Below are 144179 nucleotides of genomic sequence, written 5' to 3'. Positions count from 1 at the left end.
AGTCAATTAAAAAAAAAGATCATACTGATGGTTACATTTTTTACAGACTCCCTATCTTCCAGAGTTACATATTAAAATTTTTGTGAATAAAATAGTGTGATGTCTGGGGTTTCCTTCAAAGTATCCAATGGAGAAAAGGCAGTGTTTGGGAGTAAACTTAAAATGAAATTAGTCATGAGCTGATCATTCTTGAATCCACGTTATATGTGCACAGCGCTTCATAGCATTAGTTTACTTTAGGATATGTTTGAAATTTTCCATAGCAAAAAGATTAAAAGAAAAGGTAATAAAGCCTCTCTCCTTTCCCCTACTTAAAAAAAAAAAATGAGTAAGGTCTGTTAGCTCTTCTGGGGAAGAAGGGAAGGGGGAAGGGAGTTGAAAAGACTGAGGGGTACTTGGTAGCCAGTGTGGAGAAGAAGGTCCTTGAAGTTTAAGTTTTGCACCAGAGAAAGCCAGCTGAGGCTTGGAGCTGGTAATGAAAGCATAAAGACCAAGAGTATAAACCAGACTTAAGAACTCAATGGCTACAAGGTCTGTTCTGGTGACCCTGACAGACTTCTCTGAGCAGCAACCTTGTAATCAATCAGTCACAAGTCCTTAACCCTGGAACAGTAAAAAGAGTGAATTTGCTCCTTTAACACTGGTCACACACTGTGCTAGCAGAGGCAGATTCATGAAAAGAGCAACCAAGCAATCCTGGCCCTTATGAAGCTCATAGTGTTACATAAGAAGGCCCAAAAACCCTACTTGGAAATCAGTATTGCTGATACATTAATGTGTAAGCATAAGATGCCCAAGTAATGGACTGGTGGAATGGCTCAAGAGGTACAGTGCCTGCCTTGCAAGTGTGATGCCCTGAGTTCAAACTCCAGGTCCAACCAAAAAAAGAAAAAAAGACAAAGACTGTAAGATAAACAAGAAACAGGGAAACTATTAGGAGTACCTGTTGGCCTATAGTTAACCAAAATATGTTTCACAGACCAAATGGTTTTGGAGTTAAAACTTCAAGACTAAGTTGGTGTTTGCCAGGAGCTAGAGGACAGTTCAGGAAGAAGATGAGTTTGTAAGACAAAGCATGAAACCACAATAATGTATTCTGGAAATGATAAGTACTTCTTTCACTGGAGCATAAAGTCAGGGGTTCTAGGACTTGTTCGCCTGTCTACATACACCATCATACTTCACCTCCTTATTTTATGCTTAGGACTTTATTTGCTTTTTAAAATTAGTTTCCTTATGGGAAAGGGAGAGGCGATTCAACTTCAAGGATATTCACAGTTATAGGCCAGGCAGCACTCCGGAGCACAGATGCAGCTCAAGAAAGACAAAGAGGAACATGAAAAGGTTTAAGGCCCAACATAAAACACATGGTGTGAGCAGCAACAAACCACTTCCTGTAATTATAGACCCTTGTGCAAAGAAGGAGGATGAGTCAGTCAGAAATCAAGGCTGCATCATAGTGTTTTGTATGGTGAAAATAAGATGATCAAAATATGATTTCACGAATCACATAGCTTATTGCCATACAAAGAGAATTTTTTCCTTAGGTTCACAATGCTTAAAGAGTAGGAGAATAACACGAACAAATTTCACAAGGAATACACTTGGTAGAGGAGGCACATTAACCACAGGGAGTGAGTTCAAAAATCATTAGACCAGTCAAGTAGGATGGAAGCAGGCCTCTGTGGAAAGTAAAGTGTAATTAAAGATTGAGGTGGACCTTACACCAGTGGTTCTCAGGAGAACCAATACAGCAGAATTTGTGACAATACTTGAGGTGCCTCCAAGCTAGAGGGTAATGGCAGAGTGGGTGCCACTAGGCTTGGGAGATTAGTTTGAAGATGTGTCACAGCATATGCTGGGAGTGGGGGTAGGGGTGGTATTCTTTGCAGCAGCTCTCAAAGCTGTGTAGCCTTGCTATCATCTAAGCTTTCAAAGTGTCCCCATCAAACTCTTAAATTTGTATTTTGGTGTCCAATAATTTACCTATAAGATCTAACAAAGTGTGATGTCACATTCTAGGAGAGAAATTTACTCCAAGTTCTCTTATATGAGGGGGTCTCATAAGATTCCATATTCTCCAAGGGGTCAAAACATACAAGTTCATTTATTTACTGGCGGTGCTGGGGATCGAACTGGGGCCTCAGGTTCACCTCTGAGCTTCACTCTGGCCCTACGGTCCAAGATCTTAGAGCAAAGCATGGCAAACTATGTACTGCTGCCTAACAAGTAGGCTTTGTACCCACTGCAGTTTTGTAGTCACTCTATATCACCCAGTATTTCCAGACCAAAGGAAAGCCTCCCTTTTTCTTGATTGATTGATTGATGTACATCTAAATGTTGGTTACACATTATACATAAAATGTGGTACTAATAGGATCGCTCGAGAGAAGCGGTAAGTAACCAATTAAGTGCCTTATAAAATTGGTAACGAAAGACATCCGGATAATAACGTGCGTGGCTTTTGATCCTTTTTCAAATACATTTTGAAGTGCTTCAGACGAGCCAGGCCTTTGCCTTGTATGTTGCACAGTCAACTCTAATCAAACACCGGCTGAGCTGTTTCACATACTCGTGGTCTCACAGCACAAGCTTCCGGCTTCCCCAGACTTGCGGGCGCTCAACGTCCTATTGCGCAAGCCGGGTTCCGGCCCTAGCGGTCCGTCCTGACGCAGGCCATGGCGTGGGACACTGAGCCCCTTCCTAAATCGTCCAGCGCCGGCATCTCACGCCTGCGCACTCTGCGCGAGGGCCGATCGGGGGCGGGGCCAACGTGGCGACCCGCCCCTTGCGTCGCCACGCTCCACGCCCCTCCAAGTGTGCGTGCGCCGTGGCCCCGCCCCCGTTCTACTACACTCGGGATCGGAGGTGGACGGGTGTCTACTTCTCGTCCTTGCGGCGCGGTCTCGTATGTTCGCTCGCTCTCTCCGTGTGCCGGCTTCTCTTTTGCAGCCCGCGGGTGCGGCTATGGCGTGGCGGCGGTGGCCCGAGGCTGGCGTCCGAGCCCGCGGCGCGCTGGCGCTGCTGGCCCTGGCCTTCTGCGCGCCCGGGACACGGGGCCAGGCGCTCGAGTGGTACTCGGCTGTGGTGGGCATCGAGTACGTGGACCCGCAGACGAATCTAACGGTGTGGAGCGTTTCGGAGAGCGGCCGCTTCGGCGATAGTTCTCCCAAGGAGGCCACACAGGGCCTGGTGGGCGTTCCGCGCGGGCCAGGTGGAGACCCCGAGGGTTGTGCTCCCGACACGCGCTTCCTCGCACCCGGCTGCCGGGGGTCCGCGCCTTGGGTCGCCTTGGTGGCGCGAGGAGGCTGCACGTTCAGGGACAAGGTGCTGGCTGCGGCGCGGAGGAACGCTTCGGCGGTAGTGGTGTACAACGAGGAACAATATGGGAATCTCACCGGGTCCATGTCCCACGCTGGTGAGCGGACTAGGGCGCGGAAGTTGGGGGAGGACGACTTCTGGACTCCGTGCAAGTCAGGAGTGGCCTCTGATGGTGTCTGGCTGTGGGAGGTGTTAGGGAAGCTGTCGGTCTGACTACTGTGGTTCCGCTGGTGGTGTTGAGAGAGGCAGGCGGGCGCGTCTACACACGCGATTAGATCTTCGCCTTTGGTGGCTGGGGTGGAGGGAGGAACCCTAGGCAGACGGAGTTCTAAAGAAATGAGAATCCATCGCAGGAAAGGTTGTGGTTCTACCGAGTGGGAAGCCCTCCTCGCCATGATTTCGGAATCATGGGTCCCTTTCTGCTCACCGTTTCCCGAAGTTGGGTAGGTAGGCAGGAATTGAAGCTTTTCTCTAGCGCACTCCAGGGTCACGCTGTCCCTTCAATGGAAAGTTTGGTTTCTTCATTTTCATGAAGCAGATCTGAATATTCCAAACTTTGAGTCAGAAAACCTGGCCTTTCATTCTGTATATTTTTTCATTTGCTAAAACATAGGTTTATAATACTGACTGGACTGGCAATCATTTCCGCTCATCTTGAGCTTAGATGAGAAATTTAGTTACTGTGTGGATTAAAGAAAAGATCTTACTGTATGCCAGGAGACCCTTCTTACACACTGCGCTCGCTGTCCCGGGGCAGCAGGTGACATCTTCAGGCAGTAATGATAGTTTAAGCTTTATTTTGGAAAATGCCTCCTTGGGATTGAGTTGGGACCCTGAGAGTGATCACATTAGCCTTAGAGATCACATGATTGACTCATTCTGAGCTTCCTGTGACTAAAATTGTTCTCTTAAGTTTCTGCTGCTGCTAAACCAGACATCCTTTTTCCTATACTGTACTTCTGTTTTGTTGGTTCTGTTTGGCTTTTTAACTGCAGTTCAGAACTTAACTGTAAAATGTGGGCAGAAAAGTGTCATTGAGTTTGGCCAATTTTGTAGAATGTTAAAAATGGTAGCCAGTGAGAAAGTGGAGACTTTAGGACAACTCTTTCAAGAAGGTTGACTGCAGATGGGGGAGGGGGGCAGAGAAATGGGCAGAAACTGTAGGAGAAAGGGGGGTGGAGAAAGAGATAGTGAGGGGTATTTGAAGTTAGGTGGGAGTAAGTGATCTGCTGGAATGTCAGAATGGAAAAGCAGTGATGGAAGAAGTTGGGTCTTTGAGAAGGCAAGAAGGCTGAGTCCAGAACAGTGTGGAGGGATGGGCTGCAGACAGTGGTGGGTGGGAATGAGTGTAAACGCCTGTGGTGGCATTGGGCTAGGCACCACCTTTAGTGCAGTTACTTCACCAATTAAAAACTGACATAATTGTCATTGTATCTAAGCCATGTTTCTACAAGACTCCTGAAAGGTCCTAGCATTCCAGATACATCCTATCCATAGTGTTTCCAAGTAAAGTAGTCTGTCAGTGAAAAGGGGTCAGTGTACCCTGATGCTCTGATGCTGGATGTACAGACTTCTTAATGTACTCTTTTTCTTCAGATGGTAAGCTCATCAGCCTGCAATTTTCTTAATCTTCCTGCTGTATTTTTTGATAATGACATTAACATCATTCCAGGTGAACAGCACTTGTTCCAACCACAGTTTAGAAACCTTGTTTGCTTATCCTATCGACAGAAAAACACCTCTTTGATATTCATTTGAAATCCTCTTCTCCAGGCTTATGTACCCATTATCAGCCTACATTCTAGTCTTGGCATGAGAATAAGTCTGTTAAGACAAAAAAAAAAAAAAAGAAATTAGCACCTTTAAAAAATAGTGAGTGACATTTTACTTGTAGACCCTGTGTTCAGCATTCTTAATATAATGACTAACTCAATCTTCCTGACAACCCCTTCAGGTAGATCCAATTCAGGTAGATCCATTGTACAGATGAGGAAACTGATACTCAAAGAATTTAAAACTTGGCCCAGATTACATGGTGATGTATGGCCAGATAATTGTGATAGTGGCTGTCCTAAGCATTGTAGGATGTTTAGCTGCATTCTTGTCTCTCCCCCCCCCCCCCCAGTAAATTCCAGTGGCATTCTTGCAGTTTTGACAGCCAGAAATGTCTACAGATGTTACCAAATGCTCAGGGATTAAGTGACAAAATTCTTCAACACTGACCTTAAAGGGAGGTTAATTTGGTGGCTGTGTGATAGATGGATTAAACAGGAAAAGCTGGAAACAGTCCAGTTAGACTATGGGGGTAGTCAAGCAGAACTATAAGGGCCAGTATTGTAGTGGTGATTGCAGAGACGGAAAGGATGACCCTCACAGAATGTGGCCCAGTTGGGTACAAGGAACCAGTTGTGTTGTGACTTTGAGAAGCCGAATGGGTATTTGAATATTTATATAGATCCTTGAGAAGGCTGCTCAGACTTAAATTTCCTGCTCTTAATCAGAATGTAGCAGGAGCCAGGAGAACCCACACATTCAGCCATCGCAAGTGTTCTGTGTAACACTAGATTTTTTTTTTACAGAATAGGTGGTATGCTTGTGAAATTGAATACTGGTAATTTTCCCAAGTCCCAGGAATTTTCTAGTTCTTTTGAAACCCATTGCTTTTCTCACTGGAATCCAGTACTAGATGCTTTTTGGATCTAAATATTTTTTGTCTTTAAAAAAATTATGACTTGGCCTGGTGTGGTGGTACATGACTGTAATCCCAGCTACACAGGAGGAAGAGATGGGAGGATCATGGTTTGAGGCCAGGGCAAGAAAGTAAGCAAGACCCTATCCAAAAATCAGACCTAGATGGTGGTACACATCTGTAATCTCAGTTACTTGAGAGGTGGAGGTAGGAGGATCATGGTCAGAAGCTAGCCCCAGGAAAAAAAGTGAGATTTTATCTGAAAAATCCCTAAAGCAAAAAGGGCTTGGAGGCATGGGTAAAATGGTAGAGCACTTGAGGCCTTGAGTTCAAACCCTAGGACTGCTAGACCAAAACAGAAACAAAACAAAAAATCATGACTTTAAGATCATATTCTATTACAACATCAGCAGTAAGCACTGTTACAAAGTTAGACCAATGTCTAATGTCTGTTTACTTTAGTAGCCATATTGAGCTGTTACTTTGGGCCAAGTATTGTACTGAGTCCAGATAGACATGCATAAGACACATGCTTTATTGGAAATGATAAGCAGAGCATCCACACAATAGGGTTTGGACTTGATAGAATGACATGCATAGGTGCTGAGGAAGCATAAAGAAAGGGCACGGGTGCTCACAGATTTAGAAGTTAGCTCAACTAAGATAGGGGGAAATTGATAAAAAATCATTAAAGAAGTACCTTTATAGATACAGTGTTGACTTTACCTCATATATTGCAGGTTAATAAACAGGATGCTCTTTTAGCTGAATTCTTGGTGTAGTCTTTTAAGAATGACGCTTTGATTTCTTGAACAGTTACTTGCTGAGTGCCAAATAACTGGCAAGACTTAGAGCTATATTTGGGAGAAGGGCTAGAGTTGGGGTGTGGCAAGGGATGTTTCAAATATGTATAAGAGATCTCTGACTTTGGAGAGGTCACATATTGAGGGGTGCATTTTGTATTGGCAGAGCATGGTCATGGTAAATAGTCTTTTATGAGAAAATAATAAGTTCTTGATTATCTTTAATACTATGCTCACAAATGATCTAAAAATTGAATTTAGTTTTGAATTTAAGGCATATTTTGATCCTAGAGAAAGACAGAAGTGGCACCTTACAGCCTCATAGAGGATGAGATTAACTAGGATAGTTGCCAGAAAGGTTCGGTTTTGAAAGCCAAGTTAAAGTTGCTAGGGAAGGCATGTAACGCTTGGTAGGAGTAACTGGGCTGTGGACTTCTTGGTGGCACTGACAGCATTGCAAAAGGTCGAAAGTCTGAGATGAAGTAATGTATTGGAGAAAGCTGCAAAAGAGTTCTCAGTAAGATTGCTAATAGTGTCATCAACTCATCTACACATCTAGAATCTTTGCTTGGTTTGTATTTGTTTGGTTTTTTGCAGTACTTGGGTTTGAACTCAGAGCCTACATCTTGAGCCACTCTGTCAGCTCTTTTTTGTGATGAGTTTTTTTGAGATAGGGTCTTGCAAACTATTTGCCCAGGCTGGCTCCGAATCACGATCCTCCTGATACCTGCCTCCTGAATAGCTAGGATTACAGGCATGAGCCACCGGTGCCTGGTTTGTTTTTATTTTTGAGACAGGGTCTTGCTGTATTGCCTAGGCTGATCTTGAATTTTAGACTCCCCTGCCTCAGCCTCCAAGTGCTAGGATTACAGGTGTGCATGACCCTGACTGGTCAAAATAATTTTGAGCAAGCCAAATTGTCCAAAACATAATTAAAAATTCTATAGTGTCTAAAAGTGAATTCCAAGATGGACATAGTGATGCATGCCTGTCATCCCAGCACTCAGAAGACTGAGTCAGGAGAATCTTGAGTTTGAGTCCAGCTGGGCTTCATAGTGAGCCCCTGACCAAAAACCAAAAAAGATGAATTGCATTTGTTTTGATGCCCTCCTAGTTCATGCTAGCCAACCATGAAAAAAAATTTCTATTCTGTTTAATGGCTTCAGATTTCCAAGACATTCTGTACTATTTCCTCTGCCATAACAATCATTACTAAGCATATCACATATAGCCCTGGAAAAGAAGCAAGGTTTTCAGATTAATTCATTCATGCAAAAACCCTGACACGGGCCATCACAGCTTGGTACTCGGGCTACAGCCTAATAAAAAAAAGAACAGGTAGTACTCGTCTAGTGAGCAGAGACCTATAAAGAAGTTGTAGTGGGTGTGTAAAAAGAGGAGTAGCTACATATCTAACACTGACTACATGAAGAGTCAGGGCTGCTGCAAAGCCTTGGCATCAGCTTGCCTTAATTCTTAAAGATTTGACCAGGAATTCTCGATGGTGGGTGTGGGGAACAGAAGTAGCAAGAGTGTGGCAGCTAAGTTATTGGAACAAATAAACCTATTACTGGAACTTTAAAATGTGATTTCTTGCTGCCTGAGTTAATTTTCTAGACCAGAAATCGAATCCATTACTTTCAATATTTCAGTAGTTCTCATCTCCTTCCAGAGAGTGTTGAAATCTACTTTAGTTTCCTTAGGAGGAGAAACGATGCACTAGACTCAAATGTCACTGCTGAATTTTGGTATTAGTGGCCAAGTCTGAACTTTTTACATTTGTTTGGTTTTTGACAAGGTGGTGGTAAAAGGAACACAGAAATTTGAAAAGCAGATGAATGCCATTTTATTTTTTAGCCCAGGAGAATTTTAAATTATATTACCAGTAATTTGGCTTACTAAAAAATACTACATTTGGTAACCATTATTCAACAGATAGGTTGGTAATCATGTACATGCAATTACATTGCACTAAATGTCAGACAAAAATAAAACAAACTTCCCCCCAAGCAGTTGTCCTGCCTAGTGGTGAGGCATATTGGTCCCTTTGTGGGGAAGGGTTGTGCAACATGACCTTTTTTAGCCAAGAAAGGTTGGTATCAAAGCTTAGGCCTGGAGAAGAAAAAAAAAAATTCCAGGGACTTTATCTCTTCTGTCCCAGGTTTTTTGAGTTCCTGTATATTCTGTGAAGAAAGTCGCAGGTTTCATGTAGAAATAAGCTGAGATTTGCTGTCATGTACCAATTAAGGGTCAGGTTTACAAAGTGACTTGAGCAAGTTAGCTGTGTAGGATTGGCCAGAGTCAGGGAGACATCAGAAGGTAAGGGGAGGTTGATTGTGATGGTTGTGCCTGGCACCCCTTGGGTTTGTGCGTGAATTGACTTCTTAACCAGAGCCTTGTTACCCAACTTCCTGCCTTTATATTATTCCCCATTTTTTTGGCTCTTTTTGTTGTTGTTGTTTTGTTTTGGTGTGTGTGTGTATGTGTGTGAGACAGGGTCTTGCTAAATTTATTGCCCAGGCTGATCTTGGGATCCTCCTACCTTGGCCTTCTAAGTAGCTGGGATTATAGACATGTATCAGAAATGTTTTGGAAAAACAAATCAGTCACAGGGTAGAAGAGTCATCATTCTTGAGCTGGAGCTTTATTGATTTAAAACAGGCCCCGGAAGCAATCTTGCCCCTCTGACTGTAGGACCATAAACTATTTAGCCCTCATTCTACACACAGCTTTTTAAAAATACTGTAGTTTATTTCAACTCAGTGAGCTAAGGTTAATTTTCTAAGTGAGTATTGTAGGTATTTTCAGCTCAGGATGTCCTTCTTACAGTCAGTGTATTGAGTTCCATTCCCTTAGCCCCTAGTCTTGAGACAAGATGTTCAATAACATTCATTCAACAAAATACCTTATGTATGTTTTAGTTACTGGCCAAACTGGACCAGTCACCATTCCAGATACGTTTTTATGATGGTTTCACAGCCCAGAGAAGTTTTCTTTCTTCTGCTAAGTAAACTTTTCCCCTCCTTGAAGATGTGGCACAATTGTGCATCCTGGGGAAAGAGTTCCCTCCTCCCCAGATAGAATTATTCCCCCACTTCTGTAGCTCTTTTTTACTCCACTTGCTTTATGAAGTAAGTGATAGTCCAAGTAGAATCATTCTCAAGAAACATCTTCAGAAATCAGTTGGTGCAGATCCCCAGGCAGAGGATAATAAAATGAGATTTGAACCAGGGTCTGTCTGTCTCTGGGGCTGTGTCCCTTGTGAAGAGGGTACAGAATACTGCCTTGGACTGAGTCTTGGAACCCTTATACCTGGCTTTTCCAGGTGGTGTATGATTCACTGAAGATTTCTGAGCCGTTAGGTGTAGAATGGTAATATGGTGTCTTTCTGCTTCCAGTGAGATATTCAGTGACTGTGAAGTACTTTAAAGTTGTTTTCCCCCAGTATCACACAAAGAAGTTGGTATCAGTGCCAGAAATTGTATCAGCTATAATCATAGTGCAGAAGCAGTTTTGTTTTATGTGTGAAAGCTTTTCATTGAGATGGGAACATCTTAGTTGTTTATACTTTAGCTGGAAAATTTCTATAAGATTTTTATTAAAAAGACTTTTAGCTGGGGGTGTGCCTCTAGTGGTTAAGCGCCTGCCCAGCAAGTTCAAGACCCTGAGTTCAAATCCTAGTACCACAAAAAAATCTTTTAGCTTATAAAATGTCTTAATTATAGGTGACCTACAACTATCAGTTGTTTCATTACTTGTCTTTCTCAGTTACTGAGTATTTTTCTAAAGGCAGGAAATGCCTGCTTCATGTTTTTCTCCCCAGTGATAGCAAGGTAGTTTACACAAGTGCCACGGAAACTGCAGTTCTTGCTGAGGGACACATTTAGGCCCAGGCTGGTCACAGGATCACCTTCAAGACAGGAGTCACCTTAGAAGGGTGCCTTTCTGACATTTCAGTAACTAAATTCCAAAGACTGAAATTCACAGTGGATGTGCTACGGATTTAATTTCTCTCTACAATGAAATTGTGTAATACTGTAGTGTCAGTGTAATGTCATGAAACAGTGCATTTTAAAGCAGGTAATATGTACATATGGTACAGAATTTCTACTGTGCGAAGGAAGACTCCTACCTCATCCTGCAGCCATCAGCTCTTCTCCACAGAGGCAGTCATTTTAGCCCCAGACTCTTGAGTAGCCTCCCAGAGGTCATCTGTGTTGTATGGGCATAGGACTTCTTGGGATTTGTAAGGCTAGCATCTGCCAACACAAAGTTAGCTGTGACTTTTTTTTTTTCCTTCCTTCCTTTCCTTACTGTCCTGAGTAGTCAGTACTTACAGAGCTGCTATTTTAACCTGGGCACACATACTGTAATTTATATAGTAGTTTACATTTTGATGGACATTTTTGGGTTTTTGGCAGGGCCTTGCTCTTGCTAGGCATGTGCTCTACCACTTGAGCCATACCTCTAGCCTGTTTTGCCTTGGTTATTTTATTTTTTTTTATTTTATTTTATTTTTTTTTTTTCATTTTTCTTTTATTATTCATATGTGCATACAAGGCTTGGTTTATTTCTCCCCCCTGCCCCCATGCCTTGGTTATTTTAGAGATAGGGTCTTGCATTTATGTTTGCATTTATGGTATGGACTGCAGTCCTCCTATTTGTACTTTCCGTGTAGCTGAGATAACAGGCTCAGGCCACCGTGCCCAGCCATTGGTTGAGATGAGGTCTCATGAACTTTTTGCTTGGACTGGCCTCAAACTGTGGTTCTACCAGTGTCCACCTCCCAAGTTGGCAGGTTTACAGGCTTGAGCTATCATGCCCAGCCTTGATGGACATTTAGATTGTGATAGCAAAAACTTAGAAAAGAACATTAGCAGGTGAAGGAGAGGCATGGAGGACAAACCTCTGGATAGACTCTTCCTGGGCAGATTTGTTAATTTGCAGCAGCTGGATTGTGTTCCTCAGTAACAGCTGTCTCAGCATAGTCCTCACATCATTTCACTGTGATAGCAGGGACTCAGCTCTGAAATCTGTGTAGAAAAAACACCTGGCTCCCAGTCTTTCAATGGCTAAAAGACAGCCAGCTGTTGGGCCTTGGGATGTATTACCAAGCATTCAGCTATAACATTGTCCTTGAGGACCTTCTGTTGGACATGGGAAGTTTTTCCTGGAAGCCAGTGATCAGCACCTCATAATGGTGAAGGAAGGAGAGGCCAGTATCCTCTGCTGCCATGACCCTGTCATCTGTCATTGACTCTGTGGAGAAGGTTTTGGTGATGAAGGCTTAGAACTACCCATATGATCAGGAATTATCTGATCACAAAACAGATCTGGGAGAGCAACAGGCAGAACTGAGAGAATCTGGCTACATGCTCCACGAAGGCCTTAAAACCAAGAACACCAAGTACCTTTAAGAAATACTCCACAAACTAAAGCTGCAGATTTGAAAGATAACAAAACAGAAGCAGGCCACATCCACTCAATCCACCCCAAGCAGTAGCATCCACATTATTCCCTACATAGAGGCCCAGAGGCTGGTTTACTTCTGGTTCCTGCACATCCTTTCCTGGCCCAAATCCTAGCACCATGGATCCTGGAAGTAGGGATAATGACAGAAACTCATGAGATCAGTGGAACCTCTTTGGACCAAGACACCCTCCCCCCCCAATCTCCCACCCCTGACCTCAGAAGTCTGATTCTGGAGGTTTTGCCATCCAGACATGGGGGGAACCCAGAAACCTCCCAAAGGAGCTGATCTATCCCCAGATCACCCACATGGCTGAAGATGCAGACCCATAACCTCAAAACTCCTCACTTTCCTGTGTTCATGCCCATTGGCTTCTAGAGCTCTTTCTATTCTAGGGACTCTGGATGGAGAGTTTCTTGTACCCACTCTCCTTTTACTTTGGCTGACATAGGAAAGGTATATTTTTAGAAACCTCTTAACACTGAAGCTAGAGCTGGAGAAATAATTGATTTTGAGAAACATTAGTGCAAAGCTAATAATTTTGTGGAAGAAACCATTTTGTATTACTTCAGAGTTATACTGAATAACCTCAGCAGTGATGTTTGGGGGATCTCATTGTCTCTTTTTTTATCATTTACCCCAAGCAAGAACTTTGATCATTGCTTACGAGGTAAATGTGCTAGTCCAACCCCTAGGCTACTTGATTGTTTTACTATTATCAGTGTGAGCATGGATTAATCATAACCTAGAGATGCTCAGTGACTAGTGTAGATACCTTTGGTCTTGAGTGCTGGTGCTGTCCTGTAGCCTTGTCAGTTAGGGGGACTAAGATCTGTTTGAGATCTGAGTACAGTTAACAGCCAGACTTGGCAGGGAGTCCTCTTTCTAGAAACTGGAGTCTCCTGGGTTCTTTGTAGACTTAATGGCTCCCTTTGTCTTATAGCCAGTTCTTCATACCTGTTGGTATCTCTTGGGCCACTGCTGTTGGGGAATGCTTCTTTTTATATCGCATAGAACAAATACTTTTTTTGTGGTGGGGGAGGGCTGCTGGGTATTGAACTGAGGGCCTCTTGCATGCTGAGCACACATTCTACCACTTAGCTATGCCCCCATCCCCTGAAACACAAGCCTTGCCTGTTTTTTATTGCACTTAGATTATGTAACCCCAGTTTGGTTTAAAACTTCCAAAAAAGAGAAAATTCATCCTACTGACTTAGTATTGCTAAATGGATGTTAAATTTGGGGGTGGGGTGGGGGATGTTTGGTAATGGGATGGAACCTAGGGCCTCACGGGCACTAGGCATGTACCCTAACAGTAAGTACACTGCCAGCTCTAAACTGTTTTAAAGTAAAGAAAATGGTAAGTAAAGTTATAGTCTTGAGCTATGTGAAGTTATTGTCATCTTAATTTGATTTTCTTGTCCAGGTCAGTGCCTGAAACTTTGAGGGACGAGGAAGAGTGAAAAACTTCAAAATTTTTCCATATGGAAGCATTTTCACCAAAAGGACCCCTTTGCTTTATGCCACACATTCCTTACTGAGGAAAGAGAGAAACTGCCTTTGTATTTCTCTCATAGTGTTCCTGTTCTGTCACTGTCTTGAACACTGTCTCAAATACCTCCTGTTACTTGTTTTGGATACCATCTTGTTTACAGAAGGAGCTGACCTCATTGTCAGGTCCTGGAGTCTAAAATTATCCAGACAATTTGTGTCTTCTGATAGGATGTCCTGTTTTGACAGTAAGAATCCTTACAACTTTCTCCAAAAATAAGATTAAAAAAAAATTGAGACTAATAATAAGAATCCTTACTACTTTCTCCAAAAAAAAATAGGTAAAAAAAATTGAGAATAAAGTATCTTTAGAGATATCTCATCATATTCATGAGTAAGTACCTCTGTGCAATTAAGTTCCTGGAGGCAGAATTGCTGGTTCAAAGAGATATGCATTTACATTTTTGATAGCCATTGTCCCACTATACAAGAGTGATAATTAATTCCCCCAGCAGTATTTAAGAACTCCGACTTGTAGGTATTATTGCTCATATAGTGTATCAAACTATTAAGTTTTTGCCAGTCTTACAGATATTTTCATTTGTACCACAAATTTTCACATATTTAAAACCCATTTGTTAGAGGATGACTGATAATGGGCACAGAGTTTCTTTTTGAGGTGATGGAAATGTTACCGAGTTAGATGCTGATAATGCTTGCATAGTGTTGTCAGTCTATTTAAAACCACTGAATTATATGCTTTAAAGGGGGCGATTTTTATAGTATATGAATTATATCTTAAGCTGCTGTTTAAAAAATCATTTGTAGCCTGGGCACAGTGGCTCACTGCTGTAATCCCAGTTACTTGGGAGGCTAAAATCAGGAGAATCTCAGTTCAACACTAGCCTGGGCAAAGAGTGAGGCCCCATCTCAACCAATAGCTGGAAGTGGTGGTGCATGTTTATCATCCCATCTGCACGGGACGCATAGATAGGATCTCAGTACAGGCTGACCCAGCCAAATCACTAAAGGAAAAAGGACCAGGACTCAAGGCACTGTTTAAACCCCAGTACCACCCCCGAAAAAACCAACCAATCAAACAAACAAACAAAAAACTTTTGTATTTTCTTTTCTGCAAACTAACTTCCTTGTTTTTAATGTTCTTTTTCTTATAGGAAACTAAGTTTTCATCTTGTTACAGTTTTTTTTTTCCCAAGTTGGTCATTTCTTATTTTGACCTTGATTTTTCTCTCTTAGTCACGGGGAAAAATTTTCATTTTTCTATGGTCGTATCTTTTTTGTCTTTCTTTTTAAAGAATCTTTGAGGTGGTTTTTCATACTTGAAAAAAGTTTTCGGTAATATTACATATTGTTTAATTCCCCTGCTTCTTCTGGACATAATATATTTATTTTGTTCACCTAAATCCTTGATTTAGCTGGAATTTATTTTGGCATAGATTTCACCTATGAAACTGAGTCATATTCTGGCTTTTTGGAGGGCAGTTCTTAGTGACTTGTTCTAATGTTTTCTCTTTTGGAACCACATTTGGTAATTTTTCCTTGAAAATCACCCATTTTATTGAAGTTTTCAAATGTATGTGTTGAAGAACTTAGTACTCTTAGCTTTCTCTTAACTTTATCTTACTCTGTGTTCTTGATTATATTGATTTCTTTTTTCTTTCCTTCAGGAACAGGAAACATAGTGGTCATCATGATTAGCTATCCAAAAGGACGAGAAATTTTCAATCTGGTGCAAAGAGGAATTCCAGTAAAAATGACCATAGGGATTGGCACGCGTCACATGCAGGAGTTCATCAGTGGCCAGTCTGTGGTGTTTGTGGCCATTGCCTTCATCACCATGATGGTCATCTCATTAGCCTGGCTAATATTTTACTATATTCAGCGTTTCCTATACACTGGCTCACAGTTTGGAAGTCAGGTAATTATAGATAGCCATTAATTTTGTTTTTAAAATGCTAATTCATAAATATATCACATATATATTACTTGAAGTTATATTTGACCATATTTCATTTTCACTTATTTAAGTATTCATAGAACTTTTCAAAAGTAACTTTGTTTTGTTTGTTTTTTGTTTCTTTGAGACAGGGTCTCACTATCTATCCCAGGCATCTTGAACTATTGATCCTCTTGCCGCAACCTCCTCAAGTGCTGGGATTACAGGAGTGCCCACCATGTCCAGATCTGAAAATAACTATTTTATTAGAATGTATTAAATTTTGTTTTGTGGGAAATTGAATACTTTTAAGGCTGGGTTACTTTTTGCATATTTAGTTCCTACAGGCACTCTCTTTTCTAAACAGGAATGATGAGAAGGCATGAGACAGAGTAAACCTGCCCTCATGAAACCCTCTTTCTCTCACCTGGCCTAAAGTTGAAGAGCAGAGACGAAGGAGCTTCCTTGTTTCCACTGTGGAGCAGTGATCAAGCTCCTTATGTGCAGAGAGGCTCTTTCTTGGTAATAGCAGATGAGGGTACTAGAAGTGCCAGAGGCTTCCTGTAGCGTCCTCTGTCCTCCTGCAAAGGTCTCCTTCCTGATGACTAGGAAGGACTCTTTCCTTTTTGGGACCTTAGTAGACTAAGTATATGGTGCCCTTTTCCTCACCTCATTACTTTCTCACCAACACGTAAACATAGGAATTGGTTTCTTGGAACTAGAGGTGGGCAGAGCACATATTTAGAATGTATGAGTTCTTGGGTTCCATCTCAGCACCACTGAAAGGTGGGAGGGAGGTGTTCTTTCTCAGATACAGAATTGAAAATAAATATTCCTGATCAAATAGCTCTTAAGCTATGTGGCTGTTCTATATATTAAGACTAAAATGAGCTGACTGTGGTGGTACACACCTGTAATCCAAGCTCTTGGGAGGCTGAGGCAGGAAGGAGGATGGAGAGTTTGAGGCCAGCTTGGACTACATAGTGAGACCCTGCCTCAAAAAGAAAGATTAAAATGTTCTTTAATTTGTTTTGGGGGGTATTTTTATTTGTTTTTTTAGTTATTGTATATGTAGTTACTTGTTTTGCTAAAGAATTTTTTCTGTGTGCTTTCCCTTGTTATGTGTGACTTTTAAAAAACAGTGATGATTTAAAGTGTTTTAATAATAACATTTTCCTCTCTAAGAGCCATAGGAAGGAAACTAAGAAAGTTATTGGCCAGCTTCCACTTCATACTGTGAAGCATGGAGAAAAGGTAATATTTTCCTGGTACTTTACTTTGTTTTGTTTTGTTTAGACTAGAGAATGTGTTTGTCTTGAGAAGTATTTCTTTCCACTGTGCTGATTCGTAGTAATGAGTTGAGTTGTTACTAACTGTCATGTGTGTGTTGTCTATTTTAAAGGATTGGTGAAATGCCATGGGAAAAGCCTTCCAGACCAGTGCTTTCTGCTGACAGCCACTAGACAAATATAGCCATTCAACTTTCAGTAAATTAGGAGACTGGGGTGAGGCGGTAGCTCAGTGGTAGAACATGAGCTTAGCATGCACAAGGGTTGGAATTAATCCCAGCACTGTCCCCCCAAATTAAATTTAATTTAAAAATGAGTTTCTTAGTTACACTAGCTACATTTCAAATGTTCAGTGGTCACATTACCAGATACTGCCATACTGCAGCGCCAACATTGCCGTCGCTGATGGTTCTCCTGGTCAGATCTGGATGACTGCAAAGACTCTGCAGAATGTACTGTCTAAGCCATAGACCTCGATACCTTAAATTCATTTTTGTTGAATTTGAGACTATTACGTTCTTTGTGAGGCTCTTAATTACAGGTTTTGTAATTAAGGTCCTGTAATACTGAGGTTCTGTGAAGGAGAAAAAGGGTGTTTTTAAAACTATTTAAAAAAGGAAACATTTTGATATGGCCAATCCAAGATTTAAAAGTTCAGAATTATACCAGAGATATAAAGAATTTGGGGAATAGGACAAAGCCTGAGTCTAGATACATAGAGTTCTTAAAGGATGTGTTCCTTAAAAGCAAAACTGTTGCTTCTGTTTATTCTTAACAGCAGTCTGTGCTGTGAAATGTTGCTAACTGTGTTGACCTGTACTTGTGAGTTGGCTCGATTGTTTTGAATGTCATTTTATCTCACTAAGTTGTTGAGACTTAATTTACTGCACCCTCCAGTCTCCATTCCTCTCAAGAAAAAAGAAAGAAACTACGCTTATGGTATATATCTTCTCCTCTGCCTTACTTACAGGATTAAAACAAAAATGACACATTAAATTACAGACCTTTGAGTTTTAAAAGTTTAGAATCTGATATTAATGGCTTGTGTGATATATTCAGTATTAAGGGTACCATTCCTTCCCTAATAACTTCTACATTATACAGTGTAATTTCAATAGTTTGTGCAAAATACTGATTTCTTTCTGTGCAAATGTGTTAAACAGAAGTAAAAAGATAAAAAGTTGCTTTTCATTAGCATCTGATTCACAAATCACTGAGGGTCCTCTGGGAAAGTTCTAGTTAATACCTGTGACAGACTGTCCACACATTCTGCATAGCTGGCTGCTTGACATGCATGTGATTCTGTGTTCTTGCAACATGACTGCTCTCCTTTAGCAGGAAGTCTTAGTCCTGACATCTGAGAAGACGCAGATTTCATATGTGGCATTTTGTGAGTCAAGGCTTTCAGAACTTTAGTCAGTGTTATCTTCTTCCTATATGGAACATTTTAAAAGTATGTTGACAGGGACCTTTTTTATTTTTGAAAGTTGTTGGAATAATTTAAAAAAAAAAAGGATCCCTACATAGTCCAAGAAGTGTGTACATGAATTTTCTGGCACTTACACATTTTAAACTTATAAAAAAAAAATGTGTCTATATCTTATCCATTTCTGGAGATTACAGTTTATTTTTAAATTTTTCTTTTCTTGTGAACTCATTCATGGTAACTTGCAAATTATTAGGGACTTCAAAAATTATTTCATCATTTTTGCGTGACAGATGGTAAATAAGAGACAGTACTTTTGTTGTGATATATAATTTAAAAGGCTCTTGTAGTTAATAAAGTCTTTGATAACATCCACATATAAGCTCCAGCTTTTGCTGCTTCCTTGGTAATTAAGTAAGTGGTGCATGTGGCTAAGTATGTTTTAAAATTATTCCATAAGGATAATGTGGCTATTTTTCATAATGTGACTTGGCTAAAGCTGCAGACAGGTTCACTCACTGACTGAGTTCCTGAGACCTGGTCTCAGAATATAACCTGTCAAGTCAGGTGGCCCCTCTGGCCCTGGCTGCTTTGTTGATGAACAGGACCTAGTGAGGAGAGAGAAGTGGAAGGGCTGGCCCCACTAAAAAAGGTCTGTGACCCATAGATTCTAAAAAGTAGAAATTTTTCACAAAACTGCCTCCTCCTTAGTAACTTTTGTTTCTTTGTACCTTTAGTTTGCTCAACAAAAATAGTGACTTATCCCGATTTGTGAATTCGTTTGTTATTAGTGAGGTGAATATTTTTAGATATGTAACAATTTGCATTTTCTCCTTTCCAAGTTGTAACTCTGTTCTTAACAAATGTGAATTTGTTTTTAATGATTTTAGATTCCTGAAAGTCTTTCTTTGAATACTTTCTCTTTATATTTTAAGTTTTATGTTTGAAAAAAATTATTTTAACATAAGATAGCAGTCACTTGCATTGCTGTAGCCCTTAAAACATGAACATTTTTTCTCCCTCTTTTTGCATAGTGGGGATTGCACTCAGGGCTTCAAGCTTGCTAGGCAAGCACTGTGGATTACTTTTTTTCTAAACCCAAACACTAGCTTAGTATTTAAACACTGTGAATGCGTGATTAAGCAGACATTTTTTCCCCCCTTTTTAGCCAGATTTCTTAGATGCTTGCTTGGTAGTGGTAAGAAGTAAATACCAAGTACAGTTATCTTTGTTTTAGTGTAGTACAGAACTTTTCACTGTTTTAGTTAGAATGCTGTGCATTTACCAAAGATGTGCTGTATATTCACAATGTAGCAAACTCTTTCCTCCTTTTTTTTTTTAAACAGGGAATTGATGTTGATGCTGAGAACTGTGCAGTGTGTATTGAAAATTTTAAAGTAAAAGATGTTATCAGAATCCTGCCATGCAAGTAAGTATGTTCTTTTTTGTCTCCTACAATATTTAAAAAATAGCTTGAGAAGTTTCAAGATTCAGACAAAAGAATTCCGTGGCTTTTCTGATATGAAGATCTTGCTGTCTTTGGTCATCTCTTCTTTCAGAAAACAGGCTCAGGCTTTCATGTCATCTTCAAGGGTCTTTAAAATTGCTTTGCTTAGGAGAACCTTAAGTGACCATTAAGAACCCATTATGCATCTTTGTAGTATATTGGCTTTTAGTCTTACAGGCAAGACTTCATTAGCATCCTAGGAGTCCATTGTACACTTAGCAATGCAGAAAGTTAGGAGTAAAGAAACTGAAGCAAGAAAGATGAGGGACCAGGGTGAGAGCCTGGAATGGCCACAGGAAGCAGATCAGGGAAAGCAATGGTTTGCTCTTATTTGTACTCTGGTTTGGGTTCTTTTCAAAGTTGCATAAAATAAATATTCTTCCTTTTACTCAGGTTACAGTAACTCAGGGTCAGTTTTGGCAACAGGAAGTTGCAACTTCCTTTTTAATTATGGGCCACTTTAATAATAACTTTTAAAAATATTTGCTTTGTTAGCAGAAGGGTTTATGTATAGAAATTAGACATTTTAAGTCTGATCAGTTTCAATTATATTTCATACCTTTTAGAAGCAAGTTGCAGATTAATATAATTAAGAGTAGTTTAGTGTATATATACAAGTTCTTTATAGTACCTTAAATTCTTGATAACTCTGTGAAGGAAATAAAGGAATTAGTATCAAAGTAACCAAATAGGTTTCCTGAGTGAAAGTAGCTGGCTTAAATCTGTCAGCATTTATAGGGTTGGCACAGTAGGGACTTAATGAATTGGGGTCACTAGAAGTTGATAATATACTGTAGAAAATCATTTAAGTAGAAAAGAATCCTTACTCTGGACTGGGTATGGGCAGCTTTCTGATTTTAACATGATACTCAGGATACCACCAAGATGAGCATTGCTGGGTATGTGCTGATGGCTGAGCTGGGGTTTGTATATGACCTTGAAATACAGAATTGTTACATATGTACATTTCCTGCTCTTTATTTTTGGAATTTTAATGTCTTTCCCATTTCTTCCCAAGCTTCGTGTAATACATTCCCCAGTAAAGCCAATAAGTTTCTTTTGTTTTTTTGTGAAATTATTCTTTTAAGTTCGTTTTAGTTTGAGGATAGAAAAGTCAAAAGACAAGCTGGGATAGACTGTTAGGTAATGAAGAATTGACATTTTAACAGCATTTTGAAGGAAAGATCTTCAAAGTACAGTAATAATAATGAAGTAGGTATGTGCTGTGCCCAGCTTGGTGCAGCCCATGATGTAGGAACAGATGGTTGGAGCTGAGCTCCCATGGTCATAGCTGTCAAGTCACGCAGCTGGTGTTCAGGCTCAACCTATCTGGTTCCAAAGCCAATACTTTGGTGATAGCCAACTAAAACAAATTAGTAAAAGAAGAAAGGGTATATGCCTTGTAAAATTCTGATAGTGATAGATACTCATTGCAGAAAAAAAGAAGGGTATATAAAGTATATGCGAGACAAAAGAAGTGATTTTTAAGCCTGACCCCAAAGATGATTGTTAGTCTTTTGCTGTATTTCCATTTGAGTTGTTGTATGGACTTATACATGATAGTACCAGTTTAGTATTAGTTTATTGCTGTTAGTTTGTTTATACCACATTTATTCTCAAAAGGCTTGTAAGTTACCTACTAAGGCATATAAAAATGTACAACTTGGCATATGGTAGAAAGAACACATGCTGTTTTTGTGGAGTGAAGAGAAAATTTCACTGGAAGTCCCAAATTCTATTAAAGTAGAAAGTAAAATTGATAATAACTTAACATAGATACTTAAGTAACTAAAGCACAATGCTGATTTGATGTTGGCTAACTTACAATGAGGAATTGAGTTGGTAGAGTGTCTTATTTCCTTTATAAGATATATAAGCATTTATTTTAAAACATTAACACATACTTAATTTTTTTAGGCATATTTTTCATAGAATATGCATTGACCCATGGCTTTTGGATCACCGAACGTGTCCAATGTGTAAACTTGATGTCATCAAAGCCCTGGGATACTGGGTTTGTTACATTTTTGTTTATATTTGATCTCTGCCCCGGTTATTCTTAGTGATTCAAGTTCATTATTAACCAGAGGCCAGAGGAATAGGAGAAATGCTCCTTCTGGTATCCTTATGGTTTCCTAAAGAAGTTTTCCCCTATTAAAGATGAGTTCTTAAAGTAATCCAGAATATCAGTGATAGGATAATATGCAGGATGTCTCCAAGAGAGTTTATAATCACTTGGAGCAATATGTATACTGGTGTACTGCACTGCTATATATGTATGTATGTATGTGTGTGTGTGTATACACACACACACATATATATATAAATGTTTATTTTATATATATATAAATGTATATTTTATATATATATATATATGTGTGCTTGTCAGTCTTATACAAATGAGAATCATAAAATGTATGAAACAGAAGGAGCCTCATACTTATTTTGGCTTATGGTACACATTCTACATGTGAGGAACCTAAAGCCAACACTTCTTGATATTAGTTCTCCCTGTTTGTGCATTTCAAAATTCTGTAGTGCTGGGGAAATTTGTCCATTAGACTGTGATGCTTTGATGGTGAGGTACCTTTCTCAGAAGACATGAGCGCAAATTGAAAGTGATCCTGCCAGAACTGGTTACGGGCTTGCTGAAAGGCCTTAAACACATTTCACATGTAATCTTCACAACCACTGTACAAAGTGCTATTACCTTCCCTATCTACTAGGTAGAAACTCAAGCATAGAGACACTGAATTGCTCATCTCACACAGCCTGTGGATGGGAGTCAGCTTTCAAACACAAGTTTGCTTAATCTAGGGGTCCAAGTTCTTTCCTACTCAAAGAAGAAGATACAGAGGGAAAAATGATTTCTTTAGGTTTTTTTTTTCTTTCAATTTTAGAGTCTCCATGCAATATATTAATGTCTCAAAAACTCTTGATTAAAGTTTTTAGATAAAAATCTTTGAAAAATAACTTAAAAATCAAATTCATTTTTCTTGTTGCTAAACATAGTTTTTGTAGAGTTTATTGTAGAATAGAAACTACAAAGGATTTTTTGAAGATGATCATTTTATGCAGCTTAAAGCCATGATAGCCACGTAAGCTTTTATAATAGTGTTGCTGAGGAATTGACCTGTGAAACAAGACTATTCCTTTCCAGGCCACAGGTCTGCCTAAAATATCTTCTCATCTCTTAGTTTAGCATGTCCTCAGAAGACATTAAGAGACTACTCCTACATAATTCCTGAAGTGCTCTGTGGAGTGTGTCTCATGTGAGTTCCAGAATGCCCTCACTGTAAGGTACAGGAAGGGGAAGTTAACATTCAAGGACCACCTTATATTATAACTTCTTTGTCTTTTCTGCAGAATTTCTAAACTTTACTTGTGGTTTTAAATCCTTGTAGCTCTCTTTAGCCAGGCATAACATGCTTCGCAAGTAGACTTGACTCATTTCCTCTTTCTTCAGAGAAGTGTTGTTTAGCAAGAGGGTGAGCCTCACTCATCATTTTAAATGACAGAACACAGGTTCTCGACAAATTATTTTCTTGGCAAAGTCTCAGAGCTCTTCCTTCGTCAGGCACGCTCTGAAGCTCTTGCCAAATTGTTTTCTTATTAGTAAGTAATTTGAAGCCTGCTTTTTATTTCTGGACATTTGTATAAAAGGAATTTCACTGACCTTAGCTTGGAGACTTTCATCTTCATGAGTTTTGTTTGGGGAACTATAGGTTCGTGCATCTTCTTTATTTTGGGCGGTGGGGTCTGGGCTTTGAACTCAGGGCCTCACACTTAGTAGGTGCTCTACCACTTGAGCTGTGCCCTGAGCTTCATATATATTTCATATATTAAAAATTGAGAATCTTCACTTTATATAAGGTTAAGTTGCTTTCTTAGGATGTTAATTTCAGAAAGGTAGAATATGTGTCCCTGGAAGGCCTGCTTTAATTTTTTTGAAGGGCAGAAAGCTGTAGTGATTTTAAAGCTAAAGAATTTACTTATCCTACTTTTAATGTTTTAATCTTTAGATAGTATGCCATTTTCTTTAGACACACTGTCCCCTCCTGTATTGTATATTTTCATGACATGCTCCCTTGTAGTGACTAGTTCTCTATTTCCTTATAAGTGGCTACTCATACTGGAGAGCAATCCTTTGCTTTGTACCTGTATTTGCTCCATCATGTCATTTGTCACTGCAGTCATTTAACAAGCACCAGTCAGAGGAATGCCGTCCAAGGTGTTAGATCTGAGCCTGGCCCTGGTGACGCAAAAATGGATGATACACAGGCCCTCTGCTCCAGGACTCTTGGGGATTTTACTTTCAGGACTGGTGGGGGCCAGGGCAAGCCTATGGACACAGTGTGACGAGAGAGGCAGATTATATGCCATCTGAAGCATAGAGAAATGAGGAGCTCATGCCGCCCAGTGGAATTGGGAAGCTGGAAGGGTGTGCATGTTTGAGGGGCCGCAAAAAGGGGGGCTAAAGGGTTAGACTGCATCTCTGCAGATTGCTGATTGATGGTGGCCCATGGGGTGACCTGTGAGGTTGGGAGGTAGGTAGGCTTTAGATTAACAGGTTGGGGTGAGACTGAACAGGAGTTGAGTGTTGTAGCACAATAGCAACAGGATTTGTGGCTTATTGTGTTGGGCAGCGAGCTGTGCCTGGCAACAAGGTGTCTAGTTACTGGTGAGGGAGGAGGGGGAAGTTCTGGAACATGGGTGGAGTAGGCCAGAGGTGCCTGAGCATCCTGAAGAGGAAGGGGGAGTGCCTGTGAGCCACATGCTCCCAGCCACTAACCCCCATCACTGTCCTACCAGCTTTATCTACCCACATGCAGCTTTGTCTCTGCTATTAATCCAAAAGAGTTCTGGTTGTTCCCCAAATGTTAAGACTTCATATAGCGATGCTGATGGAGTCTCTGGCCCTCTTTTCATTATCTGATTTTCTTTAAAGCAGCAAATGGAAAAGAGAGCAAAGTCAGACGCAAACTACAGCTGAAAAACCTTTATCTGCAAGGAGGGAGGCAGCTGGTTAAAAAAAAAATTAGCACCTGTAGCATTTTGCTGTTCAGAAGCCTTTTTATCTCTAGCCCCTTAGTGCCAAAACAGTAATTAAGGTTCCTGGCTGTATCCTAAGTGAGCAACGCACTGGTTCACATCCTGTGTTCAAGAAAACAGGAAAATGAGGAAGCTTTACTTTCTGTCAAAAAAATAGTTTAAAAGGTGACAGTGCTTGTATCAAGGAGAGAAAACTGGTTTTAGATGGAAAAAATAATGATGTAGGTGTCAGAAAGCTGCTTGTTGAGAAGTAGCTTGTTTTCTGATGGTGCTGGATAAAAGTGCCCTTTTGGCCACAGCTCCAATGTAAGAGAAATGCTTTGCCTCAAGTGGACTGCAAGCAACATGGTAGGTATGCTATGATCCTGTCACATAGGAAGATATTTTCTCTCATTCTCAAGGGGGAGCCTGAGGATGGGCAGGAGCTGCCCTCTCCAGAGCCCGCCCCTGTGAGCGTTTCTTCTGGGAATTTGAGTGTGACCTTCCAGGATGAGGACAGGAGCAGCACCAGCAGCCCGCCCTTGTCCACCAGGAGTGAATCTGTACCGCGCTGCACTGCCAGTTTAAAAGAAGATGCAGGGGAGGACACAGCATTACTAGGTAGGTTGCTGGTTTTTACAGTGTCACCAGTAGTCGAAAGAAAATTACAAAATATATATGATGCAGAAAAACATAAAGGAAAAAATGAACACCATAGTCCCACACCTAGAGATTACATTTCAACATTTTGATAAATGCCTTTCCAGATATTTTTCTCAGCTTAAGGATGGGGGAATATCACTTACGTGCTGTTAGATCACCTGGTTTTTTAACTTACTGAATGATGCTTTTTGTGTTCCAGTGAATAGATTATTTTTCTGGCCACCAAGTATTTATTACATTTTGGATTTTCTGGAATGTCTTTAAACTATTAATGTACATTTATTATCAAAACACTTTGAAATTGTTGTGTTGTGCATGGTTACCACCTGTCTAATTGTTTTTGTCATTCTGATAGTAAATAGCATTTTTATTACTGATAAGGGTACCTTCTTTATCTTTGTTGATCATTGTCATTCCCTTATAAATTGCTCATTTTCTGTGCTAAATTTTCCTTTTTTGTTAGCTTGTTTTCTATTGAGATACTAATATTGTGTGTGGGGGGAAGGAGAGATGAGAGAGACTGGGTCTCTTGATATGTGTGTAGCCCAGACTGACCTTGAACTTACAGTACTCTTGCCTCTACCTCCCAACTCATTTTTCATACTGATTCTTAGAGCTCTTTGTATATTGACAATATTCAGTCTTTGTCTTATTTTTTTGTACATTTCCCCAAGTTTCCTCCTTTCTTTTTGGTGATGGAGATGGAAACCAGGGAGGGCCTTGTGAATGCTAAGCATTCACTCTGCCACTGAACTATATCCCTAGCTCTCCCAATTTCTATATACTTTGACTTCTTGTTGTATTTTACTAGATAGAAATTAGTAATTTTTACATCTTCTGGCTTCTCATTTTCACAGTTTTGCCTTTCAAGGCATCCTAATTTAGGAAAGTCTTCATCATTTTCAGATTTTGAAACTACTGAGCTAGATTTTGATAGTATTTATGGTTTTGATTTTATCTTTTTGAGTCAGTCTAGCCTCAAGCTTACTATCTTAAGTGTTCTTTTTGCCTTAAAGTAGTAACACTCTAAGTTGAGAAATACTAAATTAGAACAATTGGTTATTCTGAATAGACGTTACTACTTGCCTAGTATAATGCAGTCTCACTTAGGGTTGGGAAAGCACTGTGAGACACTCAGGACTACCTAGAAAAGCCATGTGGCTTTAGGAATGGAGGGCCCTGGAGAGTGGCTGCCTCATGCTCCTCCCAACGCCCAGTTGACCACCTGCTTCACTCCTGTAGGGAGCTTATTTGGTTCTAGGGTCACCCTACTCAAAGCACTCAGCATTTCAATTACAGAGAAAAAGTTCAAGAGATCTGTTGTACAACATGGTGACTGTGGATGAGTACAGTGTACTGCCTATCTAAATTGATATCTATGTGAGGGGATGCTTATGTTCATAGCTTCATTCAGCCATTCCACAAAGTGTGCTTATTTCAGAACATCATGCCATACACCATAACTATATACCGTTTTTACTTGCCAAATTAAAAAGTTATTTTTTTTAAGCTAGGAAAACAACTTTAGCAGTTGAGGCTGGGGACATGCAGTGATAGAGCACACACACGAAGCTCGGGGTTCAATCCTTAGCACCAAAACAAATTTAATGGTATTGCTTAACGGTATTTTACCATTAAATTTTAAATTGAGAAAAAGAAAAAAAGTTGGTTCTGCTGACCTTTAAGGAAATAGTCTATTGTTCTAAGAAGCCTTTGCATTCTGTGCAGAAGTGATTTTGCACTCCAGACTTTTGCTTTTGAAGGTCTGGACTTAAATACCAGCTTCACCTTTTCCCTGCCATCTGTAAAATGGGAATAGTGACATATTTAGTGACCCCTTATTAGGGATGATACATACTGCCAATAAATGGTAGCTAATATTTTCATTGGTCACAACATCATGATCGTAACTTGTTGACTCTTGAGAACATTCTAGCACCACAAGCTAGACTGCATCTTCTTTTGTAGCATTGTGCTGGTCAGGTCAGTGTTGGCTCAGCTAATACTAGGAAACTGTATATTGTATGTGAGGAAGCTGTTTCTTTTGTTGTCTGTATCTTTGGAATGGGTTGTCAGTTTTTGCATGTAAGATTTATTTAAATGTTCTATAATTTGTTTGATGAATTACCTTCTCCAACTGAGTGACTGTGCAACTGAAGTTGAAGAGGTGCTTTTGGTGTTTTTTTGTAGAACCAGGCCAGAGTGACCCTCGGCGTGGAGGACCAGTCTGCTAGCGCACATCCTGACAGCATGACGGGCAGAGCTTTGTCTTGAACTAAAGGACATTTTATTTTTTTATTTTAGCACATAGTTTGTATACTTGAAGATAATGTACATTGTTTTACTTTTAAGATTTGATATTTAAAGGGCTAAGATATTTTATTCTTAAAGAGACTTTGATTAGTCTTCATGTATTTATCTACTAAAGTACTCTGTTTACGATAAGCTGTTGTTTCAGAGTGTCACAGAGGATGAGGCCTGGGGAAGATGTGTTATTGTGGAGGATGGGTGGTATTTCTAACTCCTAGATTAGCTGCTGTGATACTGTAAGAATAAGATTAGTTCTAGTTCTCAAGCTTTTAGACAAAGTGCACCAATTTTAGATTAGTTGAAGTGGAATTGGGATAAATTCAGTAATCGATGAAATGGGCTTTCCCTGGAGGAAAGACACCTTTACAACTTTAAACTTGTGAGATAAGAAATCTTGCTCAGTGTGGCAAAGCACACCTGTAACCTCAGCACTCAGGAGACTGAGGCAGGATGGTTAAAAATTTGAAGCCAGCCTGGGCTATGTAGCAAGATCCTGTCTCAAAAAACAAAAAAAGAGAGAGAGAAATCTACAACTTTCTTGTACATCTGTATCATACATAAAGACTTCAAAACCTGAGAACTCCTTTCCAGTGTGTGGAATTATGAGAAAAGCACTAGATGACTTTAGGATTTGCATTTTCCCCTTTATTACCTAATTTCTTTTGAGAACCTTGATGGGGAGGGAAATTTGTCTACTTTTTCCTACAAATAAAAAAAGCCAAGATTATTCTGTATTGCACATTAAGAGCATTAAAACTTCATTGATTAAGGAAATGGATAGGAGTACTGTGATTTTTCTTAACAATGAATATATTACATTGATTCTCATAATTTAATCTTTATATAACTAAAAGGGTGATAGTTGAATGATTTTGTTAGAATAAAATTACCAGTTTTCTTGACTAGTTTGCAAACTCAGGACCATGCCTTGCCTAATTATTTATCCTTTTGCTGGCTTGCTGTTTTTTATTTGTAGGTCAGAGGCACAGCTTTTGGAGGTCATTGTGTGAAAATTTTATGTTGTGCTCTGTTCTTGCTTACTGGAAATGAGAGTCAAGAACTGTGAAGCACTATTTTTAGAGTGTGGAATTGTAGTCATTCCTTTGTTGCTTCTTAATTAGTTACCGTGCTTATCTTTATAGGTAAAAATAAATGTTTATTGAGTAAAATATACTTTAAACATTGAAGATTTTATCGGCAGTATAGCTATGTATAGGATGTAAAGCTTCATGAACTTTATCAGGCTGTTTACTACACTTTAATTCTACTCATCTACATCTGATGAGTAGTTTTACTGAAGTAAATTGTACAACCATTTTGAATATGAAGTAGAAATGTATCTTACTGAGCACTCATTTTAATAAACAGCCTCAGAGTTACCTTAGAAATCTGTGGTCAGTGCAAATAGGAAAAGATAATCTTGATTTGTTACCAAGTAGATTGTTTGCTGTTTGTCTTTTAAGAGACATACTACAGAAAAATGCTTTATTCTTTCCAGTAGCTAATGAAGCTACTTTGTAAAAAGAATATTGGACAGACCATAGTAAATTTAATCATTATAGAAGTATGATTTCTTTTCCCTTTTTTTGAGACAGGGTCTCTCTATGCAGCCCATGCTGGCCTCAAACTCAGCCTCCCAGGTGCTAGGAATATAGGCATGCACCATCACACCTGGCTTGGAAGAGTGTTTTTTAACTTCAGAATTGTAGGCAAAGGTGTGAGAGAGACTGAGACTCAGCAGTTTACCTGCCATGGTGTTCTACCTGCCCTGCTTCTTCGCTCCCCAATGTCTTGATTGGTGTTCTGCATATCCCAGCAGGGAACCACCAGAGAAGTTTGAGACCATGGCATCATTTAGCAGGTAATAGTTCTATATTCTCTTTTTGGGCCTTAAACAAGATTGCTCCCTGTGGCTACTGAGGAATGATGACAATAAAAGGCCGAATTGCAGTGTCTCCATCAGCAGTTTGCTCTCTCTGTGGGGACACAATGACAAAACCTCCCGAAGCGAACCACTGGTCTGACCTCAGTAATACTAGATAGAAAGAAGCTTCCTGCCTTGGGGAAGCTGGTTAAATGGGAGTGGTCAAAAAAGGCATTCCTAAAGACTCAGCTGTCTCTAAGGAAAAATAATCAGTGACCTTCAGACAACACTGGGCCTTGACCAAGTTGCAGTACTCTCTGTACCTAGAGAGGTATTCACCCCATTGAGGACTGCTAGAAATAGAAAATAGGCAGTCAAGAGGTGTGATCCATGTGGATGGAATTTCCCAGTAAGATAGCATAATTTGGCAGCATCTGTTTTGAGCACATGAAAATTACTTGTTCAATGAGGGATGAGATTAAATTAGTATGTGTTTATTACTAACTTAAGGACATTTTGTTTTTGTCAAAAGCAGTTTTTTACAGGCTCAGTGTAAGCCCTGCTTTGTGATTTCCTGAGCACAGGATGTTGGCAGAGCTAGCTTTATAGTATAACATGTTGTGCACCTGTGATGCAACAACAAATTAGAAAACCCACCTACGTCTTTCCCAGCTTGTTTTAGTCTTAAAACACTTGTCAGCATTTTTCAAAAGTACTAGTACTTGAATTATTACTCCTTATCAAAGTGAAATGTCTCCTTATCCTAGCCATTCGCCCTCTTCCTACAGCAGTCTAGTAGAACAAAGTTGTAGAAAGTCAGTCCATTTTTTTGATGAGGGTAGGCAAATATTGTGGGCTGATGAGAAGCCTGGGAGAAGCAGTTTTTGTGAGCTGACTGCAGTTCTGGAATCCCAGAGTTGTCATGGTGTTTTTTTGATGCTCTTAGGTATTTTCCTGATACAAATAGTAGTGATTGCATAAAAACAAGCAGACCAGATATAAAATGAAATCAGCAAATTGTTTTAGGAAGCAGAGGGTGCTAGGACTTTAACATATATGTAAAAAGTTCTTCCTAAATTTCCCAGAGCCCCTTCTGTTAAGTGGGTATCATTCAAAATATTAAAATAGACTGTGAGATCCATCATCTCCATGAGGTGACTCACTTAAAATGTGTAAGTGTGCTACTTAAAATGAGGAGTAAAATTGAGTATGTGCTGTATAAGAAAATTGAGTGATACTGTTTCTGTTGTTTAAATGAGAAATAACAACTGCTAATGAGGATTATTTGTGGTAACATTTTAGGTTCCCAAAATATTTTTCTTTTCAAATAGCTTCTTTTTACTAGTACTTATTGCGGTATTCCTTTTTTAACAGGTGATTTAATGTTGGAAATTGGAACTAAAACATCCCAAGAAATGAAGGTGTTAAACTCATTTGATTACACTTAAAAGCTGGTTGAAGTTACTAAATTTTAGGATTATAGTTTTACTTTAGATATTTCCTTCCTTCTTTTTTCTTCTTTCTCCCCCCTCCCCCACTTATTTTTATTTATCTATTTAGAGATATAGTTTATGTTGCCCATGCTGGCCTCAAACTCCTAGGCGCATGCATCCTCCCAGTTCCAGCCTGAATAGCTGGGACTGCAGGTTGTACCACCATACCCAGCTTGCCTTCTAAACATGTTTAATCAAGAACCTTTTGGTGGTATTGTAAATCTTGACTTTAGATTTTTTTTAAATAAAATGTTATCTTAAGTAAAGCTATTTTTGTAAGCATTTGTTGCTTTTCAAATGTCAAGACTGATCTTGATCCTCCTTACTCGAAGAATCCATATTTGAGAGTTTTATTTGTAACCCTAAAGCCATTATATACAACACTTTTGCAGTTGTTTTCAGATTTGCACAAAGTGGTAAAAATTTTGAGTTGCCCAACACATGTTCTTAACTAAGGTTGAACAAGGGAAGGGGAAGTTTGCCTCTTTGTTGTACTGGGGGTTTTTGTTTTTGCGATAATAGAGTTTGAACTCAGGGTCTACACCTGAGTTCAAAGCCCAGGCTGGCTTTGAACCACAATCCTCCTGATATCTGCTTTCTGAGTAGCTAGGATTACAGGTGTGAGCCACCAAACAAGTTTCCTTTACATGGCCTGTTTGATACCCTCGTTTATGTGTTTTTTTTTTTTTTTGGACAACTTCACTGTTTAAAACGGCCCCAGGTATGAAATGCAGCTTCTGTTCTATGCATAACATAGAACGGAATGTTATGATGTGCCTTGTGAACAAAATACATGTTAGATAAGCTTCAGGTCAAATGCTACAAGAGTGGAACTTATACTCTTAAAAATTAATGGGCTTGGCTATCTTTAACTTTTGCTAAATTCTGGAGTAGAGAGTAATTCCTATTGAACAGATTATACTCTGTAAAAGGAAATTTTCATGATTTCTTCAAATAAAAAGCATACCAGATGACAGCTGATTTAAAACAAAAGGAAAAAAAAAGCTTTAATGGGAGGCACTTTAGTCCTTGCTCTCCTGTGCCTCAAACACACATCCACCCAACACAAACAGCGGCTCCTAGGGTGATACTACCTCCCAAAGCAAAAAAGTGGCTATCTTAGACTAATAACCAAAAATCATTCTCAAGAAAAAAACCCAGAAAACAATGCCTGCTGCTACAGGCTAGAAGGTTACTAAGAGTTCCCATGTTTGTAAGAGGCTCACAGGACTAATGTATTCTGTTGTCATAAAGTTACAAGTGTGTCCTTGGCTATGCTTGAGAAGAGCTCATAAAGACAGCACCACAGATTCTTAAGAATGTCTTACTTACTCTCATTGAATACTTTCAACATTGGAATCTTAGAAAAACAGGACTCCTGGTTTTTCAGAAACCTGTGACTGGTATTTTAAGCAAGAACAGGCCCTTTGCTCTTTAAAAAAATTTTCTTTTAAATACCTCAGCTACTCTTTTTTTGTGAGTGGTTGTTCCTCTGATAGTCATCAGTAAGACACCTAAAAAAACACTTTCCCAAGTTCTTACCAAAAACTCATTGATAGGAAAAAGTCATCCAGGAAAAGGAAAACTTTGTTATAAGTAAATAAAGTGTTATTTATATGCATTAGATCAAACAATCCACTAAAGAGTTTTTAAAACTAATTGCAATACGGTTGGGCAATGAACAGGGTAGTGACGTACTATTTTGACAGTTTGGTCTCCGAGGGCGTTTCTCCAGTGTCCAATGTCTTCAACAACCGGAACAAGCCTGCAGCTTCTCGGATCCTACTGAACTCAATACAGAAGGCCTGCACTTCTATAAATAAGTCCTGCACATTAATAATTTTGTTGCGGATTAAGGATTGGAGAAAGACACACACGAGACGCACCAAACGATTCTGGGGGGAAAAAAAAAATTTTAGTGTGCCTGTTTTCCTGGCAGGTATTAATAAAGTTCACCAAAACTTATTACTCACCTGCATGTATTTATCCTTAATTTGTTCACAAGTAGAGATGCAATTTGATATATAAAGGTGAATAAATTCAGGAGGTAGATCAACAGCTGTAGTTAGCCTGTTTCATAAAAGAGGTTGGGGTTAATCGTATTTGTTAGTATATAGCAAAGTAAAAAATTGCCTGTGGTCGTGGTTATCTGGTGAAATTTTCTGATATGTGACCCAATTCCCTAATTTTAAATATTCTTTGGCGAATAAACCCAGAAGCCACAGTCACTTATTTCTAATCAACAGTTTTGTTTTTTAAAGTCTATACTTAGCATTACACACTGCAGTTACTCATTAAAATGATGATTTGTTTGAACATTGTGTCCCTGAGTGTTTCTGGTTGAATCCTAAGTCATGGTCTCTCATCTTCCAAGCTCCAGTAACCTCAGCAGTTACTATCATCAATTCACATTTAGAAAAACCCTATTATATAGAAGCACTATGAAAGGTATCTGAGAGGAAGTGCAGCACAATACATAACCAACCAAATTCTAAAATGAGGGGTTTGGAAGAAGAGTAACATGGGAAGACTTGGAAAAAGCCCTAAAAATGCAAGTGACTTAAGAAGAGAGATCTTCCTGAAAATGGAGTACAGTATAAAGCTTTGCAGCTTATTTGGAAACACTGCAGGGAAGACCTGGCTGTCATACAACAATAAGCATGTCAGAGACCCAGAACCCAAGTTTAGAGTCTTGAAGGCCAAGGCCAGTATTTTCCAAAGAAAATGGACTTGAGATGATTATTATATGCTCAGCTCAGCTCAGTTCAAGAAATACTAGGTCACAGCCAGGGTTTATTATTGCAATGTCTTTGCTAAACTAGCTATATAAAGTACAAATTTCCTCAACGAGACAAATACCTGCTGCCTTTTCTAAACTTACCTGACCTTGAAATTTCTTTTCATAAGTGAACTTTTAAGAAAACTGCCAGAAGCCACTATTCGCACTTGAGATTTGTGTGTCAGTAGCAAGTTAGAAGGATACATGATGATAGGTGCTGGCGGAAAACAAAAGCAGGACCTTGTCCTTGAAATTCCAAGATATTAGGAAGATAGAATCATATTGATAGCAAGATACAGTGTTTTTGGACCAAGGACCAAATCACTAGGAAAGACACTTTGCTACAAGAATACAGTGAAGGGGAAGCACTGAACACAGCTCAGTCAATCCAGAGGACAGAATTCAGTCCCTGTAAGATGAAGGAGTCTTGACTGAATAGAGGAAGGGCTCCAAAGAGAGGTGGAAATGAAGCAGCAAGGTTTTAATATTGCAGTAAGCCAGTTTTGCCAGTGACAGAGATAAAGCTGAAGATTAATTTGGAGACCTCATGTTTTCTTCCTTCTCATACCCTTAAAATAGGACACACTCTTCCTCCATACTTTGTGCAGCAGCCAGCCAAGCTTTTTGTCACCAGTTGGTTAACATATTCATTAGTTCAATTTAAAGTAAGTGTTTTTTTTTTTTAAATCTCCAACTCAGAAACAGATGTTTAAAAAATGTGCTCTAATTAAAGTTTTGGTGCCTGGCACTCAGAATGGATTTCCCTAAGTATTAGAAGAACCATATAACTTGCCATCAAACCAGGCCAATGCATGAAAGAGAGCTCAGGGCAAAGAAGCATGAGTCAGGACTACCTCGGCAAACCTGAAGTATGACCATGTAGACAATGAAACAGGCCTCCAAGCTAACCCCTTTAAGCCCAGTTAATTTGTAACCTAAAATATATTTGTAAGGAAAGTAGTATAAAATATGGAAGCTGTGCGGAAGAATACATCAAGAATGCAGAGCTTTACTGTTTCCCTGACAATGGAGGGTAAGGAGACAGTCATGGAAGAGTTTCCATGACAGCACACCTGAAATCTCTCAGTGCCACACTTTCCTATGTCACAGTTAGTAGCTGAGGAACAATTATATCTGCACAGAGATGAAGATAATGACTATAAGGCAATTAATTCTATCTGTTTTCACTTAAGCTTTTTTTAACATGTTAAACTCCTACTGAGTTCTTACTAATGGATGTTAAATTCACATGCAGTGAACACTAAGGCTCAGACTGTCTTTCGATTATGTGAGGCTAACAATATCAGAAGAAAAAAAGTCCTACCACTTTTCCCATCCAGGTCTTATTTAATCAAGATCCACGTATCCCCACATACTTGATGGAATATGGAAACTTACCGATTTACAACTTCCATTGAATGTAAGGACATATCCATATTGACCAGGACAGAGAAATACTCAGTGATCTGGCTTGACTGCATTAATTTCAGCAACATTTCTATAGCGACTAGAGGGTTGTTTTCCACGAGGTCTGGAAGTTTGGCTGGAGTGAGGCCAATATGATAAACAAGTTTGGGGTCTTTTTCCAGCTCACTAAGGAGCTAAAGAAAATCAAATTTTCAAAGAGAGAAAGGTTTTTGAGTCACATTAGAATTCTGCACACAAAAGTACTTTACACAAAAACTGTAAAAATTACCTTCATTGAACCAATTTCCTAAATTTCTTTCCTCAAGCCCATAATCATTACATCTTGACATTTTAATTTAGATTTGGATTGTGAGGACACTAAATGAAAACATTCAAGGGCTGACAGCATGGCTCAAGTGGTAGATCACCTGCCTAGCAAGCACAGGGCTCCAGGACCACAAAAAAAAAAAAAAAAAAGAAAAAGAGACAACTAGTGAGTCTTCTTCCTAGACATAAAACTAGCCTAGGAACTGTCTGGTTACATACAATATTGTCTGGCTATAATAGTATCATCCTTAAGTCTTTTGTAGTATTTTTTTCATGTCATCTGTTATAACCAAAAATACTCTTTTAATTGCCAACTAAAAAGCAAACCAAGCTAGGCATGGTGGTTCACACATGTAGCATGAGCACTTGAGGTGGAGGTGCATGAGCTACATAGCAAGTTCAAGGTCAGCCTGGGCTATTTAGTGAGACCCTGTCCCAAAAAAAACCTAAAAAGCATAAACAGAAGAGAATTAACAGAAACATGAGAAATGAGCCATGCCCCACCCACCCAGGTAGAGAACAAAAATACCCAAGAATAGGGGAGAAAAGGAAGTACTGCCTCTGCTTGTATTTCACAGTTCAGATCACTCCCAAACTTTGCAATTTCAATAGGTAGCTTCAAAAACATTTCTTACAGGCCAAATAGCACTTTTTCTTTAAGACTTCTCTGTTCTTTTTTCTACTTGTATTTTCTATAGTGGACTGTGTGTTTCTAGATGGTCTATTAAGCAAAATGAACTGAAAAAAGCAATTAGTTACTTAACTTTGAGAATATTTTTGATGCTGAACTGGAGTGGAGATGACAATATCTTCCTAATAGTTCTAACTATTAGGTGTCCCTGCCTTTTCTCCCAAGGGGGGCCACCCAGTCTTGCCAGTGGGCAGAGGGAAATAGTTTTAATCTCAAGTCCACCATCAACCAGTTGTGCCAGGGTCTAGTTCACCTTCCTTTGGCCTCATTTTCCTTCTTTATGGAATGTTAATAACTACATACTCTCAGAAGAGTTACTTAAATACAATAATGTATATAAAGTACCCAGCTGGTACACAGCAGGAACAGGGTGCCAAAAAGTGAGACCCTTCCTATCCCACCTCTTCCAGAGACAATGATCACAAATGAGTCAAGACATTTTTTAGTCATATTACCTCTTGCCCTACCAGAATAAAATGAACATAAGGGGAAAGGGCAGAACAAAGCTTCAGATATCCAAAAAACCTTTCACACTTCCCTACTGCTGGCTCAGGTTGAAAGTTTATTGCTCTTTTATCACTTTATGAGAAAAACAAATGATGGATTAAAGATAAGAAAACGTAATACATCCATACCTGTGTTTGTTGGGGAGAAGATAAGGGGCTTTTGAAGGCTTTGGCCATGATTCGCTTGATCTCCACACCTGTGCTATTCTTAACACACATGGATTTATCCCACTGAATCGCATGGTCAGGCTCCGTGGGATTTAACCAAGCCAGTTCATCCTCACAAATGTGGAGAGGAGGTGGAGGACGGATAAATTCTGGCCGAAAATGGCCTATAATGAAAGTAGTGTTAATGACTGCTTCTGTCAGTACACTAACATCTATACCCATTTCACATATTTCAGTGTAGTATAAAAATGCCTTTTAATGAAGATTTTATGATAAAACTTTCACACTTTGAAATTGAAGACTAGAATGATATAGAAAGTCAGGGCTTCACTCAGAATATATGTAAGAACACACACAAAAAAACCAATAAAACCACATGATGTCAGAGATCAAACCTATTTGTAGAGAGAAGAGAGGAAAAAAAGGATGTGACCTGACAACTTTTCATCCAAGCAGGGCTACTCAGCAGCAAAGGGCACAGCTATGAGACTGGTTAAGTCTTTTTTTTTGGCAGTATGAAGGCTTGAACTCAGGGCCTCATGCTTGGTTGGCAGGCACTCTACCACTTGAGCCACTCTGCCAGCCCACTGGTTAAGTCTTCTGATGAGAAGAGAAATACTATTCATCCTCACCCATTCTAAGACACCACTAACATCTTGTTCAGAGATCACTATGACTTGTACTAGTTTGTGCATTTTATAACTTTGAAGTGACAAATTATGTGGAGATGAAATGACAAGGAAATAGCACTGGTGGTTCTTTTGACTTTTTCAAATAAACCTGGAATCCTTCATAAATTCTGAAATTCATAAGTACCATATTCATACTCAAAAAACAAAAGCATGACAGGAAAATAGTGACTCAATTCAACTATTTTATAAATCCAGTTGGTTTTTTTATGTGTCTGTGTGTGTTACTGGGGAATTGAACCCAGAGCCTCATGTATGCTGGACAAGTGCTCTACCACTGAGCTAAAATCCCCAGCCCAAGGCTGACCCATAAGTTTTAAATTCATTAAAATAAACGCTGGCTAGGACTTCTGCCACACCTAACAAAATGATGTTACACCTTACTTTGGTTTCCACATGGGGCAGAAGGTAGTTTATTCCTATCAAGAATCCTAGTCCCTGCCAAACTTAAGGTGATACTTTCTAGTTTATGACATCATTTCCTGACTAAGAATCATCACTTAAACATCTCCACTGTCCCTTCACTTGCATCACCAGGACTGGCACCTTAATCTCTCCTGAGACTCTTTGTGAAAACAACGACTGCAGCACTTCATGGGAAATACTACTGATGTGGGGTAGGGGAATGCCTGGTGTGTGGCCAGACTCACTGTGAGTGAAGTGCTCTGCACATAATTTCCTGGTGGCCAATGCAATTCAAAGTTGTGCCTGAGCAAATACTAAACAGAAACTGCTACATTCCACAGACCTTCCAATACACTTGTGACTAGCTCAGATCTCAAATATTAAACCCATATAAGCCAAAGCGCTACTGTAAACCAAATAATACAGTAAGTCACAGTGTAAGTTTCAAACTCATGGTAACACTATAATCTGGAGAATATGTCCTTATTCCTATGCAGGAAGCCTTCATCATTTAAACTACATGGAAGCCTGTAAAACCAAAAGGTACAGCTGTATTATTTCAAATTTAGTGTTTTCTGTTTAAGAAAAATAATTAAAAGCAAAAAAGGGCTGGAAGCATGGGCCAAGTGGTAGAACACCTGTCTAGCAAGCATAAAGTTGAGTTCAAACCCTAGTACTGCCAAAAAGTGAAAACAAAAATGAAATAACTAAGAACTGTAAAATCAGTAAAACTTTAAAGTGGAGAAGGTAATGATAGTAATAATATTATCTATAGTAATCTTTATTGGGTAATAATCTATAAAAATACTCATTTCAGTAAAACCAGAGAACTTATATATTCAGGTATGTGTATAATAAATATTTAATAAACTGCTTGGTGTATAATTTTTTAAAGAAGAAACTAAATTTAATGAGCATCTCTACTATATTCTAGGTATACTAGAATATAGTATTCTAGTAGTATTCTTCTACTAGGAAGTTTCACATTAAATTCAAGCTTAAGTAGCAATGAAAACAACATTATCTCAAAAAACTGAAAAGTTCTAGGTGATGCTTGTGGAATAAAACCAAGAGAATAAAATTAATTTATATATACTTACTTTCAATAGGTGGCTTTGGTCCACTGACTAATGATTCTGTGATACGAGAGGCAACTGAGCTGTCGAATCCAGAATTAGAAGAATCTGGGTCTGGGTCACTAAGAATACTAGGGAAGCTAGCTTTACTTTGGGTTGGCAATTCAGACTGGCGTTCTGAAAGAAGTTAAAATGGAAGACATTTTCAAATTGAGGACACCATGAAGAGGGAAAGGACAAACTAATAACTGAGAGAAGCTACTGGCAACTGCCAGATTCTGTGTGTGTGTGTGTGTGTGTGTGTGTGTATGTGTTTGTACAAAATATAATAGCCCCTACAAAAAAAAAATATTATTTTTCCAGTAGGAAAAAAATAGACTAATGACTTTGCCAAGCAGTTTACAAAGAAAGCTTGAATAATCAATGAACATCTGAAAAGATTTTAGGAACCAGAGAAAGTTCAGTTAAAAGAGAGGATCCTATAATACAACTACCAGCTTGGCAAAAATTAAGACTGACATTATTAAATTCAGAGGATGATGTAAGCTAACTCACACAGGAAGAATGAAAAATGACACAGTAACTTTGGAAAATTTGACCTAGTAAGGTTCATATGTATGTATTTTTCCACTTTAAAGAAACACTTTCACATATGCCCCAAAAGAATATACAAGAATGTTCATAGCTCCCTACCCAGAACAATAATAAAATTAGAAAAAAAAAAGAATGTTCATAGCACTATTATGTCCATCAAGAACTTGGAATACCAGTGTATGAAAGTACCACAATAGTAATGAAGGGTAACCACTGCAGTCGCATGCTGCTAACATAGATTCGTCTTCCAATTAATAACCAATAGAAGGAAAGCGCAAAATAAATATAGTATAATCCCACATATGTAAAGCTCAAGGGCATGGGCAGAGAAATTAGTCATGCTCAGGAGAAAAGGCTATAAAATACATTCAGCATGAGTATAAAACAGGTACTGTTTGCAGGGGGAGAATGAGTGGCAGTACAGAGGTGGAAAAGAGAGGGTGATAGGGGGCAATTTTGATTGAAGTACCAGGTTAGTGATGGAGAGGGAACCAGAAATTAAGAGAAACATGGAGCCTCCAGGCTCTGAAAAAAAAAATTTTTGTTTGCTTAAGAGAGTCTCACTAGGATGCCCAGGCTGATCGTGAACTCCTGGGTTCAAGGGATCCTCTCATCTCTGCCTCCCAAGTAGCTGGGACTGCAGGTACACACAACCATGCATGGAAATACTCATTGTCTTAACCTGGATAGTGATTGTTCCAGGGTGACTTTATTATGATTCCTTAAGATGCAGATCTATGTTTTATGAAGTGTCATACTTCAGACTGTCATTTAAATAACACAGCTGAATTCCTGATTAAAGAATTTCAAGTCAATGAAAAAATGGCCAAAGACACACGAAGTCTTTATGACGTTTGACATTGCTTAATAACTTATTTAAGTTTATTTAAACTTATTCCAATGTCATTTTTTCATCTCAGATTGTGGAAGTAAAAAAAGTTAAGATAACATACTGTTGACCAAGATACAGGAAAGATTTTTTAATTTGCAAATTGTATAGTAAACAATAATAGGTATTTATCAGGAAATTTTTAAGAAAATTTCTGAAATGAACACTATTGACAGGGTAAATCTCTGCTTCTATAGTCACTAAAGTTAACTTACCTGTTTTGGTTTTCTAAAATTAAGAAAACAGAAATAAGTCTTCAGTCAACAGATCCTCCCTAAAACATATCAGTCTCAGGCCTCTACACAGATGATCTGCATACAGCTCTAGAGCAGTAACATATGCTTACTTTAGGGGTGGAAGCAGGGGAAACTTGTGAAAAGAAAGGAATTGGGACAGCTTCAATCTGGGTAGAGGACAGGAAGAGCAAGCTTTGTCACTCAACCAAACTTCCCAATCCTTACTCTAAGCACTAGCTCCTTTCTGCACTTCAAAGCTCTCCTGGGCTAACTCAAGTCATCACAAGTTGAAAGGGAGGTCAGATTTGATTCTTGCTTTATCAAATTCTAAATATACATCACATCACCTCTAACAGTAAGGTGGGTGGCACTTGTCTTATCGCTTCTGTATCCAGTCTACAAAAATTATTATTAGATTAAATTTGGCACTAGTGGCTAGTAGGTACTTTTGTGTACTTCAACATGAACAGTCTTAAAAAGATTTCTCTTGGTGCCAGAAAATGACCATTGTTCTACTGTTAATACAACATAATAGTTAAAAAGTGAGGTTTAAACTGTTCCAAAGAAAAATAAGTTTACGGACTGGGGATATAGCACAGCAGCAGAGTGTTTACTTAGCTTGTGCAAAGCCTGATGTTCCATCCCCAATACCACAGTAAACAAAACAAAAACCTAAGTGCAAAGTTATAGTAATCAAAATAGTACAGGTACTGGTATTAAGACAGACGTATAGAACAGACAACAGAATAGAGACCAGAAATACACCCTCACATATATAATAGCTTTCAAAAAGGATACCACTGTATTGGCTGTTCAGGATCCCTTGAGATCTGTTGGAATTTTAAGGTGGTCATTTCTATTTCTTCAAAAAACTATGAGTTTTTGACAGGAATTCTATTCAACCTGTAGGCAGTTTGGGGTAGTACTGACATCCTAACAAATATTGTCTTCTAATAGGACATTTCCAAAACAAGAAAAAAAACCCTAAATTTTATCCAGTATTGTTCTAAAACTGGAAAAGCAAACAATTCAAGGGAAAACTTAATGCTGTGTTAGCATCAAAAATGAAAACTCCACTCCAGGCGCTGGTGGCTCATGCCTGTAATCCTAGTTATTCAGGCAGCCGACGATCAGGAGGATGGCGATTCAAAGCCAGCCAGGGCAAACAGTTCATAAGACCCTATTTTAAAAAAGGGCTGGTTCAAGCTCCAGCACCCCCCCCAAAAAAAAAAAATAAAGAAAAGAAAAAGAAAACTCCATTTAGAATAGAGTACTGAAAATTCTTTTTAAAATTAAAGATACTAATCTTTAGCACAACTAAGAGTGCAATGACCTTCATTTTAAGTACAGTATCTCAGTAACAGATAAGAATGCCCCAAACACTGATTCCTCCTTACCGGCCAAGGCTAACTGAAGTCCACTAATGTCCACAGACTGGCCCATGTTTCCAACATCCATCAATGCAATCTGGCGAGGTGTCTTTTTGAAGAGTTCCCTTGGAGGTGCCAGCATGAGCTGGGAAAGAAAAAACTTTTCTGGTGGAGTTATAGGAGGTAAAAATCCTGTAAACAAAAATGTATAGTGATTTTTTTGGTTACGTCTGAAAATTAACTTTAATCTACTAAAATTAGCATTTGCTACTTGCCACTTCAATCTACATATTTTTACAGACTAAATTATACTTGAGTTTCAGTTAATCAAATATATACATTTATGAATTCTGTAAATATTTCATTTGAAATTTTGTGCTCTGTGACACTGTCAATAAAAGTTAAGATTTTTCTAATTATAAGAACTATGTTTTCTAAAAACGCTTCATTTCCTGAAAAGGCTAAAGTTTTCCTATGCAAGCAAAACCAGACATTAAAAACTTCAGCATTCAGAAACACTTTTCTGTCTACCACAGTGCATATGCTGAAGTTGAAAAGCGAGAAGGAAGCACACACTAGCAACATATCTGCTCAGGTACACAGTGCAACTACATTTTCCAAAGGCTTAATGTTCCCCTGGGCCCCATTCGACTGTTCTCCAAGCCTCATCTATCAACCTAGCCATATCCTCAGACTGCATGATGCACTTGGTGATGCATCAGATAATCTGACTCCATCCAGCAATGTCCTCAGACTGCATTTCCCCAGTTCCAGCCTCACTCCCCTCCCTCTCCTGCATAGACTACAGGACAGACTTCCTGACTTCCCCAGTTCACAGGGGTTTTTTTGTTTTTGTTTATCTTAACCCTCTTGCTCATTGGTTGTAGTCAAGTCTGCACCATCACAGTTTTGACCTCAGCTAATCCACCATCCAGTCCACACATCCCTTACCACTCTACATTCCATGTGGACAAAGTCTCCACCTTCTCTGAATATACCCAATTCTTTAAGAATACCTGGCAGAGCCACACTCTTCCTTCTTACTCCCATCACCCCCATCCAGCAAAAATTCCACTCCCTCTGAGACTCCCTCCAGCTCCACAAGTTGTATTACAAACATTTTGCATTTGACATCTGTTTCCCCAACCAGATTGCAGGCTCCTTGAATTCAGAAAGCCATCTTTCTCATTTCTGATACATCCTCAATCCTAAATCAGAATCATCTGAAAAACTTAAAAAAAATATAGCCATTAGCTGCTCTCCCAACAGACGCCCTAGGAGTGGAGCTTTGGCACTGATTCTTCCTTAGGTGTATTTAATGATCAGCTCTACCTACTTTGATAATGATAATAATAATTATAGGTAATACTTTATCAAATACTTTTATTCTTCATAAGAACTCTCACGAGCTAGGAATTATTAGTATCTACATTTTACAGATGAGGAAACTGAGGCACAGAGAAAGTAAATAACCCATGCATAGATTCTTTCCCTGGCAACTGCCTCCCCTCACCCGCAGTCATGTGTTTACAACGCAGCGTACCTAAATGTAGGTTAGACTCACCGCATATGGCAATGACATTATAACAGTCAGGGTTTGTTTTTGTGTGAGGAATTCAAAGGGTCTCTGACCTAAATGCCACAATCTCCCCATTCCCTAACACACTCTTGGGTGGCCGGTTTCGACCACGCGTGTAGGTGCTTCACTTTTTGGGAAGTCACAAACTTCCTGAAAGTCAGGCAAGTACCCACAGAACAATGCTGCACGAGTGCTCCTGTGTACTAACATCCAGGAGACGTGCGCCTTCTAGAAGACTGTGAATTGCAGACTATTTCTATCCTCTGTCCCGTCGCATTAGAATACATTATGGAAGGCGGCTGCCAAAGTCCTTACGTACTGTTTAATGTGCATTTCCACTCAACTATTCCTTCCAGTGCATAATCTTGTCTTCTATTTACTCCTCGGAAACGTAAACACGGGAACAGATCCAGTGTGTCTTTAGTTCTAAACGCAAATACCCCAGGGCTTTACAAGAATGAGCCGTATTTGAAACACTGTGAAAGTCATGCCCTGCAGGGAGCTAACGATTAGCTGAACAGCAACGTGTAGTTCAGCCACCACCGCTCCCTATTTCGGTGTGGGGTGGAGGGTGGAGAGAGGGTCGATCAGCTCGTTTCCAAAGGGGACAAAGTGGGCGACGACGTCCAGCACGCAGGGGGCTCTGCCCACCCGCCGAGCTACGTGCGCGCCGCACACCTGACTTCGGGGGTACCTGAGAGCGGCGGGCGGTCGGGCTCCTGGCCGCCGCGGGCGGGTGGCGCGGGGTTGAGCAGGTGTGCGAAGCTGGCGGCGAAGGGGTTGGCGGCGAGCGGCTCGGTGCGGTACATCTCCCAGAGCAGATAGAGCGCCGTGAGCCGCTGCGCCGCGCTGGGCAGCAGGTCCGGCTGCTGCAGCAGCATCACCAACACCGAGCCCAGGCGGAAGTGGTCGGCCTTGCTGAAGTAGTGGTGGAAGGCTGTGGAAAGGCCCTCGAAGGTGCTGCCGCCGCCCGCCTCCTCAGAAATGATGCTCAGCAGGCTCGACAGCTCCTTCGGGGTCAGGCTCATCCTGCCCGCGGGGCCGCCCGGGCCTCCGTTCACCGGCCCGCCGCCGCCGCCGCCGCTCCCCGGGACGTTCCTGAGCGCCGACCCCGCCGCTTCCCTGGACCCTCTTTGCTCCGCAGCGATGAGAAGTCGGCCAGACGCCGGACCGGCCCCACCGCCGGGCATCAACTTCACTCGCCCGCCCTGCTTCCCTGTCCGAGTAGCCTTGGCGCCGGCTCGCTCCGTCGTCGCGGCCGTAAAGTGCGATGTTAACACGACAGCGTCGCAAATAAAACACGCGAAGGAAGCCAGGCGACCTCGGAGAAGTGGGACAGCAGCACCGACCGAAAACGAGGCTGGTGAGTGAGGCCAAGCGGAGAGTCCAGGGACGCGAGGTGGGCGGGACGTCGTGGCCGGAAGCGGGGGGTGGCCTGCGGGCCCAGGTGTGGTTGGGCCTGAGGAGGCCTGGTTTTTATCAGCTCGGATTGCACAGAGAAGCGTTTGAGAGTATGGGCAGTGCCTGGCGCCAGACGCCCTAGTAAATGTTAGCTGAATTATTGTTTGAAAAATACATCTTAAATGTTTTCTTAACATCCATGGCTGTTCGTGGTAAAATTATTATAAATGCAAATAAATTAAGACACTTCACATTTCTCATAACCAAAGCTAATTTCTAGTCTTACACTAGTTTTTGCAGAAATGGAGTGAAGTTTTGTATATGGGTTTTTTAAAAAGCAAAAGTTTGAGAAGGTGGTTCCAAGAAATATGAATAGGGCGTGGTGTAGCACGTTGGTGATCGCAGCATTTTCTAGTTCCAGACCAGCCTGAGCTCCATAGTGATAATACTGGATTGTTTCCTGGGTTCCTATTCTGGTGTAGTCGACGATTGAAGTTAAAAAATTAAAGCAAGAGCAAAGCTTATTGAAAGGATAGCAAAGCACCCTGACGGTGGGACTTAGTGAAAGAGCTAAGTCAAAGAAAGCCCGAAATCTAGATGATATAGGACATTAACTGGCTTAGGTCTATCTTGAAGCTGCATCTATAATTGGCTACCTAATTAACTTCTTCCTGAACCCAGTCATCCTATTAGACTGCACATTCCAGGAGGATCTGGTCAGCCTGTCCTAGTCCTGCAGCTGCATCTTGTTACTTTGGTGAGAGGCTTGTTATTTCTCTGAGAAGCCTGTTGTTTCCCATACCTCTTTAGATGTCTGCTTTTAAATTGCCTCTCTCATCCAAAATGGAATCATCTGTCATTGTTCCTCTTACAGTGAGATCCTGTCACACACACACAAAATGTTCATTTACAGAACTTTGCTGTGCCACTTTTTACTTAGCCTGCCCTTGAACACTTATTCTGGGCCCTAGCTGAACACTGCAAGAGCCCCTTGTCTTTAAATACTAGTTTCTGACCCCACCCCCAGGGAATCTGATTCAGATATTTAAAAACCAAAAACACCTCCCAGAAAATAATATGTAGTCTTGGCTGAGAACCTAGGGAGTCATTTCCCAAATTTTCCAGGACCCCTCCCTAGACCTACAGAGATCTACAGGAATCTCACCAACAATTGCCATCAAGCAAATCTGGGAAATTTGGTCTGTGTTAAACAGTGCCAACAGATGTATATCTGGTAAACATTTTCTCCCATTCCACAGGCTGCTCTTCACTCTTTTGCTGCACAGAAGCTTTTGGGTTTGATGCAGTCCCATTTGTCCATTCTTATTTCCAATATCTCTATTGGAGTTATATTCATAAAGTAAGGACTTCTATAGCCTATTGCCTATATCTTCTAATGTTTTCTCTATGTTTCCTCTAGTAGTTTCAAAGTTTCAGTTGTTACATTGGGTCTTTGGTCCATTTTGAATCTATTTTTGTTTAGGGAGAAACAGGCATCTAGTCTCAGTCTTCTACATGTGGATATTCAGTTCCCCTAGCACCACTTGTTAAAAAGCTTATATTTACTTCAGTGTATGTTTTTGCCACCTTTGTCAGGAATCAGATGGCAGTACCTGCTTGGACTTACTTCTGTACCTTCTGTTCTGCTCCATTGGGTCTGTGTGTCTGTTTTTGTGCCAGTACCATGCTGTTTTTGTTATGATGACTGTACTACAGTTTGAAGTGAGGTATTTTGATACCTCCAGCATTGTTCCTTTTGCTCAGGATTGCCTTGGCTGTTCTGGGTCTTTTGTACTTCCATATGAATTTTAAGAATTTTTTCCTATTTCTGTGAAAACTGTCATAGGAATTTTGATGGAGGTTGCATTGAATTTATATGTTGCTTTTGGTGGTATGGCCATTTTAGCTGTAACTATGTTTACTGATCCATAAACATGGAGTCTTTCCATTTTCTAAAGTCTTCTACAATTTCTTCAGTGCTTTGTAGTTTTCATTGTAGAAGACTTTAATGTCTTAGATTGATTTTTATGCATAGGGGGTTTATTTTTAGGCTATTATAAATGAATTGCTTTCCTGACTTCTTTTTCATGAGTTCATTGTTGATGTATAGAAAAGCTACTGGTGTTTGTTAATTTTATATCCTGCTACTTTGTAAGAAGTGTATAATAGATCCAAGAGTCCTTAGGGTCTTTTAAAGTATAGGGTCACATCATCTGCAAACAGGGACAGTGTGACTTCTTCCTTTCTTACTTGTATCACGTTTCTTTCTTTCTCTTGTCTTATTTCTCTGGCTAGGAATTCAAGTACTGTATTAAATAAAAGTGATGATAGTGGACACCCTTAAGTAATTCCTGATTTTAGAGGAAATTCTTTCAGTTTTTCCCCATTTGGTATAATTTTGAGTATAAGTCTGGCATACATGGTCTTTATTATGTTGAGATACATTCCTTCTATTTCTAGTTTCTTCAGGGCTTTTATAATGAAGAGATATTAGATTTTATCAAAGGCTTTTATGGTTATGTGATTCATGTTCTTGATTCTGTTTATGTGTTGTATTATGTTTATTGACTTGCATGTAAACCATCCTCACATTCCTGGAAGGAAATCAAATTGCTCAGTCTTTCCAATCTGCTATTGAATTTGGTTTACGAGTATTTTACTGAGAATTTTTTCTGTATTCATCGAGGAAATTGATGTATAGTTTTCCTTTTTTGTTGTGTCCTTATCTGGTTTTAATATCAGATAACACTGTCTTCATAGAATGAGTTTGGAAGTGTTGCTTCCCTTTGTATTTTATGGAATGGTTTGAGAAGCACTGGTGATAGTTCTCCTTAAATTTGGCAGTGATTACATCCGTCCTGGATTTTTTTTGCTGGAAGGTTTTTCATTACTATTTTGATCTCATTGTTTGTTATTGATCTGTTTAAAGTATTTGTGTCTTAAATATCTATCAATTTTGATAGATCATGTAGGTCTAGAAAATTTTCCATTTCTTCCAGATTTTTATTGGAGTATAAATTTTCATAATATTCCCTAATGATCCTTTGGATTTCAGTGATATCTGTTGTACTGTCACCTGTTTTGTTCCTAATTTTATTAATTTGGATCTCCTTTTCCTTTCTTTTGTTTAAGATGACTAAGGGTTTGTCAATCTTGTTCATTCTTTCAAAGAACCAACTCCTTATTTCATTGATACTTTATATTCTTTTGGTTTCCATTTCATTAATTTCAGCTCTGATATTTATCATTTCTTTTCTTCTCCTAATTTTTTGGATTGGCTTTCTCTTGTTTTTCTGAGATCTTGAGATTCATCACTATGTTGTTTATTTGAAATCTCTTATTTTGTAATACAGGCATTCATAATTATAAACATCCTTCTTAAACAAACACTTTTATTGTATCCCATAGATTCTGGTATGTTGTGCTTTCATTTTCATTTGATTCTAGGATTTTTTTCATTTCCCCCTATTTCTTTGATGACCCACTGATGATTCACAAGTATATTGTTCAGTCTCCATGTATTTATTTTCTCTTTGTTTAGTAAGTTTCTCTTGCTATTGATTTCTAGTTTTATTCCATTATGATTTGATAAAAATATAAGAAGCGATTTCAATTTTCTTGTATTTGTTAAGACTAGGTTTATGTTCTAAAATACGATCTATTTTGGAGAAAGTTCAAATGGGCTGCTGAGAAAAATATTTATCCTATAGTTACTGTGTGAAATATTCAGAGATGTCTGTTAAGTCCATTTGATCTATAGTATTATCTAATTCTGAAGTTTCTTTGCTGATTTTTCTTTGGATGACCATCTATTGGTGAGAGTGAGATATTGAAATCACCTACTATTATTGTGTTAGGGTCTCTCCTTGCTTTTTTGTGCAGTAGTATTTGTTTTATGAAGTTGGGTGTGGCAATGTTCAGTGTGTACTTATTTATAATTTTTATATCCTCTTGATGGATTGTTACCTTTATCAACATGAAGTGACCTTCTTTGTCTCTTCTGACTAATTTTGGTTTGAAGCCTTCTTCATCAGATATGAGTATAGCTACTCCTGCTTGCTTTGGGGCTCCATTAGCTTGGAATATTTTTTCCATCCTTTCACTTTAAGCCTGCTTTCTCTTTGCTAATAAAGTACATTTCTTGTACTCTTGGGGTCTTGTTTTTCAATTCAGTCTTCCAGGCTGTGTTTTTAGTTGGAGAACTGAGGACATTAAGGTTCAGAGTTATTTTTAGAAGGTAAGTAGTGATTCCTGACATTTTGTAGTGTTTGATTCTTTCCTATCCCTCATTTGCTTATCTACTCATCTAGCGAGATTTATTCATTCCCATATTCTCATGGTTGTGTTTATCTCCCTCTTCTGTGTATAGTATTCCTTTAAGTATCTTCTGCAGTGCTGGCTTAGAGGTCATGAATTCCCTTAGTTTATTGTGGAAGGTTTTTAGTTTTCTTTTAATTATGAAGGATAGTTTTGATGAGTACACTAATCCAGGTTGGCGGTTACAGTCTTTCAGGTCTTGAAGTATATCATTCCATGCCCTCTTGGCTTTTAGAGTTTTTGTTGTGAAATCTTCTGATTGGTTTGCCTTTATGTATGACTTGGTGCTTCTCTCTTGAAGCTTTCAATATTCTTTCTTTGTTTTGTATACTTAAAATGTTTTAAATAATTCTTGCTGGTGCAGAGTCTCAAGTGGTAGAGCACCTACCTAGCAAGCATGAGGCCCTGAGTTCAACCCCTAGTACTGCCAAAAAAATTATTTTCTGGGCTTGTCTGTTTGGTGTTTTAAAAGTCTTCTGTTTCTAGATAACCATCCCTTTCCCAGTAGTTGAGAAAATTTCCAGTATTATTTTGTTGAATATATTTTTCCTGCCTTTAGCTTGTACATCTCCTTCTATGTCCATGATTCATAGGTTTAGTCTCTTAATGGTGTTCCAGAGGTCTTGTATGTTCTGTTCATGCTTTCTTATTGTTAGAACATTTTGTGACTGTTCTAATTCATCTGCATTTTCTTCAGGCCCTGATATTCTATCTTTTCTTTGTGTAGTCTATTGGTGAGGCTTTCAACTGAGTTTTTATTTTACTTAGCTTTTCATTTTCACAATTTCAATTTATTTTTTCAGTATTTTTAGCCTATTGAATTCTTTTTTTCATATCCTGCATTGTCTTCCTTATTTCATCTAGCTGTTTATTTGTATTCCCTTCTAATTCATTCAGGTGTTTATTCATATACTCTTTAATTTCCTTGATCATTATTACGATCATTCTTTTGATTTCTTTGGGATTCCATCCACTTCATTATCATTAGAGTCCATTATTATAGAATTGTTGACTTGTGGAGGAGCCAACTTTCCTTATTTTTTCATATTGTATTTCTGAATTGGAATTTGTGCAGCCGAAGCCAAGTTGTTGGTTGGACGTTTTAATCACCTGCACTTTTTCAGTTGAAGTGCTCTCAATATTCAGGCAAGTGTTGAGGTGCACTTCCTCACCACTGGACATGGGTATAGTCAAGCATTCACCTACATGCTAAAGGAATCAGACCAATCCTTAGTGCCACTCAGAAAGAAGAAAACTAGCTGGAGTCTCTTGTGGTTCTTAGCATTCATGCAGGTGCTAGATACAGGCTGAGGGCCAGACTGGTCAAGAGTCCTTGTCAGTTTCAAGCCTGATTTCACTTTAGAAGTTTCTCTTCATTGTGTACTGGGAGCTATTGCTGGTGGCAAGAAGCTTTGTAGCCTGTGGACCACTCAGGTCCCCACCATACAGTCCCCCCTGTTTGTACTTTTAAGGGCAGCAAGCATCCAAGTTTAGGGATGTCCCCTAAATATGTCAGAGGGGGAAGCAAACAGAACAGTGCGTTCTGCTATAGAGAGGGAAAATTGATGGAGCCTGAGACTCTACCTGTTGGTCTCTGTGCTTTCAGACTATCGGAAAATTGAGCTATCTTCATGACCTGGACTAAGAGGTCTCTGTCCACTTAGCAGCAAACCACACACAGCTGGGAGGCAACTACCAGAGGCTGAGCAGTCTGCCAGCCATTAGCTCAGAGTTCTGTTCCCACAGTAATCTTTGGGTCTCCGTCCTTGCCCCTGAGGGCAGGGCCACTGACTACCATACTCTTCATTGCCTTTGCTCCTTGCTAGTTAAACTCATAAGGTCAACATTAGACCCTTTCCCTCTCCATGACCACCTACTGGCAGGGTATCCTCAGGCTTCCTAAGCTGTGATTCTTTCTTGTTTTCAGTTTCCTAGAGCAGCTCAATCTAAAATAATAGACCCCCTCTTAAGAAGGCACCTGGTGCCAGACACCAGTGGCTTACACCCCTAATCCTGGCTACTTAGAAGGCAGAGATCAGGAGGATTGTGGTTCAAGGTCATCCTAGGCAAATAGTTCATGTGACCTTATCTCAAAAATACCCAACACAAAAAAAAGGATTGGTGGAGTGGCCCAAGGTATAGGCCCTGATTTCAAACCTCAGTACCTCAAAAAGTAGAAAAGAAGGATCTGGACCTGGATCTGGGTGCAGTGGCTCAAGCCTGTAATCCTAGCTACTTGGGAGGTGAAGATTAGGAGTATCACAAATCATGGTTCAAGGCCAGCTGGGAAAACAGTTAGTGAGACCCCATCTCAACCAATGAAAATCTGGGTGTGGTGGCACCTGTCACTCCAGATATGAGGCAAGCATAAATAGAAGGTTCAAAGTCCAGGCTGGCCAATGCATAAAAGAGAAACCCTACTGGAAAAATAAAGCAAAAGGCCTGGCAGCGTGGCTCAAGTGGTAGAGTGCCTGCCTAGCAAGCATAAGGCCCTGGGTTCAAACTCCAGTACTGCCAGAGAAAATAAGGCACCTAACTCTCTGAGATATGGAAGTGACAATCTTGTTCTCCAATAATAGCCCACCATGCAGGGCTAGTCACTGTCACACCAAATACCCCCACAGAGTTTAAGGCTTGTGGGAAGTGTGGGTTTATCTTGTAGCTAGGTCTGCCAGTCTTTTGTCACCAGGTTTCCCTGACTTATCTTGTGGTTGTGGTTTTGGCTTTTTGGCCTTTGTGGGGAGCCAGGATTAGAGCTGTGGGCTATTTCCTATGTTCTGTGTGTTGCCTTTCTGTTTCTGCATGCTTTTCAGCTGTCTTACCACCTCTTTCCTGATTCCCAGTACTCTTCCTTTCTTTTTCTCTTTGGCATATAGCCTCTCCTTTGTTACCCTGATTCTTCTCATTTATCAAGTCACATGGAGGAAGCTTCTAATCTGCCACCTTGCCATCCTGCTTCATTATTTTCATATCAAGCAAGGGCCTGTTACCCTACATGCATAGAAGCCAATACTATGTTACGGTGTGTGGGGGTGCCGGGTTGGGGAAGAGTTGTTTTTTGGTATGACTGGGTTTTGAACTCAGGGCTTTCTACTTGCAAAGCAGGCATTCTACCACTTGAGCCACACCTCCAGTCAATTTTGTACTGGTTATTTTGGAGATGGGGGGTGGTCTCACCACTATTTTCCAAGGCTGGCCTTGAACCATGATCCTTTGGATCTCAGCCTCCCAAGTAGCTAGGATTCTAGGCATGAATCATGGGTACCCAGCTGTTTGTTTTTTGTTTTTGTTGTTGTTTGGTATTTTTTAGACAGTGTCTCAGTATATATCTGAGGCTGACCTGAAACTTGCGGTGTATCCTAGGCTGACCTTGAACTTACGATCCTCTTGCCTCTGCCTCCCAAATGCATACCACCACACCATGCCAGGTTTTTCTAAAAAGAAAAGGCTTTATTGAACAATCTACTAATAAGGGGGTCAGAAACTGGAAAAATCTACCATGTAATCAGCAGGAGAATTTTAGGAAGGGAGAGGGAAGAAACTGCTTATTGATTGGATGTCAAGAAGTGGGGTTTATGCTGGGGCTATAGCTCAAAGGTAGAAGTAGAGTGCTTGCCTACAGTTTACAACGTCCTGGGTTCAATCCCTAGCACTGGGGGAAAAAAAAGAGAGAAGTAGAGTTTAGAGTTCTTTTGAGTAGAGGTAGATGGTCATCACACTTCTTTATAGATGAATATTTGTTCTTTTTTTTTTCTTTTGAGTTGGTGTCTCCCAGTGTAGCACAGGCTGGTCTCAAAGTTATTAACCTCCTGCCTCAGCTTCCCAAGTGCTGGGATTATAGCACGGTTTCCAGGTCAAATATTTCTAAAGGGGTGAGTTACCACCTATAAGGGGAATTTTGAGCCTGTGACATCAAAAGTTTGTTGATTGGAGGAGTTGCTTCTTTAGCACATGTCCATTCTTGAAAAGCCTGTTCCAAACTATTCTTGAGTGGATTTATGTCCAGGTGTATCTAAAGTTTTGCTGATTTCAATTCTGCCTTAAAGGGTAGCCTGAAGTATTAGCAGTAACTTTGGTCTGAGGCAAGAAAGGGTTTCGTTGCCCTTTCATTAACTACAGGGATTCCGGGAAGTTCAAAACAAAGGTAAAGAAGACAACAAAACAGATGGCTTATACCAAAGTTTCAAATGGAGAGAAAATTAGAGTCCACATGATGACACAGAAACACTTGGGTTGCAAGAAGCTGGATGAGTCAAGGGAGAAGGGTTAGGGGCATAACTCTGTGATAGAGTGCTTGCCTAGCATGCACAAGGCCCTTGCTTCATTCCCCACCCACCCCCCCAAAAAAAAGAGTCAAGGAAGGTCCTCCCTTAGAGGCTCAGAGTAACACCCTGACACCTTGATTTCAGATTCCAAAACTGTGAGAGAATACATTTTGAGTTTGGGGATTTTTGTTGCTGTTTGTTTTCTTCTTCTTTTTTTTAAATTTTATTTTGTATTTGGCATTGTTTTAGGGAGGTTTTTTTGTTTTATTTTGTTTTTTAAACAGGGTCTCCCTAGGTAGCTCAGGCTGACCTTGAAGTCATGATTCTCAGTCTCCCAAGTGCTGGATTGTAGGTGGGCACCATCATGCCAGATTTCACTTTAGGTTACTTTTAAACCACCCAGTTTGTGGTACAATTATGACAGTAATCTATTGTATGAGAATATAAGAATTTATTTATCCATTTTCTAATCTGGGAGTCATAAATAGAAGAGATATGAACATTCAGGGGAATCTTTTTTTGTAGACATAAGCACTATTTTTTTTTTCTTGGCTGTATACCCAGGAGTAGAATTCCTAGGTCATAGGATAGCTGCAGGTTCTGCTTCACTAAGCACTGGCAAATACTTTGCCAACATGATTGTACCAGTTTAATACTTTCCTTAGCAGTAAATGAGAACACAGATTGGGCTGCCTAGTCACAATTAGTACTCTTCTTTGTAGCCATTTTGGCTGGTACAATGGTATTACATGGTGCTTTTCACTCCCCTCATAACTAATGAAGTTGAACATTTATTTATATGCTGTTGGGTATTTGTTGTTTTCTTTTGCACAATTCACAATGCAGTATTTTGTACATTCTTGTATTTGTCTTTTTCTTATTGATTGATATGAAGTTTTTATATTCTAAATATGAATGTCAGATGTACGTATTGTGGATATTATCTTCCACTCTATATTCTATTAATGGCTTCCTGTAATTGAATTCCAAACTTCTTGTGGCCACATCTGCTGTGTCAACACATACTGAGCTTTTTGAGATGTTTGTACCATGGTGTAAAACCTAGGCACTTCAAAGGGAGTGGGGCCACCTTGGCTCTGAGTGTGATCTGAGTAATACTCAACTTTCTATCTTACCAGCAGAGAAGGATGAGGTCAAAATAGTTGTATGTGTTGGTGGGCTCATGTTCCCTGACTGTAACCTTGTTCACTGCAATGCACCGATGAAGCTGATCTTCATTGAAGCATGTTGTTGTGACTGCTGGCAGCTGAACGGTAGACCATTTTCTGTTGCTATAACTGATATCATGGACTGGTTGCTATGATTTAGGTATGAAATGTCCCCCCAAAAGGCTCATGTATTTAAAGATTGGTCCCCAGCTAGTGGCACTATTTGGGGCGGGGGATCTAGGAACTTTAGGAAATGGGACTTAGCTGGGGGAACTAAGCTACTGGGGGCAGGTCCTAGGAGGAATATTATCCCTAGACCCCTTCTCCCCAACTCTCTGCTTCCTTGCCACCATGATGTGAACTCCTCTGCTCTGCCACTCCCTCTCTACCATGATGGACTGACACCCATTAAACCATGAGCAAAAATAAAACTTTCTTCCCTTAAATTGTTTCTGTATGGTATAGCTACACAAAAGTAACTATAAAGATGAGAGGTTTATTTCATTCATGGGTCTGGACCACGGTGGGAACCATGGCATCAGCATCTGCCCAGCATCTGGATGAGAGGGCATCACATGGCAAGACAGAACAAGTATGTGAGCTTAGATCTCTGCCTTTTCTTATAAAGCTACTAATGACAATGTGGGATAATGTGGGAACCCCACCCTCATGAACTCCCAAAGGCCCCACCTCCTAACACCATGACTTTGGAGATTAAGTTTCCAAAACATGATCTTACAGTGGACACATCTAACCATAGCAAATGGTTTGCTATGTCTTGTCTGCTCCATTATTTGAGGTCCTTGAGTTGAACTTTCCAGGCTCTCTCAGCTTTGGCTGTTGATTATGGTTGCATAAGATTGGTTGTTTTCCCAGATGGTTCTGGCCACTGGGCATGTTGAAGCTTATTCAGGTTTCCTGCACTAGAGCTGCAGATATGTCCTGTGAAGAGGATTCTTTATGACATGGGACACCAGTATATCAAACAGAAGCTCTTTGGCCAGACATTTTCAACTGCCAATATGAGAAGGAATGTCTGTATTTCAGAGACCTTTGTACTATTTGGACAAGGTGCTTTCAGGATTCCATTTTTACTCTTGAGATTAGCTGGTTATTATCACTCACAATACAATAAAGATTCCCAATCAGTTGACTTAGTTTAAACTGTCAGTTAATCCTAAAGATGGAGCTCCCAGTTGGGTTTTGCCATTAGTGGGTTTAATATGTCAGGAGTGTACACTAAACATTCATGCCAGTCTCTTGGCCACACAGATCTGACTGAGCTTTTTAAGTTCTCTTACTTTTGCTTCCTTTCTAGTAGCAATAAGCCTCTATAATAACGAATTGTGTCCCCCTACCCCAAAATTCATGTTAGAATCATAACCCCCCTCAGAACTTAAGAATGTAACTATATTTAGAGATGGGAACTTTAAGGAGGTAATTAGCTTTATATGAGGTCCTTAAGATTGGTAAACTCTAATCATACTTGACTGGTGTCATAAGAGATTAGGACACACAGACACCAGAAGCATGCACACATAGGGAGATAGCATGTGAAGACTCAGAGAGAGCTGGGTTCCAGACTACTCAGGAGGGAGAGATCAGGAGGATTACAGTTTGAAGCCAGCCTGGGCAAATAGTTTGCAAAACCCTATCTTGACAAAAAAAACCAAAAACCCTTCACAAAGAAGGCCTGGTGGAATTGCTCAAGGTATAGGCCCTGAGTTCAAACTCCAGCACTGAAAAAAGAAAAAGAAGACTCAGGGAGAAAATGGCCACATGGAAGACAGAAAGAGAGGTCTCCAAAGAATCTGGTCCTGCTAGCACCTTGATCTTGGTTTTCAAACCTCCAAAATTGCAAAAAAACAAAAGTCCATTGTTTATAAGTCACCAATTCGTGGTATTTCGTTATAGCAACTCTTGCAAACTAATACAGTGTTTTGAGGTAGCCTACAAAAACCCAGAGAAGGCTCAAATCAAAGCACACACAGGTTTCCTGGTCACCACTGTTCATGAACATACGTAGCAGTTTGCCTCCAATAATGTTGGGCACAAAGAGGACAGCATGATGTCAAATAACTTTAGACCTTACATACTGGGATCACGCACATCTTGGACCTAATAGGGACCGTTAATATCTCCTATGAATGTTGAGTTGGCTTTTATAAAATGCAAGCTATATATTTATTATTTAGCTTATGAGTTAGGAGAATTTCATCTCTCTCTATATTGCTGTTTATATGGACTCAGCCTAACATGTCTGCAGTCATCTTGAGTTGTAACCACAATGATTGCCCCTGAGTAACTTTGTCAATTTTCCCCAAATGGGTTCCCAGCAAAGTACAAATAGACAAAACCAGTGGGGTGGAAGTTGGAACTTTACATTGGGATGCTGGTATCCTGAGTGCACCTGAGTTTTGTTAATATTACTTTGAAATAGATCAAGTATGTTCCAGCTTGAATGGAGTCATTTTTATCTTGATCACATGATAAGCTCATCTTCTGACCCAAATTTCAGGGATCTACTTGGTCCTGCTGCCCAGGACCAAGCTTCTGTTAGTAAGTTCCCAATGAATTACACTGTACATCATGGATCTATCTGCTCCTCCTTTAGTCTCATGGCACCTTGGGACCAGTTCTCATACACTGGAACTGGTTGTGCAAACACTCTGAAGGATTTTCTTTTTGAGTCCAGACTGGCCTCCAACTTGTGGATCATCCTGCCTCAGCTTCCTGAGTGCCGGGACTACAGGTGTGTACCACTGTGCACAGCAGTTAGTAGCCTTTGTCTAAGCATTTTTTGCATTAGTTATTTTTCAGGTAGGGTCTGTTTTTGTTCAGACTGGCCTGGGACCACGATCCTCCTACCTATGCCTCATGTGCAACTAGGACTCCTTTAAGCATCTTTTATTAAGGCTAGTCTGATGATAATGAATTACTTTTTTGTTTATCTTGAACTGCCTCTATTTCATATACATCTTTGGAGAATAGCTTTGCTGGGTATAGTAATCCTGGTTGACAGTTACTTTCTTTTAGGACTTCAAATACATAATTCCATTCCTCGTGGCCTATAAGGTTTCTGTTGAGAAATCTGCTGTTAAGTCTAATGAGGCTTTGCTGAAATATGACTTGGTACTTTTCTCCTACAGATTTTTAAACTCTTAGTCTTGTACTTTTGACAGTTTGTCTATAATATATCATGGTGAAGACCTTTTCTGGTCATGTCTATTTGGGGTTCTATAAGCCTCCTCCTGTACATGGATATACATATTTTCCTAGGGTTAGGAAATTTCTTTGCTGTTATTTCATTGAATATGTTTTTTGGAGCCCTTATCCTTTAGTCCAAATATGTGTTTGCTTTTTTTATTTAATGGTGTCCCAAAGATCTTGAATGTTCTCTTTTCCTTTCTTTTTTTCACTTTTATTTTTTTTTCTTTTTGTGTGAGTAAATATTTTGAAAGACCTGTCTTCAAGTTCAGCTTCTTTTTTCTTCCATTTTATCTAGTCTGCGTTGAGGCTTTCAAGTGAATATTTTATTTGACTTACCAAGCTCATTTCCAAGATTTCTTTTGGTTCTTTTAAAAAATCTCTACCTTAATTTTGTGTTCATGATCTTCCTAGCTTCATTTAACTGTTTATTGGATAGTATTGAGCCTTTTGTAATCATTCTTTTGAATCCTTTCTCAAGCATTTAATTCATTTTTCTTTCTTTGAAAGCTGTTGCTAGAGTTATAATCTTTTGGAGGTATTGTATTATCTTGTGTTTTCATTATTCTTGAGTTCCTACATTGAGATCTGTGCATCTGGTGAATCTAGTATCTATCACTTTTATGGATGGTCTTCTTAGTAAGCAGCTTTCTTCTGAAGATGTGTCTTGAGATTTTGGTTTGTTATGCAGTAGATTCTATTGTGATTAGTGAGTCAGCATACCAAATTGGAGTTAGAAAGACCCAGTGTCTCTGTGACCCATGAAACAGTGGGAACACTGCAGCAGATCAAATGCGGTATAGACAGTAGAGTATGCAGAGTACACACTGTGTAGTAACACCTACAGTGAAAGTGGTGGCACTTGTCTGGTATTGAGGGCTTCCTCAGGTGCTGTTGATGTTAACTCTTTTATTAGCAGGGGACTCTGGCACTACCAACACCAATAGCAGTGAGGAGTCTAAAGTACTTTTCTTTAAGAAGATAGTGGTATTGACCCAGATATTTCAATGGGAGAAGCAGTTGCGCAAACCACAACACCCTCCCTGACACTCACACCCAGTCCTGGCAGCAGTACATAGACAAAGTGCAGGGGCAACCACCAGTGGGAAATGCCTAGCATAGTAGCACCAGGAACTGTGGTGATCCTCCCTGCTGCTACTGTGGGAGTGCCTGCCCAGGTGCAAGGCCTCAGCATCCCACAGTGTAGCATGCCCGGAGATGGAGCAACTACCAGGCCTTTTCTATCCTCCTGTTTCCTTCAACTGAAATGTCCACCTGAAATGAGTGGGGGCAGAAGGTCCCAGAGCTTGGCAAAGTTTCTCTTAGGACCTGCTTTGGCCATGGACTGTAGGTTCAGGGCAACAGCCAGAGTTGCAGCATTTTCGAGGCCCTCTCAGTAAGCCTCTGTAAGCAGTACAGCAGTGGAACCAGATGTTCTTTCCCTGCCCTGTCAAATGCAGGTATTTGTGCAAATCAACATCCACTGGCCTTACCTCTGGTCTCAGAAGGGCAACCTCCCTGATTTCTCAGGTTTCAAGGTTGAAACCCTCTGCTCCCATCCATGTTGCAATACTAGTCCCCTATAATACAGGACATCCAAGGAATTAAGCCATAGTCACCTTGCTGGACCAACATGGGTTTGCAAGGCAGCTACTCACCAAGCCACTGCTTGGTGGAAGGCCTGTAGAGTCCCAGAGATGGAAGCATGTAGAGTTTCTGATCCCAGAGCAGTCCAAACTCAGACAATAGCTCCCTTTTCAAGATGGCTCTTGGTGACAGCACCCTGAGTGTTCACTGGGAGATGATGTGAGATCCTTTATAAAGTCAGGCTACTATGCAGATTTCAGGTTTCTTGGCAGACCGCAAGCCTCTGAGGACTGTGAACTTTCTGGTAGCCAGGACTGTTAGTATCCACACTGACAGAGTTTTCTGAATCTCTCCCAACTGTACAGAATGGAGATGACCCCTCCCCCAGCTGTGGAGAGGGACTGGCACATGCTGAGCATTTTGTTTCTAACTACACTGTTGTCCCAGGTCTCTGACTATGTTTCAGTCTGTTTCTTGCTGACTTCCATTCTTTTCCCAACATCACTTACCTCAAAATGTAAAATGCAACCATACACTTGTTCCTTTGGCTCTTTGTGGAGGAAGAGGTGAGTGCTGGGCACCTCTGTATGGCCATCTTGAAATTCTGCTGTATAGCATTATTGAAATAATGTTTCTTTAAGGTTTTTAAATAAAAAATTGGGCTAGTGGAGTGGCTCAAGTGGTAGAGCATCTGCCTACCAATCATGAGGCCCTGAGTCCAAACCCCAGTACTGCTAAAAAAAAAAATAGATTGGTGGATGCCGGGGGTTAAAGATGGTGGGGGGCATGCAGAGAGATAGGTATGACTCTAAATTGTTCATATAAGGGGGTCATGTAGTGAGGGAACAGTTCTGTATCTTGATTGTTATGGGGACTGCAGGATTACAGCTATATAAGTAATAAAATTTTAGTCACAATATGCACACATTGTGACCTTGTCTGTTTCCTGGTTGTGATTGTGTACTCTGGTTCTGCAAGATATTACCAGTAAAGGAAACTAGGTGAAGAGTACAGGGGCGCTCCCTACATACTTTTCCAACTTCCAATGAATCTATAATTATTTCAAAACAAAAAGTTAAAAAAATATGGCAATACTCTTATGGCATAATGCTAAATGAAAAAAGCAAGAAAAATATATATGTAAAATTATGTGTGTGTATGCATGCATGTGAGTGTGTGTGTGTGTGTGTGGTCAAGTTAAAAAGTCAAAATGGAGCAGCAATGGTTCAGGGAACTTAAATTGAGTTGCAAGGCCATTGTTAATTGGATCTCAGACACATCCACAGCACAACCTTTGAATAAGGCCAAAACTTTGGACCAGGCCAAACCACAGTTTCCTGAAATATTGTGTATTAACCTCTGCTGACCTCTGTATAACAGATTCATTCCTCAAAACTACCAAGAAACTGACATCACATCCAATCCCCTTCTTACAAATGGCTTAAGTTTTGCCACACCCATCATAATTTCTGACTAAGAAGTGATATAAATTAACAGTCCCCCTTGTGGCTTAAAGCTTTAAATACAGCTGCCATTTTGTAAAACTTCAGAGCACGTTTTCTTTTTAATTTTATTTTAGCCCAGGCTGACCTTGAATTCAAGGTTCTCCTGCCGTGGCCTCCCAAATGCAGAATTATAGACCAGAAGCCACCATGCCTGGCCCTCAGGGCCGGTTTTTAAGTTTTCCTAGATTGCAGTCCTAATTAACCCTAAAAGCATGTAATTTCCTTGTTTTCAAATAGTTTGATTTTATTTCCCATCAACAATATATATATATACATACTTAACATTGTAACTTCTGTGTTTTCAACTTTTTTTTTTTTTTTTTTTTGGTGGTACTGGCGATGGAAAGCAGGGCCTCACATATGGTAGGCAAGTGCTCTACCACCAACCCAATCAATAGTGATAACTTTAAGTGGATACTTTTTTCTTTTTAAGTTCCTGTGACTTCCAAATAATTATGTATTATATTTCAGGTAGAAAAAAAATTGAAAGAGAAAAACTATCTCCTGTATGTGTACAATTGGAATTTGTTCTTTTTTTTCACGGACATCTCCTATGTGTTCTTTCTGGTCTCCCCTATTTCCCAGACTGAAAGGAGTACCAGGAATTCTCCTTTGTTCTGCCTCCCGAGACTCCAGCCTGTTCCCTTCTGGGTTATTGGCTGTAGGTTCAATCTACTTTCCATGTGCAGTACTATGAAACACAATGTAAAGCATCCTAACTGTCCCTGAGGTGCTGTCTAGTGGCTCATGTTGGTTGCTTCTTATCCCTCCCAAGTGGTTCTTTCAGAAAAACTGGGAGGCAAAAAAAGAATGAGGCAGCTTCCTGGAAATAGCTGGTTTTCTTCCATTGTATGACAGTACCCACAGTGTGAATATGTTAGCATCAGAAAGCTCTTTCCATTTCCCCATTCTCCCCAAGGTCCTTCCCTATTCCACATGTAGTCATCAGTCATTTGGGATTTCTTTAACTTCTCTAGTCAAGGCACTAAAACTGTTTTGTCAGCACTGTCAGAGCAGAGGTAAGTAGTGAGGTTTCAGAGTCACTAAGATCCCTGGTTTGTAACTGGGATGGTGCTGGCAAATACTTGCCATGCTCTCTTGCATGCCAGGACTCCAGTAGATTTGGGGATACAAAGTGAAGTAAACCCTGTTCCTGCCTTGAATGAGCCTTTAGGCTGGTAACTCAGTGTTTTATCCACCTTGAGACTTTGAGTAAGCTGTTGACTCCTCTGAGCCTCATTTTCCTCACTTAGACAGTGGATTGGTGGCATGAGAAAGGGGGTCATTCTCTTGGGCTCTCCCACCTCTTCTTACCTTCTCTTATATTGAGAATGGGAGGAAAGTTGTTTTTAAAGGTTTAATCTTTCTTTGTAGATTTTTAAGCATAAAACTGGCTCTACCTTTCATCATCCTCAAAAATATTTATTTCAGCCATTAGATTAATTCAACAGAACACAACCGACATGAAATTTGTTTCCATCTTTTTATTTATTTATTTATTTATTTTTGCAGTACTGGAGTTTGAACTCAGGGCCTACACCTTGAGTCATTCCACCAGCTCTTTTTTGTGATAGTTTTTTTCGAGATAGTGTTTTTCGAACTATGTGCCCGAGCTGGCTTCAAACCATGATCCTCCTCATCTCTGCCTCCTGAGTAGCTAGGATTTACAGACATGAGCCACTGGCGCCTGGCAAATGCATTACTAACTTTTTTTTTTTCTTTTGGCAGCACTGGGTTTTGAACTCGGCCTCACGCTTGCTAGGCATGCCTTACTTCTTGAGCCACTCTATCAGCAGTTTTCGATGTTCTTGAATCCTTCCAGCGAAAGGCCAAACCTGTGAATGTAGATATTTGTGAACACTCCTCCACTTAGGCAGTAGTAACAGATCCCCTGCACAGAACTGGGAGCACCCTTTCCTTCACAAAATAGCAACAACAGGACTAAAAACAGCTATAAAGTGTCAATTATACATTCTGAGTTCATGAGGGAAATGAAGAACTAAGTGGTTATTGTTTTCATTTCCTTGTTGGAGATAAATTTGCACTTTTGGTCTTTGTCTTCATCTGAGTTAGAACTCATTCAGCATAACCAAAGATAGCTGAATACAGATCCTTTATCATTTGCAAGGTGATAAGTAATGAGACAGAGCCTGGAGGTACAGTTCAGTGGCAGAGTACGTGCCTAGCATGTGTGAGGTCTTGGATTTGATCCCCAGCACTGCAAAACAATAAAAATAAATGATAATGAGACAGGATCTTCATGTGCTGTCACAGTGCATCGGGAAAAGACCATAAGGAAAATGGACACGTGTCCTGGGCAGTGTGTGGTCAAACTTAAGAGCCTGGGATGGGAACCCACTGGCTGGGTCTGAGCCCCTGTTTGGTCCCAGTAGCATGAGCCAAGATCTGAGTCTCAATTTCATACCGTAAGTGGCAGGTCTAACAGGACCAACTTCAAAGGGTTGTTGGAAATAAGACAATGACTGTAAACACTTGACATGGTGTCTAGCACACAAACGCTGGCCTTAGTGATGGTCAAAATCACATCCTGCCTGAGTTCTTGGGCTGTGCAGTATTCTACCTCCTAAGAGCCTTCTAAATTTCCTGTCTTAGGCCAGCAGTTCTCAAATGAATTGATCACAAGAACCATTCGTAAACTTAAAAATTATTGAGGACCCTTTTTGTTTTATGTGGGTTATATCTATTGAGATTTACCATATTAAAATTAAGCTCAGTACGGGTGGGAGATCTAGCTCAGGGGTAGAGCATGTGCTTACCATTCAAGAGGCCCTGGGCCCAATCCCCAGCATACCCCCTCCCAAATTAAACCTGATACAATGTTAAAACATCTGTTCATTTAAAATTAACAATGAAAATAGCTGTATTTTCCTAAACAAAACATACTTTGTTTTGCAAAAACATGTTTTACTTTTTTTTTTTTTTGCAAATATCTTTAATAACTGGCATAATAGAAGCTATCTGGATTCTCACATTTGCTTTTGTTTTTGATCTGTTGGAATATGTTGTTTTGGCTGATGGATATGAAGCAAATCCAAGCTCACTCAGATTTGTAGTTGAAATGGAGGAGTATTTTAATAGCCTTTTCTGACACACCAAAAACTAACAAGTAGTCCCATCCATCCCTCCCTTCCTCCCTTCCTCCTCCCTCCTCCCTCCCTCCATCCATCCCTCCCTTCCTCCACCCTCCCTCCCTCCCTCCTCCATCCCTCCCTCCCTTCCTTCTCCCTCCTCCCTCCTCCATCCATCCCTCCCTTCCTCCTCCCTCCTCCATCCCTCCCTCCTTTCCTTCTCCCTCCTCCCTCCTCCATCCATCCCTCCCTCCCTCCTCCCTCCCTCCCTCCCTCCTCCATCCATCCCTCCCTCCCTCCTCCCTCCTCCATCCATCCCTCCCTTCCTCCCTCCCTCCTCCCTCCCTCCCTCCCTTCCTTCCTTTTTTACATTCTTTCATTTTGCTATGTGGCCCAGGCTTGTCTTGGGCTCATGATTCTCTTACCTCAGCCTCCTAGGGAACTGAGATTACAGGCATGGAGTTTCTTAAAGATTCTTTATAGTGTGGAATCTGAAGCTGCATCAATGGAATTTCATAGTCTGTTACACTAAAAATCTTCTGGTCTATCTTGCACATTGTGAAGCGTTTTTTTTTAAACCATATATGACTTTTAGATCCTCACATATTAGTTGTTTGGAAAATATTGTTAACTGTGATATGCACATCTTCCAAATGTTGACACATTTCATTATGCTGTTGCGGGAATCTCAAGCTGAGGTATGGGACACTGAGGCAGTTTAGCAGGAAGCAATGTTTTATTTTGCCAGCACAGACTCAGCAGACTCGTGTCCAAAGGCTGAGCCCCAAGAACAAAGGGATCTCACCTTATATACCCTTGCAAGCAGGTTACAGAACCAAAAAGCAAAGCCCAACCCACATATGGTTGCATGTGACTTCATTGGCTATTTCATTCCCCCAGTGCTATGTGACCTTTTTAAAAGTTTTATCTCTGATATGTCTTCCCTTCCCCCTGCCTAATTATCAGAACACAGCTTTCTGAGGCCAGAGGTAAGGCCAGTGGATGTTGATTTGCACAAATACCTGCATTTGACAGGGCAGGGAAAGAACATCTGGTTCCACTGCTGTACTGCTTACAGAGGCTTACTGAGAGGGCCTCGAAAATGCTGCAACTCTGGCTGTTGCCCTGAACCTACAGTCCATGGCCAAAGCAGGTCCTAAGAGAAACTTTGCCAAGCTCTGGGACCTTCTGCCCCCACTCATTTCAGGTGGACACTTCAGTTGAAGGAAACAGGAGGATAGAAAAGGCCTGGTAGTTGCTCCATCTCCGGGCATGCTACACTGTGGGATGCTGAGGCCTTGCACCTGGGCAGGCACTCCCACAGTAGCAGCAGGGAGGATCACCACAGTTCCTGGTGCTACTATGCTAGGCATTTCCCACTGGTGGTTGCCCCTGCACTTTGTCTATGTACTGCTGCCAGGACTGGGTGCGAGTGTCAGAGGGGGTGTTGTGGTTTGTGCAACTGCTTCTCCCATTGAAATATCTGGGTCAATACCACTATCTTCTTAAAGAAAAGTACTTTAGACTCCTCACACTGCCCTCTCCTCCAGGTCCTTCATGCTCCAAAGGCAACAAAGGATTCTGAAAACTCTGTTGCTCAGCAAACTAGAAACGGTGTGTCAGATTCTTACTTATTTGCCTACAGCTGCAAAACTAACCAGATGGTTCAGAATGCTTCCCCTGTGTAGACATGTGGTCAGAATAAATCTGCTCACCCAGATGGCCCATTTCCCACTTCCTGTGCCCTCTCCTGACATAGCCCTTCAGAGTCAAACTTTGCAAAGATTGGTTCTATGCTTGCATTCTGTGCTTTCTGTGCTTTCATTTTTGGTTGCAATCTGACTCCATTGTCTGAGACTCCTTTCATAAGTCATCATTGATCTTCAAGCTGTCAAATTCAGTGACAGTGTCCTGTCTTTTTGGACCACAAGGTGGCATTCGACATTGTTATCCCCTTCTCTTTTAAACTCTTACTTTAATATGCTTGCACTCTTGCCACTCTCAACACAATCTTCTGCAGCACTTGACTGTCTCATGCATGGAGGTTCTTCTAATTGTCCTTCAGTTATGTTGCTGCCACTGCTAGTGGCCTGATTCTTTTCTTTTTCGCTATACTTTTCTGCCTACATATGTTCTCATTGAGTGAAAACATGTCTCTGCTTTCCTTCTAGTACCCACTGCTTGCAACTCCTTATATCCAGCTCAAGCATTCCTGTTGGGCTCTGACGTACAGAATATACTCTCTCTTTTTGACATTTATATCTGAATGATGGTTGGATCATAGTCAACATGAACTTAGGCCTCTTCCATCTGTACTCTCCTGGTTGAAAGTCCAGTCTTTCATCCACTGACCTAGTATTTCAGTCATTCTAGACTCTGCCTCTTTTTTTTTTTCATCTCTTCAGAATTTAATTTCACTACTTAAAAGAATTTTTGGCCCCTTTTCCTGTCCTAATACACAGGCACAATCAAAATTTAGGATGTCATTGCTTTTTGTTGGATTATTGTTCTCTCAGCTTTTATAGCCTTTTCTGCTGCCTGACCTCAACCAGAGTGATGTTTCTCAAATGGTAAATCTGTTTGTCAGGTCACCTTTCTTCTTAGAACCCTTTAGGGTCCCATCACTTTCAGGATGAAGGTCAAGTTCCTCAGCCTGGCCCACAAGGCCCATGATTATATTCTGACATCACATTCTTCTTGTCTATGGGAACACAGACAAGTTCCTAAATATTTATATGCTCCAGTTTCCTCTTCTTATAAAACAGATATACAAATAGTGCATATATGGTCAGAATGCATTAAATGAGATGGAGCATATAAAATACTTATACGGTCCCTACAATATAGGAACCAATTTGTTTTTATTTTTACATAATGACCAGCACATAGGTAGCACTAGGCTATTATTATCATCACCATCATTATTCTTTTACTCTCACCTCCCTTCTCTCCTGCCTTTGGCCATACTGGTTCACTTGATATTTCTGAATACAATCTATGGTTTCATTCTTCTGGGCTTCCTTTTCCCTGTTCTTAATCTGGCTGATAGGCACTTAGTTTTTAATCACTCTTCCTACGTCACTTCCTCCAGGAAGCCTTTGGCCTTCCTAGTCCAATCTCTTCAGCTTCCCTGTTCTCCTTGTTGATATATGCATATCAGCACTTAATAAACTGCATTGTGCTTGATTACATATCTGACTCTCCTACAATTCTGTGAGTTCCTTAGAGGCAGGATACAGTTTTGTATCCTCAGTTCCAAAAAAAGGACTTGACACTGTTGAACTATGTATTCAATAAGCAATTGTTGGCTTGGTGTAGGTGGCTCACACCTGTAATCCTAGATATTCAGATGCAGAGATCAAGAGGATCATGGTTTGATGCCAGCTCCAGGCAATTAGTTTTCAAGACCCTATCTCAAAAATACCCAACACAGAGAATGGCTGGCAAAGTAGCTCAAGTGGTAGCACACCTGCCTAACAAGCATAAGGCCCTGAGTTCAAACCCCAAAATAAAACTGCAAAAAATAAATGATTGTTGGATAAATAAAAAATGAGTCATTTTCCTTTATTAGGCTCTCAGAGATTCTAGGCCACCAGTACTTCAGAAAAATACCATTATTAAACAATTATTCCTATGTCATTTCTTCCTCTATTAAAACCACCAATTTTTAGATTGGGAAATTTAGCATGATTATTTTATTATCTGTGATGAAGCTAAGCTAATTAACTAAAAGTTAATTGTACTTTTAAAAGTATGATTTGTATTTCCAAACGAAGCGCCTGTTAAGACAATAGGAGTGGGGCATGTAGTAGGGGTATACTATGATAAGGTGGGAAAATAAACGTCATGGGGGAGTTTCTTAGCATTCTTCAAACAACAGTAAGTGGATGTTGAGTTTCTGTAGGTGAATAAGCTGTGGGCCTATTGTGTGAGAGGATCCACCTGGGAAAGCATCCAGGAGTTTTTCATAATTAAGTTCATTACTGAGAGACTAGAGCAACATCAGTAATGAAAACTATAGACAGCCATAAAGTCCTGATACATGCGACAACATGTGAAGTGAAAGATGACAGACATAAAGCCACATATTACATGACTCCCATTTGTATGAAATGTCTAGCACAGGTGGTTCCATAGAGACAGAATGTAGATCAGGGGCTGGGGGGATGGAGAGTGGCTTCTAATATGTTTTGTAGAATGAGATAATGGTGATGTGTGCACGACCTTGTGAATATACTGAAAAATCACTGGATTGTACATCCTAGAAGGGTCATTTTATTGTAAGTTGAATTATATCACAATAAAATATATGAGAAACAAAAACTACTAATGAAGGAAAGATAGTATGAGTCATTTATCATTGCTATTAGGGGTCCACAAATTTTCAAGCTATGAAGCATTATATAGCCAGCCATTTTAATTGCTCTATAAAGCATTTTTATATTTAATTTCCTCCAGTTTTCCAGAAGTCTGTTGTATTGTGTCACTCATTCATATGCTCTAAAGACCACGGTTGTCAGTTAGTTGGTGTTTTATTTCTGTTTTAAACTTTGAATTGTTTTTAAATAATTTCTTTTAGTTTTCTAATGCTCGCAATTTAGCACATTCTATAAAAATGGAAACTTACATTTTAGTTAGATTCAAATGTTTCTTTTGATAATTCTGTTTCTATGTATTTTTAACTATTTACTCTGATACCACAGATACACTGTAATTAATAACATTTTATGTTTCTCATAATTTATCATAGTGATATAACTTCCTATGATTGTTCACTATAACTGTTAGTTATACAGAGGTAGAAATTGAAACATTCTTCAACAGAAAACTATAGTGACATTATGCTTATAATTTCTTTCTCAATGATCATACAAAGTTTAGAGGTCACTGAAATGGTGTAAGTTATGGTTCTCAACCTTTTTTGTGCTTGAGGATATTTTGAAAAACAACTATTGTGAGTCACATACTTGAAGAGTTTAAATGTACCACAGAAACCAGCCATAATTTTACTGCGATCCCAGAATCCAGTGTTCGTAAATTATGCAGTATCCAATTAGTTGCCCTTCTGTACTGAGGCCTTGATGAAGAGAAATAGCTACTTCCTTGGCCATGCTCTTCTACATACTCAAAGTCAAGGGTTACTTTGTGTGATAGTAAACGCATATATCCACGTGCCTCCAAAATTGTCTAAACTTTTGGTGCCATACTTTTGAAAATATCTAAATAAAACAGCACCTCTTCTCTTTTTCATACTCTCTGGTAAGCCTTCTCTTCATCAATACTCTCTTTCTACTTATAATCCTAGGGTTTGAACTTAGGGCCTTGCATACCTCTAGTACTTTGTTTCACTTCCAAGAGGTGCACGTTTTCTTAGTTGTCCCCATTATAACTGCTTTCCCAGTGTTGCTTGATTTTGACCAATTATGGATGGTTTCTCTGTTAATTTCTACCCAATCCAAAACTAGAAGCCAGTCTAGGTTTCAGTACTAGACAGCCTGGTCTGTCATAGTAAAATAGCACAGACTGAGTGGCTTAAGCAACAGGGATTTATTTTCCCACTGTTCTGGAGGTTGAGGAGTCCAAGACCAAGATTCTGGACAATTCAGTGTGGTCAGAGTTCTTCTCCTGGCTTGCATATACCTGCTTCTGCTTGTGATCTCACACATAGGAAAGACAGAGCTCTGATGTCTCTTTTCTAAAACCACCAACTCTGTTGGATAAATGTCCCATCCTTGTGACTTTATTTAGCCTTCACTACCTCCACATGCAGCCACATTGGAGTAGTGCTTCAATATATGAATTTTGAGGTTAAGGTACAATCAGTCTATAACATTTCTCTCCTTGCTCTCCAAAATTCATGTCTTTCTCAAGCAAAAAACATCCATTTCATCCCAACATTCCCAAAGATATTAACTCATTCCAACCTCAACTTTAAATTCCAGTGTTTTTAAATATCATCCTGAGGTACAATCCATCCTGAGGACATATCCTCTCTAGCTGCAAACCTATAAAACCAGACAAGTTATTTGCTTCCAAAATACAATGATGGGATAAGCATAGGATAAACACTCCCACTTCAAAAGGGAGAAATTGCATGGCAAGATAGAGAAAGCATGCCAGCTTTTTCTCTTTATCCCTTCCTTCTTTACTTCCTTCTTTTCTTCCTTCCTTCCTCTTTCCTTCCTTCCTTTCTCTCTCTTTCTCTCTCTCTCTCATCTCTCTCCATAGAAAGCCACTATTGCCATTGTGGGGGTTCCAGCCTCATGAACTCAGGCAATCGTAGTAACTCCTAAAGGTCCTACCTCCAAATCACCATATAAATCAGCATGCATATATGTATCTATATAAATTTTTATATATATAAACATAAATATAAATTTGGGGATTAAGTTTCCAGCATATGAACTTCTGGGGGCCACAGTACTCAGGAATGCAGAAATTCAGTCCTAGATCCCCAAATTTTTGTCTTGCCTACTCCGCATGCTATTTTCCTCACAGACATTTTGCAAGTTGTCTTTATTCATCATCAACCTACTTCCTTCCTGCCTGACTGCTTCCCTTGTCATAAAAGTGCAGAAAGAGCTCTAAACTGAAACAATGGCAAAGTGAGAACAAAAATATCATTTTATTAATGGCTGAACAAATGCCTGATACATCAAGGAGAGCATTTTTTTCCAGAAGCTTGAATGGGAGATTAAGGTTTATATTAGGTAGCCTATTCTGAGCTTTCTATTCTAATCCACCTACACCCTCACCTACTGTATATCCCCATACACCCTCATAAACACCGATACGACTTTCCAAGTGGCTGGGGTCAGGAAGGAAGTGAAATTGAGAGAGAGAGAGAGAGAGAGAGAGAGAGAGAGAGAGAGAGAGAGAGAGAGAGAGAGAGAGAGAGAAAGGAGATAGAGAGAATGACTAAGTAACTAGAGACAGCCTCAGTTAAATTTATCAAGTTGATCTTATTAGCCAAGAGACAAGTATAGAAGGAAACAGAAATGGAAAAGGAGAGATATTTGACTATGATCTCCCAAAGACACAGGTCCTATTGAATTGACATCCTAATACAGTCATGCTAGGGTTCAGACATGGTTTGAGGGTCTCCCAAGTCTCATGTGTTTAAATTTAACTTCCAGTGTAAGACATTACTAGGGTGGAAACTTAATCCATCTACAATCGCTGTCTGTGGGAAATGATTAGGGCTACATAAGGTCAGAAGAGTGGAGCCCCTTTGACTGAATCCTCATGCTTTTATAAGAGGAGCAAAGTCACACAGACAGACATGTACACTCCATGTTTCTTTCAATGTGATACCATGTACCACCTTGGGACTCTGCCACCAAGAAGGCCATCACCAGATATGGCCTCCCTACCTTCACCTCCAGATCCATGAGACAGAATAAGCCTCTTTTATTTATAAAGTTCACTTGCCTGCAGTATTTCATTATAGTAATGAAAAACTAATACAGAAAATTGACAATGAGGAAAAATATGGAGACAGCATTGGAATTGGGTAATGTGGCAGAGGTTCGCATTGTTTGGAGGATCAGGCTAGAAATAGCCTAGAATGTTGTAAGCAGAGCATCGTGGGTGATTCTGGTGAGGGCTCAGAAGATGAGAAAAGTGGGAATGCTCTTAGAAATCTTGACAGTCAAGGCCATGTGGGTAAGTTCTCAGATGCAAATGAAGAACAACTAGAGAGCACCCTTGTCATACCACTGCAAAATACTTGACTGCACTATGTCCATTTCCTAGAGCTTTATGAAAGCTGAATTTTAAAGTTATGAACTGATACATCATAACAAATACCAAACAAAAAACATCATTCAGGTTGCTGCTTGGTTACTTTTAATTGCAGGCAGAAGGATTTGGGAGTAATGGCAGGACCTAAAGACAGAATGGATAACCAAAGAGAAGCAAGATGGAAAGATTTGGAAAATTCACAGCCTGATCAGGGAAGGAGCAAAGAAAAAGTGTGTTGAGAAACTGCTTGCTAAAGATTTTAGGAGCACAAAAGGGAGCCAGTTACTTTGCATGACAGCAATTGGAAAAGACTTAGAGCATCTCAGGTCCCTTCACAGGCCCAGAGACATTTCAGGGAAGAGTTTTTCCAAGGAACCCCAAGGCACTCAAAATGCGCTAGTACTGCCTGAGGATGCTAGCTTTTTTGTAAAGTGTTCCAAGGCCACTGCAGCCTTCATTCAAATGTGTCCAGATGCAGCTCATGCTGGTGGAAACCTTGGTGCCTTCCCCATAATTCTGGTTCTGCACATATGCAAAATGCAAGTTATGGGGATTTGACAAATTCCACTGATAATTCATGAGGAGGACTGGGAGGCTAGGCAAAAGTTTGCCACAGTGTTGGAGCTCTTGCAGGAGCACAATGTAGGATGATGCCTGGTGGACTTGTGGGAGTGGAGCCGAGGTGGAGACTCCAGGAAAATAGACACACCAGCAAACTGAAATGCATGCCCTGGAAAATCACCATTATCAACATGCAGCCTAAGAGAGCAGCCATGTGGACAGTCACCAGCAACGCCACAGGGGCAGGGCTGCCCAAGGGCTTGAGGACCCAGCTGCTCCCCTCCCCCACATCCCTCATGTGCACAAGATACTGAATTAGAACTTTAGGATTTAATGTCTGACCTTCTGTGTTTCAGTCTTGCTTTAGGCTGATTATTCCTTTCCACTTGCCTATTTCTCCCTTTTGGAATAAGAATATTTATCCTGTGCTTCTCCCATCTTTGTGTCTTTTAAGTACGTAACTTGTTTTTTGAATATATAGGGGCCACAGATGAAAAAGTTTGCCTTGAGACTCAGAGGAGACTTTGGTCTTGTGCTTTTGAGTGATGCTGGAGCAGTTAAGATATGGGGACTACTGGGGATGGGATAAAGATATTTTGCATTGTGAGAAGGTCATAAATCTTGGGGAGCAGCAGGGAGGGGGAGAAGTTTGGATGTAACTTGTTTTTACAAATGTTCCTGTGCCCAGGATCTTAGTAGCCAAGAAGTGGTACTGGGAGGTGCTATCTTTAAGAGGGGGGATGTTCTAGGTGGAATGTTCTAGGTTAATTGGTAGCATGCTCTTGAAAGAAACAAAGGTATTTCTTGGGATCCCAGTTAGTTCTCATGAGAGGATAGTTATAAAATCTCAAGCCTGGTCCCACAGCTTCTATCTCTGTGTTCCTATGTGGAGAGTCATAGAATTGGGCCATGAGGCCCTCCCAAGTACCGTGCCATGCTGTTCAGACTTTCAGCCTCCAAAACTGAGCTAAAGAAGCCTTTTTTCTTCATAGGTATCCTGCCTCACGTATCTATTATGGTAATGAAGAACAGAGCAAATCAAGAGCCAAGAGACAGAATGCACAAGAATGCAACAAGGCTGAGCTTCCCAACTCAGTATAGAACTTCTTAATGATACAGTAATCCCACTCAGTAGAAAACCATGTCCTAAAGAATGACTTTGTCTCTGACCTTTCATTTCCTTTCTTCCATCCAGAAGATGGAGAATCAAGAAGGCCTTGGAAACCGGCCTTTGCAGATGAATGGAAGAACCCTCATGTCCAAGACCTTAAGGCTTAAGTGTTTTTTTTTTCTTTCTCTTTTTTGGTAGTTCTGGGTTTTGACCTCAGGTCTTGTGCTATGTAGGTGCTTTGCCTCAACCCTTGTTTGCTTTAGTTACTTTTTGTTATATACATATATGTACGTGTGTGTGTGTGTATATATTATATATATATATATATATATATATATATATATATGTTATTTATATAGGTAGATATGTATATTATATATATAGTTTTTGATTTACTATACATTAACAATACAAGGAGATTTTATTGTAATTCCATTACTTGCATACAGAGTACCTTGAACAAGTTCACTATCTCCATTGTATTCCCTTTTGTCTCTCCTTCTTCCCCCCTCTTTCAAACAGTGTTTAGTGTTTTGTTACACTGCTATTGTATGTATATATGCAGTTACTTCTGTCCTCTTTGCCCCTCAGTATCCTTTCCTTTCTCTTTCCCCTCTCCTGCTCGTCCCACCTAGATGGTCCCCAATATACATTCATGTCCCAGTATAAGTGTTATTACTGTTGTCATCATCATCATTTTAGGTCTAGATTCTACAAATGTGGGAGAATATGTGATATTTGACCTTCTGAGCTAGACTTATGTTGCTCAGCATGATGATCTCCAGTTCTATATGTAGTTCTTTTTTGGATAGGGTCTTGCCTTTTTGCCTAGGGCTGGCCTTGGACCATGATCCTCCTAACTACAGTCTCCTTCCCAAGTAGCTGGGAGGACAGGCATGCTCTACCACAGCCAGCTTATTGGTTGAGCTGGGGCCTCACTTGCTTTGAGCCTGAGCTGGCCTTAAACTGTGATCTTCCCAGTATGTCTCCTGATTAGCTCAGATTAGAGGCACCAGTCACAGTGACTATCCCTTATGTACTTTTTGATTGAAGGTGACCACAGGGTTTCAGAGTATCTTGAACTGAAATTGGGGTATGAAATGAATTTCAGAAAGAAAAATACGAGAGGCAGGCGTAGTAAAGAGGAAAAGAGATTAACTAGCTATCTAAGGGTAGAATTGGCAATAGTTGGTAAGGAAGGGATATGGAAGCTGGAGAAAGGAGTCAAGTTAATTACCGGTTTCCAGAGTGGGTTAAGTACAATGCAGAATATAGAATGATGAGTATGTTTGGGGCAGGGAAGTTTTGTTTTTTTTTTTTTTGCATCATGTTAAATCTAGTGAGTGAAATATCCAGATGAAGTTGCTCAGGAAGCAGTTGGTATATGGGTCAAGTTTTCATTAAAGAAATATAAATATAAGCTGTTGTGTGGAGAGGGAGCAAGGTGACAGAGAAAAAGTAAGCAGTTGGGGGTTGTTAATCTGAGTAAAGCACGATATCTACATGTCAAAAATGCTGGGGGGAACCTCTTGGATTATTAACATGCACTTTAAATAATGAGGGATAAAAACGCAAAACAAGTGTTTTCTGGTGGGTAGGTATCAATGGGAGAGGGGATGGCATAAGGTAAGGGTGAATGAGTAGGAATATGGTAGATGTATTTTGTATTCATATATGAAAATAGAAGAATGAAAAAAACCTGATGAAATTATTCTAAGAAAAGGGGAAGGAGGAAGAATGATGGAGGAAGTAAATCTCACTAAGTTATATAGTAAACACATATGTAAATATCACAATGTATCCCACTGTACAACTATTACATACTAATGAAACATAAAAATAAAAGTAAAAAATAAATCTAGAACATTTCTTTCCTTGTCTGACCCCAAACTCCTACTTATTCTTCATGACCCACCTCCAACATTTACATTTACTGACCCAAATGGGAAGAATTATATATAATCGTTGTTGCTAACACATTTTATACTATGTCTGATAAAGCACTTACATATTTTGTTACTCTGAATTGTTTTCATATATGTGAAATTCTAAATCACCATGGATTCTCCAGTACTTAGCACAGTTTATAATGCTTACTAAAATAAAATTAATGCATATATTTGTTATGGGGTGATAGAATGTTCAGGGAAATTTGGTAATATGTATGACTCTTAAGGTCCTAGCAAGTGGTAGTTCATTGGTTTTCTTGAACAGGCAAACTGACTCCCATTTTATTTATTTTTATTTTTATTTAATTGATGACCTTATTTATTTTTCATTTTTAGAGACAGGGTCTCATACGTAGCCCAGGCTGGCCTGAAATTCACTATGTAGAAGAAGCTGGCCATGAACTCCTGATCCTCCTGCTTAGCCTTCTGAGTACTGAGATTACAGGCATGAACCACCATGTTTATCACCTGACTCCCAGTTTATATCATGGTATTCACTCTTCCCTCTGCCTACATCTTTGTTGCTTCGTATCTTTCTCTTGTTGTTCTTTGTTTTCATATGCTCTCCTCAGAGAGGCACTCCAACCTAAAGAAATGCCATACCACCCAGAATTCTGCATCTTATCATTGTGTTTTGTTTTCTTTGTTGCACACATCACTCCCTGATTTACCCATTTGCTTACTATGTGTCTGCCCCAAAAGAGAGAACTCCTATCTCACGAACTGCTAGATCCCTAATGCCTAGGACAAGTCGGGTCTCAGTAAATCTCTACTGACTGAATCAATGAAGCAGATTATCCCAAAGGAAAAAGAAGACATTGCTATGAACATTTGCAGAAAATGTTTTTACTCTAATTTGGATTTGCACATCAAGAAATATAGATGGATATGATCATTTACCACATCCTCATGATTGTCTTCTGTACCCACAGATTTCTCACTTGCGCATACACTCAGGAATCCTGTTGTGCTTTATTTTCGCAGCTGAGTTGCTGTGATTACAACTTCAGAGATGACAGACTGGATTCTTTCCAGGATCTTTCTGTTGGAGGTTTTATTCGATACAGTCCAGCCTGTGAATATGAATTAAAAATAAGGATGCCATTATTGCAAGTCAAGAATCTCCTCTACAACAGCAGGAAAAGAGTCAGAACATCTGAATGAGCCATATGTGAACAGTTATTGCTGCCTCAAGAAAGATATGACCAAGACTCTGGAACACCCTGACTGCACAGTTTATAAATTGCTTAGTTAAATCTGGACTCAACTGTGTTACCCACTTTTAAAATGTGTTAAATTTCTTTGTACTTTATAGACTGGATAGGGTGAGCCCATTTACTGTGACAAAAGGAATACCTTTCAGTTTGTCTCTTACTTTAGTATTTTCTCCTCTAATAAGTTTAACAAGAGAGGGTTGCAGTTTATTACCAATGTGTGAGATTAAAGAAAAAGAGCACTCTGCAGTAGATGGGATACCAGGAATATATTTGGGAGAATTGGTTCAGGTACCCTGATGATAAAATCTATGGATTCTCAAGTCCTTCATATAAAATAGTGTAGTATTTGATATAAACTATACTTCTGCATACCTTAAGTTGTCTTGAGATTACTTATAATACCTAACACAGTGTAAATCCTCTGTAAATTGTTGCTACACTGGATTGCTTAGGGACTAATAATAACAAGAAAAAGGCTGTATATGCAGTGCAGACACAATATATATATAAAAGAATATTTTGAACCAAGGTTTGTTGAACCCATAGATATACCTGTAAATATAGAAGGTCAACTGTTCATGTGCTTTTGAGAACATTGTAGGTGTTGAAGGTTGTTTAAATAAATCATTAGATCATGTAGAAACCAATCTTGGGTCATGAATACACATTCAAAAGTACATTAGCGTGCTTACTAAACTTAAACTGACAACATTTTCTCCTAATTTACACAAGTCTAAATATTTGCCTTTCTTTATTAATAATAATTTTTGAAAGTAACACTCATTTAAGGTGTTGCAATCATGGTAGTAGTTATTCAAGACTGATGTTTAAAAATTAATATTAAAATGATATTCTTCTTCAAATTATATTCATTTATACAGTTTTTAAAGCCCTTCAATATTTCCTTACTCTTTTTTTGAGACAGTGCTAATAACCTCTTCTTTCATTTATTTCTGTGTATAATATTCTGTTCTTACATTCCTCTAAAAGTTAAGATTTATGCTAACAAGAATTCTCTAGATTTGTTTCCGTATTTCATGTTCAATTCTTTAAAGATCTCTTGAGATTTGTGGCATCTATGTGCCACTTAATTTTGCTGAAGAATTTTTAACAGTGGTCAAATCCTAAGAGACCCATTAAACTTCACATATGTTTACTGATAAATAGACATTGGATTTCTCATGATTTTACTGATCTCTTGGGAGCTATGCTCCCTGAAGGCAGCATTTTATTTTAACTGAAAAAGGCACAGTTCAATGATATGGGAAAGGCATTTCTGAACTGTAAGATTAGCTCAAAATTTGACAGTAATTCAGTTCTCTATGAAGAAAATAAACTATTTTATTTAAAAATGAAATAATTTTATTTACATTCAGTCTCCTACCCCATGTCAAATAATTAACTCTTGGGGAAAGGGATCTTGGCAACAAACTTCTTCTATATCATGGATAGAGACTAGGATTCCTTTGGAGGCCCTATAATTACTTCTTTGGAGCCCCTTTAGTTCCATCTTCCTAAGAAATATGAGAAACGATAGTTAAGTAATTTCAAAGTAATTTTGTTCTTTATTTTTTAAACTTGTCAATTGTCCTCTCTATTAACTGATCTTGATATTTCTCTGTGCTTTAGTTGTAACTCAAGCATCTTTTCCTTGCAAACCATTCTATTGTGACTTCAGAAAAGTAGTTAATAGGGCAATCACTCCATTTCTTTTCTTTAATTAAAATCCAGCTTTCTCTATAGGGATATTGCTTACTCTGAAAGCCACTTAACTGATTGTTTTCCCAGAATTTAGAAGTGAGTTGGTATGCTTTTATTTCCACAATGCCTATCCCAAATCATTGCCCTGTACTATAAAAACTCCTAAAACTCTACCTATCCAACCAATTATAGAATTTTCTAAATACTACCATAACTATTCCAGAACTTTCTCTTCACCCAAGTCCTATTATTGTCATTTGACTTCCCTTCCACACCTATGTAGTTGGTTCTTCTAACAATTTAACCTCATAGGTTCTTGATTTCCTCAGCTCTGAGACCTGTACTTTTTCTTGAACTCAATCTCCTACTGTCTATATCCTACACAGTTTTTTGTCTCAGCCATTTCATATAAAAATCATGTTTCAATATCTATAACAAAATACCCTCAAATAAAAATCCCTAGGTTGATCTTTAAAAGTTTCTCATTCTTTTACAACTACTTTTCTTATTCTCTGATTGCAGAGTGATCTAGACCACTTATCTATTTTCCAAATTTATCAGTTGCTCCTGCCTTAATTTTTTATTTCTTTAGATAAAATCACATGATTTCAATACAATATAACACAAGATACAACTATATTCAAGCTAATATCCTTAGCTTCTTTGATCACTCTTTCATGTGGTGATATTTCACTTCTTGTCCTAACTTCTACTATTGGATTGTAAGTTTTACACCACTTAGGGCCCCAATTATACCACACATACCTTTACTATCAATAAACCACCTCTTCTACTGTAGGGTAAAAGTAAAAGACCTCAGAAAAAATGATACAAATAGATTAAACAAACATGTTTTTAGCTTCTTGATACCAGTGAACTAATTATGATCAGTGCTATGACAAGTGCTTATACTCTATTATTATTATTATATAAGGAGCTTAGATAAAAATCATGGTATGTATTTAAGAAAAGCGAGAAATTATTTGAAGCATTATAATCTCTCGAAATTTTACTTCATAGTGAACAACATTCCTTTCTGTAAACCTTGGGGTCATTCTCAGGAAAACAATACAAAAATAGATGACACAAAAAAGGCTATTCCTATATTCTTAGTTCTTCATTACTCAATTTACATGTGCTTAAGAGTGGAATATTAATATTTTATCAAGTCAAAAAGACCTACATGTGTATTTATGTATACTTTTACATCCATATGGATATTCCTTTGAAAGAAGTTAAATTTTATAAGTAAGCCTTTAAACTGGGAGACACATGATTGTGTGTTCTCAATTTCCTAGTATGATTTTAAATACAGAATGAAATTCCCCCCAAAATAAAATAACAAGAAACTTGATATGAGAACCCTGTGCTTTGCAGTTGTCTTTCCAATGACTTCTGCCACTTTCAATAGAATGTTTAATTAAGGCAGGTGTATTAGTTAAGATATAGCTTTGGCTGATGTGTTAAATGTCTAAGTTAACAGAAGTTTTCCAAGGTGGAATTTTGTTCCTTTCCCACTTCACAGTCCAAGGTGGTATCATGGTATTCCATAAAGTCAGCAGAGGGTGAGGCTCCTTATTTCCTCTATTACTAGGGTAGAGTCCTCACCTGCATGGTCTCAGGTGGCTTGCTAGCACACCCACTGATCAGTGGAAAGGGAAGCAGGATGCTTTTAAATGATTCCTTAGAAGGTGACCTCACTTCTGCTTTAATTGACTGTACTTGGGCACAATAATTGTAAGGAGGCTAAGCAATGTAACCTTTTTTTCTGACAGCCAGTTGCCCACCTAAGATCTGGAGATTCTATTACTATGAAGAGATTGAACAGACATTGAGAGACACTTAGCTGTTTTCATATTACCTCTTCAGCCACTCAAACATCCATACTCATCTTTCTCTCTACACATGCAATACGTTTATGCCTTTCACTGTGATATGTAGTCTCTCTATGAAGTCCAGATATAGCTCCTCAAAAATTAAAGGACAGTTTATCAACTTTCTCCCCATTAAATCATGCCATAGGAGTAGGAAACCTGCAATAAAAACATTTTTTGGAGAAGAAAGACCAGAATGATAGAGATACCTCTACCTTTTATTAATTACAAAATCCTGAAAATTACCAAACCCTCAAACTTCCTGTCCTGGATATGGAGTAGAGTTGCTTATTTAGACTTAGGATCTGTTTTTTGGAGGAACTCACTCATTCATTCCCTCTGTGATCAGTTTCTGGAGCTGGTCCCCTACCTAATGCTATATGGGAGTAGGCATAGAAAATGGATCTTTCTGGTGTGATTCAGGGGAAGGGTGCACAGGGTTGTAGCTGTCTCCAGGTAGTGCAAGTTTGAGGTCCAGGATTTGTTTTAGGAATATAATTATCATTCTAGTTTTTTAAGGCTGGCAAAATAATTCCTAGAAAATTGCAGTAGACCCCTATCATATTTTCTTTTGTTCAATTTAATAAGCAAGTTGACCCCACCGGAGATCTTATTTAGATGAGATCTAAATAAGCCTGAGAATTTCATGACTTTTATTCACTGGTCTTTGGGCCTTCGGCAATTTCATAGCAGCATCTTGAGGCCAAGTGTCTTGGTGGGAAGGGCGCACTCTTATGCTGATGCTGCCACTGAGTTGGACTCATTGTTTGGCTGTCATGCCTTGGACCACAAGTTTCTTTGTCCAGGAATGAAATTTTGTATCTGGATACAGTTCTGGTGGCTGTGATAGAGTGCAAGTAAGCACTGCTTAACCAAGATAAAAGATTCTTTCCCTGGCACATAGCAAAACAAGTTGGTATGGAAGTTCAGATTTACATGGCTGTCAGTGCTCAGGCTCCTTCTAGTTTTCTTTTGCCTCATTACTGTCCTGTGACCCTTGTGGTCCAAACTCACCGCCACATGTGCATGCTAGCCAGGAGAAAGAGGAATCTGATCGACTTCACACATGCAAACCAGTCACCAAAGTTGGTCACATGGTTATTGAGCAGTTGCAAGGGCAGCTGAGGAACAAATGTATTTTGGGCAGTCAGAATTCAGAAGGGGGTGGCAGGGAGCAACTAAAACTCACTACTTTGATATTGAGGCACATGTGATGGCTTTTAGTTTGCATTTATACTTGTGAGTTGAGAAAACAAAGAAAATAATTGCTTTTTTATTCTTCTTTTTGGTAATACCCATTACATTCCCATTATAAACTTGGAACTAAGTTAAAAGACACGCACTCAGTGTCCTTCCCCACAAGGAGAGTCCACCCTCAAGGAGGCAGCCACAAAGAAGCCACAACTCTCCTGGCCTCTGCCAGTGGGCTGCAGGGTCTGGCAGGGGTTCCCATGCACCCGCTCACCTGTCAATCCGTTCAGAGTGGCCTGGGGGAGGAACAGGGGTGCGGGGTGGGTGGGGAAGAGAAGGAGGGCAGGGCGAAGAGGAGAGGAGCAGCCAGGGCTCCGACCCCGGGTGCTCTGCGCAGGTGCAGTGGCCGCTAACGCAGGATGGGGCGGCTCCATGGCGGGGTGAGCGGCGGCGTCGGGGCTTCGCAACGACTGTGGAGCCCACAGCCGCGTCAGTCGCAGGCTGAGCTCCGCACCGGCCAGCGCCTTGGCCAGCTGCTCGTTCCTAGGGCTTTTCAGCTCGGCGGCAGCGTCTCTGCGGGGCCGGGCAGACCGGGAGGTGGAGAGAAAGAAGAGAGAGAAGAGAGAGGAGGCAGCGGCGCAGCTGAGCGGCCACCGCCACCGCCACCGCCGCCTCCACCACCAGCGAGCCTGGGCCGGGCAGGGCGCCGAGCGGGCCGTCTGAGGCGCAGGCCGGAGCGGGCCCGGCACCGCAGCGCTGGTGGAGGCCGGGTCTCCGAGGCGACGGCCGAGGCAGGTACAAGGGTACCGGAGGAGGCGGCGCCGCCGCTCGTCCCTTGTCCTCAGGAAGGGGCCCATGGCGAGCGACAAGCCGGTCCGGCCCGGGGCTCAAGCCTCAGCCCGTGGAGCCCATCGCCGTCGGGGCCGGCAGCGGAGGCGGTGGCGATGGCGATGGCGGCGGCAGCGGGATGGCGGGGCTGATGGGGCGTCCGGCTCCGACTCCGGCTCCGGTTCCGCTCCCCGCGGGGACGAGTTACCTTTCGGTGCAGATCCGCAACTTCCGGATGAAATTCGCAGGTTGGACTCCTGCAGGTCGGACAGGTCGGCAGCAGGGACATCGTGGAGATGGTGCTCTACCTGGTAAGGGAAAAGGCGTCCCCAGTGTCCCCCACCCCATCCTCGGTCCCCAGCGCCCCCTGTCCCCCCTGCACCCGGGGTCACCCGGGGTCAGCCACGCCGCGCGTCCCCGGGAGCACGGCTCGCCCCGCGGGTGCTGCCCAGCGGGTGACCTGCCCGCGCTGCAAAGCCAGGCCACCGTGCGTCCTCTGCTCGGTCCTCTCCTGCACCTGAGCAGTGCCCAGCTCCACAGCGCTGCTCATCCCTTCTCCTCCTTGGCTGCCAGTAAATCGCCTAAAAAGGTGTGGGTGAGCTTTCGAGTTTAGTTAGGGGCTGAGGGGACAGACCTCTGGTTCCCGGGCTCCTTCTCCCCTACTCTGTAATTGTCCGTGGTGTCGCCCTCCTGTGATGACAACCTTGTTCCTGGAACCTAAGTTCCCCTGTGCTGCTGAAATGTGAGAAGCACATTAGCTCTGACCTGAGCGGCTGGGGTGTGATGTTTCCAGGGAGAAAGGAAAGCGATGCAGTTTTCATCTGTCTTTGAATATATTCCGAGGCTGTGATAAGAGTGTTGTGCAGGACCCACCCACGACCCCCGTCTCTTAGACAGCCTTCCCTTCTGTGTAATATTGCCCCGAATATGTTGGTCTCTTAAGTCATTTTCTTTTTCTATGCACACAGGTGTTAAAGGTGAGGGCATCAAATCATACAGGTTGGTTTCTGTGGTTGCCTTCAGGAGAGTGACTCATGGATAAGACTAAAGGAAAGATATTAAATGCAGTCTAGGTTTTGGTTTCTTTCAAGGTAAGAAAGAGTTACTGCAGAACTGTGTGTGACTTAATGTTTTGTGCTATGTTCAGAAGAAGCATTCAAAATATTGGGAAGAAAGGGGAAAGAAATAAGGAGAGGAGAATCACAAAGAGCATAATTCATAGTATTGGTGCTTTGTAAATGCAGTGTTTGCTGCAGCAAAGCATTTTAAAACAATTTCCTCTGCAGTATCTAGTCTTTGACATACTATAAGTTTGGGTCTGGGAAGGCGAGGTGTAAATCAGGAGCAATCGGTTGACCATTGTACTTGGTGTGGATTCACAACAGTATAAAAATATGCTTGGCAAGGGATTTTATAATTCCTGTGCAGTTTGATTTTTCGGCTAAGCAATTATTTTTATTTGATCTATAGGAAAACTGAAAGAAAGCTGGAACTAACAGCAGTGGTGCCCTGAGACATGAATTAGGTAATGTCTGTGGTTTATGAGCTTTTTGAATTCACAGAAAAGTTGAAGCTTTTTATTTTTCCTTTTTTGCCAGTGTTTCACGTCAAAACTAGGAGTTTGTCTTTACTTTGCTATATTTATTACTGTTTAAGTGCAACACACCATTTTCTAATTTTGTATACCTCACCAAATAAGTCACTATAAAGTCAGTGTAAGTTTGGAAGAATGTCACCCTTTAAATAGTACCAGTTCTTTTCAAAGTGTTCAAAGAAATATAATTTTTTGGGGGGAGGAGTGTTTGTTTTAACTAGTTGCCAATACTTGCCTTTTTTGCTTTTTAAAGGAAAAGATGAAATCTCAAAAATGTTACCATAGTAGCTGGTATTGTATTTCCATATATTTAAAGGAACACATTTTAAGTTTTTTCTCACTTTTTCTCTAACCAATATCATTTTTACTGTAGATGATGTGGTAATTGTATTTGTATGTTTACTTAGTTCATCATAGCTCGGTAAGAGGCAGTAGACGTATCACAAGCTGGAAAGTGATTTGAATGTGTAGCCAGCGTGGATTCTGCAGCAGAAGAGATGTATGCTGAATTAGTTCTTTTTTTTTTTTTTTAAGTATAATAATTATTTTTATTACAAATTTCTGCCCATGATTTCAGTTATATTATTCTGGATATCACAGATTATACAACAGTATTATCTTATATACAAATACACGAAGAAACAACAAGAAAAGAAGGAATGTGTACGTTGTATGATACTTTATAACTCATATTTATAGTGTAGGACTTTGTAAACATACAGGCTGGTCAACAAAGCCTGTTTTCCTATCACTATCCAGCTGCATGACGTGGGGAAGGCCACTTTTTAATAATCTGTCACCTTCCTGCTCTACCTAATAGTCAACTGGAAGCATGCAAAAGTACTTTGAAAAATATCATGCACTTGTGAGTATGAACTGTTACTTTTAACTGACTTACTGATTATTGGCTTTCCTATTTGAGGAATAGTACTACTCATGTTTTATTAAAAGTTAACACTTATTTACAAAATGACCCTTTTGAAAGGAACTCTGAGGTATTAGTTTCTGAATCAGTTCTTAACAGGTGGGGTTCTTTAGGTATAGTAGACTAAATAAGGAAGTGAACTATTTCTCTTGAGGTAAAGGCATTTAACTCTTCAATGCAATGTAAATCTACCATGAGGTATGCAGACATTGTTTTAGAGAGTAGCATTACTTTTAAGCTTAGAGTCTTTACAAATATGTTAATATCAGTTGGATATCTCTGCATCCACTTAAGATCTGGTACCTGCCTTGAATTTTGGAATGAAAAAGCTAGGTAAAATTTTTTTGTGCATGTTTAGAGAATGCAATCTATTTTAGAGGAGACTTTTGGGCAAAGGATGAATGACAAAAGGAGTTGTTTACTATTTAGTTGCTAACTATGTTAATTATAGAATAGATATAGTCATTTGAAGTGTAAGAGTCATAAATTGTAAGTTTAGGGCTCTATTTTTCCAAAATACTCATGATGAATACTGTCATGTGAAAATTTAAGCTGATGCTCAAAAATGTGTTTGGAGATCATAGGCATTTAAAAAATAATTATCAAAACTTTATTCTATCTATTTAGTAAGTAACCGAACCAATGAAGTTCATTTAGGTACAAAGGACTTGTTAGAGGTTGGAAGCCTTTAATATTATTTCTGGTGTTAGTTTCTTCCATTTCAGTCCTAATCTAAAATGTTAAAGAAAACTGAAATTTGAAAATAGTGAAATGTCTGTCAAGTGTGCTGTGATAGAAACTAGTGAAAGTTGAAGTTTTTACTTTGAACAATACCCTTATCATAGTCACCTTTGTCAAAATGTTTCCTTTTTTCCTGTTCATTCCTTCTTCTTATGTAATATGACAATACACATATTTGGTTTTAGGCAGTATTTTACACTTGCTTTACCCAAAATATTAAGAGTTTTGCAGAGTAAAGTTTAGGTGTGTAGTAAAATATAGGCCTTCTCTGGCATAGCAGTGGCTGGAATTTTTCTATTTTTTGCCAAGGTGGACAAGCATTTCTGTTACTCAAGGGGCTTGTGGGTGTCTAGAGGAGGATCAGCAATGTAATGGGAAATAAAATGATGTCATTGTAGATGCATGCGTTTTGTATAATGACTTTAGAGTTGACTTAAAACATTTCAAATAAGGAATGAAGAGTATCAGGAAGATGAATAAATTAATTTGTGAATAAAGTTACAATTTATTGTCAAGGATTTCGCCCTACCAAGTGAAAGAAACTGATCAATAACAAGCTTTGGGTTCAGGAGGAAGTATTTGATGTGGCATTATAAGATGGTTTAACTATATTAAACAGATTTTGTTGGTTGGTTTTCTGTTGTAAAGCAGGCACACTACTTAATGTAACACACTTGACATATGTTTATATGGAGTTTTTCATTCCTTGAAGTAAATGCTATGTAAATATCACGTGTATCTTTGTTTAGAACATGGAAGTTTCATTTATCACAGTTTTTGATAGAACATAAATTTTTAGAAAAGACAAAATAGAGGACTAATATTTACTTAAAGAAAGGAGTCACAATAGGGTGTTTTGAATAGCTGTTAGGTAGTATACAATTCTTTAATTATAATTATAGAATTTAGTTGTAGACGTATAGATTTTTTCAGGCATTTGTAGATTATTTTATGAATTACTATAAGGTATATCATTGTGTCTGTAGTTGTAGGAAATGACATTTCCCCTACTTTTATTTTTTTAACATTCTAAGTGGCATGTTGTCTACTGTATCAAAAGTATAACAAGATATTTGAGGGGTTTCCTGGACTATTATGTTCCTCTCTTTGTTAGTCAAAAGGGAAGTTTTAAATTACTTTGAACTGCAATTGACAGTAATTGTTATTCCTCAGGGTTTATTCATTTATAGCTTGATAATACTTTTTATTGTGATGATATTTAGAATTTCACAAGCAAAAAGCCTTTTAATTGAATTTATTTAAGAAATATACAGTTGCATCTTAGGTAAACTCATGGAAGTCTTTTATGCTAATGAAACCACATTATTTATATTAAAAGAATATTCTGTATTTTAACTTATGCTGACATAGGAGCCTTTTCATATTAACTTGTATATTCTTGCTATTGAGTATGGAAAATTAAATATATAAATACTGGAAGTTTCAACATCTTAAGGAGTTCTGAGGTTTTTCACAGAACTGTTTAGTTGTATAATGACACTAAAGCAGCAAGTATTCTGTAGCCTGTCTATGATCAAGTTATATTAATTTTAAACAGGTATTTTGTGGGACATACTATACCATTAATTAAAAGTGTCTCAGTATATGAGTGTGGCTGTAATAGCCAGTCACCTGCATTTTTACTACCTGCTTAAAAATTGTTATGTATCGGTTCCACAGGTTTTTCATTTGTGCCTGTATTTCTGATATTTATTCACTGTCAGCTTATGCCTTTTGTATCACACATCACTCTCTAGTAATGAACTCATTTATGTGTGTTTACTCTCCTATCTTGTTAATTCCATGAGTGGAGTAGCTGATCTTAACATAATATAATATAACATAATATAATATAATATAATATAATATAATATAATATAATATAATATAATATAATATAATGTGTGTGTGTGCATTTGCATTTCTAGCATTGTGGTAAATTAAGTAAATTTTTTTGTTGTTGTTTTTGGCTGTACTGGGGTTTGAACTCAGGGTCGTGCATGCTTGCACAACAGGCATTAACACTTGAATCATGCCTCCAGGCCTTCCCCCCACACACACTTTATTTTTCAGAGACAGAGTCTTGTACTTTCCCCCCAGGCTGGCCTTGGACTACAATCTTCCTACCTATTTCTCTCACTTAGCTGTGGCACATGCCACCATGCCCAGCTTTTTTGTTGAATCAGGATCTCCATAACTTTTTGCCTGGGCTCTGATTTCTGCCTCTGTAGTAACTAGGATTACAGGTGTGTACCACCACATATGGCCCTAGTTAAGTGCATTTTGAGTATGCATGAAATTAGGCAGTAATAGGACCAGTTTTTGAAAGTGTTTTCAATAGAAGAGTCCAGATCCTGGATTTAAAATAAATAAAACTCATCAGCTTAATGTACTGCTTATTCCTAAAACTAGAAATGTGTGTTGAATATGTGTATTAGCAAAGTAGGCATTACTGCATATGTAAATGTTATTTTTAAGTGGCATCTGAGGGTAAGAATTTAAAGCTTTCCATATTTCTATTTTCATGTTATCAATAGAGAAAATATATAGTGCATTGAATAGAAATTTTAAAAATTGTTAGCATTTTTCATTATTTCCAAAACCAGTTGACACCTCTTGTTTTTGTCAGTCTAGCATGCATATCCTCTTTTTGTCATGGTATCTCAGTTTCCTTTGCTGATGTCCCATTCTTAGTTCAATTGGTTTAGATGGGTTAAGGCCAGTGCTTGCCCTCAGGGGTGGCTAGAATCAGTGATTGCTTTAGGGATGAACCTCTGAACCAAGGGGAGTCACATAGTCAGTTCCAAGACTCATGCCGGAGCTCCTTCTGTTGGGTTTGCTCAACAGATAGACTCTTAGTCTATGACTGTAGTGCCTATCTTAGATTTGATCAAGTGTGAAGCCAAAAGAAAGAAATGGCTTCTTGATTCTGTTGGAACACTTGGAACCTGTGCCTATGATGATTGTCTTCTAATCCTTAAATATTCTCTTTTAAAATATATTCATGTTGTTACTGTTACTTGTTTCAATTCAGTTGAAACTGGGTTTTTGTCAGTTGTAAATGGAAAGAATCCCCACTAGCATAGAGATAGGAGGGCAGCCCAGCAAAGTAAACTAAAGAGCAAAAGGGACTGGAAGTTTAAATTGGGGGAAGTTATTTTTTTAGGCTTCTCCCAAGTACATCATACTGTATATTTCCAGCCTAAAGACAGTATAGCAATTAATCCAGTTGTAAAAAGCTTTAAATTAGGATACAGCCAGGGAACAATTGATAGAGTACTTGTGTCTCCTCATCCAACACCTTGTTTCACACTGCTTCAAGGAGGATGATTAGGCTTAGATTAAGAGGATTGTAGTACTGGGAAGAGCTACTTCTATGTGACTAAAACTTAAACACTGAAACCTAAATTGTTATACTGGATCTTGGTGAGATCTATTGTTTTGGTTGTTAATTCAACCCCTTGGCTGAAGTAAATTGACCAAGTAGCTTACTAAGGTTTTAGGGAAGCTATACTTTCTCCGAATGGCAAACAAAAAACTCTGTTGTTTTTGTTCTAAGGCAATTCTAATCTCTTGAGACTTCACTCAGAGGGAGTGGGCTACTGCAGCAGATGGAGTTATTCTGGCAGATAATGAAAGTGAGTTCTTCTGTGACAGTAGGACTAAATATTTCCAAAATTGGCTGACTACAAACCTCCTTTTGTGAGTAAAGGGAATTCTTGCTACTCTGACCATAGATTATGCTTTGAATTAGAGACCGTGGTTCACTTTACATTCTCTAGTCTTCTAAGTGAGAGTGATTATTACTATTGTTTGTGTTCCCTTTTTAACACAAACATATTAATTATGAGGGACAGTTTTTTTATGTAGTTATATATTGCCAGATTATGATGTACTACCAAGAAGAATGTACACCTGAATCTAATGTTGGGTCTGGAGACCTTAGGCAGATGGGTGAGTATCCCATCCCCCATGGAGAGCAATATCATTCCTGCATCCTGAGGAAATGCAGAGTCTGATAGATCTGCCTGCATTCCTGCATCCTAAACAAGAGAAGCAGAGTCTGATAGATCTGCCACAAGGCTGATGAGCAAAATGCTCTCAAGATTGTTTCACCTCCCCAATAAAGGTGCAAACCAAACCAGTTCACCTGAGAAAGCCCGTGAATCCATGGCTACCGGCTTCCGGGCTCCACTGCATGCTCTAACTGTAGCCTTTCCTTTCTCTCTAATAAATCCTACTTCATAAACCGGCTTAGACTTATCATTCAGCTACCTCACGAGTCAGTTCTCCGGCTTGTGAAGGCAAGGACCCTCGACCCCAGCCCTCAATACTGGGACTCTGGCAGGTAACACTACAAATACTGTTTTTAATGCAAAAATTTTTAGGCTTATAGCTGGATGCAGTAACTTGACATTGTCCTTTAAAAATGGACTTATTTATTTTACCCAGTGGTGTGGTGGTTGAGTACATTTTCTGTTGTGGCTACGATGGGAATAGTGTTAAACACAGTTAAAAAATTGTATGTATGGAAAGGAATGAGTGTATGAGGTGAATGGCCACTAAGGGATAAATTTTGCAGATTGCTTTTGGTTTGTGCTGCTTAGCATCCTATCTTTCTGCTTTTAACAGATCTAGATTTCCTGGTATTTACTTGGGGAGTCATCCTTCATCAGTTTGGACTCCTCTGATTTCTTGGACCAGACATAGAAACTGACATTTATTTAGTCCATCAATAACAGACACTGGTTTTAAAATCTAGCTGTACTTTTCAGAGAGCTTGATAACTTCTTTTATTCTACTAGAGAAAGTAAAGGATATTTTTGGTGGGGTTGTTAAAATATTAGATTGTGGTGACTGGCAGTCACTATGATGAAGAAGGCATTTCCTTGAGAATGGAATACCATAGAGGCACTTCGATCCAATAGAGAGTTTGGGATGGCAGCTTTGCAACTCCTCATTCAGTTAAATCTTCAGCAATTTTAGTGAATTAAGTTAGTACACCTCCTGGTTTACATAAGCCATTGGAGTCCTATTTCTATCCATTGAATCCAAAAGATTCCTAATATTCTAAATTAAAGCCAACAACCTTTGACTATTAAGTATTATAGGATAAGTCATAAAAACATTAAGTTTTCAAAAGACTTGATACATTTTATGAAAGAAGAAATATACATGGTTAATACTAAATATTTACCACCACTAAATAACAACATAAAGTAATAGAATGAAAAAGAAATGATTGCAAAGAAATTATTATTAAACAATAATTATTAAACAGTTATATAAATAATACTTAAATGATCTCAAATTTTGTTGTTGGTCTGGTAAAACATTCTGAATGAAATTTTAGCAATGGGTATAAAGAACTTTAAAGAGGTTGTTATTAATCTTTAGTTCTTCAGGCTAAGAAAATTTATCTGTGGACAGGTTAGAGAGTAAAATATAGTTTTACGGTATAAAATAATTGAAAACAAACTAAATGTTCAGCAGTAAGAAAATGTTAAATAAATTATTTCATATCCATGTTATGGAACAGCATACAGCCATTGAAGTTTTCTGTGTCTCAGTTTCTTAGTTTTCTTTCTTTTTTTTTTTTTTTTGTTTGGTGGTACGGGGGGGTTAAACTCAGACCTTGTGCTTGGTAGGTAGGTGCTCTGCCACTTGAGCCATATCCTCAGCTCTTTTTGCTTTAGATATTTTTGGGTAAGGTCTCACATTTTGCCCTGGACAACATGGACAAGATCCTCCTATTTATGCCTGCTGCATAGATTGGATTACAAATGTGAGCAGCTGTGCCCAGCCTTGTACATCAGTTTTCTTATGTATAAAATGTGATGTCTGTCATGTAATGTGTTGTGCAGAATAAATGAGTTAATATGTGTAATATGAATGGGACATGGCTAGCTTTATTTACTACTTGACATTGTTATTTTTGTTCTTATCTAGTACTGAGGATCATCTAATCCTTAGGTAACAAAATAATAACCCAACTAAAATTAGGCTGTCCTATATAAGTTTAGAGTTTCTGAGTCTGGTGACTCTGTCAGAGAAAGGTGGAGCTTCACATACCCAATAATCATCATCATCTATGAAAGCTTGGAAGATCTGTTCTCCTGAGTCCTACAAGGTCTTTCATAGTGGATGGGGTAGTTTTTTATTTTACTTACTATTCATTTTCTGGAACTTCATATATTCTCCTATCTCCTTGGGGGGGTTGTGCATATTCTTTAGCTCCATTCAGGAAATATTTTATTGATTGCTTAGGTACTGTTCAAGGTATGTTTTTATTTTTCTGTACTATTGAGAGTGATAGAGTCTAAAAGATTACTGATGTTTAAGTACAAAAAAGAAGTTGTTTACAGGCAAGTGTGGGCTGCTCTGAAGAGAATATGAAAATACCTATTTGTGTTAAGCCAACTGTACTTTAAATGCAGGGAGGCAGGAGGAAGTAGGGTAGTGAAGAACAGAGGGAGAATATTATCTAGGTTCCAGAATCTATTAATAGGTAGACACTTGATCCTATATGCATCAAGGTAATACTGGAGCAGAATTATGTCCAGGGGGCTAGAAACAGTGGATTGGGGAAAGGACTTGTGGGTACTTTATAGCCATGCTCATATTAGAGGATCCATCATAACAATATGACAAAGGAAATTGTCACTGTAAATTTGGATAATTTTCCCCCCTGAGTTGGTAGTACATGTTATGGTCTCCTACTAACATTATAGAGTATATATCAGTAGCATTTTTATATGGTCTTATACCATGAATGATCTCTGAAGACTGATGGGAGAGGAGAAACAGGTTAATTTAAATATATTGTTATTTCTAGGTGGTTGGTGGGAGCATAGGGATAATATGCCCAAACATGAGGACTGAGCAGGATTGGAAAAATGATTCTTATTTTTAAGGACATCAAATTCCAATAAAAGACTGGTATGTAAATTAAAACTAAATAATGCGATTAAACCTTTATTATATAATTGAACTTAATTCAACTCCTGGTTCTACCTCTTTTTTTTTTTTTTTTGGCTTTTGATGATGAGTGAAAGTGTGTAGTAGAAACCACAGCATCACATAGGAGAAAGTGATTAACTATTTGGAGGAGCCAAGAAAGATTTTTAGAGTTCTTTTTACACTGACTTTGGAGGATTAACTGGAATTTGCTGAGTACACTGGTAGAGGGAGGACATCAGGTAAAGGAAATTTGAATCAGCATAATGTATTCAAAATTCAGGTTGAACATCACTAATGTGAAAATTTGAACTATGAAATGCTTCAGAAATTTTTGAGTACCAATATGATTTTTGGATTAGAGATGTTCAATTAGTGAAGCCTAGGCAAACATTCCCAAATCTCCTGAAACACTTGTAGGCCAAAGTATTTCAGGTAAGGATATTCAACTTAGTACCTTCTTTTAGAAGTGTTTTCTCTTTCAGTAATTCCAAGTTATCCTTTAGGATTGAATTTCTATCAATCCTATCTCTACTATAGATTCTTTTCTAACTCAAGGTGGTTAAGTATTTCTAGTTCTGTATTTTATTAGCACCTTGTTAACATATCAGTTTCTCAGGAAACTCAGAAGTTACAGTCCTGAAATATAACATGATTGGCAAAACTGCAGTTGATAAGATCAAGGTCTCTTAGAGTACAAGTGAGGGGAGAAAAAAATAATGCCTTGTTTGGTCTTTACTCCAAATATAATAAAATAATAGTAGCACAAATTTTTGTCAATATGTGTTAGACTGTTGACTGTTATGATTTAATAAAAACTCTGGGAGACAAGAAACAGTACTACATTGAATGTATACATCAATTATGAGTTATATTTGGTTTCAGAGATGTTAAGTGTCAAAAATACTTCCTAGAAGAAAGTAAATATGTTGTTCTCAGTAAAACAACTGCACAACATGGGATTTCTATTCCTTTTTTATGTAAAAGAAACAAGGTATGATAAGTTTGAATTTAAGGACTTTGGGCAATATGGAGCTGGAGGATTTTGCAAGGGAGTGAGATGAGCAAAGCAATATCATTCCATGAAGATTGATTTGATTGGATAGACTAGTGTCCTCTTACCCTTTCAGTATTTCCCTACTGGAACAGGACTGCTTAGGGAGGACACTTTTTTTTTTAAACATACGGGGGTTTGAACTCAGGACTTTGGCTTGCTACTCAGTTGCTCTGCTGTTTGAGCCACTGCATTAGCAGAGAGGACAGCTTGTTCTGTGAAGTCTACTAATTATCAGGGTACCTCTTCTGGCTTGATCTTACTATGTTTTCCTTCCTTTTGGACTTTTATAACCAGAACTGATGTACCTGACTCTCTGTAATTAGATTTATTAATTAATGTTTAAATAATGTTTTCAATCAAATCAGTTTTTGTGTCCTGGATTTCTATAAATAGCTTGGCCTTTGTGGTGTGCCCAATCTGAATTCAAATCCTCATTCTGACTTTTCTTTGCCTTGTGACCTTGAGCCAAGTATTACATCACTCTGAGTCTTTATTTCTCTCACTCTTTCTATATTTGCTTCATATATGTGTATGTGTATGTATATGTGTATATATATATAAATATGTTTTTTCTATGTATAAAAATAGGAAAGATGTGACTTGCCTATTCTCTCAAGTTTAAACCATATATTATTAACAATTTCTACTATTATATAGAATGTTCATTTGGTGCGAGCTATTCAAAGTGTTGTCCACAGATGAAATTTGTATGTTTGAGAAACGTTTGATGGTTCATTGGGAGATAAGGAGCTTGTACCAGGTTGCAAGTCAGCTATGTGACTAAGCACACTATTTATATGAGTGCTGAGTATATTATAGGCCTGATATATGAGCCACACAATTGAACTCAAGCTCCACTTGTCTATGTGGTCCTTTCAGTGTTGCCAGCCTCTCCATTGAATCTATGTAAGGACCCACCTTGAGTCACCCTGTTTATATAAACTAGGTATGGTATGTTAGGAATAACATAAAGCACTCCTATCACATAGGAAATTCCAAGGAGTTTTGAAGCTATGTGCCCAAATACATATTTTTAATTATACCATAGGTACCTATTACCAATAGATAAATGAATGGGTATGGTTGTGTTTTAATATACCTTATTTAGAATGAGACATCAAGTTAGAATTGATCTGCAGGTAGTAGTTTCCAGATTCTTGTTCTAGGAAATGTTTCTAAATGAAGGTGACATTTGAAGCCCATCTTCTATTTCTCTTAAACTTTTTGTTGATGTTATAGCATTTTATAGAATTAAAAAGCGATACAGTACAATATCAGTGATTTTTTTATTTTTTATATTTTTCTTTATTCATTTATTCATATGTGCATACATTGTTTGGGCCATTTCTCCCCCCTGCCCCCTCCCTCTCCCCCCAACTCCCTCACTTCCAGGCAGAACCTGTTCTGCCATCTTCTCCAATTTGTTGAAGAGTAGACATGAGCAATAATAAGAGACATAGCATTTTTGCTTGTTGTGATAAGCATAGCTATACAGAGCGATTCCTAGCATTGCTTCCCTGCACAAGTGTATTACATCCCAAACTGATTCATCTCTACCTGACCTCTTCACTACTTCCCAGTCACTTTCCCATATTGACCTCTGTCCTTTTAAGGTTGCTGTATTAGTTTCTCTGCAGTGGGGACATCAAACACTTTCAAAGTTTGGGTTTTCTACCTATCCCCATTCCTCCTGTATTTGCTCTCCCTTTACCATGTGACCCAAGTCCAACAACACTACTGCATTTGCCCCAGATCTAAAGTCCGCATATGAAGGAGAACATACGATATCTGGTCTTCTGAGCCTGGCTAACCTCGCTCAGGATGATGTTCTCCAGTTCCATCCATTTACTTGAGAATGATAAGATTTCATTCTTCTTCATGGCTGAGTAAAACTCCATTGTGTATAAATACTACATTTTCTTAATCCATTCATCAGTAGTGGGGCATCTTGGCTGTTTCCATAACTTGGCCATTGTGAATAGCACTGCAGTAAACATGGGTGTGCAGGTGCCTCTGGAGTAACTTGAGTCACATTCCCTGGGTATATTCCTAGGAGTGGGATTGCTGGATCATATGGCAGATCTATGTTTAGTTTTTTAAGAAGCCTCTGTATTGTTTTCCAGAGAGGTTGCACTAGCGTGCATTCCCACCAGCAGTGTATGAGGGTTCTTTTTTCCCCACATCCTCACCAACACCTGTTGTTGGTGTTGTTTTTGATGATAGCTATTCTAGCAGGAATGAGGTGGAAACTTAGTGTGGTTTTGATTTCCTTTATGGACAGAGATGGGGAGCATTTTTTCATGTGTTTTTGGCCATTTGAATTTCTTCTTTTGAAAAAGTTCTGTTTAATTCAGTTGCCCATTTCTCTATTGGTTCATTGATTTGGGGGGAGTTTAGTTTTTTGAGCTCCCTGTATATTCTTGTTATCAGTCCTTTTTCTGATGTATAGCTGGCAAATATTTTCTCCTGTTCTGTAGGTGGTCTCTTCAGTTTAGAGACCATTTCTTTTTTTGTGCAGAAGCTTTTAATTTTTAAATTTTTTTATTATTCATATGTGCATACAATGCTTGGGTCACTTCTCCCCCCCTGCCCCCACCCTTTCCCTTACCACCCACCCCGCCCCCTTTCTTTCCCCCCAACCCCTCGACACCCAGCAGAAACTATTTTGCCCTTATCTCTAATTTTGTTGAAGAGAGAGTATAAGCAATAATAGGAAGGAACAAAGGTTTTTGCTAGTTGAGATAAGGATAGCTATACAGGGAGTTGATTCACATTAATTTCCTGTGCATGTGTGCATGTGTGTTACGTTCTAGGTTAATTCTTCTTGATCTAACCTTTTTTCTAGTTCCTGGTCCCCTTCTCCAATTGGCCTCAGTTACTTTTAAGGTATCTGCTTTAGCTTCTCTATGTTGAGGGCAACAAATGCGAACTAATCTTTTAGGTGTCTTACCTATCCTCATATCTCCCTTGTGTGCTCTCGTTTTTATCTTGTGATCAAAGTTCAATCCCCTTGTTGTATTTGCCCTTGATGTAATGTCTGCATATGAGGGAGAACATATGATTTTTAGTCTTTTGGGCCAGACTAACCTCACTCAGAATGATGTTCTCCAATTCCATCCATTTACCAGCGAATGATAGCATTTCGTTCTTCTTCATGGCATGCAGAAGATTTTTAATTTTATGGAGTCCCATTTGTTCATCCTTTCCCTTAGTTGCTGAGCTCCTGGTGTTCTATTGAGGAAGTCCTTGCCTATACCTATTGCTTTCAGAGTATTCCCTGCTCTTTCCTGTACTAACTTCAGAGTTTTGGGTCTGATATTAAGGTCCTTGATCCATTTCGAGTTGATACTAGTACATGGTGATAACATGGATCTAGTTTCAATTTTCTGCACGCAGATAACCACTTTTCCTAGCAACAGTTGTTGAAGAGACTGTCTTTTCTCCATTGTATGTTTTTGGCACCTTTGTCAAAAATAAGGTGGGCATGGTTGTATGGATTCATATCCATACAACCATGGTCTTCATATCTGTTTTTGTGCCAGTACCATGCTGTTTTTATTACTGTGGCTCTGTAATATAATTTGAAGTTGGGTATTGTGATACCTCCAGCATTGCTCTTTTTGCTAAGTATTGCCTTGACTATTCTTGGTCTCTGGTGTTTCCAAATGAACTTGAGGATTGATTTGTCAATCTCTGTGATGAATATCCTTATTATTTTGATGGGAATTGCATTAAACATGTAGATTGCTTTTGGTAGTATAACCATTTTTAGTATGTTGAGTCTACCAATCCATGAGCATGGGATATCTCTCCACCTTCTGTAGTCTTCCTTGATCTCTTTTTTCAGGGGTTTGTAGTTCTCCTTGTAGAGATCATTCACATTCTTTGTTACGTTTACTCCTAGGTATTTGATTTTTTTGAGGCTATTGTAGATGGAATTGTTTCCATGTATTCTCTCTCAGTTTGTTCATTGTTGGTGTATAGAAAAGCTAATGATTTTTGTAAGTTGATTTTGTATCCTGCCACCTTGCTGAAGCTGTTTATGGTGTCTAGGAGTTTTTGGGTAGAATTTTTTGGATCTTTAAGGTATAGGATCATGTTGTCTGCAAATAGGGATATTGTATTCCTTTTATTTCTTCTTCTTGCCTAATTGCTCTGGCTAGGAATTCCAGGACTATGTTGAATAGGAGTGGGGATAATGGGCACCCTTGTGTCATTCCAGATTTTAGGGGAAATGGTTTCAGTTTTTCTCCATTAAATATGATGTTGGCTATAGGTTTGTCATATGTAGTCTTTGCAATGTTGAGGTACATGCCTTCTATTCCTTGTGTTCTGTGCTTGTTGTTTTAATGATAATATGTCATGGGGAAATTCTATTTTGGTCATGTCTGTTTGGTGTCCTGGAGGCTTCCTTTATCTGAATGGGCATAACTTTCTCTAGTTTTGGGAAATTTTTTGTTATTATTTTATTGAGTATATTATGAATCCCTTTTGCTTGCACCTCTTCTCCTTCTTCAGTGCCTAAGATTCTCAGGTTTGGTCTTTTGATGCAGTTGGTGAGTTTTTGCATATTTCTTTCACAGGACTTGAGTTGTTTGACTAATAGCTCTTCAGTTTTTCCTTTAATTTCCATTTTTATCTTCAAGTTCTGAGATTCTCTCTTCAGCTTGTTCTGGTGTGCTGGAGTGGCCTTGCACTGTGTTTTGTGTTTCTGTTTCTATCTTTTTTCTGAGCTTTTCCATATCCTGGGCCACTTCCTCTTTAAGTTTGCCTATTTTCATCTTTAATTCACTTATCTCTCTATTTATAGTGTTCTCTGTTTCACTTTGGTGCTTATTTAGGGCTCCTCTGAGTTCATTTATTTGTTTCTGTGTCTTCTTGTATTGTTTATTTTTGGTGTCTTGAAATTTCCTGAGTGCTTCTTGCACATTTTGATTAGCCATGTCTAGTATCATCTTCATGAAATTCTCAGAGATTATTTGCAGAATTTCTTCTTTGAGGATGTTCTGGTGGACATTGTTGGGTTTCTTGTTGTCATTTATCTTTGTTTTGTTGGAGTCTGGAACTGGGTCTCTGTTCTCTTCATTTCCCTCTGAGTCCTATATTAAATTTTTTTCAGGAGAATCGTTTCCATCTCTTTTTTCTTCCCATTGCTCCAGTTGGTACTGTGCAACTATGTTCTTGATATGCTGGTTGGTGGTTTCAGTCACCTGTTTTCTTTCTCTTGATTTAATTTTGTTTTGTTGCTGTATTGGGTTTTTAGCTGTGTGTGTGTGTGTGTGTGTGTGTGTGTGTGTGTGTGTGTGTGTGTGTATGGTATTTATGTCCCTGGTCTGGGTGCAATTTAGTATTAATTAATTCACAGTTTTACTACCCAGTAAGTAGTTTAAGTGTTATATAGAAGATCCCCTGGTGGTAATATGTATGAGCAGTGGGAGTTTGGGGGGTTATTTGTAATGTTAGCTATAGGAACTTGGGGTGTTGGATAGGTTGGCACTAAAGGTGGAGATTGGAAGTGGGATGGGTAAGTGGTGAAAGCATTGTGGAGGCTGCTGTTTTTGTGGTCCTTGTGTATGTTTGGATATAGTTCTGTTGTAGAAGAGGGTGTTTGTGTTAGGGGTTGTAGGGGTTTGGGGTTGTGTAAAGTTTGTACAGTAGGTTGTTGAGTGGGTGATGAGTGTGAAGGAGGGGGGTAGTCTGGTGACAGGTTAAGGGAGAATGAGAGGGGAAGGTGATGAGAGGGGGCAGAATAAGTTGTGGGATAGGGGAGCAATGGGTTTTAGTACAGAAGGATGGAGAGAGAAAGAGGGTGAGAGTAGGGTTGAGGGGACAATGATGGTTAAGTAGAAGGTATAGAAAATGAAAAGAAAAAATAAAAAAGGATGATAGAAGTAAAAGTAAAAATAGGAAACCCACAGCAATAAAAGGAACAACAACAACAACAAAAAAACCTAAAGAAATCAATGGGGAAAGATGGACAAATGAAACAAAACAAACAAACAAACAAACAAACTCCAGTTTCAGGAACAATAGAATTTCAGTCTTAGTTTAAGTTCTGGTGTTACTCCTCCAGCGTCCAATCCTGATGTTGGTATTTAAGCAGAAGCTTTGTCATAGTCTCAGCAGGTGGTTGGCTTGTGGGTGGTGTTTTTTTCTTCTGTCTTTCACTGGCAGGTGCTTGGTCAGCTTCTCCCTCAGTGAGGTGTGACAGTCTAAGTTTGCATGCTTTCCTCAGGTTCAGGAGATCAGTTCTGTAGTCTACTAGCTGTGCTGCTTTGGAGGTGACTATTTGCTGTACTTGTTTACTGGGGGCTTATTTCTTTCCCTTGCCCCGCTTTCTCTGGGCCAAGGTCAGTCGGCCCCCTGTTGTGATAGTTCACCATTTGTTTTTCAGTTTTGTGGAGCCATTTGACTTTGGGTGTTGCTCACTGGCTCAGGAGATGAGCTTTGTGATCCACTACCTGCCCTACTTCAGGCAGTGGCTTATCACCTGCTCACTGTTGGCCTTCCTGCCTTTCCAGCCTTTGTTTACTGATAGTTCATGCAGAGATTAGCTAATTGCCTCTCCCCTCTTCTCCAGTGTGCTTTCAGAGTTCCTGCCCCCCTCTGCTGTGTTCTAGTTTTCACTTTGTTGTTCATTATTCAGTTTTTTTATGGTGTTTGAGAGGGGGATGAGTCTGCCCAGGCAGCTATGATGGTTTATCCCAGGGGTGGCTGGGGTATACTGCATGACACATAGTGCTCACCTGTGTGATCCATGGAATGTCTTTCAAGTAGGTTTGGAGCTGGTATCTGGTGGTAGCGGCAGCCCACCTATTTTTTCAGTGTAACTTGGTGTGCAGATGCTTTCCATAGCTAGGGGTTCAGGGTGTTGATGTTTTGATTCTCCTTGGTGCTTTATTTTTGCCAAGTGTGGCTTCAGTGTCTCAGCAAGGTTTTTGAGTTATGGAGTTCATGCTGTCTCTCAGTGATATCATTTTAGAGAAACCGTTTTAGTTTTTTAGAGAGAGATATTTTTTAATATCAACAGAGAGAGAGATTTTTAATATCAACAGAGAAAATATTTTTAATATCAACAGAATAAGGAGAACAGAGCTTCTCCTTATACATTATTTTCTCTTTGTGCCTTTGACTCAGAAAGTTTGAAAATTACCCCCTGAATCACATCTGATAGGTAACATCCTATTCTGATGCACGATCGTGATTTTTATCACTTTGTTTGATGAGTGATTTTGTTGAATATGTTGCTGTTAGAATTCTGTTTACCGTCTGTCCTTTTTATTTTGAGCCCAACTGTTTTATTGTCAAAGAAAGGATTTGGAACCTTGGGTTGCAGTTTAATCCCACTGACTAAGTGACCTGTTATTAGGCAGGTTCCATATTCTGATAGTCATGTAGTAAGGATTAGACATTTAATATTTATTGCTGTGTAATGGAGGTCAGGGCATGAACATCTAAAGTCTTTTGTTTTTCCTTCTTCCCCAGCTCCTTTCTCTTCCTCCTGTTTATTTTGGTCAGAGTAGAAGTAGTTTCCTGTTATTGTTTGGAGATTTCACCATGGAATAAACTTCTCAATTTTACAGCTTAGTATACATGAGATTAAAGTGGTCACAAAGATGAATATTTAGAAAGTCTCTAAGCAAGTGAAACATGACATTGGTCAGAGCTGACTATTTTAATGGGGATAAAGGAGAGTTTGGGTTTGCTGCTGTTGATGTACTTTGATAGGGAGGGAAGTTAATTGCTATTATGAGTACATGCAAACATGATAATGAAATATAAGGGTAATGAAAACTAATGTTTCAGGAGTAGAGAATAGTAACAATCAAAAGAATAAGAATAATTTTTACCCTGTAGTTCATATATGAGGCTAAGCATAAAATCCTCACAATATCCCTGTGTGATAATGTTCTGTTACCACAGTTTACCTATGAAGAAACAATATCAAGTAACTTCCCTAGGGTAAGTAGGTTGAATTGATTTCCTGAGACTCAAGCCTTTTACTAGTTTTCTTTCTAATAGACACAATTTCATAAGGTTTATAAGAGAAATACAGAGAATTATGGACTTTTTGAAGATGAGTAGGTAAGATACTGTTTGAGGAGTAGAGATTTAGGGAAAGCTTCATAGCTGAGAGATGTGGATGATGAAGTGAGAATGTAAGGTGGGGCTCGAACATGGAGGACATTGATCATTAGATCACAGCATGAAGTGTTATCTGAGTCCTAAAGATCTTTTTCCATTGTGGCCTGTTGCAAACCATTCCATGCTGTATTTCTTCTCTAGGAAAAATGTTCAGAGTTTTGGGCTGTGTAGTTACATGGTGTTTTACATCTAGAGAACTTCTTACTAAACTGTGTTCCTGTGCTCTTGAGCTTAAGTGAAAATACAAAGGGATATGAATTGTACATAGGCATTTTTCCCTCCAAATGAAGGTTCACAGTGTTCAGGTTTTTGTTTGAAATTTTTCTTTTTTTGCCTGGCATATGTTAGGCGTTCAGTTCATGTGCAAGGAGGGAAGAAAGGAAGGACAGAGGATATACTTTTCATTTAAAGTTATTTTTAATCAATCCTTTAACCCTTGAATAGGGATATTCTAACCAATACTGATCAAAAAGTAAAGCCAGGCACCTATTTTTTTTAATGGCAAGATTTAGTGTTGGCTCACAGACCTCTGATAAAACAATACTTATTGATAGAAATAAAAAAGTTTTATTGTTAGCACCCATATATGTACAGTCTGGACTTTATAATTTACTGGGTTGATTTTATCACATATTTGTATTTTTATGCATCCATCAATCCAATTTTTAAATATACTTCGGTCTACATTGTAGGTATGTGTACCTATTAAGTTTAATTCAGTATTCGGTTATGCCCCCTGTTCACAAAATTGCAGTGATCACTTTTTTATTGTGATGCTAGGTATTGAGCCTAGAGCCTTGTGCATGCTACCCAAATGCTCTTCCACTGAGCTATATCCCAGCCCTAAGATTATTTACAATGAAAGCATTACTTTTAAGTATAATATCCAATGAGTTTTGTGAAGTTCACACACTTGAATAAGTCAACTCACAGTTAAGATGTAGTATCTTACAGTCACTTCAGCAAATTACTCATACATTTTTGCCAATTAATCCCTACCCATGTACCATTAAGAGGTCACCACTCTTCTGTTCTTTTCCCCGATTTGGTTGTATTGGCTATATAAGACTTTGTATAAATGGTATTTAACAATATGGATGAACTCTTTTAAGTAAAGTTTCTTTCATTCAATAGAGTACTTTTGAAATGTTTCTGTGTTGTGTTTATCAGTAGTTTTCTCCTTTTTATTAATGAGTTGCTAACCATAGAATGAATTTACCAGAGTTAGTTTATCCATTCTCCTGTTGTTGGGAGTCTGGGCCATTTTAGTTTTTGGCTATGATGAGTTAATTTGCTTGAACATTAATGTATATGTTCTTTTAGGGTCTAAAATTTTTTCTTTTGGGGAAGTATCTAAAAATGTAATTACTGGTCAGAGAAATGGTATATGTTTTTCCAAGTTGTTAAAACATTTTATACTTCCAACAATGAGTGAGAAATTCTACTTTCCTCAGTATTTCATATGGTGAATCCTTTTAGCCATTCCGATGGTTTTAAAATGATGTCTCCTTGTGGTTTTTTATTTGAAGTTTTGAGATGGCCAGTAATGTTGAGGCTTGTTTTCATTACTTCATTGGTCATTTGCAAATCATCTTTTTTGAAACAATCTGTTTTAATCTTTTGTCAATCTGTAAATTAAAAAGTTATAAGATTCTTTATACCTCTATCTAGTTCATTTTTAATGTATTAATCTCACAGTCACAGACTTTACTGAAATCACATGTTTGTTTAAGTAATTGTTTTATCGATTATTTTTTATGTCCTAGGTGAATAGCCATGTCTCTGCATATTTGTAGAAACAGAGGTCCTTTTATTTTTTCCATTTCTGATGATTACACATTGTTTTTTCCTCCCTTCTTTCTCTGGGACCTTCAGTACAATGTTGAATATAAGCCATAAAAGTAGGCATCTTTGTGTTGTTCAGGATTTTATGAGGAAAGTGTACAATATTTGACTACTAGGTAAATTCACCAGTAAGATACTCACTATGATATTTTGTAAGTTCCATTTATCTGGTTGAAAATTTTATTTTCTATTTCTAGTTTGTTAAAAGTTTTCATCAGGAATGTGTGAATTATGTGAACTGATTTTTCTTTCTTTTTTTAAAATTTATTAACATTATAAAGTGTGTGTGTGGGGGGGTTCATATGAAAATTCCACACATGTATACAGTGTATTTTGAGCAAGTTTGTTCCTATAATATAGTTATTCCCTTTTCCTCCCTTTCTTTTATAAACAATATTTGATGGGTTTATGTCTCCTATCCCCATACATATATACATAACTTATTTTGAATTTCTTCACTCTCTGGAACTCTCTCCATTCCCCTCCTCTCTCATCGACAACGCCCACCAAACAGTGTCGCTTTTGCACTCAAGTCCCATGATTGTTTTTTTGATTATTTCAGACTCTGATTCCGTATATGAATAAAAATGAGATATTTGACTTTTTAAGATATTTGACTTTTCATTTAATTGTCAGTTCTTTTCACTTTTCTGAAAATGAAATAATTTCTTTCTTCTTTATGAATGAGTAATACTGCATTGTGTATATATATCTCATTTTCTTCATCCATTCATTGATTGTTGGACACCTAGGCTCATTCTTCCACTTGGCTATTGTGAAAAATGCTGCAATAAATATGGGCATGAAGGTGTTCCTTTTGTTTATTGATTTACACTTCTTCAGACATATGCTGTACCAAGAGTGATAGTAGGGTCCTAAAGTAGGTTTATTTTTAGCTTTTTGGTGAACTGTCATACTAATTTATATAATGTTTGGACTAATTTACAGTCTTACCAACAATGTATGAGGGTTCTTTTTCTCATGTACTTGGTAACATTTGTTGTTTTCTTGATGATTGCCATTCTGACTAGGGTAAGATGGAATCCCAGTGTAGTTTTGATTGCCTTCATTTATGGTTAAGGATGTGTTTGTTAGCCATTTGTACTTCTGAGAACTCTTTAATTCATTTGCCCATTTCTTAATTGGATTATTTTTCTTTTGATTTTCAATTTTTTAATTTTTTTTATATTCTATCTATTAATCCTTTATCAGATGAATAGCTGGCAAATATTTTCTCCTGTTCTGTTGGTGGTCTCCTCATGCTGGTAACTGTTTCCTTTGATGTGCAGAAGCTTTCTAATTTGATGCAGTCCCACAGTTCAATTCTTTTTTTGAATTCAAGATTTTTGTAGGATATAGTCTATTTTCTTTTTTTCTCTATTGTTGTGATGGGTGGGGGTACATGGCAGCATTTACACAGGTTATTACATTGTAGCAAGTATATCATGCATTAATTCACCCCCTCAACCATTTTCCTTCATGCCCCACACCCCCCGATTCCTGGAGTTATTTCAACAGGTATCATTTTTGCATTTACTTACATGTGTACACATTTTATTGCAACGTATTCACCCTCCTACCCCCTTTTATCCAACACCTCCCCCTTCCCACTGGTGGCAGCCCTCCCCCTGGGCAGGAGTTGTTCTGCCCTCCTCTTTTTTGATTTTGTAGGATAAAAAAGAGAAAATCTGATAAAATGAAAAACATGACATTTTAGCTTGAGATAAATGTTTCTACATAGGGAGTTTCCTTGTGATATTTCCATGTATGTATGTATTGCAATCCCCCTTGATTTGTCTCCTCTAATTTTCTTCATTCTACCTTAGCACCTTTCTTATGGTACTTTCAGTCAGTTTAAGATTTCTGTATTCATTCTTGAATAGTGGGTATATCAACTCTGTTCAAGTTCTTAGTTTCCCTACCCTCCTGTGGGTGACCTCCCCTTAGTGTGACCAGTGTTTCGTAATATTGCTACATTTGTGTTAGGTCTGTATTCCACAAATGAGAGAGAACATGTGGCTTTTCATCTGAGCCTGGCTAACTTCATTTAAGATGATGTTCTTCAGTTCTATTCATTTACCTGTGAATGACAAAATTTTATTCTTTGTGGCTGAGTAAACTTCCATTGTATATAAATACCACATTTTCTTAATCCATTTATCAGTAGTGGGACATCTTGGCTGTTTCCATAGCTTAGGTATTCTGAACAGTGCTGCAAGAAACATGGGCGTACAGGTGCTTTTGTTGTAAGCTGACTTACAATCCTTTAAGTATATCCCTAGGAGTGATATTGCTGGATTGAATGACAGGTCTGTTTTTAGGTTTTTCATTGGGTTATTGATTTTTTGGGAGTTTAGTTTTTAGAGCTCCCTGTCCATATGTCAATTCTTGTTCTTATTTCCTGGATGTTTGGGGTCCTATTTAGAAAATAATTACCTATGTCTATATCTTCAAGAATTTTCCCTATATTTTCCTATGATAGTTTCAAACTTTAAAAATCTTACATTCAGATCTTTGATACATTTTAAATTGATTTACATAAAGGGTGAGCGATAGGGGACTAGTTTCAGTCCTCTACATGTGGATAATCAGTTTCCCCAATACCATTTGTTTTTGGAGGTAGGATTTGAACTTGGGTCTCACACTTACTAGGCAGGCACTCTACCACTTGAGCCACTCTGCCAGCCCTGTTTGGTACTGGATACTTTTGAGATAAGGTTTCACAAACTATTTGCTTAGTCTGGCTTTGAAATGTGATCCTCCTGATCTCTTACTACCGAGTAGCTAGGTTTACAGGTATGAGCCACTGGCACCTGGCCATCCTGTGTCTTTTGATTGAAGAATTGAAGCCATTAACATTTTGTGTTAATATTAATGGCATGTGGTATTTCCTGTCATTTTTTGTTGTCATCATGCTTATTTCTTTTCTATTCTTTCTTTGCTAATCTCATCTGGTTTATTCTTTCATTTATTTTTTTCTGGTTGTGTTTGTCTTCCTCTTACATGTGTAAGATTCTTTTAAGTATCTTCCCGCAGTGCTGAATTAGTGATCATAAAGCCATTTAAATTAATTTTTGCTGATCATGGAAGGTTTTTATTTCTCCTTCAATTATAAGTGGTAGTTTTGCTGGATACATTAATCTAGGTTGGTGCTTATTTTCTTTGGATTGTATCATTCCATGTCCTTCTTTTTTACAGTTTGTGTTGAGAAATCTGCCATTACTCTAATCCTTTTGGCTTTATGTGTGACTTACTGTTTCTCCCTTGCAGCTTTCAGTATTTATTCTTTGTTCTGTATATTTAGTGTTTTAACTATAAGATGTCTAGGGGTGTTTCTTTCCTGATCTTTCCTATTTGGTATTCTGAAAGCCTCCAATGTGTAAATAACCTTTTCTTTCTCAAGGTTTGGGAAGATTTCTGCTATTATTTCATTGAGCATTTTATCTATGCCTTTAATTTTTGTCTCTTCTCCTTCTATACCCAGGATTCATAGGTTTGATCTTTTGATGGTGTCCCAGAAGTCTTGCATGTTCTATTTGTATTGCCTTAATCTTTTTTCTTTGTGTTTTTCTGATTGATCTAATTCCTCTAGTGTATCTTTAATTATCTTTGATACTCTATTTTCAATTTGTTCCTTTCTTTTAGCAAGCTTTTTGATTGAGCTTTTTATTTGCATTATTGAGCTTTTCCAAGATTTCAATTTGATTTTTTTCAGGATTTCTGTATCTTTTTATTAGAATTCTTTCATATCCTGTATTGTCTTCCATACTTCTTTGTGCTGTTTGTTGGAATTCTCTTTGAGTTCAGCTATTGGTTTATATCTTCTTTGATTTCATTAGGTACTTATACATCTCCTCTTTAATTTTGTTGACCATTCTTGTTGTAGTTTTTTTTTTTTAGTTCATTGTTTAAAATTTCATCATCTTCACTTCTGTTTAATTCCATTTTTTTTTAATTTGGAGGAGACATGTTGCGTTGTGTTTTCATATTACTAATGTTTCCACACTGGATTCATACATCTGAGTACAAATCTGTTGGGCTCAGTACCAGCATCAGTACCAGCACCATTCCTTTTGTCTTCTGTTTTTCAGGTTTTTCCTGGTTCTAGTCAGTGCTTAATTCTGTGTTGCAAGCAATATTCAGCCAGACCTCAGAGCTTTATCTTTTGTCTCATGGAGAATTCTGTGATACAGTTTGTGTTGGTGGAATGTTGCCTGCAGTTTTTCTCACCCACTCTTTCTGTATCACCTTTCAGTTGTTTCATGAGATGTTGCTTGTGGAAGTGCAAGGCCATTGCCCTATATTCACCTAATGCTACTGGTGAGCTTATGGAATGTGTATGGGATCTAGACCACTATACCATCTGCTCTAATTTCCTTAGCAGTTTTTGCTGAGAATCTATTTTCTGATTGTTTTAATTCCTAATTTCTGAGAAGCTGGAAAATGCTGTCTGCTTCCAATGTGCCATCTTGACTTGTCCTCAAATGTTTTTTCTAATGATTCAAATGCTCTCTGTTTTTCTCCTTTTTAGTATTAATGGCAGTAGTTTTTTTTTTTAACTTTCTTTAAATACCTCCATTGAGGCAAATTTAACCTCAAAAACACTTACCTAGTTTTACTATATAATTCACTGAGTTTTTGTAACTTTCCATAGTCATTTGACCATCCCCATCATGTTGAGTTTAGAACATTCTGATGTCTTGCAAAGAAACCTCATGTCCATTTGTAGTCACTGCACACTCACAACCTCAGCCTCAGGTAACTAGTGATTTCCCCTTTCTATATTTGCCTGTTCTGGACATTTTTATATAAATGAAGTCACACAGCATGGTCTTCTTTTGTGCCTGGCTTCTGCCATTTGCTGTTTTTGAGTCTGATATATGTCACTTTTTCATTTCCAAATAGTATTTAATTATGTAGACATACTCTAGTTTGATTATCCATTTATTGAGTTGTGGACATTTGAATCATTTTTTTGGTTTTGGCTTTTATGAGTAATATGTCTATATACAATTGCTTTGAGGTCTCTGTGTGGGTGTACATTTTGGTAGATACCTAGAGTGAAAATGCTAGGTTATTTGGTAAATCTTTGTTTAACTGTTTAAGAAATTGCAAAAGTGTTTCTGCTATGATTTGGATCTTAATGTGTACAGATGCTCATGGGCCCTAGATTATGGTGCTATTGAGTGGTGGTAGAACATTTAAGAGGTAGGATCTAATTGGAGGAAATTAGGTCGTTTGGGGCATGCCCTGGAAGGAGATACTGGAATCTTGCCCCTTTCTTCTCTCTTTTCTTCTGGGCCATCATGAAAGAAGCAGATTTTTTTTTTTTTTTGCTATGTGCTCCTACCATGATATACTACCTAACCCCACACTGACAGACAATGTGGCCGATAGTTCATGGGCTGAAACCTCTGAAACTATGAACCATAATAGACATTCTTTCTTATAAGTTGATTAGGTATTTTGTAATGGTAATAAAAAGCTTAATAACAGTTTCTGAAGCGATTATACCACTTTACATTCTCACTGATAGTGTTACATTGATTTTTGAGGCTTTAAAATCTACTTTGCCATCTTAGGATAAGCCCATAATGTATGGTTCATTTTAGATATTGTTGGACTTAGTTGGCCAACAGTTCTGAAGAGTTTATTTGTGTTCATGAGAGATTTTGGTATGTTTTCTTCTAATTACCTTGATGGGTTTGCTTATTACAGTTATCACTGAAGGGTGAGATATTCTATTTTTTATGAAGAGCTTTGTAGAATTCACCAGTGAAAACATCTAGGCCTGCATTTTTATGTGTGGGAAGGTTTTTTGATAATGGATTTTACTTTTAAATAAAGTAGGTTGTTTGCATTTTTCTCTTTAATCTTGTGTCAGTTTAGTAAACTGTATTTTGCAAATAAAGAAGCTAATGCCCCATACCTCTTCCCCCTATCTCACATGTCTCATAGAAGAAACAGAAGTAAAAACATGTGTAATAGATACAATAATAAAAGAATATTTGGATATAAAGTAGTCAAGAAAGCATATGGATTATAATTAGACTACAGAATATGGGCATGCTTGTGTGTGTTTGTGTGTGTGTATGTGTGTTGTGTGTGAGTGTGAGAGAGAGATATCCTTTTTTTTTTCAGTTTTCTTTTATTATTCATATGTGCATACAAGGATTGGTTCATTTCTCCCCACTGCCCCCACCCCCTCCCTTACCACCCACTCCGCCCCCTCCCTCTCCCCCCCTCAATACCCAACAGAAACTATTTTGCCCTTATTTCTAATTTTGTTGTAGAGAGAGTATAAGCAATAATAGGAAGGAACAAGGGTTTTTGCTGGTTGAGATAAGGATAGCTATACAGGGCATTGACTCACATTGATTTCCTGTGCGTGGGTGTTACCTTCTAGGTTAATTCTTTTTGATCTAACCTTTTCTCTAGTACCTGTTCCCCTTTTCCTATTGGCCTCAGTTGCTTTAAGGTATCTGCTTTAGTTTCTCTGCGTTAAGGGCAACAAATGCTAGCTAGTTTTTTAGGTGTCTTACCTATCCTCATCCCTCCCTTGTGTGCGAGAGAGAGATCCTTTAAAGAATCTGTTTCTGAAGGTTTATTACATCCTCCTTGATGTTTGAAGGATGAACAACTGTTTTCAGGCAAATGAGAATAGAAGATAGATGGGCTGTGTTTTCAGGCATGATTTTTAATAAAAGATCAAGAGATGATGTGAAACAGAGCAAGTCTGGTTTGGAACCATAAAGTCACTTTCTGAGTGTTCCCCAAAGGTTCATGTTTTGGAAACTCAATCTCCAAATTCATACATTAATGGTATTTGGAGGTGATACCTTTGGGAGTTAATTTGTATTAGGCAAGGTAATGAGCCCCTTGATGGTATTTGTGGTTTTAGTAGAAGAGAAAGAGAAATACCAAGTGTGATATAACAAGAAACACTAGATGATGTGGTATGGTACCATGCTCTTTGACTATTAGGCCTCCAAAATTGTAAGCCAAATAAGCTTCTGTATTCCTTATCAATTACCTAGTCTCATTTTTATAGCAATAGAAATTGAGTGAAGATCTTATCCTAACTGCTCTTGCCTTTTCTCTTCCTTTTATGTCTGACTTCATGATTCTCCCAATTAAATCATTAGATGAATTTCCCATTGAGTTATGAAATTCAAATGTAAACTGGCTATCTCCTTTTGTGTTCTACAAATGTTTCATATTGTTACTTTAATGGACCAGAAACTGGGCACCCTCTCAGAAGGTACCTTCTTCCTGAAATTTGTCAGAATTTCAAATAGGGGAGGCAACAAATGGAGATTGTGAGCCTGTAATCATAGTGGCAAGTTTCTGTTAAGACTTAATGTTTCTTTGTGTATTGGCCCATCAACACTGTGAAACCGTACTATCAGCTAGCCTATTTTAGTTAACCTCTTCACTATTTGCATACATGTTTCAACAGATATTCATTATGATCTATTAGTACATTTCACCTTGATAAAATTATCTCCAAAGGTAGGTAAACTGCCTATATTAGTTTCACTGGGCATCTCAGAAAGTTGGCTGTGAGAACCAAAAATGTTTTAACCTATTTAAGGTAGATTGGACTCATTTTGAAATCTTCATTAATGGGGAGAAAAGGAGCCAGGATGAAATGAATCAACAAGATTAAATTTTGACTTGGTTATGAGGTATTTTGAGGTAGGAATAGAGCACACTTAGTATTAATGGAAAGCTGAAAATTCTTTTAAGCCTCTACATGATCTGAAATCTACATAGCTCACTGGTGTCATTGCCATTCACTACTCCTTTTCCCCCTTTATTTGCTGCACTCCACACATACTGGCCTTCTTTTATCATATTTTATTGCACATTATTGTTATTCTGGGGCTTTGGTAAACCTTATTATTTCTGCTCAATGTTGCCTTCCCCTGCTTACTTTTTCTTTATCTCATTGATCTCAGCTAAATTTTCAATGTTTATTTTTATTTTGCCTTCCCCAAATAACATTATATGCACCAATGAAGTCCTTGACTTCTATTTTATAAAACTTCTCATGGTTGCAATCAAATAGTTGTTTACTTATGAATATCTGTAGCCCTTCTAGAATTTAAAGTCAGTGGCACAGTATTTTCTTTGTTCAGTCCTACATTTTGAGCACCTAATATGGACTTTTGCTCAAAAAATATTTAAATGAGTATTGAATGAATAAATCCAGTAGTGAAATGATTACTCAGAATTTCATTTAGCTAATTTAGTGAGGAATAAAATGCTTAGACCACTTTTTTTTTGCTATTATTGAATACTATAGACTGGGTAGTTTATGAAGAATAGGGCTTTAGTTCATAATTCATTAGGCTGGGAAGTCCAGCAGCAAGGCACCAGCACCTAATGAAGCCCTTTTTTGCTGTATCATATTAGGCAGAGGACATCACATGATGAGACAGAGCAGGGCTCTCTTCCTAGTCTTATAAAGCCACCAATCTTGTTATAAATGCCACTCTGATGGCATTATTTAATACTAATTACATCTGAGAAGTCCTCCCGTCAAATATTGTTAACATATGAATTTGAGATTTTTTTCCCAACACATGAAACTTAGGAGACACATCAAAAATGCATCAACTGCCAAAATATCATTGTGGAGATTTTCATTCTACCAATTACTATTTCTGACTCAGTGTGAGGAAGTTAGTATCCAGAACTAAATAAGCAGGACAGATGGCTTACATGAAAGAATCCAAATTATGTGAAAGAGGTTTATACTAATCAGTTATTCATTGAATAAAGGGATGAGAAAGAAAAAAATACAACTTCCAAAAGGAGATATTTTTGTATTTGAAAGGAGAAATATACAGAAGGGTAATAGTGAAATTGACTAGGATTATTCCAGGAAGTGAAGATGTTGATCATCCATCCTTGAAGACCTTTTAAGGAAATTGAAAAATCTATAGTTATAAAAATAACTCATTCATTGGATAGAGTCAGCTGGACAAGACCTCTCAACTATATCCAGTGGGAATTATGTGATCATGAGGTTTCATTTAATATAAACTTCCTACTTCCAATGTGTTATTTACAATTATTTGTCCACTTTGTGTATATTTTTTATTTTGTTATTATATTATTGCTATACTGGGGCTACATTGTGACATTTAAGAAGTGCATATAATATGTCTTAGTTAAATTTCCTTTATGCATAATTTTATTTTTATGTTTCTAGAAAATAAGTGAACATGTGTGTGTGTATGTCATGCTCTCTTTTTATTTTATAGTACTAGTTTCTTAGTCTTTTCATGCTGGTCTAACAAAATATCATAAACTGAAAAGTTTATAAATGTGGGAATTTATTTCTTGTACAATGGAGGCTTTGTTTTTAAAAATGAGATTTGATCCTATTTCGAATTTGAGGTAAAACTTTTCTCATTTGATCAGAAATCTTTGAAACCTTCATGTGATTTGAATTCTCCTCAGAGTGTCATAGCAGTAGAGATGAACTTCTGTCTTTGAGTTTTTTTTTTTTTTTTTTTGAGGCACTTGGTTTTGAACTCAGGGCCTTCAGCTTGCTAGGAAGGCAGTCCACCTCTTGAGCTATTCTCCCAGCCCTGTTTTTGAGATTTCTACCACAAAGGAAGTTTGTCTTCCAAAAGATCACAATAGTAATTGGAATGAATTCAAGTTAGAATTTGATGGGGGCCTACTATTTAAAAAGTAACCTTTTTCTAATTAAAACAAAATATTCCCTTAGTGATGATCTGATTTATATTTTCTTATCTTTCCCTTCCTTGTAGTGAGAAATAAAAGATACAAATAGGAATGACTATTGTTGTCGTTGTTACTGTTTTTGTTGCTGTTTTTTTTTTTTTCTTTGAGACATGTTTTATCTAGGCTTTCCTCAAACCTGTGATCTTCTTGCCTCAGCTGTTTTAGTGCTTGGATTATAGATGTCAACCATCACAACTGGCTTGGAATGCTTTTATGAAAATAATTCCTGTTATGAAGACAACTTATATACAATATAATCAGGTAGAATGTATTTAATCTTAAGGATTTTTAAAGCTACATAATCATTTTAGATTCCTGATATCTAGTATTCAAATGTACATGAAAGTTGTGTACTTTGGTTATGCCAGTAGAATTTTTATTTTTAAATTTTTTTGTGTGTTTTAAAATTTAATTTTGTTTTTATTATCATAGAATAGTTGTGCAGGAGATACATTGTGATAGTGACATGCTTACAATCTATCTTTGTTAGATTTATCCCCTCCATCATCCTTCCTCATCCCCTCCCCTCCTCTTAGTTTAATTTCAAAAGGTTTCATTCTATTTTCATATATGAATACAAAATGCATCCACCAAATTCACCCTCATCCACCTTTTCATTATGTGTATCTCCTCCCACTAGTACTTCACCCTGGAAAATATAACATAACCATATTATAAGAAATTGAGAATAAAAAAACAAGGTCACCCATTGTTCCACCAGTGAAACATTGTAATCATTAATGTTTGTGGTTTTTCATTTCAGTTTTCAATAACAAAGAGAACTTGCTTATTTGTATAATTATGTATATGTTTCTACATAAATTTAAATCTTTTTTAGCTACCATGTTACAAAATTAATGTAGTATTATGAAACTTTTCTAAAATTTAGAATGGATGTATAATACCCAACTTAACCATATATGATGCATTTACATAAGTTTTCTACAATTCAGATGTTCAGATTTTTTAATTGTGTGGACTGCTGTATGCTACATAGAATATTTTGTGCATAAACATGTTTTATTTCACTAGGATAAATTTTTGAAGCTCAGTTTCAAAATGTGAGACTTCTGGTTCAATGGAATATTTTATATTTAATATAGATACATATTAAGATTTGTTTTACAAAAGGGTTGGAAACTTTGTTTACAGAAGTTTCTAAAGGAATCATTTCCAACTTGAAACCAAATCTGTAGTACTTACTGATATATATTTTGATATGTATAATTACTTTTCAATGGTTTTTTTCTGCTACAACTAACCATATTTTCATTCTTAATGTTTTCTCAACTGAATTTGGAGAAAATTTTACTGTTATTATGTAGAAGACAGTAAAGGTTATTATCATCACTTCTAATTGTTTTGAACACCAGATTGATGAACTGGCCTTGGAAGGATTCTCATGTAACAGGGAATTCACGTGAAATTCATGTTGTTAATTTTCAGTCTTAGAAAATGACTGAAAAAATGCAGTCACCATTTCTGTTGGCTTCTGTTGCTTATGGGTTGTTCTTAGTCTGGCTTTACTACCTGAACTGTCTGACAGCATAGATATTATTGGTAAATTATAAAGTTCATATTTGAATAATTGGTAGGTTAATGGTTTCAAAGAAGAATTATACATCAAAACACAAATTCACTTGTCAGCTATAGATAAATGCACAAATTAAGTTTGAGAGAGGACTGCTGTGAGAGCTTGTTAGGTGGTCGGGACCTCAGCTCTAGATTCTCTGCTCTGACCCTTTGGAAGAGGGAACTAGAGTTGACTCAGGAAACCAAGGTAGAGGCCCATTTCCCAGAACTAGTTAAAGTTAGTAAGCATTAGGGATTAAATGTTTACTTTCAAAATATCTGAATTAAAGAATAAAACAGAATGACTAATTCTCAGTCTTACCTGCTCATGAGCCAATTCCTAAATGAGATGGTACAGGATTGAGATCTAGGTCTGTGTCCATTTTCTGCTATATAATACCATCTCAAATGCTGAAATCAAGCACAACCTTAGTTACCTAACAAATTGTGATTATTGCCATAAATCTTAAAAATTGCTTGCTACTTGGAAAATCATTTCTTAATAGCTAGGACTTGATAATACATAGGAAATTGCATAAAATTAAACTGGATAATGGTTCCTCAGTTATTTTACATTCTTGTTCATTTCCATGTAGCTAATTAATTTGCCACTTTTTATTGAAATTTATTGATATGGGTCACTAAAGTTAGATTTTAAACAATATATTTATGGATTCACTTGTTACTTTAAAAAAATTTCTTCAAATATTTTGTGTTTGCATTAAAAATTTTCCAGATATGCCAAAAAAGAAAAAAATCTACCCCATGTATGTTACTCTTTCTTAAACCCCTCATTTCTCCTCCCTCATTTTTAACAGTGTTCAGTGGGTTTCATTATGTTATTTTCATTGATATATTTATATATTTCCCTCTATAAATATACATACATATATAATGTACTGTCATCATATTCAACTCCCATCACCTTCTTTCCTCCTTATTAGGGTGAGATGGATCTCTGGGTTTTTTTTTTTTTTTTTTTTTTGTGGTACTGGGGTTTAAACTCAGGGCCTCATGCTTGCTAGCCAGTAGCCTGGTGTTCTGTCACTTGGGCTGCTTTACCAGTTCTTTTTCAAGATAGGATCTCACTCTGGGAACCATGATCATTTATTGTTTTTGCAGTGGGCATTTTCCTCAAGGGAAAACTAGCCCCAATTCTGGGCTTACCTTTCTGGGATTCCTTCCTCTTTGGATCTGGCCTTGCAGTTCTTCATTGTCTTGATAGCTCTCTAATGTTTTCAAATATTTCAAATATTGCTTAAGTATTTTGTCCACCTTTTCTAATTACCAGTGAGAGGCCTGCCCAGAACCATGATTCTCCCAACTCTACTCTTCTACATAATTGGAATTACATGCATATGCTACCTGGTTCAAATGTTTTTGTATGAGCTGGGAGCTAATAGTTCTGTTTTTTAGGACCTGACATTTGAACTCAGGGCTTTGCACTTGCAAAGCAGATGCTCTACCATGTGAGGCACATGTCCAGTCCAATTTGCTGTGGTTAATTTGAAGATGGAGTTTTGCATACAGTTTGCCTGGGCTGGCCTCAAACTGTGATCCTCCCTATCTCAGCCTCGGTAGCCAGGATTACAGGTGTGAGCCTCTTATGCCCAGTTTACTTTCAAAAACGTTTTAAAGACACAAACAACTCTAACAATAACAAAAACAAAATCAAAGAGGAATGAATATACAACAGAAACTACATGTGGTTTGCAAAGCTTAAAATATTTTCTATTTAAACCTTTACAGCAAAGTTTCTTTTTCTACTCAACAAACTCATGTTTGAGTCACAGCCAATAAATATGTGAGAGAACAGTTTTGTTAGAATTAGAACACCCACATGAAATTGTGCTTCCTGTCTTTTCTAGGGGAGGAGTCTTTTTATTATAGAGTGAAGGAAACCCCAGTGGTTTTGTTGATGACTGTTATTAGCTGGCAAGATAGTAGTTTTTTAAAGATAGATGTTTGAAGTATTTGTGATAGTATTTAAAAAAAAAAAAACAGAGATGCCTGGGCCCATATACTTTGTGTAGTAGCATCTTTTTTGTTTCACTACCTCTAATAACAGAGTCCATATTTAATAAGGAATTTTGGTCTTTGTACCATATTCTCATTTTTTTTGTTATTTTATTGGCACCAAAAGGTTTCTATATGTAGATCTCAATCTCTCTCTCTCTCTCTCTCATCATCATCATCTATATCATAAGCTGGTATGCTTATTACAGTATCGTCTCATGATGCAGCCAACTGGACAGGGACTTCTCTTGTTGGTTTGGATGGGTGTGCTTTACAGCTATAGGAAGGGTCTTCCTAAGCATGGCTCCTAGGTGTTAATCCTCCAGATGCAGAGCATTGCGTGGTTGGCTTTAGGTAGCAGATTTAAGTGATCATTGTTTATTTGATAATGCCTACTGATTTTCTTTGTGTCTGTGACTAAGTTTAGAAAAATATAGGAATGTATGCATGATTGAAAAACAAAGTAGAATTTAAAAACTTAGGCAGTATGAGTTTATAGGTAAAATTTAGAATAGTCATTTTTTGGTTTGCATGATTCTTTCCCTAAATCTGAGCAATTATGAATCACTAGTGTTTTAAAATTAGTTTTCTTTTGTAAAATAACTTTAAGCCCTTTGCTTTTAATGGTAAAATTTGGAAAGTGGTCAATTCTGAAACTAGAACAGGAGGTTATTTGTTTGCTAACTGTACATGTAAATCGTCTAGCTGATTTTATTTTCTCTAAAAATATATTATTGGCTTGTATTATTTAAATCCTCCATGCAGTCTTAATCAATGCTTTCTTCTATTATTTCTATGTTGTAAACTATTTATATTAATAAATATTATTTATACTAATAAAGACAGGTATGTTTTACTAGTCTGTCATTATAAAAATAATGTAAACAAGATAATTATTTTTGATTTTTTAAAAATAGAGCTATGACAAGTACTGTTTTGGATCTTTGGAAACTGCTGATGCAAATAGGGTATTCTGTGGACAACTTGATGCCCTGTACATTTTCTGCAGAGCCCTCAACCCAGCACAGATACATGCAATTCATCCATTAGGACCTGGGTATAAGGTACAAGTGACTGTTTGTTATCAATTTCATGTAAAGTTTTAGTTGTGACTGTGATATAACATGATATTTAGTGAAACATCTTCAATATGGTTTAAAAGTCATCTATATTTTTGAAAGTCAGTTATTATGATATGCATTTTTTATTGAAAAGGTGTTGTTCTCTTTTTAGCTATTTTTCCTGAATTATTACTTCATTTTCCTTCATTATTTCCTTCATTATTACTTCATTATTCCTCAGACTTTTCTGATGTTGAAGACATCCCTTTTGTTATCCCAGCAATAGGGAGGATGAGTCAGGAGATTCATGAGTTCCAAGGTTAGCCAGGGCTACATTGTCAGCTTCAGGCCAGGCTGAGCTACATACAGAAACCCTGTCTCAAGAGGAAGCAAGGGAGAGAGGAAGGGAAAGGAAAGAATCAAAGAAAGAGAAAAACCATAAAAATAGTAATTTAAAAATCATTTTTAATAACTGCATATAATTTGCTATTAATAACTGCATATAATTTTGCTTTTTTAATTGAAATTAAAATTTAAAAAGCAAAAAGCAAAACAAAACAAAAACTGTATTGCTAAATCTCTATGTTGTATTATAAAAGTATAACTTGGTAATTAGAGGTAGTTTTGGAAAAATAGTTAAAGACTTAGAAACAAAATTGTATAGAATGTTATGTATAACTGAAATTATTTAATTTTTGCATCTGCTTTTATCTTTTGCAGAAAGTTAGGAAATGGTAAGAATATTAAGTATCCTTATTTCACAAAACCCATTATTAAGATTTATCATATTCTTCCTGCTTTTTGTTTAACTTTCAAGAAGAAGGCATTTAGGAAGAAATAGCAGTTGCATCTGTAAACTTGTCATTTTAGTTTAATTTTATTTTTGAATTAGGATATATTAATAAATTGAGGGATTTTATTGGGATAATTTCATACATTCATATGATGTAGTGTGAATAAGATCACTCCCCCATTATATTGTTATTCCTTCTCTCCCTATGTCTTGTCCTCTTTTTCAAATAGGGTTTGGTGGGTATCATTATGCTATCTTCATGTGTATGTATGAAGTATACTTTTATCCTCTTCACCCCTCAGTATCCTTTCCTTCCCCTACCCCTTTAATCCCTTCTAGACTGCCCCCATTTACATTCATGTTTTATGATTATTGTTATTATCATCGTTGTTGTGATCATCAACTTTGTCTTCTTCATCATCATCATGGTCATCATCATTTTAGGTCCAGTTTCCACAAATGAGCAAGAACATGCAATATTTGGCCTTTTTTTATTAGGATATATTTGTTATATAGGCACGTTCATAATGACAATTCCAATTAGATTTATAGTGTACCTTACTTACATCGCCCCCATCTTGAGCTTTGCTTACCTCACTTAGCATGATGATCTCATGTTCCAATCATTTTTCAAAATAGTTTATTTTCTTTATGGATGAGTAACATTCCTTATATATGTATATGCATACGCACACACACACAAACACACATACTATATTTTATTTATCATCAGTATCACTTGCTGTGCACTTTGGCTCTTTCTACAGTTTGACTGTTTGAAGACAGTTGGAATAAACATGGGTACGTAGGTATCTCTCTTATATATTGACTTACACTCCTTTGGATATATGCCCAAGGGTGCTATTGTGGGGTCATAAGGTAAGTCTATTTTTAGTTTTTTTAAGGAGCCTTCATACTGATTTCCATAGTGGTTGCACTAGTTTACATTTCCACCAACAGTGTATGAGAGTTCCTTTTTGCCCTATCCTTGCCAGCATTTGTTGCTATTTCTTTTATCAATTTATGGATCTGACTGGAATGAGATGGAATCTTAGTATAGTTTTGATTTGCATTTTCTTTATGGCTGAGGATGTTGAACATTACTTCATGTATTCATTAGCCATTTGTATATCTTCTTCTAAGAACTGCCTATTTCCAATTCATTTGCCCACTTACTTATTGGATTTTTTTTTGTTCTTTTGCAGCCTAGTTTTTTGAGCTCTTGGTGTATTCTGGTTATTAATCCCTTATTCATTGAATAGCTGATGATGATTATTTTCTGATGCTTTTGGGTGTTTCTTGATTCTGGTAACTATTTCTTTTGATGTGCAGAAGCTGTTAAATATGATGAAATCCCTCTTGTCAAGTCTTGCTTTCTTGGGCAATTGCAATTTTATTCAGAAATAATTACCTGTACCTACCAGAGATTTCCATACTTTTTTCCTCTAGTACTTGAAATGAATCAAGTTTTGTTTTAAGTCCTTTGATTCATTTTGAAATGATTTTTTTACAGGATAAAATATTGGGTTCTAGTTTCAGGCTTCTGCATGTTACATAGCCTGTTTTCCCAGCATTACTTGTCGTAGGGACTGCGTTCTCTCTTTGGCTTCTTTGTCAAAGATTGCATGACTGTTGTTTTGTTGTTGTATTTCTGGGTTTTCCGTTTCATTGGTTGTTGTTATTGTTTTTGTGCCAATAATTTGAAGTCTGGCATTGTGATATCTCGAGTGTTAACCTTTCTGTTCAGGATGTGTTCTTTTGGATCTTTTAAGCTTCCATGTGAATTTTTGGATTGATTTTTCTATATCTACAAAGAATTATTTGGGGATTTTGATGTGCAGTGCATTAATTGTGTAGATTGCTTTCAGTAATATAGCCATAGTTGTGGTATTAATTCTGCCAGTTCATGAATGTCTTTTCATCTTCTGGTAACTTCTTCAGTTTCTTTCTTCAAGTTTTTTTTATAGTTTTCATCATGGAGGTCTTTCACCCCCTTGCTTAGGTTTATACCTAGGTATTTTATTAGTTTTTGGAGGTTATTTTGAGTGGTATTTGCCTGATTTCATTCTTGTCCTGTTCATTGTTGGTATATAGAAAATCTGCTGATTTTTGTATGTTGATTTTTTTTTGAATCAGCATCAAATTTATTTAATGATTTAAAAAATAGAAAATCCTAGCAAAAAGTAAAAAGTGTTAAAGTATTTCTTATTGTCGAAATTAAACATGCCTGAGATGACTGCTTTAGTTGAAGTAAAGACATTTGAAAAATTTTGTAGTCAAAACATGTAATTTGAAACAGAAAAGGCCTTTATTATGGACAAAATTAAAGGTAAAAAAAACATACACTGGGCATACAGTGTATGCCTGGAATTCTCCTTTCTGAAGTTGAAAGAAATTTTTAAAATGTGTTACTAAAAATAATTCTATTTTTATAAATTATTATAAATAATTCTACATTCAAAATACATTTCTGGTAACAATTTGTCGAATTTGACATTTTCCTCTATGTCAAATGTAGCCTACTTATTTTTAAATGTAATTTGAAATAACTTAGGGTTTTTTCAATGAGTTTGAAAGGGTGCAGAGTCTAACCACAATGTACATTTAATTGTACTTAATTGTATACTTCATTTAAATAGCCTTTCTCAGGGGTTTAATAATTTAGAATCAATAGTCTCCTTCAAAACATAATAAAATATTTACACTTTATAAAAATTAACCGATTAACAACACAGCCCTATTGTTTATAAGAGTGTAACTGAAGTCCTTGCAATCATGCCATTGATACAAGCTTGTGAGGTTAGCGAAGTGATCCTTAGCAAAATGTAAATGAAGATCAAGACAGTGGTGTTTATAAAATAGCTCATTAATGATTTAGGATTGAATCGTTCCAACCATTCGCATCACCAGATATAATAATAGTGACGAATCAGACAGAAAAGATCCTGGCTAAACGATTTGCATTTTTTTACAGAAGTACCGAAGTCCTAATATCATCAGTTCTTCTAAGTTCCTGGACTTTGATCCGGAGAAGGATTCCGCAGTTACAACATCAAGGTAAGGAAGGATCGGCGATATTATCGTTAAGATATTAACAACAAGTACGCCTTTTCCCATTTGGAAAACGGGCTAAGTTTGACCGTGGTAGTTGGATTTTTGCAACCCTCTTCTCATTTCGATATATTACAGATTTTTTTTTAAAACAAAAGTTTGCAGATCAAACTTACAGTTTGTTTCTTTGCTGCCAAAAATCTTTTAGTTACCACAAAGGGTTGATTTACTTGAGCCATTTTGCTCTCACCAACTTCGAATTTTCTGTAACCCATTTCCTGGGGGTGGGGGTGGGGAGGATGGAATTTGGGGGAGAAAAACTGGGAAAAGAAAAATGCTGTCTTTAACTCCCAGGGTGGCTTTCCAGAGGTTACTATCCTGCTTGCTTCTTTTCTCTGCTGGGCTCTGGTCGCCTCCCTGGTGCGCCCTGGGCTTGTTTGGAACTTGGTGGGCGACTCCTGGGTGTGGGATTCACCCGGATCTGGGCACTGAAACCTAGGCCAGGGGCAGGTTTCATTTCTGGGACCCTTTTTCTTCTACAGTCTCTCCAACCTCCCAGGCCAAGAGAATGGGGTGGGGGGTGGAGGGGGTTATGCGAATGGACAACAGCCTGGCCCTGGTCACTGTCCACCGACACAGCTTTCTGCTGTCCCGAGCGCGTTTGCCTAAACCGAATTTAGTTTTGCTCTCTGGCGCCGCCATACAGTCAACGCTTCTTAAGGAGGTCCAGCGGCTCAGGCAGAGAGACATGGGAGAGTCCTTGGGGTCTGAGAGACATGGGAGAGTCCTTGGGGTCTGGGGGAATAAAGGAGAGCCCAGGTTTGCAGGAGGTATAGGAGATGCACCCGGCTGAGGGGGCTTCTCTGGCCTCAGAGCCAGCAGGGACGCATCCACATTTTCATGCCCAAGCTCCTAGTAGAGAGTGTCTGCTGATGCCCCAGGAGTCTCCAGCAGGCTGTGGCCCCTGCCCACGTGCTTTTTCTTAAGGAGGCCCGCCCCCAAGCGGGCCGCAAGGACAAAAGCACGGCTGGGAGCTCGTCCTACTCGGCTAGTGCGGGCTCCACCTTAATTGAGCAACCCGGCTAGGGCTAGAGCCCGGCTGCGGGCAAAAGTTTGTGTCTTGGTTAAGCCTTCGCGGGACCTGCTGGGGAAGCTTCTGCGCGGCCTCACTGTAGCAGGGAGGCTGGGTCCTCACTGCACTCCCTACTCGTGCCCGAAGCCGAAGCCAGAGCACGAGAAGCTTGGGGTCTTCAGGAGCCATAGTCCTGCAGCCCCAGGACCGGCAGCCCTACCGCGTTGCCACCACCACGTCACGGCCTCCAGGTGGCCTGGGCCGCGCTGCTCGCGATGTCACTGGTGCTGGGAGCGCGCCAGGGATGCCATCCAAGGATGCATCCTGCTCTCTGTATGTTGATTTTGTATCCTGCTACATTGCCAGAATTGTTAAGATCTAGAAGTTTTTTGGTGGAATCTTTGGGGGTCTTTTAAGTATAGAATCATATCATCTGAAAATAAAGATAACTTGACTTCTTCCTTGTCTATTTGAATCCCCTTTAATTCTTTATCTGGCCTTATTGCTCTTGCTAAAAATTCTAGTATTATGTTGAATAAGACTTGGGAGAGTGGACACCCTTATCTTACTCTTGAATTTAGAGGAAATGATTTTAGTTTTTCCCCACTTAGTATGATGTTGGCCTTAGGTTTGTCATATGTAGCCTTATTTGTTTTGAGGTATATTCTTCGATTCTTAGTTGCTTCAGAACTTTTGTCATGAAAGGCAGTTGAACTTTGCCCAAGACTTTCTCTGCATCAATTGAGATTATTGTGTGTTTTTTGTTCTTCTGCTTATATGTTCGATTACATTATTGATTTGTGTATGTTGAACATCCTTCTCTTACATTCCTGGAATCAATCAACTTGATCGTGGTGTGTGACCTTTTTAATGTGTTGAATTTAGTTTAAAAGTGTTTTATGGAGAATTTTGTGTTTGTGTTCATTAAGAGATTTTGTTTGAATATAGATTTTTGATGGTATTCCCTCACAATTTTCCGGATTTCATTGGTATTTGTCGTAATACCCCTTTCCATGTCCAATTTTGTTATTTTGGGTCTTTTCCATCTTTCTTTTAGTCAAATTGTGTAAGGGTTTATCAGTCTTATTTATCTTTTCAAAGAACCAACTTTTTGATTCATTGATTCTGTATATCATTTTTTTATGATGTCTAGTTCATTAATTTCTACCCTAATCCTTATTATTTCTTTTCATCTGCTAATTTTGGATTTGGCTTGTTCTTGTTTTTCTAGAATCTTAACCTGCATCATTAGGCTATTTGAGATTTCTCTTACTTGTTTATTATGTAGGGTTTCACAGTTATAAACTTTCCTTTTAGCACTGCCTTTGCTATATCCCAAATATTCTGTTTTCATTTTCAATAGATTCTAGGAACTTTTGGGTTCCCCTCCCCGCTTTATTTCGTCAATGACAATTGAATGTGTTGTTCAGTCTTCATGTGTTTGAATATTTTCTGTAGTGTCTTTTGCTGTTGAGCTCTAGTTTTACTTCATTATGATGTGATAGGATACAGTGAGTTATTTCAATTACCTTATATTTGCTAAGACTCGCTTTGTGTCATAAAATGTGCTCTGTTCTGAACAATAGTCCTTAGGCTTCTGAGAAGAATATGTATTATACATTGGCCAGAAGAAATTCTTTGTAATTTCTGTTAAGTCATTTGGTCTACAAGATAATTTAATTCTGAGGTTTCTTTGTCGATTTTTTTTTTTTTTTGGTCTGGATGACCTATTTAATGATGAGGATGGAGCATTGAAGTCTTCTGCTGTTATTGCTTTGGGGTCTATTTGTTCTTTTGAATCCAGTCGTGTTTGTTTAATGAAGTTGGGTGCACCCACATTTGGTACATATATGTTAACAGTTGTTATTTCCTCTTGGTTGGTTTTCCCTTTTTAAATTACCTTCTGTGTCTCTTCTAATTTGGGTTTGGAGTCAACTTTTTCAGATATGAATACAGACACTCCTGCCTGCTTTTAGTACTCATTTGCTTGGAAGAATTTTTTTATACTTTCTCCCTAAGCCAATGCTTCTTTCTGTCAGTGGCATGTGTTTCTTGTAGATAAGAAATGATTGGGTCTTGCTTTTAATCCACATCGCTATTTCATGTCTTTTGATTGAAGAGTTGAGATCACTAATAGTGTTAATATTGAAAATGTATGCAGTAATTCCTAGCATTTTGTTTTTGTAGTGTTTGATTATTTTCTTTCCTTCATTTGTTCACGTAGTCATCTGGTGAGATTTATTTTTTCCCATATTTTTGTGGCTACATTTATTTTGTGTGTAGAAATTTTCTGAGTATCTTCTTCATTGCTAGTTTAGTCGTTATCAGTTCCTTTAGTTTTTTTTTTTTTTTTTTTTCATCATGGAATTTTTTTTGGTCTTTTAGTTATGAATGATATCTTTGGTGAGTAGAGTAATCAAGCTTGCCAGTTATTTTCTTACAGGGACTGAAATATATCATTGCATGGTCTCACTTTTAAAGTTTCTGTTGAGAAATGTGTTATTCTGATGGGTTTACCTTTGACTGTAACTTTCTGCTTCTTTTTTTGCAACTTTTGATACTCTTTCCTTCCTCTTTATTCTTAATGTTTTGGGTACTATAGGTGTTGGAATTTTTCTTTCCTTTTCTCTTGAGCATCCTAAATTGGCTGTTTCTTGTTGCCTTGTTTTTTTTTTTTTTTTGTCTCTTTTGTTTTGCTTTTTTTTTCTATTTTTTCCTTTTTTGGTGCTGGGGACCGAACTCAGGGCCTTGCACTTGCCAGGCAAGCACTCTTCCACTGAGCTAAATCCCCAACCCCTAAATTGGCTGTTTCTTTCTTAAGATTTGGGAAATTTCCTCCTATTATTTTACTGAAAATATTTTTCAACCTCTTAGTTTGCACCTTTTCTTCTATGGCCATGATTTGTAGGTTTGGTTTTTTAATAGTGTCCTAGGTTTCTTAGATGTACCCTCATAGTTTTTCAATTTTTTACTTTTTCTTCATATGAGTGTTATAATACATATACCTTGTCTTTGAGCCCTGATATTTGATCCAAATTATTGGAGAGATTTTCCATTGATTTTTATTTTATTTTATTTATTGAGCTTTTCTTTCCAGAATTTCAGTTTGAGTCTTTTTCATGATTTCTGTATCTTTATTGAGTTCCTCTTTCATACCCTGCACTGTTTTCTTAATTTCATTCAGCTATTTGGTTATATATTCTTTGAGTTCTTTCAGGCAGGTTTTTTTTTCTTTTTTGCATCTTCTTTAAATTCTTGCAGCTTTTTATACATGTCCCCTTTCATTTTGGTGGTCATTCTTACAATCATGCTTTCACGTTCTTTTTCTGGGCTTTCTTCCTTTTCACTATCCTTCATGTATGTTATTGTAGGATTGTTGGCCTTTGGAGATGGTCATATTGCCTTGATTTTTTTGTGTTTCTTGTGTTTCTGCACTGAGGTTTATACTTCTGATGTCATATTCTTTATTTAGAAGTTTTAATCATAAGTAGCCTTTCAGTTGAAGCATTAGTGTTTACACAAGACTATGTAGTGGAAGTGTTGCAGTATAGTTTTTCACCATTGGACTGTGGAATAGCTCTGTAGGCAACATTTTGTCCACATGACCAAGGCACCTGTCCTGGTCCCAGCACCACTCAGATAGAGAAGTAGGTAGAGTCTCTTGTGTTTCCTTGTGTATGGTTTTGTATTAAATGCGGGCTGAGGGTAGGGCTGGTCAAGTGCTAATTGTTCACTTCCATGCTGCTTCTACCTTAAAACCTTCCCTTCTTTCTATATTGGAAGCCACTTCTGGCCATATGGTGCTTTTAGTTCCATGGCACAGGAAGGCTACCACTTGCTATCAGGTCCTTTCCCCTTAAGCCCCATGCGTAAAAACATACGTAACCCCTCATGTTCCTGTTTAGGTGAACAAATAGTGCACTGAACACTGCACTGGTGGTAGAGAACTGTGGGATTCAGGTGCTCTGCCTTTAGGTCTCAGTTCTTTCAGACCCCACCCAGCAGTTCAACACTCTTGTGGAGGGCTTGTCTTCCCCTCCTCCCAAGAGATTTCGGGACTGGAGCTGCAAATTATTTGCCCTGTTACCTTTCTGTCTCACTGTATTTTTCACCATCTTTCCACTGTGTTTTCATCATCATACTTCTCAGTACTTTTTCTCTTTTGCTCTTCTGCTTGTTGTGTCTCCTGTGTTACCTAGGACTCTTCTCATTCATGGAATCTGATGGAGAAAGCTTCTACTCCTCTGCCATTTTTCAGAGGTCTATGAGTTAGTTTTTAATGTGCAGCACACTCAACTAGGGAAATATGTATGGATTTTATTTAAATCACTTTAGGAATTGAGACATTCTAAAGTGTTTGGAGGTGTGAGAGACTTATGCATTATAAATCAAAGTGCTTGTAAATTTTAAGAAGTACATGTGTTGCATGTACTGTTGTATATACAAGTGTTGCAGTACTCTTTACTTTTTATAGTTAGTGCCTAATAACTTGTAAGATTTATATTTATGGGAGAGGAATACTAAACTTGAAATATTCTTTCTTTTACCTTTGAATTTTCACATTAGTGTTTCTGATTTTAGTATTAGGTTTTATGGTAGCTGTAAGCAACAATTTGACATTTCCTTTATTGAAAGATCTTTTTGTTCCAGTGATTTCAATAACAAAATAATAGTAATAGTCCTGTTGCTTTTATGTCAAGGTGATATTACTTAACTGGTATCTTTTAGCCATTTAGGTTTTGTTTCACTAACCCTAGAAATGAATTTTCACTAGTGTAGCCAATTTTTTTTCTCTACATGGGTCCTTTTGTTAGGTTTGAATCCTAATTCTGTCATGTGTTAACACTGGAAGGAAATCTTTCTATACTTCATATTTTTGGATTAATATGTGGTCAGCTTTCCTTTCTTACTTCTTTACTCTGTCCATAAAATAATTGCAGTAAATTTTTTCAATTGCTAATAGAACGTATAAAGTAAAAAAGATAAATAATATGAGAAATAACAATAGAAATGAAGGTAAAAAGTTAAGAAATACAGATATGGGAAGTATAAAGCCAATATTATTACTATGGTTAAATTTCAGAAGTGATTGGAGCTTCCTACATCAAGGAAAAAATGTGAGATGAAGGCAGTTATATAATTCTTCCATTACAAAAGTAACAAGTAGCTTAACAGCAAGAATAAGTAATATCCCTGTGTCCCTTGTTCTGTCTACAAGTACTTATGTTATACAGTCTGCCTCTAGTATTCTGAAAGTGGAATACCCATATCAAAGTCCTTCTTTTATGGGCATTACATGAAAAAGTATTTTATTACATTTTAAAAGTCTTTAGCCTACTGAGCCTGTTGTTAATGCAGATTGTGTGTAGATCCATCAGTATAAATGAATTTTCTCAATTTTAGACACCAAAAGTAAAATTACCATAATGGTAATTACATTGTTTTCTGGGATCACTTGCTCTCAACAATGAAGGAATTCTCTTTTTTTTTTTTTTTTACATTTAAAGTGGGTGAGATAGCAACTGATTATTTCAGAATTGGTTTATTTAGGGATTAGTTTTATAATGCTTTTGGATTTGAAAGCTTTTCTGAATATATACTCTTTGTTGAAATGTTTTTTGGCAGTACTGGGATTTGAACTCAAGTCTTTATGCTTGCTAGGTAGATGCTATTTATTGAATTTTTACAGCACTTTCTTTAAAAAAAAACATTTTTATTAGTATATGATAGTCATACAGGGGGTTTTGTTGTGACTTTTCCACATATACATGAATTGTACCACGATTTGGTTCATAGAAATGGACAGTGGTGGATTATTCTTCCTGCTACCACATTTCTTGTCTTAAAGTAACTTCAACAGGTTTCAATGTTCCATATTCATACCTGCATAGAAAGTACATCAGCATATGCACTCTCCTTTTACCCTCTTCATTTACTCTTCCCCTCCCACTCTCCTTTCCCCTTAACACGAACTATTTCATATTCCTGACCTTCATTGGACAATGAAGTTCTATTTAGGAAGTCATTGCCTACATCTGTATGTCGCAGGGTATTTCCTACTGCTTTCTATCATTGTTTAACAGTGTCAGGCCTAATATTAAGGTCCTTAACTCACTTGAATTGAAATTGTTACAGGGTGAGAGATGTGGATCAAATTTCAGTTTTCTGCTATTTTTATTGCTATGACTCTATAGTAAAGTTTGAAGTCAGCATTGGTCTTTCTACTCAGTATTGCATTGGCTATTTGAGGTCTTTTGTGCTTCCATGTGAATTTTAGGACTCCATTTTCAATCTTTGTGATTAAATGTCATTGGAATTTTGATGGAGATTGCATTGAGCATGTAGATTGCTTTTGGTGACATAGCCATTTTCACAATATTGGTTCTTCTAATCTAAGACTGTTGGAGATCTTTCCATCTTCTGTGTTTTCCTCAGTTTCTTTCTTCAGTGGTTTACAGTTTTCATTGAATGGGTCTTTCACTTCCCTAAGTTTATTCTCAAAGTTTTTTTCCTTCTTTCAGGCCATTGCAAATGGAATTGCTTTCTCACATTCTTTCTCAGTTTGTTCATTGTTTATAAAAAAGCTACTGAGTTTTGTATATTGACCTTGTATCCTGCTACTTTGCTGAAGTTATTTATATCTGAGTTTTTGGTGCCTTTTACATATAAATGTCATCTCCAAATAGGGATGATTTGACTTCTTCTTTTCCTATTTGAATTCCTTTTATTTCTTCTTCCTGTGTTATTGCTCTGTGTAGGCATTCCAAAACCATGTTAAATAATAATGGTGAGAGTGGATATCTTTCTCTCATTGCTGACTTCAGAGGAAATGGTTTCAGTTTTTCCCTATTTACAATCCATTCAAAAATAATAAAAAGTATTTCAGTAATTGTGAGGGTACGTTGTGGGTCCTTGGTCAAGGACCTGTAGATGTACAGTGTGCAACTCTTGAGTTCTAGGAGAAAGCATCTATTGTCAGTGTAGATTTGAACTTGCAGCCCAGTGAGAATAGTTTTATGGTCACATCCACAAGCGTTCTGCAGTTATTGTAAAAATGAATGAAAGTAATGGGACAGAATTTGCAGGATATTCCTTTATAGCTAAGTCACTTTGTCTAATTAAAGTTCTTTCTATAAGTTATATCTTTTATCTCTGTATAATATTGGTTGATTTTATAATTTAATTTTTAAAAAGTTCCAAGCACCTAGCATACCCATTCTTTATGGAACTACATGTGTGTTAAAAAAATCTTTACTTATTTTCATAAAATTCCTTGATATTAGCAAATGAGACTTAAACTTGATGTCTTTTCCTAGTTATAGAAGCATTATTTTAATTGATGTTTCCCTTGGACATTGTTTATGTCAGTGATGTGTTTCTTTTCCTTTAATATTTGAAGTATTTCAGTGATAATAGAGCTAGTACTTGGCATTTTAGCTAATCTGATATACTATATCATCTTAACTTTAGATTTTATTGCTTTAGTCATTTTCTTGCTATGTTGAATACTGACTTCATTTCATGCATAGCAATTTTCTATGCTAATCTTTTTTCATTTATTGTCAAGCTTGTGACTATAATCTTTATTCCCCTCTACATTCTTGCTTGTTAAATTGTGATAATAATAATTACAGGACATGCAATTCAACAATATGTTGAGAATTTATTATATTTAAGGACTTATAATAAGCTTTTGGGATTAATAATGATGAAGCTTATACTCTTTTTATGAGAATATAATTACATTCCTAAGTATTCATAATTAAAGTTTGATAATGTGTTTCGGAAAGGAAATACAGTTCAAATACTATTAAAGTTTTGAGGTGGGTTTATTAATTCTAGCCACAGAGGATTTAGGAAATCTTCACAGACCAGGAGATTTTTAGTCTTCTTAGAAGTGGATCTCACAAGGTGAGCGAGAGGTGATGATAGTAGTTGAGACAGAAAGTATGATTGAAAGGATAGAGCTGAGAGATAATAGGCTATGTTTATGAGTTACTGATATTTAGACATGGCTTGATAGAACACACAGGGTATGTCTATAATGAAATGTGAAAGGCTGTTGAATTTTGTTAAAGGCTTTTTCTCTGTCTAGTGAGATGACCATGAGATTTTTGGACCTTGATTCTGTTTACGTGCTATATATTACATTTATTCATTTGGTACCTTGAACCATTTTTGTATTGCTGGAATGAAACCAACTTGATCATGGTGTACAATCTTTCTGATGAATTGTTGAATTGGATTTGCAGTATTTTGGAGAGGAATTTTGCATCTGTGTTCACCAAGGAAATTGGTAAGTAATTTTTTTGTTTCCTTACCAGGTTTTGGTATCGTGACAATACTCACTTCATAGAACAAGTTTGATAGTGTTGCTTCCTTTTCTATTGTATGGAATAGATTGAGGAGCACTGGTGTTCTTTTTCTTAAAGGTCTGGCAACTTAGAAGTGAATCTATTCAGTCTTGAGCTTTGCTTTGTTGGAAGACTATTATTCTTTCCGTCTCATTGCTTGTTATAGATCTGTGTAAGTGGTTTATATTCTCTTTATTCAATTTTATTAGGTCAACTGCATCTAGAAATCTATTCATTTCCTCTCAATTTTCTAGTGTATTAGAAGATAAGTTTTTGAAATATCCTCTAATGGTCCTGTGGCATTGGTATTTGTTGGAATATCTCCTTGTTCATCTAAAATTTTAATTTATGTCTTTTCCTTTCTCCATTTGTTTACTTTAGCTAAGGGTTTATCAATCTTATTTATCAATGTACTTACTTTTTGTTTCATTGATTTTTTTAAAAATATTGTTGTTCTCAGTAATTATTACCTTAATATTTATTACTTCTTTCCACATGCTAATTTTGTGTTTTGACTTATTCTTGTTTTTTAGATGCTTGCAGTGCCTCATCAGGTTATTTATTTGAGATCCCTCTTTTTATTTATTTATTTGTTTGATGTAGGCACTCATGGTTTTAAACTTTTCTTTTAGCACTGTCTTCACTGTATCCCAGAGATTCTGGTAAGTTGCATTTTCATTTTCACTAGATCCTAGGAATTTTTTAATTTAAACCCTTATTTCAACAATGTACTGTTCATTTTCCATGTGTTTGAATGTTTTCTGTGGAATCTTTTGCTGTTGATTTCTAGTTTTACTCCATTATGGTTAAATAGAATATGGGGAGTTGTTTCAGATTTCTTACATGTGTTAAAATTTGGTTTATGTCCTAAAGTACCTATTTTAGAGAAAATTCCATGGGCTCCTGAGAGGAATGTATACCATGCAGCTGCTGAATAAAATACTCTGTATATGTCTGTCAAGTCCATTTGGTCTATATATAATTCTGAAGTTTATTGATTATTTTGTCTTGATGATCTATATATTGGTGAGACTGGGGTATGGACTTCTCCATTATTATTGGGTTGGGGTCTATCTGTGCTTGTACGTCTAGTAGTGTTTATTTAGTGAAATTAATATTTAATGAAATTATTGTGACAACATGATGTTAATATGTTAATAATCTCCTCTAGATAGATAATTGTTATCTTCTCTAGAGTAATTTTGGATTAAAGTCTGTTTTATCAGATGTGAATATAGCTATTTCTGTCTTTTTTTTGAACATTTGCTTGGGAAATCTCTTCCTATCTTTTCTCCTCAAGCCTATGTTTGCCTTTGTCAATGAGATGCATTGCTTGTTGGTCTTGCATTTTCAATCCAACCTATCATCGTATGTTTTTTGATTAGAGAATTGAGACCATTAACATTCAGTGTTAATAGTGAAAGTTATGTATTATTTCCTGTCTTTTTGTTGTTCTGTGATATTTCCTTCTTTCCTACTCTTCACTTGCTAGTCTACTTGTCTAGTGGGACTTATTCTTTTCTGGTTGTGTTTATTTTCCCCTTCTGTGTATACAGTTCTGGTAATTATGATCTGCAGTGCTGGTTTAGAGACCAGAAATACTGATTAATTTAGTTGAGGTTTACTGGGGTTTGAGAAATAAAGACTTTACATAAACTAAAAAAAATTCATAAGCACTAAGCCAGTATGGCAGAAGATACTTAAGGGAATCCTACACACAAATGAGGAAGAAACATAATCATAATCATGAGAGCTCAGGAATGAGTAAATTTCATGAGAGGCATATATGAACAAATGAGAATTAGGAAAGTATAAAACATGTTCAACTCAGAAAACTAGTCAGTGGTTATAGTTTGTGTCTATGTGTTTCTTTCTACTTTTTCATTTCTTTGGTTCTCCTTATGTGTTAAGAAGATATATAATTAAAATTTCTAAAGTATTTATATATCCATAGTTATAATGGTGACCACCATTTGTAACATGTCCAGAAAGTTTTCATAAAGGGCCAAGGGCATTTAGTTTATTTTCAGATGTGTTATGTGGGGTACAATTAAACTACAGAATGGCTAAACTTGTTTTCCGTTTGTGTATTTTTAGTAAATGTTGACTATCTTTACTAAGTATTTTTAAGGAGCGTCTGTCAGATACCTTAGAGCAATGTATAGAAATATATTATAGGAGCTTCAGCATTAATTCTTTTACATTTGTACACTTTAAAATTTTGTTATCTTCATCATACAAATTGACACATTTAAATTAATTGTTTAGAACTTGAGTATTTTCTGTATTTGTCCAAATTAGTTCAATAAAATATAAAATGGAAATATTCATAAAATAAAGAAGATGTAATTGTGTAACAGTATAACATTTAATAAAGCCTCTTTAGGATGCTCCTGGAATCCATGACAGTGGTAGCAATTCAGTTTAAGTGTGCCTGCCTCTTTATCAGGCTAAATGAAAAGTTACTGAGAAGAGATTTCATGGACAAAGGCAGGCTTAGTGATTTTATGTGCTACCCAGTACATTCCATCTCTCCTTACATTTTACTGTGGTGCATTTCACTGTTTTCCTTATTTGCTTTTATAGTTAAATATAAAGGAAAAAGCATGAAGCTCCTTTATTTACTTGGGCATGAAGCTCTATTTGATGTCTACACTAAAAATGGTACAGTTGTGTGTCAGGATTTCATTGCATATGTAGGCAGTGGCTTCTGAGATTGCATCTTCAGGAGTGCCTTGTCTAAAAGTAACTACTAAATGTACTTGTAGTTAGAAACTTTTGGTTAAGATATTTCTTTCTAATTTTGAACTATGAAAGAAGTTAGCCATTTTTTGAGGTAGTTTTACATGGGTTTGTGACTGGAAAGTGTCTTGGCTATAGAATTAAGTCATTTTCAGTTTTATCTCAATAGAATCTTACTGTCTTCTTTTTTTCTTTTTTTTTTTTGCGGTACTGGTCTTCCACTAAGGGACTTCACCTTGAGCCACTCCACCAGTCACATTTTTTTTGAAGGATTTTTTATGAGATATGGTCTCATGAACTTTTCCCCAGGCTGGCTTCGATCTGCAGTCCTCCTGATGGCTGCCTCCTGAGTAGCTTGGATTCAGGCATGAGCCACTTGTGCTTGGCCTGTCATTTTCCTTGAAAGGGGACAGTACTAAAAATCCTTAATTGGTCATGGTGCATGCGGTGGGGCCTGGCCAGCAGTGGGCACATTGCCGCTGCCCCGTGCTCCCTTGGAGCACACCAGAGGAGCCTAAGTCCCATGCTGTTGGTGCTCCAGCCCCTTGTTGGTCCTGTGGCCATCATGCTGATGCTGGCAGGATAGCTAAAGACCAGGAGAAGTACAGCGGGAAATGCAAAACAGTGAAATTTTAAACCTTCCCAAAAGCTTCTCAGAGTTAGACAAGAGCATCTTGCTTGCTTTAATAGAAAAGTACAAATATGTGCTGAAATGTAAGCAAAGTGATGCAGGAACTATTGCCATCATGCAGCCTATCTGGCAGGCACTGGTCCAGGAATACAACTACCAGCCTAGCATATCTCTGCAGGATTTCAAACAGCTGAAGAAGTGCTGGGAGAACAGGAGAAAAAAAATTATAGCCCATGAAAGGAGAAAGAAAGCCCAGTGCCAGGTACCCACATTCTGGGGAAGAAGATGGGCAGCAACTCTACTTCCTGCAGAGCCGGCCTGAGTACTGCCCTGACATTGCAGCCCAAGAATCATTTGCGGTTTCAAATAGAGATCTGTGCCATGATAAGAAAGAGCTCATACATTTTCCAGTATGAGGGGACTGCTCACCCTGAACCTGCTGGTTCAGGTGTCAGAATAACAGCCAGTAAAAACTACAGGAACAAAACCTTTCAGGAAGGTGCTTCAGAAAAGATGCATGAGGAAGAGCACCATCAACAAATGTCCATCTTAGAACTGCAGCTGATACAAATGAAAGAGTGATAGTGTGAGATGGCAGAGGAGGAACACATAGTGAAATTGGAAGTGCTCAATAAAAAGATGTATTGGGGAAAAACAACCTACAAACTTTTACCAACGAATGGCCTGTTTCTTCATTTAACTGGCCCTTTCCCAATTCTCCCTAAGACTTTGACGATGATTCCTTTGTAATTAATCTGTGTTGGCAAGGAAAGTCCGAAACATGAATTTGTGGTCAGTAACCTGTAACCAAGCTACAATTAGGAAAATTAGAGTGGTACTAGTCACTTACTTAAGAATACGTTCAGGTAAACAGCTGCATCCTATGTATCCTTTATGTGCCAAAGAAGCTGTTACAGTCTTCTGAAAGTTTTCACTATGAGTGCTATAATTCTGAGTGCAGTGTCTCTTAATTAGAATTCATGTAAGAACCATGTGTGAGTGTTGTATTTCTTTTTTTGTGGTACTGGGACTTGAACTCAGAGCTTTCACCTTGAGCCACTTCAGCAGCCCAGTTTTTTGTGACAGGGTTTTTCAAGATAGGGTCTTGAACTATTTGCTTAGCCTGGCTTTGAACTGAGATTCACCTGATCTCTGCCTCCTGAGCAGCTAGGTTTACAGGCATGAGCCACCAGCACCTGGCAGTATTTTTAAAAATCAAATGCAAGTATGACTATAAAGGAGCATGGCTGATTTTTAAGCAGAAGTTTTCTATCCAAATGACTGCCTTCCCTTTGAAAGTGGCTGTCTTGGGTGGCCACATGTTTTTCCCAGAGCAAATCTGTTGCTTAGAACTTGCTAGAGTTCTTTGGGGAACCTCTGAGAGAGCTACTGTTCCTTGTTTACTTTTTGAGTGTTGGCTTCTGAGTGTGGATTTTCTGTATTTAAACAGTCCAGCATTTGGAAGGATATTTTCTAAGGTGGCTCATAAACTGCCTTTTAAGGCTTTTCCCCAAATTGGAGCTCCGAGAAACGTCTCCAAGAATGGTCGTTTCTTTGGAATTAAGAATGTCACAACATGAGGATTTCATGTTAATTTGGGTTTCTACATTCTGTTATGTTTGTTTTATTTTTTTTCAAAAAAGTCTTCAAAAAACAAAACAAAACAAACAAATCCTTAACTATTCTTGAGGTAGAATTGCTACTTATAAAGTAAATGTTATAATAATACTGTCTATTGAACAGTTTAGCAATTTTATATCATGACATTAGTATGCTTTTTGTCTATCACATAAAATACTCTGACAGTCTGTTTCTAGGCATTGGTATACTTTTCCAGAGAACGTTCTATGTGCATACATTAGTTTAGGCTGAAACAGCTGCTTGCTTTATGGCTTATCCTATATATTTGGATCCTCTACAGATGAACTGATGTGTTCTAGGCAGGAAGTGGTATTTTGGAGATATAGGAGTGGGGGGGAGTTTCCTTTGTATTTGCCTTTGTATGTAGGGGAGTTGGAAATAGGCAAGAATGGAGAGACATTTTGTATGGCAGTACACAGAATTTTGCAAGTTTGTTGTGAGCCCTGCAGCACTGTTGCGTTTTAGTTACTGGTAAGTTTGTTAAATTATGTTTGAAAATGTACCTCTTCGAAGATAGCCATCTTTTTACTAATACATCCACCCTGTCAAATATACCTTAAGATTTAAAAAAAAAAATAGACTTAGTATTGCTGTTGCATTGGGTTTCAGGTATAAATTTAAAATATTTTGGTTAGTAAATGAATGTATTTGACTTTTCAGTTGTTGTCATGATTAATATCAAAGTGAAATTAATATTTTATGTTTAGCATTCTCATGTTAAGAGTTTGGAATTGTAATAAAATTTTTATTTTTGTTTTTGTAATGGAACTCCACTGTATTTAGAGGTTCTGTTTAATACATTAGTTGTTTGAGAATGACTAAGTCTTCTGACATTAAAGACTTAAAAATACAGCACATGCTTTTAATTTTATATGGTTCTTCTAGGAGGGGGATTTATTCTAAGACATACTTTCTTCTTGTCTATTTTAATGGACCACAGGGATCACTATAAGGCATTTCTAGTCTTTGCCTTTGGCAGTGTTGATGTTTAGGAACCTCCTTCCTCCATAAAATCAATAATTTATACACAGAGAAGAAGTCTATGAGCAGATTAGGAAATTGTATAATCTCAATGATGTAGTCTTTTTTTTCAAGCAGTTAAGCAGAAGTGTTAGATGTAAGTATAGTACCTAAGTAATTATTTGCAAAGTGGCCTTGACTATTCATTTAATTCTTTTAGAATGGACTAGATTGCTTAATAGCTGTGCTTCTTTACAGATACATTAAAAAAAAATCCCAAGAGATCCCTTGGTAGTTGTGTCTTTCTTTAAGACAAAATTAAAGCATATCATTGATTTGTAATATTAATTTTTTTTGTGGTTTAAGACTATGGAGACAGTTAATATAATTGAACTTTAATATCCTGTAATCAAGTGCTTTTTTTTTCTGGGTAGTGTATTTTTGGTATTATCTAGTTCATTGAAGCATCAGTTTTAAAAATAATCGTAATGGTAATTTTGCTATTGTTTCTGGTTATAAGAGCATTTATGATTTTAACAAAAATAGCCACAACATTGGCTTTATCATAAGCATATGCTGAATTTTATCAAGTGTTTTTTCATGTTTTTTGACAGTGTGATGTTTTTGTGTTTCTTAATTTAATAGATTACATTAATTAATATCTAATTGTTAAACTCCCATTTACTCTTAAATCTACTTCTATTCCATTCTTGCTTTCATCTTTTTCTCTCACTATGGCTCATGTCATTGTCACCAGTGGCTTTTTTATTTTAGCCTTAGATTGTTTCTTCTTCTCTTATTTGGCCATTTAACATTTCATTTGAACATTCTCTACTTGAAATGATCCACTGAGTTTATGTTGGTGTTCTTTCTACTTCCTTATTCCTTCTCTGTAGCTCTTCCTCCACTTTTGAATTTTAAACACCCTCTCTTCCTGATGCTTAAAGACAAAGATGTGTGCAAAATGAAGGCCAAGATATCATACTTTTCTTTTGCTTTTAGGTAATTCATGTGCCCAAGTAAGGAGTCAATGCTTTTCAGCAAAAGCAGTTTAAGCACCCGTTACACGATGACTCTGAGGACCCTCAGGTTCCGCAACACTTGCCGCTGCCTGCCAAGGACGGAGATACTGAACTATTGCCTGATTGAGAAAAATGTGATGGTTCCCTGCCTAACTCCCTTGTGACTACATCGCCATGGTGTCCAATACCCTCTGGGCTGCCAAGAGCATCAAAAACAAAGTCTTAAGAAAATGTCATAGTGAAGAGGAGCCTAAGGGGCCATGATGACCAAATGTAATGTGCTAGGGCAAAGCCATTAGGAAAAACTAAATAAATCTGAAGAAAGTATGAACTTACCTATACTGGTTCATATTAACATGTTAATAAAGAGGAAGTAGACATAGGATCTGTGGGAGGACTACACTATCTTCCTGATAAGTTCCATAAATCTAACTGATTTACTTAAAATCAATTTTAAATAAAATTTGAAAATTTATTTAAACATGTGGTTTGTATATGAGCATTTGTAAATTAAATTGATAATGGCAGAGTTGTTTTGGAATTAATATGTTTGGGTGGCACATTCCTAACTTATAAATTTTATTTCATTCATTCAACAGATATTTACAAAGTCCCTCTGTAATAAAACACTGTATTAGGTGCTGGAAAATACGAGTCTGCCATTTTCTTCTGAAGGTTCAATGCTTAGTATGAGGAATGGAGATATGCCTTCGGCAGGAGGTCTGGGGTCACTGACTGAACTGAATTACACATCTCTCCTCTATGACAATAAGCACACATTTCAGTTCTTTTTCAAGTCATTAAAGTGTCAACCAAAACTTTTCATTTCTCCAACCACTTGATTGGGTTTATCACTGTATCAATGCAAAGAGTGTGAGGGTTGGGGGGCATGGCTCAAGTGTAGAGCACCTTCCTAGAAAACAGAAGCAGTCAGAATTGCTTCAGAGTCTATGGAAAAGATGGAAGAAATTAGGGGGTGGGGGGAAGGTAAGGCTCATCAAAAAGGACATACCCAGAAAGTCAAGAAATTTCAGGAGGTGAGCCAGAAGTCGCTGTTAAATTCCATGTTCTTTCTGTAAACTGGTGTGTCATCCTTATGACTACTGGCATATCTTGTTAGAAAGCTAACTTCACTCTGAAAATGTTTACTAAAAGCTTACTCTCTACAAGGTGTGTGCACGATCAGAACAAGAATCAAATCTTGATCTTCTCTGTACTAGCTGTCAAAGTAGATCTTCTCACAGATTAATGTCACCTCATTAAAATGCAGATTTTAATTCTGTACAGAAAGGATGGGTTGAGGGGCTCAGATTCTGTATTCTTAACAAGCTCCCAGGTGGTCTCTGTAGGACATGCTGGGTGACAAAGTTTTCTAGTGGGGACGAAGACATACATATAATACAAAGTATGAACTTTGTAAATATCTTAGTAGTTCCATTAATTATCACAAGATACTAGATTCTTTCTAACCTTAGAATTGCCTTGCCCATTTTATAAATCTTTAATATTCCTTTGGATGCTTTTGTTGTTACCTTGTTTCTTGCTCATTGCATTTCTTAGCCTAAAAGAGCATTCTCCTCCTCTGCTGAGACTAACATTTTGTCAATTTGTGGCAGTCTTAGCTAATCACTCTATCTTGAATTCATCTCTGGGGCCCCATTCTGGCTGCTCCTTCCCCTGTCCCCAAGGCAAGGTTCTAACATATAGCAAGGACAGTATTCTTACCTTTGTCCTGCAGCAGGCAGTCCTTTTTTTCTGTTCATGAATGGACCTCTCTAGATCTGTCTTAACAGTCTTGGTCCAGAAAACATTTTGGCATTCCTGAGGTGACCCAGGAAGCCAGGAGACAGGGGCAGGTACCCTAGGTGCTGCGCAGCATAGAAGCATGCTTGTGTGCCACTAAGCAAAGTGGGAGTGTCTAGAGAGGTGGGCTGCAGGGGCTTGCATCCGAACCACTAGTCTCAGGCCATGGAGGGGCGCATCCTACCGCATAAGGAGGCGGCCAGAAACAGAGACATCTGGGGCACAAATGGGATGGGCTCTGCGTTGCAGACCTTGTGGCTTTGGCTGAACAGATAATGTGCCACTGTCTATGGGAGCTTGGAGTGCACTAGAGGAGGTGAGCGGGGAGTAGGCTCCCTGGGCGGTGGGTGCGGGGGTTCTTGAGCAGGCTTCCAGGCTGATGGGAGGCCTGGCAGTCCAGGCACCCCTACAAGCTATGAGGAAGGGAAGAAGGGCAGTAGGGTACCCAGGCAGCTGTCTGGCCGGGATTCCCTGCCTGATGTAGCTGCATAGTCCCCCACCATTGTGGTCCCTGTGCAGGTGACCCTGGAGCTGAGCTGTGACTGTGGGAAACACCACCACCAAGTGTTTCCTGGGATTGCCATGGTGACAGTGCTGCCCGCTCGGGGGGTGATGTTGGCCATGCCTAGGGCAAGGAACAAAAGATCATGATGGGGACCAGCAATGTCCCCACCATCTTTACCCTGCCTAATGCCCCGGTAAGGTCCCAGGCTCCCATGCCTAGGTCCTCCCACCCATGACTTGGTCCCTACCGCCTTGACTGGGTCCCAGCCCCCGTGATGGAGCACTCATCCTGAATGGCCCTACAGGGGTTTCTGGGGCAGAGGTGTCAGGTGGCAAGCCCCCTCCTCATGCCACCTTAAAATAGGACCCACAGTCAGAGTTGTTGCTTTCCCAGGCTCTGACTCCTCCCTGGAGACAGTTGAGGACAGGTACACTGGACACATCCTGGCCACCAGCCCATCCTGGGTTCTGATCTTGTGCAGGGTGCAATCTGTGACCCCTGCTCAGTTCCTCACCTCTGCCTCTGGTGGCCTGGTGCATGTATTTGCTGACAATGCCTTACCTGTGCATTGTCTTTGATCTCCCAGGAATGCCACACATGGATCCTCATTTTGCATGAAAGCAAAATGAAGGCTAAGATGCCAAACTTTTCTCCTATTTTAGGTAATTCATGTGCCCAAGTAAGGAGTCAATGCTTTTCAGCAAAAGCAGTTTAAGCACCTGTTACAGGATGACTCTGAAGACCCTCAGGTTCCACAAGGCTTGCCACTACCTGCCAAGGACAGAGACATTGAACCACTGCTGATTGAGAAAAATGTGACTACGTGGGCATGGTGTCCAATACTCCCTGGACTTCTGGTGCCAGAAGCCAAGCAGAGAGGATGGAAAGAGTGCAGGATTATTCTCAGCAGTGTGAAATTAAGTGCCCAGGAAGACACAGGTATGCTCCTGTCTCCTGCCTACAAGTGTTGAGAAAGCAACTTAGGATTCAGAATGTGGATACTGTAGTCTCAAATATGGGTGCAGAAAGACTGAGTCATGGACCCTCAAACTTCAGGTACTCTTTCGGTCTGGAAATTTCTGGGCACCATAGAGCCTCCCAAACTCACCTGCACACATCCCAGCATCAGAGTATTCAGACACTCTTAATTCCTGAGTGGAGAGTAGATAGTTTTCCCCTTAGACATTAAATTGTTACACTAGACAGGTTCAGTGGATGTTGTGGTTGGATATGAGGTACGCCTCTCTCACAGGTTTTTGTGCTGAAGGCTTGGTCCCCAGATGGTGGCAATATTGAGGAATGATAGGATCATGAGTATGCTGAGAAAGTGAGGAGGTAGTTCAGGGCATCACTCATTCTGTGCCTGTCCCTCTCACCCCAATCTCAGCTTCTGTGTCACCAGATTCTGCTGTACCCTAGACACATGGCCTTGATCATACTATGTCTATTACTGAAATTCAACCGCAAGTCAACAGCATTAAGTTAATTCACTCACACAGTCTATCAAGCAATGATGGGTCCTCTTTGTTCCAATATGTGGGACCAATGAAATAGCATATTTATAAGTCTTCCCAAAATAGATGCTCACAGCATGTACTAAAGGTTAAATACAGAACCATTTTAAGCATGCTGTAAGCATGGGAAGAGCACTTGTGGGGCTAGGATGTAATTCATAAGTAACACATATGGGCAGGTGGTTAGTGACAGAAATATCTGGTGTGTGGTTGCATATGGAAGGTGGAGGCAGTAGGATCATGAGTTAGAGGTCAGGCTGGACTACATAGGGAAACCCTGTGTCAAAAATCAAGAAAAATGCTGTGTGCTGGTGGCTCATGCCTTGTTATTCTAGCTACTTGAGAATCTGAGATCAGAAGGATCATGGTTTGAGGCTATCCTAGGCAAATACTTCCAGAAACTCCATCTCCAAAATAAGCAGAGTGAAATGAGCTACAGGTGTGGCTCAGGCATTAGAGCTCCTACTTTGGAACTGCAAAGTCCTGTGTTCAAACCCCAGTTCCGTCAATGAATCAATCAATAAATAAAACAAAAACAAACAAAAAACCAAGGAAACAAAATATTAATGAAACCAAAACAGCCCACCATAGAGGAGGTTAAGAGGTAGCAATGGCACACTTGACTTGGGTTTAATGAAAAGCCAACATCTGCCTCAATGACTGAAAAGAAACCAACATACAAATGCAATATATAGAGGTGTGGCTCAAGCAGTAGAGCTAAACCCAAGCCCAGAGTCCAAATCCCTGTTCCAATATTCCCTGTTCTCCAGAGTCCAAAAGCAGACTCTGGAGAAAAAAAAAGATGATGGTTGATACGTTCTTGGTATAGGAATGAATACAGATATCTTAAACTGGCTGGGGCCATCAGGGGAAGGGGACTAGGGAGGAGTGAAGAAGACTAGCAAAAATGCCATGTTTCTCTTTTTATCATTTCATGTATTTCCTTCTACAAAATCTGAGAAGAGGAGGGCAGAACAGGTTTTGCAGGGGGGAGGGGACAGGTATTGAAACTGGTGAGAGGGGTAGGAGGATGAATACAATGCAAATAATTATACACGTGTGTAAACGCAAAAATAACTGTTGAAACTATTCCAGGAATCAGGAAGTGGGGATGAAGGAGAGCAGTGGAGGGTTGAATTCAAGTATAATATATCTGATAGATTGTAGCAACCTTTGTAAATGCTACAATGTACCCCCATCCAGCAAAGTAAAATAAATAAACATGGATTATAGCAATTTATATTTATAAAGGCCAGAAAAAACTTTTAAACACTAGTAATTTATTCTCTTAGCATGATATATAGCTCTGTGTTCTGTATACTTTAACCCAGTTAGAAATAAAGGGTGAATATTTACACAACACATGACACTTCTACATCAGCAAAGTTTTACAGTTCTCATTTGATTTAAAGTCTTTTAATACATGCTCTAATGTTAAAGAAATGGACTTCTGGGTAGCTGTGAAGACAGTGTAACTTCTTGTAAGCCACTTCTTTTGTGATGATTTTGGCCATATATAAGAATGAGCAATGAGGCTTAGTTTCTTAGGAAAGAGAGGTGACACAAGACATATTGGCACAAGAGTGCACAGCTAATGAAACTAGCAGATGGCTAGAAAGCCCTCATCAGTAGTAACTTCCACTGAGATCAGATACCTGTTATGTTTCAAAC

General features: G+C 38.4%; 2 protein-coding genes, 1 non-coding gene and 2 pseudogenes across 3 annotated transcripts; 4 read left to right on the top strand and 1 right to left on the bottom strand.

Moving 5' to 3' along the window:
* The first annotated feature begins 2834 nt into the window (after positions 1-2834).
* Positions 2835-28731, top strand: Rnf149 (ring finger protein 149). Its single transcript, XM_020157417.2, has 7 exons — positions 2835-3418; positions 15463-15713; positions 16917-16985; positions 19793-19875; positions 21871-21967; positions 25407-25605; positions 27838-28731. The coding sequence occupies exons 1-7, from the start codon at positions 2911-2913 to the stop codon at positions 27879-27881; spliced, it is 1251 nt and encodes a 416-aa protein (XP_020013006.1). The 5' UTR covers positions 2835-2910; the 3' UTR covers positions 27882-28731.
* On the top strand, positions 3425-15455 carry LOC141414883 (putative monooxygenase p33MONOX pseudogene; annotated as a pseudogene).
* Cnot11 (CCR4-NOT transcription complex subunit 11) lies at positions 23912-45352 on the bottom strand. Its single transcript, XM_020157414.2, has 7 exons — positions 44725-45352; positions 42479-42643; positions 39387-39539; positions 37154-37356; positions 35492-35694; positions 33288-33384; positions 23912-33209 (listed from the first exon to the last, which is right to left on the bottom strand). Exons 1-7 carry the CDS (start codon positions 45218-45220, stop codon positions 33012-33014), a joined length of 1515 nt encoding a protein of 504 aa, XP_020013003.1. The 5' UTR covers positions 45221-45352; the 3' UTR covers positions 23912-33011.
* On the top strand, positions 29873-29988 carry LOC141415330 (small nucleolar RNA SNORD89). Its single transcript, XR_012440304.1, has one exon. It is a non-coding gene; the product is annotated as a small nucleolar RNA SNORD89 (small nucleolar RNA).
* Positions 45353-82920: 37568 nt separating the features above from the next.
* On the top strand, positions 82921-138616 carry LOC141414882 (myb/SANT-like DNA-binding domain-containing protein 3 pseudogene; annotated as a pseudogene).
* Positions 138617-144179: the final 5563 nt, after the last annotated feature.

This window comes from Castor canadensis, chromosome 12 (assembly GCF_047511655.1).
Source record: "Castor canadensis chromosome 12, mCasCan1.hap1v2, whole genome shotgun sequence".
Classification (NCBI taxonomy): domain Eukaryota; kingdom Metazoa; phylum Chordata; class Mammalia; order Rodentia; family Castoridae; genus Castor; species Castor canadensis.
Note: the sequence above shows the minus strand (reverse complement) of the source record. Positions and strands in the feature narration are given on the sequence as shown.

Excerpts from the sequence above, each read along its gene's own strand:
- Cnot11 (XM_020157414.2), bottom strand. The coding sequence starts at position 45,220 with ATGCCCGGCGGTGGGGCCGGTCCGGCGTCTGGCCGACTTCTCATCGCT. Across the intron at positions 42,644-44,724 it reads CGACCGCCCGCCGCTCTCAG|GATTTTTACCTCCTATAACT; the intron begins GTACCCCCGAAG and ends TTTTGTTTACAG. Across the intron at positions 33,210-33,287 it reads TTAAGGATAAATACATGCAG|AATCGTTTGGTGCGTCTCGT; the intron begins GTGAGTAATAAG and ends TTTTCCCCCCAG.
- Rnf149 (XM_020157417.2), top strand. The coding sequence starts at position 2,911 with ATGTTCGCTCGCTCTCTCCGTGTGCCGGCTTCTCTTTTGCAGCCCGCG. Across the intron at positions 19,876-21,870 it reads ATCAGAATCCTGCCATGCAA|GCATATTTTTCATAGAATAT; the intron begins GTAAGTATGTTC and ends TAATTTTTTTAG. Across the intron at positions 21,968-25,406 it reads TCAAAGCCCTGGGATACTGG|GGGGAGCCTGAGGATGGGCA; the intron begins GTTTGTTACATT and ends CTCATTCTCAAG.